Source organism: Schistocerca piceifrons, chromosome 2 (assembly GCF_021461385.2).
Source record: "Schistocerca piceifrons isolate TAMUIC-IGC-003096 chromosome 2, iqSchPice1.1, whole genome shotgun sequence".
Taxonomy (NCBI): domain Eukaryota; kingdom Metazoa; phylum Arthropoda; class Insecta; order Orthoptera; family Acrididae; genus Schistocerca; species Schistocerca piceifrons.
The window spans coordinates 878,614,073-878,758,251 of record NC_060139.1 but is presented as its reverse complement, the minus strand read 5'-3'; the positions used below and the strand labels follow the sequence as shown (position 1 = coordinate 878,758,251).

At 40.7% G+C, this 144,179-nt stretch overlaps 1 protein-coding gene across 1 annotated transcript; it reads left to right on the top strand.

Moving 5' to 3' along the window:
- Nucleotides 1-85,177: 85,177 nt before the first annotated feature.
- Nucleotides 85,178-127,285, top strand: LOC124776828 (hemolymph lipopolysaccharide-binding protein-like). Its single transcript, XM_047251987.1, has 5 exons — nucleotides 85,178-85,314; nucleotides 103,989-104,152; nucleotides 104,227-104,362; nucleotides 119,838-120,092; nucleotides 125,324-127,285. Exons 1-5 carry the CDS (start codon nucleotides 85,209-85,211, stop codon nucleotides 125,494-125,496), a joined length of 834 nt encoding a protein of 277 aa, XP_047107943.1. The 5' UTR covers nucleotides 85,178-85,208; the 3' UTR covers nucleotides 125,497-127,285.
- The last annotated feature ends 16,894 nt before the right edge of the window (nucleotides 127,286-144,179 follow it).

Genomic DNA, 144,179 nt, shown 5'->3' with positions numbered 1-144,179 from the left:
TCGCAACACTCGCGCGGTCAAGCGCAGACTAACCACGATAAAAGGCTCTCTGGTCAAAGATTTTATCATGCCTCACCATCGCTGCTACGTTACATACGTGTTTCAGTATTGATCGCGCGAAATACAAGACCGAATAAAACAAGAAATCATTTTGTGTCCAAATCTGGAGGCGTCAGGATACAAGAGTCCCACGCAGCTCTTTGAGGCTTTAATTAAAAGGAATCATTTTCTTGATGTGCCACTTAGTGATGATGAAATAATTAAGTTCTGTTTCACGAAACTGCCAAGCAGCTACCAGCAAGCGGTTGTAGGAAAGTACGGATCGAATATTGAAACCTTCAAAAGCCTACTACGAGAGTTGGATTAATTTTTGAAAAAGAAGCAGCGCATGATCGAAGGAAAGGGCAATATAACCATTACAACGGTGACTTTCGTGGAGCACCCCGCAATAGCATCAATAATGACAGGAGGAATGAACGTTATGGAACATCTGGGAGGCAGGACTATGGGAAACAAAATTCAGGGCGACACGAACTGGAGGTGCAGAGATTCAGACGAACGGCGGTCCTATACCGAGTTCCAATCACCAAAACAGAAATGGAGGGCGAGATTGAAGCCAGGACCGTGCGGATTCGGCTCACGGAAAATCCTCACAAATACTCGAACAGAGCCTTCTACATATGTTGAAATGTAAGGAGGGCGAGAATGTAGTTTTCCTATAGAGAATAAAGTGTTGGTGAAATCTTTTCGGCTTTCGAATAAACAAAAACAGAAATACCAAACGTTTTTCTTAGTGTACAATGGGCCATATGAGGATTAAAAGAATCGTCCACCATAACACGTATGAACTGCAGACACTGAAGGGCAAGAAATCCATGGGTACTCACCACATGTCCCACATCAAGCCGTTAGTGGAATAAGTCTTGTATGTGAAACAAAAGGAAAAAAGCTGTGCTAGAAAACATCTTTCTGTTGGGTACATATTAGACATTAAAAGTGGTGATTTGTTTTTATTAATATTCTTTAACATGTACATGTTTAACTTGAAGGGGCTACGAAGCGACATATGATCTTTCACGATACTGGTTAACTCTGAAGTCGAAGTGCCGGTGTAACTCACTTTTCCAGACTTTCAGTCAGGCAGTAGTAACCCACCGAGACAGACGCAGTAACAGGGAAGTAATGGCTTTTATGACATTTACGAGTTCCTAAACAGGAGCGAATTTTATTATATCACGTGTGTGCTTTAATAGTTTAGATTCTCGAGTTTCTGCGTGTACATTTAATATCTAATAACAGCAGTTTTCGCGTTCTCGTTCGCGTCGGAAAGTAAACCGATTTTGTGACATATTACAGGTTCCTAATCAGGGGCGAATTATTTAGTTTCACCTGAGTGCTTCGGTAGTTACGTTTTTCAATATCTGCGTATTATTTGACACAGTTCCTGCGTTTTCGTCAGGGTCTACAGTAGTGTTGTGCAGCACGTGCCAATAGTCCGTTTATCTGCATAGTTTAGTTTTCCATGGTCTTTAGTATGGACTGGGACTGCTATTATTGTGTGCGGATGTGAGCCGAGTCGGTGACACATCGCTCTCAGCTTCAGGCTGTGATGGCTTCGGTTACACAGCTTGAGGCTGCAGTGGATGGGCACCACTGTTGTCTACCGGCCGTGGGGATCCAACAGACGTCCAGCACGTCCGAGTCCTCCGATCGGTCCCCACCGGTGGCCAACCCAGTTACTGCTCGCACAGAGGCTGACCCCTCACCTGTGGTCTAGTGGGAGGTCGCCCCGGGGCGAAGCAGGCGGCTAAAGACTTCCCAGGCGGCCGCACGTAAGGCCTCCCCGGTCTGTCTGACAAACAGGTTTCAGGTGCTGTCTGTGGCTGACACTGTCGCTGACCCAGATGCTGTCGCCTGTTGTGCTTCAGAGGGAACCACTCAGCCTGCAAGATCCGGACAATCACAGAGGGTGGGTTTATTGGTAGCTGGGAGCTCCAACGTTAGGCGCGTTCTGGGGCCCCTTAGGTACTTGGCTGACAAGAAGGGTAAGATAACCAATGTACACTCCGTGTGTATACCGGGTGGAGTCATTCCAGATATGGAGAGGGTCCTCACGGATGCCATGAAGAGCATAGGGGGGTTGCCCACATCGGTACCAATGATGTGTGTCACTTTGGATCAGAAGGGATTCCATCTGGTTTCGAGTGGCTAACAGAAGTAGTAAAGGCTGCCAGTCTTGCTTGCAGGATGAAAGCAGAGATGACCATTTGCAGCATAGTCAACAGGACCGATTCACACCTCTGGTACATAGCCGAGTGGAGGGTTTGAATCAGAGGCTAGATGGTTCTGCGACCATGTACGCTGCAGATTCCTCGACTGCGCCAAAGGGTGGTTGGGTTTCGGGTTCCGCTGAATGGGTGTCTACACTGGTAGCAGGTGCTATGTGGCGTGGACTGGGCGGTTTTTTAGGTTGGAGGGTCTCGGGAAAACACAAAAAGGGCTTCAGTCACAAAGGGAGCAGGCTGAACACAGGAAGAACGTAGATGCAGGAACCATTGGTATAACAGTTGTAAATTGTCGTAGCTGTGTTGGGAAAGTACCAGAGCTCCAAGTGCTAATAGAAAGCACTGATGCTCAAATCGTTATAGGCACTGATAGCTGGCTAAAGCCAGATATAAGCTCAGTCAAAATATTTGTGAAGAACCTAACGGTGTTCCGAAAGGATAGGCTAAACACGGTTGGCGGTGGCATGTTTGTTGCTGTTAGAAGTAGTTTAACTTGTAGCGAAATTGAAGTAGATACTTCCTGTGAATTAGTATGCTGAGAGGTCGTTGTTGACATGCGGAATAAAATAATACTTGGATCCTTTTACCGACGTCCCAATTCAGATGATACAGTTGCTGAAAGGTTCAAAGAAAATTTGAGTATGATTTCAAACACGTACCCGACTCATACGATAATAGTTGATGGTGACTTTAATTTACCCTTGATGTGTTGGCGAAAATACATGTTGAATTCCGGAGGTACGCATAAAATATCACGCGAAATTGTGCTAAAAACATTCTATGAAAATTATTTCGAGCAGTTAGTTCATGAGCCCACGCGAATAGTAAAGGTTTGCAAAAACACACTTGGCCTATTAGCAACAAATAATCCTGAGTTAATAACGAGCATCAAAACCGATTCAGGTATTAGAGAACAAAGGATTGTCGTAGTGAGATTGAATATCGTAATCCCTAAATCCTTGAAAAACAAGCGAAAAATGTACCTATTCAAAAAATCAGATAAAAATTTAGTTGACGCCTTCCTGAGAGACAATCTCCTCTCATTTCAAATTAATAATAGAAGTGTAGACCAGGTGTGGCTTAAATTCAAAGAAATAGTATCGGTAGCAATTAAGAGTTTTATACCAAATAAATTAACGACAGAGCTGATCCTCCTTGGTACACAAAACAGGTTAGAACACTGTTGCAGAAACAACGAAACAAACATGACAAATTTAAACAGACGCAAAATCCCCAAGAATGATTATCTTTTACAGAAGCTGTAAATTTATCGCGGACTTCAATGCGAAATGCTTATAACAGTTTCCACAACGAAACTTTGTCTGGAAACGTATCAGAAAATGCAAAGAGATTCTGGTCTTATGTGAAGTATGTTAGCGACAAGAAACAATCAATGCCATCTGTGCGCGATAGCAATGGAGATACTGTCGAAGACAGAGCTCCAAAGCATACTAAACACAGCCTTCCGAAATGCCTTCACAAAAGGAGACGAAGTAAATATTCCAGAATTCGAATCGAGAACAGCTGCCAACATGAGTAACGTAGAAGTAAATATCCTCGGAGTAGTGGTGCAACTTAAATCACTTAATAAAAGCAAGTGTTATGGTCCAGATTGTCTACCAATTAGGTTCCTTTCGGAGTATGCTGATGCATTAGCTCCATACTTAACAATCACGTACAACCACTCGCTTGACGAAAGATCCGTACCCAAAGACTGGAAAGTTACACTGGTCACACTAATATTCAAGAAAGGTAGTAGGAGTAATCCATTATATTACAGGCCCATATCGTTAACGTCGATATGCAGCAGGGTTTTGGAACACTTATTGTGTTAGAACATCATGAATTGCCTCGAAGAAAACGGTCTATTGACACACAGTCAACACGGGTTTAGAAAACATCGTTCCTGTGAAACACAACTAGCTGTTTATTCATGTCAAGTGTTGAGTGCTATTGACAAGGGATTTCGGATCGATTTCGTATTTCTGGATTTCAAGAAGGCTTTTGACACTGTACCACACAAGCGGCTCGTAGTGAAACTGCTTGCTTACGGAAAATCGTCTCAGTGATGTGACTGGATTTCTGATTTCCTGTCAGAGAGGTCACAGTTGGTAGTAACTGACGGAAAGTCATCGAGTAAAACAGACGTTATTTCTGGCGTTCCCCAAGGTAGTGTTATAGGCCCTTTGCTGTTTCTTATCTATGTAAACGATTTGGAAGACAATCTGAGCAACCGTCTTCGGTTGTTTTCAGATGACGCTGTCGTTTATCGACTAATAAAGTCGTCAGAAGATCAAAACAAACTGCAAAACGATTTAGAAAAAAATACCTGAATGATGCGAAAAGTGGCAGTTGACCCTAAATAACGAAAAGTGTGAGGTCATCCACATGAGTGCTAAAAGGAACTCGTTAAACTCCGTTTACACGATAAATGAGTCTAATCTAAAAGCCGTAAAATCAATTAAATATCTAGGTATTACAGTTACGAACAACTTAAGTTGGAAGGAAAACATGGGAAATTTGTGGGGAAGCCTAACTAAAGACTGCGTTTTATTGGCAGGACACTTAGAAAATGTAACAGACCTACCAAGGAGACTACAGTACGCTTGTCCGTCCTCTTTTAGAATACTGCTGCACGGTGTGGGATCCTTACCAGATAGGACTGACGGAGTGCATCGAAAAAGTTCAAAGAAAGGCACCACGTTTTGTATTATCGCGAAATATGGGAGAGAGTGTCACAGAAATGATACAGGATTTGGGCTGGACATCATTAAAAGAAAGGCGTCTTTCCTTGCGACGGAATCTTCTCACGAAATTCCAACCACCAGCTTTCTACTCCGAATGCGAAATATTTTGTTGACACCGACCTACATAGGGAGGAGCGATCAGCACGACAAAATAAGGGAGATCAAAGCTCGTACGGAAAGATGTAGATGTTCGTTCTTTCAGCGTGCTATACGAGACTGGAATAATAGAGAATTGTGAAGGTGGTTAGATGAACCCTCTGCCAGGCACTTTAATGTGATTTGCAGAGTATCGATGTAGATGTAGATGTTTCCGTTACATGGGGGTGCCACCACTCTTTCGAGTCAGTGGTAACACAGACTCGATCTTCATGTGTGTTTTGTCTTTACGCCACACCTATTACTGTGTTTTTGTTGAGGAAGAGCTACTGGCTGCACATCGACAGTGTTCTGGGCACGCCTTACAGTTTCGCACCATTTGTTTGTTTTCGTGGTATTTGTCACTGGCGTTATGGGCACACAGTTGCAGTGTTGCACCTATTTTCAGTGCGGCTTTGTTTGTTCCTATCGTTGGCGTGTTAGGTACGCCACAGCGCGTTGCACCATAGTCTTAGGGTTCGGAGGCGGATATACAAAGGCGGCAACTGTGCCCGCCCATGCAGCTGCTGCTGGGCGTAACCTTTCTGGAATATGGCGAGTTTCTCGTAGGATGGTACGTCACGTCTCCGAACGTGTGCGGTCGTCGGGATCTATCGTATGAGCGGCTAATGCAAAAGGTATGGAATTCCTCAACAAATCCGGTAATTGGTGTCTTGGTGAAAGATCTAGCACACAAGAGACGTGCAAAAGTATGATATTTATAAGAACTTATTTCCAGATAAGCAGCGACCGATCATCGTATAGGCCATACCAGAGACAGCAACATCCGTCGAGTTGTCTCAGCGGGGCATCCCAGGTCGTATGTATTGCAAACGGGTGTAGCGGATAAGTTACATATAGTATTTTTATTAATTTCCATTACTAATGCAATTGCAGCTAATTTTATCTCATCCTATATGTGTTCATTGTGTATGTGTGCAGCCGCTATGTCTTGAGCAGTTTCAGGGTCCATCGAGGCCTCTGGGATCAGAGACGGCGAGGGACGTGCAGTGACGCCTGTAGATAGCGTTGCTAGCAAATTTCAATTGTCATCCGTAGTTGTGAGCATGCTCCAGTGATGAGTAGGCTATAGTTGGGATTACATATTAGGGTTATGGGTAGCGGACTTCAGCTTTTCTTTATCTTAATGAATTAATAATGACACACACACACACATTAGTATTAACAATGGACCCATAGGTGAAGTCACTATTCTTTATATGTAATACTATGTTAATTATTGTCAGCAGATTATACGTCCTTTTACATTGAATTAGTGTAATAGTTTTATTCAAGTAAATATTCATTTCTATTAATTTTTTTACTGAGTGTACAAAGTACTATCAGAGACAATTGTATGAAATTCTTAATGCTGTATTTTTAAAAAGTTTTGGAGAGGCACACTTTATAAAAGGATTTAAGAATATTGCAGGTACTGGGAAGGACAAGTGACTGCTGGACGAGAATTGACACTACAAGGTCCCAAGCGGCAGGGAGAAGCCTGAGGGAGGCAGCTGTCAGTCATGACATATCCCCCCTCTACCCGAGGGCTCATAGGCGCGAGCCACTTACGTTCTCAGCGCAGTTGAAGTAAGGCGGCGGCTCACATGGCGGACAGCTCTGGGTCAGCTGAGGGCGGACATAACCATTGGAATCCCACCGGGATAGGCGAACCCGTTAGCGACTGGCCGAGAAGACTGCACGGCGCCGCTCAGTGGTGGGAATACCACTGCAGAAGAGGTGCCGGACGATGAGGGTATGCTCTAACAATGGCGGCACGAAGCACTTATGACGGACGCCGTTTACAGTTCTAGCACTGTAATAGGCCGGAATGGATGCATAAATCAGTTCTGTGCTGGGTATTGCTGGACTGCAGTTTGTCGTGATTATCTGTGGAGATAATCTCCTACAGAGAGCAGTTCCGAGCAATCAGCCACGTTTATCGATCAACCTCCATCAGACGACTCCATGAGTGTTGCACTTACTCTAAGAGAAGTATCCTGTACTGCAGTTTTTTGGTCTAGATAAGACCAAGTGTTACTGTCTTCGGACAGCCAATTACCTGTCCATGGATGTGTCTCAAATCTTGCAGTCCTCAATGGCAATCAGAGCCTGTACATGTGCTTGCCATCATACCGCACAGTACCGCAAGTCAACAATAGGCTGTCCTACAACCCTAAGAGCTTACTGTCGACTGACAACACCTATAAAAAGAGGGAAGGATGACTGGAGATACTTCCGGATGCCGCCCCTGGTTCCACACCACTAGTCGCACTCCTCCCAACAGGCGCCCCTTTCCCCACACCAGGAACCACCACCCCACTCCACAGACGAGTGTCTGTGAAATGTCCATGTGTTGAGTGTTTCGTTGTGTGATGTTAGTGTGTGATGGACGTTATGGTCAATTTTTTTTCGCTCAGACAACTGAGTGAACATAGTAAAATTCGTGCCCCTAATGAAAACATTTTTTGCCTCCCAAACTTCATTTGAGTGACTAGAAACTGGGAATACAATGTCAAATATGTGTATATTGTTTAGTTTTATAGCTTATAGTTTCCTTTTTTTAGATAAATGTTCGTGTTCAAGATATCCTGGTTCCCTATCACCAGGTCATTTTGGAACAAGTTCTTCTTTGTGATGCACACTATGTTACATAATCTTTGATCACACAGATATACTTTCAAAATTTTTGTTTCTTTTGTGTACATTATATCTCTCTATCTCACTTACGTTGTTGCCAGTCAATTGTCACTATGCTTACAAATTTTTTGTATGTATGTCAATAGTTACAAAATGTTATACACAATACAACACGAGAGTATTTTTGTTTGTGTATGTGAGCAGGATACCAGCGGTTGCAATGGACCATCAGTCAATCAAAAAAATGGTTCAAATGGCTCTGAGCACTATGGGACTCAACATCTTAGGTCATAAGTCCCCTAGAACTTAGAACTACTTAAACCTAACTAACCTAAGGACATCACACACACCCATGCCCGAGGCAGGATTCGAACCTGCGACCGTAGTAGTCCCGCGATTCCGGACTGCAGCGCCAGAACCGCTAGACCACCGCGGCCGGCATCAGTCAATCAATCACTGTGACAATTCAGGGAAACGGCGTGAGTGTGGTTAATTGTTTCAACCACAAAGCATAGAAATATTATTTTTCTTCTTGGCTTCATGCAGAAGTATGTGTGGGTTTGAGTTGGGCGCCAATAGCTAATTCGTAAATGTTACCTTAATGAGAAACTTGCAGATCCTATAGGTCAACATTTTATTGCAGCTTCGAACTTGGCCTTCTGGCATGTGTTCAACATTTGTATGACTGTGTGAGTATTCCATGAATTACAGCGGGCTCCCTGAGGGTGAATCTGTGTTGGGCGTGACTTAGTCGTCAAGGTGAGTAAGATGTTGGCAAAGTAATAAGAAAAATTCTACCTTTCATTTTATTATCAATTTCAAACTTGATCTGCCAATTTGTTGTGACATTTTGGAAACTGTTTAGACTCTTTGAGTCATCGACACACTACCTCTGTCAAGTGAGTCAACCACTATCAAAGATAATCTAAAGTGACTGAGGGGAAATGAGAGGTTCCTTGCCCTCTTTTGCATGTCACCTCTCATTTTCATCAATTTTATTAAAGTTCCATGTCATTACTCTGTGGTAACAGACCTAATAAGGTCACTGTAATGAAAGTTCTTGTATTGAGAGCTCAAAATACTTTTCGCTTGATTCCTATACATGTTGGATTACTTCCCTGGGTGGCCTGTGCGAGGTGAGCATTGGAGTATTCGGCACACTGCGTTTCTGGTTGGGGGCTGCACTTTAGCGCCTGGCGGAATAACTGACATTGGTCGAGTTTCGCCTATTTTATGCAGGGCGAAACGACGTACGAGGTGTCTGAGTGTCGACGCAGTTTATGTGTTTACCGTTCCAGGGCATCCAGAACGAAGACTCTTGGCACCGACTGACTGCATTGTCCTCTTGATTCTCAGAATACTTGTGGACCATGCCCTACTGCGTGCGACTGTCTGGCGGCAGATGGCCTGTGGTCTAGGCATGTTGTTTTCGTAGCTGGTCAAAAGGCAAGTTCAGTGCCCTCAGCTGAACAGCAGTGGAATGATTGGTCAACTTAAACTGAGGCTAGTTGACGTCATAAAGCCCTGCTGGAAATTGGAGGGAACAGTCGCTGTTGGCGCGAATGATGTTCTGAGACAGTGTGAGGGAATTTTGGAATCAGAACTGCATGCTTATTCGCGATTTTTGTGGATGGTAGGGAGTTGAGCAATGCTGGCTTCGCTCTTCCGTTGTGCGGGCGCAGGTAATTGGGATCTGATCTTCGTCAGAGTCGGATGCTCTTGCGACTTAGTCGCACCTTTTTCTGGCTGAACTTAGAATTCTCGGACAACCTTCGTGGCCAGGGGTTGAAACAGAGTTGTTGCACATCAGAAGTTGGCATCTACATCAGAAAGCTGCCTACCGATGACCTGCTACAAATTTCAGGATTGGTAATGTATTTTGCGGCTCTGACATTGTAGGACCTATCAATTTTATACTGAAGTCCTCAGTAGCACACGAGCTCGCCTTGCCACAAGTCCACCTTGCTTGTTTCTGCATGTGATCCCAAGTCAGCTCTCACTACTAATCGCAATGCCGCAATGTAGTCGAGAGAGTAGTATTTGATTGATTAGGACCTCTAGTCTTTATCATCAACCTATTGCATCACAGAGCGTAGTAGCCCTTGTTCTCGAGCCAACTCTTATTCGCATAATAGTTCAGAATATCCTTTCCTTTAACCTATTGTTTGTGTCGATAATCATGTGCCTATGTTCAGATGTACAATAAATCTCATTGTAATATTTAAGCCACATATTATTTTGTAGATATATGCAGAATCCCATTTCCTGTTGGTTATTCTGATAAAGTTCTCTTTTCTTCTGTGTAGATTACGATTTTTATTAAAATACTGTGAGTGTGCACTCCTTATTTTACTAACTAGCAGGGTCCACCATCATTTCCCTTCATTGCCATTGTGCACATAGTTAACTAGGTGGTAGGTAAGGAGGGGGCTGAGTGCATGTCACGTTCTCATGACCGAGCGAGGTGGCGCAGTGGTTAGCACACTGAACTCGCATTCGGGAGGTCGACGGTTCAATCCCACGTCCGGACATCCTAATTTAGGTTTTCCGTGATTTCCCTAAATCGCTCCAGGCAAATGCTGGGATGGTTGCATTGAAAGGGCACGGCCGACTACCTTCCCCGTCCTTCCCTAATCTGATGAGACCGATGACTTCGCAGTTTGGTCTCTTCCCCCAAACAACCTAACCCAACAACGTTCTCATGCAAATTTCGTCAGAATTAAAGAGGCACAAACTGTTCTCCACCGTGGCACCTCGCAAGGATACCCGGTTTTACTGGCTATGTGGTACCCGGTTGTGCCCCACGCCTCAGAAGTAATGTAACATTATGGTTTTGATTGCGAAATACTAGTTAAAACATGTTGTATGGAAAAAACACTTAGCTAAGTGATTGTTGTTATTACTGGTCATGATAATATAAATAAAAAAACATAAGAATAAAAAAAGTAGGCCTATCATTCTCTTCCATAGGTGCACGATAGGTCCATAAGGCCTATTTGGTTAAACAGGCAATACATAGGCTACCTAAATAATTGAAGTACATATGTAATTGAAATAATACGTAATTGAAGTGTTATGTAATTGATTGCATTCATTTAACTGTTTAAATTAGGTTATAATTTCTTTCAAGCTTTTTAATATTATTTCTTGAACAAATAAGCATAATGTTTCGACAAACTGTCATCTGTAGGCCTACAGGTTCTCGAAAAATTTTCGAATTCTTAAAGAAACATTGAAAAACTGCTTGACTAAGGTAATTTGGTCTACCTAATCTAAACAGTATTCTTATATTCATCAACTGGTTTTTAAAAAATTTGTTTTGTTTGTCAATCAGCAATACCCAGGAATTATCAGATGAAGACGCAGAGACAGAGCTGGAGCTTGGAATTCATGACTGCAACAATTGAGGAGGTTTTAACCAAAAGAATGAGTTTCAAGAAAGCTGCTAGAACATTTGGTGTTCCACAGTCAACACTAAAGGATAGGGTAAAGAAAGCTTGTCTTCAACAGCTGTCTTCGGAGGAATCAGTGGCAAAAGCACTTGGCAGGTACAAAACCGTTTTTTTTTCCCAAGAACAAGAAAGAGATCTGGTTAACGACATACTTTTTGTTGAAGAAACTTTGTTTGGAGTCACCCTACATGACCTTCATAGACTTGCATTTGAGCTTGCGGAAAAAAATCAGATACCCAACACCTTTAACCAGTTGAGAAAAATGGCTCGAAAAGAGTGGATGTATAGTTTCCTGAAGTGACATCCACAACTGTCTTTGAGGAATCCAGAAAAAATTCTTTGGTTAGAGCGCAGGGATTCAGTCAGGTGGTTGTCAAATCTTTCTTTGATCTATTGGAATCAATTCTTACTCAGCATAAAATGAAACCAACAGGGATATACAATGTTGAGGAAACGGCTATTTTGACAGTGCCCAACAAACCGTCCACAGTTTTAGCCCTTAAGAGTAAAAAACGAGTTGACTCGATCTCTTCAGCTGAGTGTGGTGTTTTTATTCACAGCTGAGATACGCATGAGTGCATCCGGAAACTTCATGCCACCGATGATTATTTTCCCCAGAAAAACTGAAAACCCCCTTCTGATGGACGATGTACCACTTGAAGCATTCACAGCTTACCATGAGATTTGCTGGATAAGTAAAGATTTGTTTATGATATGGTTTCAGCGGTTTGTAGATTTTGAAAATCCTTCAAAAGAAAAACCTGTCCTCCTAATATTTGATGCCTACAGCTCTCATGCTAAGAGTATCGATTTAATTGAATTAGCAAGATAACATAACGGAATTCTTTTGTGCTTTCCCCCCACACAACCCACCGTCTTCAACCCCTCTGTGTTTCTTTCATGGCCCCTTTACCACATACTACGAGCAAGAGGTCAGACAGTGGCTGATGTCAAACACTAGTAGACTGGTAACTATTTGAGAAATAGGAAAACTATTCAAAGGTGCTTTTACACATGCATCTGTAATGCAAACCGCTCAGAAACGCTTTGAAAGGACTGGTATTCAGCCCTTTAACAGACATATTTTCCCATATCATCTGTTTGCGCCAGCCGACACCACTGGCCTGTGCCTCTTCAAGATGTGCCTCGCCAACTTCTGCAAACCTCTGTAGAAGCTGGCGAAACTGAGGTAGAAACGCCATGCAACAACACCCACCCACCTCCCCAGGAGTCGGAAGTCCCGCACCCTTTAGAAGATATAGATGATACAGTGTTGAGGTCCCAGAGAGCATCCCAGAGTGCCCAGAGAGCATCCCAGAGAGCTAAAACACCAAGAAGAATCGCTTCTCGGCTTTTGGCAAGATCAATGTGTACATTATTAAATATTGTAACTCTCATTCTCCTTCTGTATCTTCACAAACGCAATGGCATGGCTGTCTGTAACATGCTGTTGCTTCGTGAACAGTCAGAGTTGCAGTGGTCCCAGTAGTTTGCTGCAAGCGGTAGTCGTTACTGATAAGAACGTAAGGCAGAAGTCGCTACTGATAAGAGCCCAGCCAGCCAATCAGCGGCCGACCGGAAGGGCGTCGCCACACCGGAAGGACCATTTAACAGCGGATCGCGCTTAGTTTTAACTAAGCGCGATCCTCCGCGGCCTGGTGGCAGTGAGGCGAAGCTCGTTCAAGGTCACCCGCCTTCCACAACAACATGGCGCTAACTCAAAGAACCTATACCTTCTCAATCCCTATAAGCAGAAGAGATTCCATAAGAAGTATTCACTGAACTGCTCACGGTAGTAGAGGCTGATGGCGGCCAACTAGAAATTCCTCAGCAAAACCCAAAGGATATACAAGTTGCTGGACCTTCAGGAGTGTCATCGTTTCCATCCATCTCTCCTAAGCTGTTATTTCCTCCTCCAAAGGTAAATTTGGAGGCAAGAACCAACAGACCATTGAAAGCAATACGAAAAAAGGTAAAACAGCGATACCCCCTTCTTCACCACACAAAAATGAGTGGCAAGAGGAAGTAAAAAATAAACAAGAGCAAGAAGAAAAAAAATTGAAAAGAACACTTTTCCAGCCTAGTAGGCCTACATCTATTAGTAGACCTAAAACAAAATTCCAGAGAGGCAGTCCAAAATGATAAAGTCTGTGGAGAAGCAATCAATCTCATCAACATGTAGCCTGGCGAAGAAATCAAAGAAGATGTTTGATGAGAGTTCTTGCTCATCAGAAGAAGACAACCCTAAGGAAGCTTGCATATTTTGCAACAAGCTGTATGCACAGTCTCGTTCGAAAGAAGGATGGATTAAATGCATTTCCTGTCATTGTTGGGTACATGAGGTGTGCTCCAACACTGCACAAGAGGTCGCCACATTTGTTTGTGACTCTGTTCTTAGTTGATTAGGGCTAAGTTTTGTTTGCAAAATTTGTTCAGTTCTTCAAAATTAATAATTAACTTTGAAGATTTTTTTTAATATGCCAATTATGTTTATTTTATAACATCATAAAACGGACAATTTACCTTATAAAGTAAAATTGGCTTAATAGCATTGATTTTTTTAAGAGTTTTAGTTTGAAATATTTAGTAAAGGAAATTATGGGAGTTTAAATTAATACATTTGCTGACTATTTCGAAGTTTGTATTGAGTTAAAAGGTTTTCAGTAAAAGTTTTACAATAGTATACATTGTTTTGTATTGATTTAAATGGGTACTTGATTTTACACAACTCATCGGGAAAACTGGGGTTTTGCACCTGCTGAACAAAAAAAAAAATTGTAAAAAATTGTGTGTTAACTTTAACGTAATAATATGTTGATAACAAATAAGTCATTAGCCTAGAAAACTATGGTTTGTTGATCTATTGGTAATAGATACATTTTTATAGCAATTTTAATTTATGGTACCCGGTTTTGTCCGACTCTCCCCTTTTCAGACTACGTTCCATAGGTATTCTCCTTCTTTTTGAAAGCGTTCATCCCAGCTCAATGAAGGGCTCTATTGTACTCAAGTTTTCCCCAATTTGTTTTAGTTAGAGTTTATCAAAACATGTTTTATGTGACGTTGGGGCCAGATGCCCTCCCTCGTGCTGCAGTAGTCAGAGCTGTTGCCACACTATCATGGAATGGATAATAACCTACACCGGAACAGTGGTAAGTACAGCAACAAGAGCAGCAGCAGGCAGGAGCATGTCAACGACATGGCAGCGACGCACAGTGGTTAAGACTGCAAAAAACTCGCACCAGATCGTCTTTGATGGAGAAAAGCAACGACAGGTGCCTCATTAGTAAGAAACCTTCCTTTTGAACCACAACGATAAGTGGAATACTGCAATAGGCAGGTCAATGTAAAAGGACGCCGTCACCTGTCAACACAGATCGGAAACGTAGCGAATACGAGTCTTATTATGAGGGGAGCATGCAAAAGAAATTAAGGCCCTAGTCATGGCTTCCTTCCTCCCTCCTGTACCTCTGCAAGTATGACGAATCCGGGAACAAAAGCATTGTGGTGGCCTACTGCTCATTGGTTAGTTCCCTCTTTCTGAAGCAGTCAGTAGTGGAGGAGTAGCTATGAGTGTGCGATCTTGTTCTCGTGCTGTTGACTGACTGTCGAAAGAAACTGACTGTCTGAATTAGACAGAAACATACACACTGCATCCAATACGTATAAAATGGTTTTAGTCCCGTTCATTCCATCTTCATTAAGAGGAAACTTACGTCCTCTGTCAAAGTCTGTCAAAGGAAAACACGGCACAGAGTAAGGTCACTGTTATGTCTCCGTGACCAAAAATGCGCACTACTTTTGACTCAGTGGGAAACACCTGCTGCGGAGCTCTTACACCACTCAGTATCGTTTATGATTTAGGTTTCAAAAAGATAATCCAAGTTATCATATCTGTACCAAATAAAAAGTTTTGTGAAGCTGATATAGACGATTACTATAATAGGGGGTAATTACTATTTACGAGACAGAAGTAGCTCTAGTGTTAGGTGCCTTACGGCGCCCCTTTCAGCATTGTGGCTCTGTATGTCTTCTAGAGAATGTCATCGAGATGTGGAGCAGCATCTGAATGCAGCTATCGACTGAGCAAGGTGCAGTCGTTTGAAAGTTGTGCCTCATATCCGCACCAATGACGTCGTTTGCTTGAGTTCTGAGGCCTCCCTCAGTTCAAATGCACAGCAGGCGGACGTGATGAGGACTGATGATCAAGCACGTGGGGTGCAAGTTGAGACCACAATTTTCAGCATCATTCCCAGAACTGACTTGGTCCATCGGCTTGGAGCGGACTGGAGGGTCTCAAAAGAAGGCTCTGTCTATCCTGTGACGGTATTGTTTGCAGATTTCGCCCCTTGCGATGTGGGTTGTAGAATTATAGAAGCAGCTTGACGTATCAGGGGTGCACTACACAAAGTGAACTATTACCCTAAGTGCAGGATACTGTTGGACTGCACATGGCCACGCGGGATTAGCCAAGCAGTCTAAGGTGCTGCAGTCTTGGACTGTGTGGCTGATCCTGACAGAGGTTCGAGTCCTCCCCTGGGCATGGGTGTGTGTGTTTGTCCTTAGGATAATTTAGGGTAAGTAGTGTGTAAGCTTAGGGACTGATGACCTTAGCAGTTAAGTCTCATAAGATTTCAAACACATTTGAACAATTTTGACTGCACATGGGAGCTTTTCAGGCTAGGCGATAGTTTGAGGCCCTCTGACGAACAGTCATGAGGCAATAGGCAGTCAACATAATCGGACATAATGACAGTCATAAACCAGATTACAAACCGGATTACAACTGTGTGCCAGAATGATACTCGAAGCTGGGACATTTGACTTTCGCGGGTAGGTGTTCTACCACTTGCCTGCGAAAGGCAAAGGTCCCGAGTTCCAATCTAGTTCCGGCACACAGTCTTAATCTGCCACTAAGTTTCATATCAGCGCACACTCCGTTGCAGAGTGAAAATCTCAGTCTGGAGTCATAAACCAGTTCGAAACAGATTCATTAAACTAACTAGAATCGCGTGAATAAAGTGATTGCGTGATCGACAGGAATAAAGAAACCTGCATGTGATGTACGCTTGTGAATTCAGCCATGGTGAGCAAGCATGAATTTACTTGCATTTAGCAAAGTTATAATATAACTGCGACCTCATCTGCTGCATTTCCTGTGCAGTCTTACCGTAATAGTGAGCATACAAAATGACTGCAAACAGTGTAACTGGAGGTTACCAGAATTCCGACTGTTACCAATGTAGTAGGGGATACTGTATACGGCTCTCTCCATCTCTGACTCCACAAACGTCGAAAATCCCTATATATGAAGTCTGATGTGTACTCCGTCTGGGCGTTTTCTCTCAAAGAGCGAACAGAAGTTAAGAGAAGGCTGTGCCCCCAACGACTCCTCTTTGTGAGACTTCGCACTGAAAAGCTTTGTCCACTAATGACAATATTTCTGTTTCTAGCCTGCAGCAATAGTATTTGTGACATTATTCCCACGATGGACTCAAAACTACAAAGCTTCCAATTCAGAGTCCGTTGGCCTGCTTCTTGCTGAGAAATCTGGTATAGGACCACTAACATGAAAGTTTGTTTTTTAGTCACCTAATGACAGGTCATTTCGCACGCGAAAATGTTGAATGGCACTCTGTTTTTTCACAAGTGCTCAGGATCGTCTTTCTCTCTGTGGGTGGCGAAATTTCTTACAACCAGCTGTAGTTACACAGCAGTAGACTGTTTCTACCATTTCTAGGCCAACAGGACAGATTTAAATTAAATACGGTATTTTATAAGTAAAACAAGTGATTTTTTTTAAAATTCAGTATATTTGATTAACTAAACCGATTTTATAACTTTAAGTAAATAACTATTTTTACAATAACACAACTAATTACAATAATCAACTGATTTCCAACTTCATTATTACATTTACACCGTGATTGTAACACAATAACATGTATTAGTTAACAAAACCAGCTTATTTTTAAAAAAATTACACTGTGAACATAAGTAAATTAATTAAATGTATTAGTTAACAAAGAACATTATTTTGAAAAATCACATTGTGGAAATAAGTAAATTACTTAAAACGTATTAGTTGTTGTTGTTGTTGTGGTCTTCAGTCCTGAGACTGTTTTGATGCAGCTCTCCATGCTACTCTATCCTGCGCAAGCTTCTTCATCTCCCAGTACCTACTGCAACCTACATCCTTCTGAATCTGCTTAGTGTATTCATCTCTTGGTCTCCCTCTACGATTTTTACCCTCCACGCTGCCCTCCAATGCTAAATTTGTGATCCCTTGATGCCTCAAAACATGTTCTACCAACCGATCTCTTCTTCTAGTCAAGTTGTGCCACAAACTTCTCTTCTCCCCAATCCTATTCAATACCTCCTCATTAGTTACGTGATCTACCCACCTTATCTTCAGCATTCTTCTGTAGCACCACATTTCGAAAGCTTCTATTCTCTTCTTGTCCAAACTAGTTATCGTCCATGTTTCACTTCCATACAAGGCTACACTCCATACAAATATTTTCAGAAACGACTTCCTGACACTTAAATGTATACTCGATGTTAACAAAAGTTAACTATTTTTTAAAAATCATACTGTGAACATAAGTAAATTTACTAAAATATATTAGTTAACAAAGTACATTATCTTAAAAAATTAAATTGTGAATGTAAGTAAATAATTAAAATGTATTTACAAACAAAAGTAAACTGCTTTTTTAAAAAATCACTTTGTGAACGTGAGTAAATTAATTACATATATTAATTAACAAAGTACATTATTTAAAATATCACACTGTGTACATAAGTAAATAAATAAAATGTATTGGTTAATGAAGTACATTATCTTACACACTTTACACTGTGAATATAAGTAAATAAAATGCATTAGTTGTTGTTGTTGTTGTGGTCTTCAGTCCTGAGACTGGTTTGATGCAGCTCTCCATGCTACCCTATCCTGTGCGAGCTTCTTCATCTCCCACTACCTACTGCAGCCTACATCCTTCTGAATCTACTATTTTTACCCTCCACACTGCCCTCCAGTACTACATTGGTGACCCTTGATGCCTCAGAACATGTCCTACCATCCGATCCCTTCTTCTAGTCAAGCTGTGCCACAAACTCCTCTTCTCCCTAATTCTATTCAATGCCTCCTCATTAGTTATGTAATCTACCCATATGAACTTCAACATTCTTCTGTAGCACCAATTTCGAAAGCTTCTATTCTCTTCTTGTCTAAAGTATTTATTGTCCATGTTTCACTTCCATACATGGCTACACTCCATACAAATTCTTTCAGAAACGACTTCCTGACACTTACGTCAACACTCGATGTTAACAAAATTCTCTTCTTCAGAAACGCTTTCCTTGCCATTGCCAGTCTACATTTTATACCCTCTCTACTTCGACCATCATCAGTGACTTTGCACCCCAAATAGGAAAACTCCTTTACTACTTTAAGTTTCTCATTTCGTAATCTAATTCCCTCAGCATCACCCGACTTAATTCGACTACATTCCATTATCCTCGTTTTGCTTTTGTTGATGTTCATCTTACACCCTCCTTTCAAGACAATGTCTGTACAACTGCTCTTGCAAGTCCTTTGCTGTGTCTGACAGAATTACGTCATCAGCGAACCTCAAAGTTTTTTTTTCTTCTCCATGGATTTTAATGCTGACTCCAAACTTTTCTTTTGTTTCCTTTATTGCTTGCTCAATACACAGATTGAATAGCATTGGGGAGAGGCTACAACCCTGTCTCACTCCCTTCCCAACCGCTGCTTCCCTTTCATGTCCCTCGACTCTTATAACTGCTATCTGGTTTGTGTACAAGTTGTAAATAGCGTTTCACTACCTGTATTTTACCCCTGCCACCTTCAGAATTTGAAAGAGAGTATTCCAGTCAGCATTGTCAAAAGCTTTCTCAAAGTCTACAAATGCTAGATACGTAGGTTTGCCTTTCCTTAATCTTTCTTCTAATATAAGCTGTAGGGTCAGTATTGCCTCACGTGTTCCAACATTTCTACGTAATCCAAACTATACTTCGCCAAGGTCGGCTTCTACCAGTTTTTCCATTCGTCTGTAAAGAATTCGCGTTAGTATTTTGCAGCTGTGACGTATTAAACTGATAGTTCGGTAATTTCCAGATCTGTCAACACCTATTTTCTTTGGGATAGGAATTTTACATTTTTCTCGAAGTCTGAGGGAATTTCGCCTGTCTCATACATCTTGCTCACCAGATGGTAGAGTTTTGTCAGGACTGGCTCTCCCAAGTCTATCAGTAGTTCTAATGGAATGTTGTCTACTCCCGGAGCCTTGTTTCGACTTAGGTCTTTCAGTGCTCTGTCAAACTCTCCATAATCATATCTCCCATTGCTATATACGCCTTCCACCTTTCTGCTTTCCCTTCTTTGCTTAGAACTGGGTTTCCATCTGAGCTTTTGATATTCATACAAGTGGTTCTGTTTTCGCCAAAGGTCTCTCTAATTTTCCTGTAGGCAGTATCTATCTTACCCCTCGTGAGATAAGCCTCTACATCCTTACATTTGTCCTCTAGCCATCCCTGCTTAGCCATTTTGCACTTCCTGTCTTTCTCATTTTTGAGATGTTTGTATTCCTTTTTGCTGCTTCATTTACTGAATTTTTGTATTTTCGCCTTTCATCAATTAAATTCAGTATCTCTTCTGTTACCCAAGGATTTCTAATGGCTCTCGTCTATTTACCTACTTGATCCTCTGCTGCCTTCACTACTTCATCCCATAGAGCTACCCATTCTTAAAAAAAAAAATGGCTCTGAGTACTATCGGACTTAACTTCTGAGGTCATCAGTCGCCTAGAACTTAGAACTACTTAAAACTAACTAACCTAACGACATCACACACATCCACGCCCAAGGCAGGATTCGAACCTGCAACCGTAGTGGTGGCGCGGTTCCCGTCTGTAGTGCCTAGAACCGCTCGGCCACTCCGGCTGGGTACTCATTCTTCTTCTACTGCATTTCTTTTCTCCATTCCTGTCAATTGTTCCCTTATGCTCTCCCTGAAACTCTTTACAGCCTCTGGTTTAGTCCGTTTATCCAGGTCCCATCTCCATAAATTCCCACCTTTTTGCAGTTTCTTCAGTTTTAATCTACAGTTCATAAGCAGTAGTCACTCATGACTATTAAATTTTAGCCTCCCTTCACTACCCGAATAATTTCTTTTATCTCATCATACATTTCATCAATTTCTTCATCATCTGCAGAGCTAGTTGCCATATAAACTTGTACTACTGCAGTGGCATGGGTTTCTTGTCTATCTTGGCCACAATAATGCGTTCACTATGCTGTTTGTAGTAGTTTACCCACACTCCTATTTTTATATTCATTATTAAACCTACTTTTGCATTACCCCTATTTGATTTTGTATTTATAACCATGTATTCACCTGACCAAAAGTCTTGTTCCTCCTGCCACCGAACTTCGCTAATTCCTACTATATCCAACTTTAACCTATCCATTTCCCTTTTTAAATTTTCTAATCTATCTGGCCGATTAAGGGATGTGACATTCCATCCTCTGATCCATAGAACACCAGTTTTCTTTCTCCTGATAACTACATCCTGCTGAGTAGTCCCCGCCCAGAGATCCAAATGGGGGCCTATTTTACCTCCTGAATGTTTTACCCAAGAGGATGCAATCATCATTTAATCATACAGTAAAGCTGCATGACCTCGGGAAAAACTACCGCTCTAGTTTCCTCTTGCTTTCAGCCAATCACAATACCACAACAGCAAGGCCATTTTGGTTAGTGTTATAAGGCCAGATGAGTGAATAATCCAGACTGTTGCCCCTGCAACTACTGACAAGGTTGCTGCCCCTCTTATGGAACCACACCTTTGTCTGACCTCTCAACAAACTGCCCCTCTGTTGTGGTTGCACCTACGGTATGGCAATCTGTATCATTGAGGCATGCAGGCCTCCCCACCAATGGCAAGGTCCATGGTTCATGGTGGTATGTATTAGTTATCTAAGGTAAATTTTATCAATTTACAATGTCATTGTAAGTAATAAATGTGTGAGTTAAAACAAAGATTGATTATTGTAAAAATTTTAGATTGGTATCTCTATATCATGAATTTCATTATTTCTGTTTTTAAGCATCTTCATTCCTTTATATTTCAATTTTATTTGTCATTTTTTAATTATTTCAAAATATTAACCATGAATTAATTTATAAAATCTATTTGGTATAGTAATCTTAAAATCATTATAGAGTTCTAGACAAAGTGGCTCTCCATATCTAGTATTTCAATATTCTCAGTTCATAATATTATATAAAACATTTATCTCTAGGTCACTTACTTTTTTAATTTCTTTAGAAATTATTACGTTGTTGAGCTTCTTGATTAAATTATTATCATTTTATAAAGAAATATTTTTATTAGTTTTACAAAAGTTAATTTGAAGCGTTTATTCAACATATTTTTTAAAAAATTTTAATTTTGAACTTATAACTAAATGATGCATTGAAAATTGTTCTTTTTTTATTTTTATAAATCTAATGATCATTTTTCTTATAAATGTGAAACCTAAACAAAATGCAAGCTGAAGCAATAGATACTTATGAACTAATTGACAAAGCTAAAGACATTAATTGTCTTTGTTTATTAATTATTGAATATGAATGTCTATTTGTTAAAAAAAATTGTACTCATATTTTTCATAATGAATGTATTGATAAATGGTTAAGGGAATAAGAAAATTTTCCACTTTGTATAATTATTATAAAATAAAGTACCAGAAACATTTAAAATAATAAATATATTTGACTTGTGTGATGATCAAGATAAAGCACATTATGGTGATTATTGTATATTTAAATTGAAAAAATTACAGAAATTGATTTTTTACAAATCTAATAAAGTTTTTTGTATATAAATGGGGCAAGGTCAACAAGAGTATACTGTGAAATCTAAATTTTTTATGTCTTGTATTACAGAGATATCAATTGATAATTGGACTTTACAGAAATATACAAAACATGCTTATATAAATATATGTAGACCAATATATAAATAAATGTAAAAAATTACAACAAAAATAAAATTCCTTGTGTATGTGGAAAAAATGTTACTACATATTAGTTCAAGGAGAATTTCCCACGAAATCCAAGTACAGGACTTTCAAAAATGTTATTAACAATAAATAATAAACAAAAATCTACTTCTACAATGCATAACAAAGAAGTTATAACTAGCGAAACATCTACATCTACAAAGAAATGTAAAAGTTTACAAGAGATTAAAGATGTAAATTGTTTTGACATAAATCCTTCACGTAAAAACAAACATAATAATAAAAGTAAGAGTGTACTTTAGATTATATTAAGAATAAGGAAGCTTTAACTTTATGATTTACTATTTATTATATAATAATTCTTTTCAATTAATTAAATAAATCATTAAAATTAATTGTTTGGAAACTAATTGTTTAAAAACTAGTCGATTGTTAAACTAAATAGTAAACTAATTGGTTGTTAAATTAAATAGTAAACCAATTATTTTAAAAACTATTTTTAAGTGTCATTCTCTAATGTTTAAAACTAATTATTAAACTATATAACTAAGTAATTCTCTTGTTGATTAATTATATATCAAATAAATATTTTATAAATGAAAGAGCATAATGGAAACAAACTTTGCTACCAAACTACAGCAATTTACTGTCACAATTCCTCGTGAATTATGTAAAACTAATAATTAATGAGGGTATTTATATTTATGTAAAGCTTACCTAATTACATTTACTATTAAATTATTGTTAGAAATTATATGACTGAAGTAAGTGACAATCATGCAAATATTGTAACAAATTGTACCCATGAAGTAAGTGACAATCTATGGAAGCACTTAACCATATTGATGACGTTTTTCTAAGTAAAGAATATAAACGTTTAAAAAGAATATTTCCATTTATTACACATATATTTGTAAAACCGAAAACTAGTGCCATTAAAGAAGTATTATTTCCTTTTGACAATAATTTATTTGAGAAAACAAGAGACAGAAATACAATCACAGTTTACTTAGTTGAAAAAGTATTAGAAAACGGATTACAAACCATATTCATATATATAAAAATAAAATTACATTTGATAAATTTTTTTATGTTGGATTAAGTATACTTGATATATGTAGATAATTAATATATGATTTTGACTATGGAGTTATGGAACCTAAATATGAAGAAAATATAGAATTATGTTATCAAAATACAGGAAGTTATAATTACAATATTAAAATAGATGATTTCTATGAAGATATGAAAAAATGACATTTTATTTTGATACAAGTGATTATCCAACAGCTAATATATATGTTATTCAACAAGTAAACAATAAAATATTTGGTAAAAAGAAAGATGAATGTAATGGAAAAGTAATTGAAGAATTTTGTGGTTTAAGAGCAAAGATGCATGCTTATAACGTTGGTAACATATACGAAAGATATTAAAGGTATTACAATATAGAACAAAACAAAAAATTAATGTAATTAAAAGTGAAAGACATGAAATATTTAAATTCAGGTAAACAAAAAAAGCAATAAGTACTTATGACAGTAAAAGATACATTTTGGAAAATATAATAGATACACTACTGTATGGTAATTAAAAATAAAATAAAAGTTTTTATATATCAAATTAATTAAATTATTACTATACAAACTTAGTAAATGTATTTTATTAATAATAATATTTCTATATAAATGGGAACTTTTAACAGCAATTAAAAAGCATAAAGATATTTGTATACAAAAACTGCACATATTAAATGAATTAAACAAAGAAATGAATAAAATAGATCAGGAGAATTAAATGAAAGATGAAAGTATTAAACGTGATGCTGCTCATAGGGCCTTCAAGCGTAACCCAACTCCCAAGGCGTACGAAACTTATAGGAATCTCCGAAATAGAACCAAGCAAAGCGTGAGGAATGCCAAAATCAGACACGCCAGCACTGTCGTATGTGGCATATCAAAACCTGCTGCACTGTGGAAAAAGCTGCGCAGTTTCGGTATAGGGAAGCGAAGATCTGACGCTGTTTATCAAGCGTCTGCAGAACAATTAAACGATTTCTTCTCAACAGCTGTAAACTGCCACGCAGCGACAAATTACCAGCCCCAAGATATCAATCTCTCGAGAGACAAGTTTTTCCTAAAACATGTCACTACCGGCACAGTACACAAGGCAATTATGAGAATCTCTTCCGAGGCAGTAGGAAATGATGGAGTGAGCATTGGCATGATTAAGAATGTCGTAAACACTATTACTCCAGTTATCACAGACATCTTCAACCTGTCTCTTGTCAGTAGTACATATCCTACTGAGTGGAAGCAAAGTTTAATTCAACCTATACCCAAGACTGACAACCCTAAGTCGCCCGGTGACTACAGGCCGATCAGCATACTTCCTGCAATATCTAAAGCCCTAGAATACATCGTCCATGAACAGCTGACGGATTACCTCAAAACTCATCACATCCACGACAAATATCAGTCAGGCTTTCGAAAGCACCATAGTACAGCAACTGCATTAATCAAAGTAACTGATGACATTAAACATGCTATGGACAGATGTGAAGCTACCATCCTAACACTGCTTGACTTTAGCAAGGCTTTTGATACAGTTGACTTTGATATATTACTAATTAAAATGAAGCAGCTGAATTTCTCAAACAGCGCAATACATTGGTTCGACAGTTACCTCAAAAACAGAAGTCAACAAGTCATTTGTGGGTCGGAAAAGTCATCATGGAAAAACGTGCGCTCTGGAGTTCCCCAAGGCTCCGTCCTTGGTCCATTACTCTTCTCACTTTACATTAATGATATTTCTTCAGTGATTCACTCCTGCAACTACCATCTATATGCCGACGACATCCAACTGTACATAAGTGCAAGCCCCAAGAACATTGCTGACGCAGTAGCGAGTATGAACGCAGATCTTTGCTCTGTTTCTCAATGGGCACAGAACCTAGGTCTGAAACTAAACCCAAAGAAATCCCAGGTCATACTTATATCTCATCCAAGGTTAATCAGTCGGTACTTTCGCGAAACAGTCCCTCAAATACTCCTCAATGGTACCCAACTACCATACCAAAAAACAGTAAAAGACCTTGGAATAATCTTGGATGAACACCTAAACTGGGAAGAACAAACAGTCACAGCTTGCCGGAAATTGCTCTCCTCCCTACATGCAATTCAAAAATTTAGAAAAATATTTCCAACCCATGTTAAACAAAAATTAGTCCAAACACTAGTCTTGCCTAATCTTTACTACTGTGATGTAGTTCAACACGGCACAAATAGTGAAAATTCGAGATGCCTCGAGCTAGTGATGAATGCTTGTGTTAGATACGTATGCAATATACGGTTGTATGATCATATCAGTCCTTCATACTCCCAGCTAGGTTGGATACGCCCACATAAGGCACGCGATCTCCACACGATGTGCTTACTTCATCGATTTCTTAGCCACTGGTGCCCCCAATACTTATCTTCTCATATTAAACACCTATCATCATTCCACAACCGCAATACCAGATCGGATACGTCTAGCATCTTGGCTGTACCTTTACATAACACAAAATCTTTCTCCGTGTCATTTTCCATCTCAGCCATACGACTATGGAATGCGCTCCCCTGTGATCTGCGTCTTATCCAAAACCACTCAACATTCAAGAGGGAACTCAAGACTTACATAGTAGGGACGGTATAGCCACCATTGTTGTGCCCCTCTCATCTTTTTCTTTCTCCTCTCCATCATAGCTTCGAATCTTACCATTCTATTTCTCTTCCTCTAACCTATCTGCCTCTTCTATATCTCTTTCACCCCACTCCATCGTCTTATGTCTCTGCTTGATGAGAATAACTCACAAGCTGCAAGAATATAACGAGAAAATTCCCAACTAGCAATAGGACTGACATTCATAAAAGAAAAATATGTTTACTTTCATATACATAGTCATTATTATTATTATTATTATTATTATTCTTGATTGTCATAATTATTTTTTGATTGTTATAATTATCATTGTACTACTTTTATAATCTCTATTTTTTTCTTTAACATTAATACTGTATAACATGTTATATGTCCTTAATGTTCTGTAGAAACTGAAATTTGTTGAATCTGAGTATGCCTGGTTAGGTGTAAGAGAGGGCCTGAAGGCCCTAATCTTGCCAGGTAAAATAAATGCATAAATAAATAAATAAATAAAATAAAGTAATAGTTGAAAGAATTGAGTAAAAGATGAAATAATTAAATCAAAAGATGTTCAGATTTTAATTTGATGAAAATATCTTACACTTATTTTCAAAACTAATTGATTATGAAACTAAATAGTAAACTAATTCTTTCAAAAACTAATTGTGTAGTAACTAAGTGATTGTTGAATTAAAAAGTAAATTAATTGATTCAAAAACTATTTGGATGTAAACTAATTTTTTGTTAAACTAAAGAGCAAAATAATTGTCATAAAAAAATTAAACATATGGAAACTAATTGCTTGTTAAACTAAAAGAAAACAAAATAGTAAACACATCATTCCAAAAACTAATTTTTTAATAACTTATTTATTGTTAAACCAGGTGGCTAACTAATTTTTTAGAACTAAATGTTGTAAAATTCATCGATATGTAAACTAAATAGTAGATAAGTACACTTTAATAAGTAATTGTTAAAAATTAATTGAACCTTTAAACTAGATAGAAACTAAGTTATTGTGAAACTAAATAGTAAACTAACATATTGAAATACTAAATAGTGGCCTAATTGTATTACAAAACTTATTGTTTAAAAACTAATTGGTTGTTTAAATAAATAGTAAGTAGTGAACTAGCCCATTTAAAAACTAATTGGTTGTTAAACTAATTGATTGGTAAGTAAACTGATTGTTAAACTCAATAGTAAAATAATCATTTTAAAAAGTAATTTTTTAAAATGTAATTAACTATTAAACTAATGTATAGTTATACTAATTTATTGTTATACTAAATGGTAAACTAATTCCTTTGAAAAAGGGATTTCTTAAAAACTAATTGATTGTTAAAACAAATTGTTTGAAACTTAATAGCTAGCTAATTCTTCTAAATTTCTAATTGTTTAAAAAGTGATTCATGCTAAACTAAATAGTAAATTAATTTTTTATAAATTTCTTTATCTTTATTACCCAACTGTTGCATAAAAAATAAAAACCCCAACCACTTAACATAAACTTGTTACATTTCTTCTTTATAACTTATTCAACTAAGTATACATGTGGATAGTTCGTTTTCTGTAGTTCTTGTTCATAAAAATGTTATATTTGGTTTAATTTGTATGTAATTGGATTAGAATGTTTACCATATTCAATTAAAATATTGCTGTTGACCAATTAGCTGTATCAGCTTTTTCAAAAAGACTTTTAGGTTTACTGATTCACAATTTACCACCTGTTTTAAAATTATCTATTTCATTAGACACAATGTTATATATTTAAAAAATTATCAGTAACCTCCAATAGTTTCATTCTTATTGTAGAATGTTTTGAGTTATTATATTTGTGAATTGAATTTTTAACTAAATTTACCCATTTCTAATTTCCTTCTTTAAAAATGTCCTCCACATTTTTACTTTAAGTGTCCTGTTAAATCGTTCAACACCAGATGCTTTTAATTATTAAAAAGTTGATTAATAATTAATGTTATATTTCTTTATTATCTCGTTGGATTCTTTCTTATAGAATTCTTTACCAAAATCTTGTTGTAAATTATTTGGTTTTCTTTATACTAAACATTTTTGAAAAGCATGAATTATAATTTTAGCTTTTTTATCTTTAATAGGAACAGCAAATGCGTATTTTGAAAAAAAACATCAATTGTTGGTAATAAATATTTATAACCTTTGATTATTTTTGGAATTTCTTTTAAATTACCTGACTCTGTTTCAACTAGATCTTCTTGCCATAAATCATCTCAACCAAGTGAAACAAAATGTCTTCCTTTGAATTTCTTTCTTATTGGTTGATATAATTCACTAATTATATTTTCACAGATATTATTTAAACCTTCACCTTTAGAAAAAACTTTTAATGAATTCAATCTTTTATCGATTTACAGATTGTACAAATACCTTCACTTCTTTGTCTTCCATTTTTAGTTGTTATTCTATGTCAGTTAGGTGTTTCAGTAACTTTTTATACTTTAAGCAATAAATAGGATGATCTGTTGGAACTATATGTGATTTATGATTTTCCATTTATATATAAAAATTTTATATAGATTAAAGAATTGAAATAGTTAAAAAAATTTGATAGATAAAAATTTAAATAGAGAAAAAAATTTATTTAGAGAAAAAATTTGTATACTTTATAATATTTCCAAATATGACGAACTTTACATCAACTTGAAATGTTCTAACAGAATCTTTCAATGTTATAAATAGAATACATGACTTATCTCCAGCTAATAATTACTAATGAATATAATTTACTTCATTAAGTTTATCATCAATACTTAAATACATATTGATAGCATTTAATGTTAATTCTTAACTTATATTTTGACCAATGATCGTAACCTTTCAAAAAACTAACCTGTAATCGAAATAATAAATTTTTTGTTTGCCAGCAGTTGTAAATGTAAATTCAATTATTTGGCCGCCATATATATTTTTTTAGTTTACCTAACCGTTCTAAGTATGGAATTTAGTCGGTTTTTAGAATAATCTGAAAAAAACTTTTCCTACTTTTTTTAGTAAAGGAATTATTGAATTATGCCATAATGCTTCTTAAATTTTGTTTAAAACTTTCATTATTCTGTTTTATTTGTTCATCAAACTCTTGTGTAATAACATAATTATTTAGTTGTGTTGCGTATTCTGGTTTTGTAACAACTATTTTCACAGTATTTTTAGTAACTACATCTTTTGCATCAATTGCATCATTAACATTAATAAGTCTACAATTTTTAAAACCAATATAACCTTTGGTTATTTTAAAAATAGCATTAAATTCTTTTTTGAAATTGTTTTATTAAATTAGTTATCTTTGAATCTATTGATGATTGAAGTTGTTTGATAATATTTTCAGTTATTTCTAAATTGATTTTAGGTGTACTGTGTTCTTCAGTAGTTTGTTTAGATAGCTGTGTCTTATTTCCAAAAATGTCCATTTATTAAATCTAAAATATCATTAAAATTCTGATTCTTATAAAACAATTTTGAAACAAATAAACATAAATGACCATATATTACGTTATCAAAGTTTTGTATTCTTTCTGTATTACAGTATAGTTAATTTTTTCCTAAATAGTTAACTAACTATTTTGGTACGTTAGGACCAGATGACTTAAAAAGAAATTTTTATAATTATTTTTTTAGGAATAAATTCAATGAGTACCAGGATTTTTATTATACCACATTCAATTATTAATGGTTTATTTACTATTTCATAGATCATGTATACACCACAAAAGTGATTAATTTTTAATTATTTTGTATGTTTTTCTATATCCAAATTACTTAATGCATTAGTATATTAATGATTTTCTGTTATTTTTGTTTTCTTTATTCCATTATCTACGTTTCCTAGTTGTATGATTTTGTTCATTTATTATTAACCATTTTTCTGTTTGTTTAATACTGCATTTGCAATTGCTGCAGCTACTCCAGCTAATGAACAAAATGTTGCTAACTATGGTCATGCATCTAATAATAATGGTAGAAATCCACCTCTATGGTGTGTTAATCTTTTCCCATCTTTCTTTTATGTTATATATTCAATAATTTTTTACAACAGTATTACATAATATAATAATTATATAAAAATAATGATACGTAAATTATTTCAATATAATTAACAAATTGTTTATTAATTTTATCTTCTATTTTTATATTGTTTTTAAATTCTCGATACTTTGGTTTTTCTAGACTTTTTGAATAAACATACAAATGTTTAATATCATTGCAATTGAGCCATCCTGTAGCTAAAATATAATTATCAATCATTAATGTTGTTTTACTACAATCTTTTGGTCAAATTATTGCATATCTTACAGAATTTATTAGATGTTTACCCTGTTTCTTTCTTAACTTATTTTCAATAATACATACTTTAGGTTCCCAATCTGTTTTCTTCATTTACTAATAATTATTCCACTTATTAAATTTTCTTACATTGATTAATATTTTTATTTCACTTCTTAATATTTTTTTACTTTTTAATAAATTTTCATTTATTAATTTTTTTTCCTTATTAGCAATTTTTCGGTAGTAAATAAGCCACCTATTTCAACTTAGTGATAAATCATCTGTACTTAGAAAACGATTCACTGTCCCAATAATTGATAGTTATACTAATGTTTCATTTGTTGGTTTTTATTCAACATTCCTAACACTAAAGATTACAACAAAAAATAATAACCTTTGTTGTGATGGAGAAACAATAGAAATTCCTCTAGGTCAATATAGTTTGAAAAATTTTAAAAAATTGATACATTTGAAACAAACCAATATAAACGTTAAAGAAGATCAAATTTTAAACATAATAATTACTGAAAGTGATGTAAAATTGTATGTGAATATAGCAGATAGTCTTTGAAGTTTAACTGGTTTTAGTAATCAAGTTGTTCAAGCTAATGAAAAATCTGTAACCAAATTAGTTCCAAAATAATTCCTTTTGAATTAATCAATATATATTTTAATCTTGCTGATGGAATGTATGTAAAAGATAATGATCATTTTCATAAGGAAACTAATATTATTGCTTCATTTAAACATAATGCAAAGTTCAGTGTACCAATAATTTATAAAAAAGTTATCCTGTAAATGTTCCTACTTTTTATACAATTTAAGATTTAGAAGTTACTATAACTGGTAAAAATAGTAAATTTAATTGACTTCAATGATGCAACTGCAGCAGTTATTTTAGAAATATTAATAAATTTTTTCCTTAGTTATTAAATAATTCCTGAAACAATGATACTATAAATGAAAGATATCGGTTTTGTTCATTCTGTGGTAATGAAGAAACTTAAAATAATTTAAATGTTCCTAACAAAGATATAGAAATTGAATGAAATATTGATGATGGTTGGCCTCATCTCAATCATGCACAATTGTACATGATTTTTAGTATGATTGGAAATGCTGGTAGAGATTATCCAACTTATGATGGATAATCAAACAAAAAATTAATTGAGAATTATGTAATTAAATTGTTTGACATGATAACAATAAAAAAGGAACTAATATATTATCTGGAATTGAACATCATTTTATTTCATCAACAGTTTTACTACATCTAACTTGATCACTTACTGGCAAAATAAGTTTAGAAGGTCATATTCATAATACAGGAAAAATATATGTTAAGAGATATGAACTACTTTATCCATTGTCATTACTTGGTTTATTTTTTAAAGGTTATACAGAAATTACGTTTGAAACTTAACTGTAGTTTTTTCATCTTCTGGAGAAACAATTCTATGTTGGTTTGATAAAAATGCTGCTGGTGTTGAAATAAGATACACTTCCTGAAGAAGGTAAAATAGGTATAGAATTTGTGAAAATATGTGTACTAGTTGTTAAATTTGAAGCAAATTACGAACTTGAACAACATGAAAATCTTCATAAAAATCCGAAAATTCCCATTTCTTTTTATTAGCTTCAAACAGAAGAAGTTGCTCGATTATCTGCTAACAACAATTTTGAATTAGATACAACTGATTACTATAACTCTACATAATTCGATATGCCATATTTTGTATTTGTTGTATTTCAGACAGAATGTAACAATAATCAATTAGTCGGTTCACCATTATTTGATCATTTTAAACTACAAAATATATATTTGAAAAGTAGTAAAAACAAAGTTTTTTCTCAAGAAATGTGGAATATTAATCAACCAAATAATTTTCTAAAAGCATATGATGCATTTCTAGATATTAAACGAATTACTTTACTATAATCAGATATTGATGTTAATCCACTTAGTCTCATAACTAGCTATCCAATTTTTGTAATCAATATGACACCTAGAAAGAATGTTGTAACTACACAAAAAACAAATATGAAACTTTGTGCAACTTTTAATGCTTACTTGCTTATGCAATAATGTATGGTAAAAAGAATCTTACATATGATGCACAAGATAGATTACTTGCTGAACATTTTTAATTAGTACTATCTGATTTATATAAAGAGATGAAAACTTAAAAAAATTATAAAAATATTAACTTCCTGCTTATATACATTTCTGAAACATTTTAAGAAAGATAGAAAAAATAAAAGCTGAAAATTATAATACAATTTACTTTCGTTAACTAATACATTTTATTTATTTATTTATGTTCACAATTTAAAATTTTTTAAATTCTGTACTTTTGTTTTTACTAATACATTTTATTATCTTACAATCACACTGTAAATTTTTATAATTTACCTTCATTAACTAACACATTTAATTAATTTTCTTATGTTCACATTGTGATTTTTTAAAATAATGTACTTTGTTAACTAATACATTTTAATTATTTACTTACATAAGCAATTTGATTTTTTAAATAATTTACTTTGTTAACTAATACATTTTAATTAATTTACTTATGTTCACAGTGCAGATTTTTTAAAAATAACTTACTTTTGTTAAGTAATACATGTTATTGTGTTGCAATCACATTGTAAATGAAATAATGAAGTTAGAAATCAGTTGGTTATTGTAATTAGTTGTGTTATTGTAAAAATATTTTATTTAATTAATGTTCTAAGATCAGTTTAGTTAGTTAAATATTTTGAGTTTTAAAAAACAGTTCTTTTACTTATAAAATACAGAATTTAGTTTAATGTTGTCCTAGTAGCCTAAAATTCAGTAAAAACAATCTACTCGCAGCGAATCGTTGCAACACCTTCTGGTAGAAGTTATGTACTGGACGTCTTTTGGAAATTTTTACTTGTTTCCAGAGGAGGGGCAAAGACAGGCATCTACAGAAATGATCTAAAAAACAAACAATATTTTCCTGGGTGAGATGCACAGCACAAGTACACTATTAGATCAAAAGTATCTGGACACCTGGCTCAAAATGACTTACAAGTCTGTGGCGACCTCCATCAGGAATGCTGGAATTCAATAGGGTGTTGGCCCCCCCTTGGTCTTGATGACAGCTCCTGCAGCCATACCTTCAAAGGTTTTTTAACAAATGGCAGCCCATTCTTCATGGAGTGCTGCACTGACGAGAGGTATCGATGTCGGTCGGTGAGGCCTGGCACGAAGTCGACGTTCCAAGACGTCGCAAAGGTGTTCTACAGAATTCAGGCCAGGACTCTGTGCAGACCAGTCCATTACAGGGATCTTATTGTCGTGTAACCACTTCTCCACATTCCGTGCATTGTGAACAGGTGCTCAATTATGCTGAAGTTGCAGTCACCATCCCTGAATTGATTTTTAACATGGAAATCAATGTAGGCCTGTCCTGGGATACTGCCATGCAAAACAACAAGGGCTGAAAGCCTTCTCCACGAAGAACACGACCACACCATAATAACACCGCCTCCGAATTTTTCTGTGGGCACTACACACGCTGGCAGATGAAGTTCACTGGGAATTTGCCATACGCACTCTCTGCCGTCAGATCGCCACATTGTGTACCATGATTCATCACTCCACACAACTCGTTTCCACTGTTCCATCGTCCAATGTTTACGCCCCTCACACTAAGCAAGGTGTCGTTTGGGATTTACTGGGGCTATGTGTGGCTTATGAGCAGCCACTCGACCATGAAATCTAAGTTTTCTCACATCCCGCTTAACTGTCATAGTACTTGCAGTGGATCCTGATGCAGTTTGGTTCTGTGTGATGCTCTGGATATATGTCCACCTGTTTCACATTATGACCCTCTTCAACTGTCGGCAGTCTCTGTCAATCAACAGACAAGGTCACCATGTACACTTTTGTGCTGTACGTGTCCCTCCACGTTTCCACTTTATTATCACATTGGAAACAGAGGACCTAGGGATGTTTAGTAGTATGGAAATCTCATGTACAGACACATGACACAAGTGACACCCAATCACCTGACCACATTCGAAGCCCGTGAGTTCCGCTGAGCGCCCGATTCTGCTCTCTCACTATGTCCAATGAGTACTGAGGTCGCTGATATGGAGTACCTGGCAGTAGGTGGCAGCAAAATCCACCTGACTTGAAAAACATATGTTTTTGGGGGTGTCCAGATACTTTTGATCACATAGTGTATGTCGCTCCTCTGCTGAGAAGATCCGCTACGATATCTTCTTAATGGAGGCCGAATCTGCCATTATTGTCCCTTAGCTGCCGAAAATGGCCTCAGCCGCACTGTGACACCAAACCTGAATGAATTTGCTGTGCCAGTCTGCTGCGACCTAAGGCTGCGCATGCGCCCCTCAGTCTCCACGCGCTCAGGGTTGGCCATTAAGCAGTCTGCGATCACTGTTCTCACTGCTTACAACAAACAGAGGTTCACAAGCGAAATTCAACTGAAGCTCTACGCAAGTCCACATTGCTAGTTAGAGAAAAAAAAGCTGATTTTACCTTACAATCACCGCTACTGTTCTCGATCATCAAAATCCCAAGAAGGTTCAAAGGTCCTGCCCATATTGCTCCAATCGTTCTCAGCAGGGGAGAAATCCGGCGACCTTGCTAGCCAAGTTAGGGATTGCAAAACACGAAGACTACCAAAAGAATTTCACGCCATTTGTAGATGGGTATTATCATGCTGAAATGTAAGCCCAGCAAAATGACCTGCCATGAAGGACAACAAAACGGGGCTTAGAATATCATCTATGTACTGCTGTACTGCAAGGGTACCGCTGATGATAACGAAAGAGTCCTTTCATGAATAGAAATGGCACGCCAACACTCCTGGCTGTCGGAATGAATGGCAGACGACAGTCCCATCGCTGTCTGGGGCGTCTGCGACCACATATCGTTGGTCATCGAGCTCAATTCGAAGCAGACGCCCCAGACAGCGGTGGGATACCCATTCGACTATAGTCCAGTATTCGGCCATTTCATTGTCATCCGTACCACACTTCCAGCACAGCGGTACAGTGACGATGTCCTAAGCCCCGTTGTTTTGCTCTGCATAGCACGCTATCCTTGTCTTACATTTCAGTAACATAATTCCCCCCCTGCAAATGGGTTGAATCTTCACTGCTTGTGTTCGTGCTTGCCAAGGCGCCGAATCTCTCCGCAATTGAGAAGCTTTGGAGCTTTATGGGCAGCGTCATTCAACCCGTTAAGCGTTTGACGATCTAGTGCGCCGATTGGACAGATATTGCCACGATATCCCTCAGGAGAATATCCAGCTCAATCAGTGAATGCCAAGCCGAATAACTGCTTGCATAAGGGCAAGGGGTGATCAGCACTTTGTTGACTTTCTCAATTTGTCAAGCTCTGTCTCTTGAAGGAATCATCCAATTTTTTTTTGAAATGGTAATTATTCGTTTGTCTGTACATGTGAATCACATCTACTGACTTCTTTGCATTTTATACTTCCCTCATGGTAGGTCTTTTTTTTTGTCTTACAGTGTATTTAAAACCCTGTAGATACAAACAAGCCTGACCATATCGATGGTGTCAAGAGACTGGGAGTAATGATCATAATGTAACCATTGTGACGATGGTTACAAAAGTTAATAAACCCATCTGAAAGGCCAATAGAATTTTTGTGAGAAAGAACAGATAAGCAGTTGCTAGTATCACACATAGAAAAGGAATAGATGTCATTTAATTATAATAGAATAGAATTAGAGGAATGATATGAAATTTTGAAATGGACTGTAAATCCTGCTCTGGAGAAGTACCTACCGAGGAAGTGGATTAAGAAAAGAAAAACCCCCGTGGCATAATAATAAAATTTGTAAGTTGTTTAGGAAGTAGAGGTTGTTTTACCCATGGTTCAAAAAAGAGCGCACAAATGATGACAGGCCAGAGTCATTCGAAATTCTTGCGTCTGTTAGATGATCGATGCAAAAAGCACTCAGCAATATAACCATCGTACCTCATCAACAGAGTATGCCAATAACCCAAGAAAAATCTGGTCCTACGTCAAATCACTAAACGGGTCGAAGGCGTCTATCCAGTAATTCGTTGACCAGTTTGTGTGGCAGTATAAGACTGTGAAAGAAAAGACGAACTTTAAATTTAGAGTTTAAGAAATAACTCATGAAAGAGGATCGTACAAACATAGCGTCGTCTGATCGTTGTACAGACTTCCGCATGGACTACGTAATAACAGGCATCCCTGACATAGAGAAGCAACTAAATGAGTTAAAAACAAATAAGTCGCTAGGTTCGGATGGAGTCTCTATTCATTTTTATAAAGAGAATGGCTGTAGGTATTCCAGCACATTTTCATGTGATTTACCCCTTAGCCCCCGACTCCTGACAAAATAACGACACAATTAAATGTACCCTCTCTTACGTAACAGCGCTCTCTGCTGAGACGTGCCCTCTCTCTCTCTCTCTCTCTCTCTCTCTCTCTCTCTCTCTCTCTGTCTGTCTCTCTCCCCCCTCTCACCCCTTTGGTCTAGTGTTTGAGAGGACCAATCACTTTTGCCTACTGACACATTGCGGTCAATGGGCTAGGAGTAGCCTTTTGTATTATGAAACACCTGATCACTGGCAGCGCTAGTAGTCCACCAGCATTAACAGCAACAGTAGCCTCATAAATTTACAAATCTTACAAGAAAGGCATTTAGAGCAGTAGCAAGGAGCCACTAAGTGTTTGTCACTTGCATCTGTGATATTGTTGTTATAGTTATTGTTTCTCATCAACGTTATAATTGCTCACTTCAGCAGAGCTGCTTCCAGCAGCGCAACGTTAGAGCATTAGCACTGGCAATAAAGCAGAATCAGAAACTAGCTGCACTGGCTGCAGTTTACTTTCACGCTAGCACGAGTTGGCGTGAAAATGTTAATTTATATTTCCCTACCTGTGGCAATGCTACAGGAATGTGGACAGGTAGTTAAAGACATTGATACTTTTTCGTACGACAGTCTCCCTGTCGTGGCAAGTAACACCAGCACACAGTGGTGTAGTTCGAAAAAATATTATATGTCTGTAGCCCCTGTACGTCTGTATCATTAGACTGATCAGCCATAACATTATGGCCATCTCCCCATTAGACTGTATGTCCACCTTTGACAAGGACGACAACGGCGATAGTTCTTGGCATGGAAACAGTTAGGCTTTGGTAAATCATTGGAGAGAGTCGGCATCATGTCTGCACACACAACTCACCTAATTCTCGCAAATTCCAGTGAGTGGGGTGATGAGCTCTGATGCCACATTTAGTCACAGCCCAGATATCGATCGGGATTGGATTTGGCGAGTTGGGTTTCAGCACATCAATTGGAACCCTTTATTATGATCCTCAAACCACTCCATGACACTTCTGGTCTTGTGACATGGCTTGTTATCTTGTTGAGAAACGTGACTGCCGTCGGGCAACATGACTGAAGGGGCACGCGTGATCTGCAGTCAGTGTATGATACTTCTACGTCGTCACGGTGCCTTGGACATGCTCCACCGGATCCAGGGGTCTCCACATGAATGTTCCCCAGAGCACAATGGAGCGGCTGCCGGTTTGTCCCCATCCCACTGTAAGGATGCCAGGAGCAGTTCCCTGGAAGACTACAGATCCGAGAGCTGCCATCAACATCATGAAGAAGGTTTCTGGATTCATCAGACCAAGCAATGCTTTGGCACTGTGCCAGCGCCCACTACCGATGGTCACGTGTCCTTTTTCAGTCGTAGCTGCCAATGTCGTGGTGCTAAATTTGGCACATGCATCGGTCGTTGGTTGCAGAGGCCGATCGTTAGAAGTGTTTGGTGCACTGTGATTTCAACACATCTCTACTCTACCCTGAATTAAAGTCTGACATTAGTTCCGCCACAATTCGCGACCTCTCCTGTTTTACCAGTCTGCCCAGAAAACAATGTCCGACATCTGTAATGAAGGCTGGCCCCTCAACCCCATGACATCTGGAAATGGTTTCACCTTGGTTTCGCCATGTGGTGAAAGACACTCACCACAGTGCTCCTTGAACACCGGACAAGTGGTGCGGTTTCCTAAATTTTCGTGCCATGCCTCCAGGCCATCGCAATGTGCCGTCGTTCAAATTCAGATAGATCACGCGCCTTCCGCATTCTACACAAGGACAGCACGCTCAGTGATACAACATGCACCGGGCGTGTGTCTGAGCAGCAGACATTCCTCGCCACGTGACGGAGCTGTCGCCTGGGTGGGTGGATGTCGATAGTAGGTAGGTAGTTATAACGTTCTGGTTGATCAGTGTATTTGGCTTCTACACACCAGTTCTGTCAGACTGTAGTCTGTCTCTTCGACAGTACTGTGGTATCAGCAGTCATGAATTACTAGCAGCAATAACTGTTATAAAAAGAACACACTGTAACCGGGCAGCATAGGGAGAGTATCATATTGTATCTGTAGAAAATGATGTTACTTAAGTTCTGCTACGACATTCGAGTCACTACTTGGATACGTAAGCACTCCAACCACAATTTTCACGCTATTATCCACAGAAAAATTCTAAAATGTTTATTTTCAGCACATAATTACAGTGTAGCTGAGCCAGTAACTGTCTGTTGGCCAACAAGTATAAAAATCTGGCGCCAGCACACGAGGGTGAGAGCAGGTAGTTGAAAATATTGCCATGTATCGACCGTGATGTGACAGCAGACGTGTCGGCAGGTAGTTTAAAAATTAATCAATATTCCACTACCTGTCGTGGACAACAACTCTAATACTTAGCTGTATAGGTCAAAAAAATAATTATAAGTGTGATTGATTAATGATGCAATGCGTTATTTGAGGCAGTAGCAAATACGTACGTACACCCAAGAATTTTTGATGTGGGTATCGATTTTTCCATCGGTGGGATAGCTGAGCAAAGACTGACATACTCTGCTCTTCCCGGCGCCACATCGCAACAGCAGCACAACTACATGCTTCGCCATAGCTGTAAGTACGTCATACGGCTCCCAGCCATGATATAGCATGGGAAGTGCACTTAATCAGAAAAAAGTGTGTTGCAGTCCACAGAAAACTCAGCCAACAACAAGCTGGCTGTGTAGAGAGTGAGAGAGAGAGAGAGAGAGAGAGAGAGAGAGAGAGAGAGAGAGAGAGGAGAGAGGAGGGGGGGGGGGGAAATTGGCGCTGTGGGCTGCGACTGGAAACAAGAGAAAGCACAGTGTCACAAAACAATATAAGCAATAAACCAAATACACACTTCCTACGTTCACTCCCTGGATTAAACAACAGTCACAAGAAAAGAAAAACAACAGAAAGAAAAAAAAAACAGCAAACCTACTGCCTCTCTGCTTACCTGCACTGCCGTCAGCACACCAGTCTCTCTCCTTCCCACGAAAGGAGATACGTGTGCTGCAGCCCCCCCCCCCCCCCCCTTCCGAGACATTCACAGGTGATCCTGTAAACTAGCTAGCAGAGCAAAGACTGGTGATGTTGCTGCGGCATCTGGTCCCGGGTCATGACCTCTCCGCGCCATGGCAGTGCTGTGATGAGGGGGCAAACACAAGTGGGACGTTGTCCTAGCAACGAGACTAATGTAGCCGTATTAAAGGCTGCTAATTTCCTATCACCAAAAAGCACTTCTGTCTCTCTCATTCACATAATGAAGCGGCATTTACATATTACCGCCACCACAACAGACTCCATGTACTTGTAAATCGAAACACTATCTCGAGAAAATGTATCAAAGCATATGCAATAGTCATACAGATTTGGAGGCGAGAACTTAGCAGAAATACCACATGTCGATGTATCATCTGTTTCAAAGTCATCCATACAGTACCAGGATGCTTTAAAGGAAACGTAGATGTCCTGATATTTAGAGATTACACAGTTTACAGGAAAATGTGAGGTTAAATAGTATTTCAATTACTGGCAAGTAACAACAGGAAAGTTATATGTCAATTTCAACAAAAGTAACTTGCTCGTTTAACCCTACCATACTATGTAAGAAACGTCTCACAATAATAACTGTGTATGGTAATTTTTGTCAAGAAGCAAGCCACATCGGCAGATGTAACTACTCCAAACAGTCGAGGATACAGTCAAAGACAATGCCATGACAGATACAAAACTATAGCACATGCTAGCAATTGCATTATCAATTCCTAAGAGGTACATTATAGTCTTTGGTTCCAAGTAAACACTGTACACTTGCGAGCTAGATCGTGACGTTCCATATACACAAATACACAAATGCAATAGATCAAGAAATGCCATACTGGCGACCTTCGTGGTCAAAAATACACCGTAACTGCCGAAAATAAATCAGATTAAACCATAAAAAGTCATTTAATGACATCACTAACCCCGTTTAAGTCCACATTGACGATGTTTCGTATATTACAAAACATCGTAACTGCCGAAAAATAAGTCATATAGGACATACATTACTGAGCTAGGATGTTGTTAAGTTAAGAGATTAAAACCAAATACCATATAGCAGCAAGTGAACATCAGCTCACAAAATGATGCATCACAGAAAGGAAAGCCAACCTCACACAGTATCCTAAACCAAAACATATTATAGCATTAACATGCATTCCTCTTGAACGTTGAGATTACAACTTTACCACACTTATATTCCACAACTAAATGGAAGATCTGGGTGGGGTGAGGGTGGTGGTCAAGGAGGTGGGGGGGCGGTTGGAGTGGTGACTGTGGGGGTGGATGGGGGTGGTGGTCGTGGGGAGGGGGTAGGAAGTATTTGCTGAATGTAGAGAAAGCAGAATGAAAATCTTAAATTTTTATTTATTTCTTTTCTTTTACTTATTTTTTATTTTATTTTCATTAAATAAGTTTTTCGTAAAGAGTGGGTTGGAGGTAAGGAGGCGCATCAGCTGATAGAACGATGTGGACAAACAGTCGAGTACACCAACAACTTAAATAGTGACAAAAATGAAGTAATTTTATACAGACTATTTTTTTTTGAATCATCGGTCTCCTGACTGGTTTGATGTGGCACATTGTAAGATGGCGTTGTGCTTTCTTAAAATTAGAAAACAGTTGTAAGATATTGTGGTCTCCTGACCTTCATTGCTTACATATTCCGCCCTCACAATCATATTCCGCACATCAAGATGCTTCATTCGAACCCAAACTCGATAAGATAAAGTCAATGTTGTATGAATTCATGTAAACATTATGCAAATAACTAATAAATCGCAAGTGCACAGCGTGGTTGAAATACTCGAGGCTGACATACACACATACATTCCAGACACGACGGTCATAAGAGCTTTTAGTTCGAGAGAGGCTGCCGCACGCCAGGAGGCCGTTCCCAACACATCTATGCCGGCCAGTGGCCGCCCGTGGAGCGGACAGCATTTAACCGAGGGAAAGGAGGAATGACCCCGTGTTCAGCATAAAAGCAAATTCCACAGCACTGTGTGGGAGCGGCCAGCCTATGCATTCTTTATATGTAGCACGCAGTTTCAGAGATTTTCATAGGGAGACAGCAAACGACAAACGCCGATACTACAGATTTCTGGATTGGTCGCCTTAAACGAAACGTCATTCTCCCGTTTTAGAAGAGCAATGCTGATTAGCAGATGATATTCCTGACGCCTTGAGCTGAAGGAGTAATGGAAGAGAACGAAAGATACACCCCTTCATGTCTGGCGTGGAGAGGGGCCATTTCGTTGTCGCTCTTGGAACAAGAACTTGTAACAAGAGCGTGCGCGCTCGTATGTGTATTGAAAGAGCGAGGAACAAGTCTCTCCTCAGTACTTGACTGGGAGAGCACCTCTGTCTAGAGCGAATCGAAGTGCGACTCTATATTGAGTGCGGTGTGAACGGACAGAGTTATAGTTAAACGCCTGCGAGCGAATTTTGAGTGGCATTGCAGTGGACTCGTTATCTGACCAGTGTACCACACCAATAGTTAAACTAGGGGTGAACAGGAGTCCTTGACTTCATCAAGGCGTAGGGAGAGTTTAATTGGCGAAGGTCAATCCAGATAGAACGAGATTTATCTTATTTGTCATCAGCGAGCGGCGAAGACAGCAGTCATTGCAGCTTATAGTATTGTGCACTACAGCTCTTGCGAGCCTCATGTTTCCTCCACAACAGTACACTTCACTGCATTTCACACGCAACAGCCTCGACCATACCTAGCAACATTCCAACAGATAATTATTCAAGTTGAGCTAGTGTGGCTTTCAGCCATTCTGCCAAGTCAATAACAATCTTAAACTTTTTATAGAAATTTCATTAGCGAATCCTATCCCTAAGAGGTAACTTCACATTCCGAAAAGAACCAGGAAATAACATGTTGAGTTCGTAAATAAAAGTTCCATTGTGATTTCTCAGAATTTTTGTAAAATAAATAATAATTTTCGTTAGTTTCACGTTTTTCTTACACTAACAAGCACTACTCCAGTACCCAAGCATCCCACCAGTTATTTAAGAAATTTTGTGAATTTTTGTGTCATTTCCTTACAGCGGACGACTCCAGGAAATATTTATTGCTGAAAGTTTTTCAGGCATTTCTCTTTAGAACGTTAGGAGCGTCTGTCTCACTTCTGTAGTAGTGTGGGGGTGGAAATCGCATCCTTCAGGAGCCACAGGGTAAAGGGTACATCTCAGATTAATCCGTTGCGAAGAATAACAGAATAGCACCCACACGCTCACACCAACACAAATTCTTCTCCTGTGTAAACCTCTTCGCCTCAGAGTAGCACTCACAACATATGGCTTTAATTATTTGCTGGATATATCTTCCTCTACAATATTTACCGTCCACTGCACACACTGGTAGCACTTGAGTTATTCCCTGATATCATACCATCCTATCCCTTCTTCTTGTCAGTGTTTTCGTTATATTGTGTTCCTCTCTGATTTGGCACAGAGCCTTCGCATTCCTTCCAAAAGTATACTGTCAGAAATTTCTTCCTCAGATTAAGGCCTATGTTTGACTAGAGAGTTCTCTTGACCAGGAATGCCCCTTTCGCCAATGCTGTCACACTTACAAACTTTATATTTGCATTTTCGTTACTACTGGATCTAAAAAGAAAAAACGTGGGTAGGGAAAATCATTGTACACTGGAAAGTGAAGCATTTAAGATAATGAGTGAGCATTATAAGAATCTAGACAAAACATAATTGACAATTCCATAAATCACTGACAGGCATTTAAGTATATATAAAAACTCTAAACATCACGTTATTACAGGATACAATCAAACATACCATATGTACAAAACATTTTTGTAGAGACTCACTATCTATTCATATCACAGGTGGTTTGGTACCCTATAACTCAAACTACAAAATTGCAAAAGGAATATAAAATGTGAGATATCTAAGATTCATATTTGCATTGTCATTGATATCAGTCCGCCAAGGAGGAGTGAGGGTTGCAGAAACCTCAAGTACAACCAAACAAACATTAATATTAAAATAGTTTACAAGACTCATAAAAATATAAAAGAATGTAACATTTTTCATAAATAAGTGACAAGTATTTAAGTTGAAATAAACCACCTTTCATCTAAAACGGCAAACTTAATGATTAGGATATATTTCATAAATTCGTATCGGCAACCAGCAAATTTTTTCTACATTCAGAGATAGCTCCCAATCATCATACAATTAGAAATTTCGTCTAAATCATCTTGTATCATTCTACAATCATTCAACGGCGAAATGTTGCCGTACTCCACAGCATCATCAGCAAAGAGGCAGAAATTGCAGCTTACTTTGTCTGTCAGATCGTTTCTGTATATTATAGAGAATAAAATCCGTCCTATCAGACTTCTCTGGGGCATACCCTTGTCCCTGATGAACGTACGCCGCCGAGAATTACAAGCTGGGTCCTATTACTTAAGAAGCCTTCAAGCCACTCACATACTTGGGAAGCAAATGCGTATCCTTGTGCTTCATTGACTATCTTCAGTGGGGCATAGCTTTCTATACCGATGCTGATTGTGGACATAATCGTTTTACATCTGAAGGGAATTTGTTGTATTCTAACTCGGAATGTGTTTATAATAGATTAGAGATGAAAGCAGGACACCTTTAGTAAGACTGATAAATGCGAAGAGTCAACCAAATAAGTGCTTATCATCAAGGGAGGTACTAATAACAATCAGTCTTGTGATTGCTGTAAAAAATATTATTCACTATTAATGTTATTATTACGGCCTAAGGATGACCCGAACTGACGCAGGCTGCATGCAGATCATGCAGGATGGAGCACAGCTTCCTTCATCTGGACGATGGTTGAGAGTGGTGATGGTGACTGGAATCGAGTGGTGTACCGATAATTACACTTTTAATGATGGTAGATACAGAGGTGTGGTCGCCGCTAGTGGGAGAGCATAGGTCCAGAGATGTTGTAGTGCGCCTTAGAAGCTCAGCGAGTCGTCTTTGGAGAACCACCTGGGCAGCGTGTGTTTGGAAAACATCACCCGCTGATCTCGGCAAGACGGCAGCTGCTAACAGGGACCTCATGCCGGCCTGGATGGTCATCAGCGACAAGGTGGTCCAAAAAAGACTGGAGTGCAGCGACAGGTTAGCCTCGCAGCTACCAGTCTGCACTCGAACAAGGGTCACACCAGGGAATTGGGCACCCTCAGGAGGAAATGACCAAGTAGGTGATTCAGCAGTGTAAAGACACCAGATAGTCCGCAAATAATTTTCTGCTCAGATGGATGACAGGCTCCAGAAGCTACAAAGTCTAAAGCAAGTAGCTGGCTGCAGAACTTTGTAGTCCTTGTGTCGAAGTTAGAGACTAGCGATGGTGGCGTACCTCAGAATTATATACATACCTGAATACTGACTGACATCATCTGAGTACTCTGAGAAAGAGAGAATCTGACTGAAGTACAGTTTATGCGAACCAGACCATCTAATGTTTTCCTCTAGGCAGAGCCTTAGGCTGGAACCAAAGCTTGTTTGCAGGCTTCCTCGGACCCATGAAACAATTGTGTCTTCACTTTATCTGCTTTTCCTGTTCCCTTAGCTTTTTTGGACTCCCTGCCTCAGGCTTTCTATTTTAAACTGGTGGCGCACATATCTCAAATTATTGGTGTACTGATGAACTATTCTTGCATGCTGAATACGACTTCTTACTGAATAGTGCATGATCAGCATAATGATAGAATATCTCTCCCTATGATATCATTTTGCTGCATTGGTAACAGGCAGTCGAATACTCCAGACTAGGTCAGGGCACAGCATTATTATAATTCTACTGTTGTGGGCCCTAGTCACCACTACAATGAAACAAGGAGGCGTTGAGTTGAAAAAGATGTACACCCATTGATTTAAACACTTCTTTGATATAGTGCCTTCACTTCGCCTGCTTTTCTCGAGCGATCCGGTTTTCTAGATGCCTTATCACAGCTGAAAGGTGGCTCACCTTTGTTACTTAGGTGTGACGGTGTGTTGCAATGTCAGTGTACTGAATAACTATTCTTCCACTCTGAATATGTCTTCTTACTTCATAGTGGCGGTCACCATAATGGCGGAACGTCTCCTGATGACGTCATTTTTAGCATTGGCACCAGACAACTGAGTGCTCCAGACTAGATGAGGACGCCACATTATTATTATTTACCTGAGTGGGCGATTGTCACCATTCCGAGGACGCAAGGAGACACTGAGTTGAAAAAGACTTAGACCCACTTTTCGGACTATAAAAAAGAGGACGAATCAATTGACGGTAAACACTGATGAATTGCATGCATAATTAATGATCTGATAAATCTGACAGACAATTTACACTCTTGTAAACAACCTTGCCAACAATTGTGAAGTAACTAATGTCCTCCCTAGATCGGAGAAGGTGCGCACAATTTTTAATTGTCTAGACGCCAAATTAAAAAAAAAAATATTCCAAGATGACAGGTCTGTTGAAACGACAGACTTCAGGCATTTTCTTCAAACTTGATTAGCAGTCACACTTGCACGGGAGAGAAGCGGTATTTTGGGGTAATGCTCTTTAGTGGACCATCAGAATGACTAACGTAAGCTCCTGAGATCACCCCAGCTATTCGTCTGACCCCCTGCAAGACGATCAGCACTGCCTACCTTGTTAGGTTGGCAGTAGAGAACTACTTTGTCTCCAGGGCAGCAACATTAGTGTGTCGCACCCGAGATATTAAAGCCGAAGACGCACGCTCTTGAGTCGCGTTCTGGAGCAGCCTCTGGACGCGATAGCTCGATTACAGCACACCGGAAAATTCGCATGTCAGCATGTCGCAGTCAGCAGCGATCTGGACTTCAGTACTCTCAAGCTGATTCGTCCTGTAAATACGCCATTACAGTACGATTGCATTCAAGAAAATGCACGCTGGGTTCGAGATCGCCGGGAAGACACACGCTCGTTTGACCTACGACAGCTCCACAATACACTTCAGAGTATGCAACGCGCTAAGTTTCTCGATCTCTCATTTCCTTGTCTAAATCTCCAACATGGCGATAGATTATGTATCTGCTCTTGATTGGTTCCCTGTTAAAAATACGAACTCTCCTTATTACGTACTTCCGTATGTCATACATCTGTTTTTCGTCGGAACATTTGTAGTCGGCATTGTAGTTTCTTAGCTATTCCTGTACTGTGTTGGCTACCTCGTCTTTTACGCTGTTCTCGAGAACAATGTAGGCTACTGATTTTAATTCATCAGTAAATTCTGCAGATCCTCCTGTCACGAAATAATTTACTCACGCCTGAACTAAATACCTCTTTTCGTTTACGATATCCCATGCTAATATGTGTCATACCAAAGTTTTCATCGCAGAAGTCACGAGGAAAATTGTGGTCAACCTTACAGGTCAACAGTAAACGGCATATAGAAAAATTTTGATAATTGTGCATTTGTGGTTTCTTTGGTGTAAAAGCTGGTACAAAATGTTTTATTAATGTGGAAGGAAGGAAGGAAAGGCCGCAAGATGCTGATGTCGAGAATAATAAACAATATGGATACTCCTTGGTGCCAAGGAATACATTATAAGCACGAAACAGAGCGCAGTATGTTTGTCTGATGGTCTTCTTTTAAAATATACTTTCTGAGTAAAAGGATTAGTAGTGCTGTTGGTTTGTCGATTGCTAATGGCTATCGAGCTTTATTGCGGACATAATGGCAGCAACTTAATAGCAGTCTAGATGCGAAGTCTTGTAGAGAACTTGGTTTAGGGTCGATCGTATAGCTGTGTGCCAGAAGTATACGTCACCTATAGAAATTTATTTAAAATCGTAATCGAGAGTATAATACTCCTGGTTAACGAAATACCCTCGATCTTAAAATTTACACAATTTCGTTGAGGAGCATGTATTCTGTTCAATTATGCAGGGGTAGGTGAACTGAAATCGACCTTTCTGGTAGATTAGCAGTTCGACAAAAGGAAGGAAAATTATGTTGAGAAGAGCGTGATTTATCACAGAATGGTTATTTTATCTGGAACAACTGAAATTTAGTTAACTGTGATATTTGGAATGGTGACTGTGGTCGGAGGGATCTCGAACTGATTATCGGGAGGACTAGTTCTGCCTGTGAACGGCCATAACCACTGAGAGTGGTTTCTCTTATTTATTGTGGGACGGAATTTACGTAGTTTCGTTGAGTGTTCGTTATAGACAAAAGAGCGGATTACTGTTGTATCAGGGTGCTACTGTTGAACCATCGGATATTTTGAGTTACTGACGGACTACATTGTTCCTAAGAGTTCTACCCTGTATTCTTTATCATTTTGAGTAATAGTACTGAACTATTAAAACACGAAGTCTCTTTTTAGTATTCGCATGCTTCATAAGCTGGATCGCGTTCACATTTTCAATGTAACATGTGTAAGGAAAACTAATAACTAGAAACCATTACCTGCAGTGATTGAGATTCGTTTTACTTTCATATTCTGCTACACTGGAAACCGATTACGGCATGGCTACTGACTTGAGGTGACAAGAAAAATTCAACCGACCTTATAGTATTAAACGTAAACTTTTGGTGTACGTATATGTATAAAACATTCTCTGACTTTTTGCCGCGTCAACTCATGATGAACCCTCCAGCTCTTGACCATTACCTCCACCGTCTTCGCCAGGATCAACTGACTTACAAAATTTCTGCTGCACTGGCATTATATAGTCCGTAGACGGCTTCTGATTGGTCGGTAATTACGTATTGCTGTCGCAGAACGTGTCAGCATGCGTGCTGGTGGGGCCACCGCTCCCGTGGTAGCGAAAATACTGGGATAAATGTCTCTGCCTCTTCTCTGCATCGAGAGTTCGCTTCCAGGCACCGCTAAGATCATACCCGTTGTAACAGTTGAAGTTGCTGTAACACGTTCTTACTTCTACAGCTCCTTTAATCACAGATTTCCAGTATGTAGGAGCCTGGGACAAATTTTTGTTTCGTCAAGCAGTATTTTTTGTTTTTTTGTGATGCTGTGCTCAGCAACTGCACATTTCTCCAGATCTCAATTTTTAATATGGTGTTACTTTTCAACACAGTGGTTGGAAACAGTGTGGACGGACTGACCGATTCAATTGCTACCACACTAACAAGGAATGTTTTAAATCCCAGGGATCCTGAGGCCGAGACTGTCCTTAACAGAGCGTAGCATCTGCTTTATTTTCTTAAGAGGTAGATAAATTTGTCTTACACCTATTCTTTCCAGAACTCTTCCTATTTTGCTGGCTGTAGCACCGCACAAAGGAAGGAATACATTCGGTAGCTCATCAGGTGAATGTTCAACATTTTCACGTTCCGTTTTCTTGAGGAACACTGAGCTTGTATCACGTGAACCAAAGCCCTTCTTTCGGAAAACCTACTTCACGTGTTTATTTTCGGAATCCAATTGGTCCTCGTCAGAACTGACGCGGCAAGAAGGCCGAGAATGGTTCGCGACTTCGTTCTCTGATCTACTAGTTCAGTAGTTCGACTTTGCTGCAAAATGATCGTCTTCTGCCACTTTAAACTGAAATCATATTTTAAAAGAATCAAAAATAAAATAACTTTGAGTTAATCAGTTCAAAAGTAAAAGAAAAAGAAACTGAAGACAAACATATTCCATGGATATTAATGCACAGCTTTGAAGAAGATAAAAACGCAGTCAGAATAAAATCATACTTATTCAATGAAAGAAAATATACGATGATGGAATAAAAATTACCAACAACAACAAAAGAAAAAACTAAAATTATTCACGGTTTCACCGATATACCGTAGAAAATAATCAGCCAGCTATCTCCAGTATCTTTGACTTAAGTGTTTGTTTGTCTGTTATTTTGCTTTGTGCAGTATCAAAAAAATATATACTAAAACACTAATACAGAAGGGTGAAACTGGAAACGGTCGAAATTTACCGTCACGTTACTACACGGTTGCAAGTCAACAGGAATGGGGTAATGTTGGGACGTAAAACTAAATATATACATTATATGACATGAGAATCAGGGATACTAGTAGATCTGATTTCCTTTTAAATAGATATGCTAGCTTTATGTGTATGAGATTTTTCATTTTGTTCGTATTTTAATTTCATGTCTAAATGGCGAATTATTAAGAAGACTGGGAGCTGGTCGATTTAATCCATAGTATAGAAGCATTCTTGCATAGGAATATGATATGATCACAGACTGTCAGTGGTAATTTATTGCTACATATTGACTGCTTATACCATATTACACGAGAACTGTGTACTGATGAGAAGGAAAATTTAACGAAAAGTGCTAGGGCTTACTTCGAAACAGTACATAAACAGGCGACCTGTATGTTAGTAAATTGTTCATACAGTATTGAAAGTTATTAGGAAATAAAGTCGGCTGTATGTCCACGGAGAGCTTGTACTGAAAAGAAAGAGTGCGCGGAACACTGAGCAAAACTGGTATTTTGGGAAAATCAGAACAAGGCCGTGGGCTTGTGTGAGTTCTGTGTATAATGAAGCAGCATCTGTTGTGATTCTGGACGTCGTAAGTACAGTCATCACGTTGGGTAACGAAGCAGAGACAAGAGAAACAAAGAATGACATTTAATTTTTGCATGGCAGATGTAACGAAAATTTGTTGACCAGACTGTAGTTTATTAACTGCATTGAGGACATTAGAGTCTGAGCATTAAGAAAAGTAGTTGCAGTTAGAAATTTATTGTGTGGGCATCTACCATAGGGAAAGACGCTTATAATTATATGATTAATAATAAAAACAGGGAATTTTATTTTAATAATAAAAAATGGATAGTGAATTGTAAGCTGTGGTAGCACAGCAAATACAGAGTGAAGAGAATTGAACGATTTCAAGAATGGTCCAGAGAAGGCAGAAAGTGAGAGAGAAGAGATGAAAACTTAGTTTAATAGAAAGTATGAGGTTGTCAATAAACAGAGTATAGCTGTAGAAGACAATGTTTTGGAACTGGTGACACTTCTTGGGGAAATTGCTAAATTTACAGAACTCACTATAAATCTTTCAGTTCATTGTTAAAAGATTTTACGTAGCAGATTGGTAAGGATTTTATTATACGAACAAACTAGCCAAGGAAAAAGTATTCTCAATAAATGAAAGTAGTAAATAAGTACAAACACTGATTAGATATTTAGGTCATATTGTCGATACTAAGATAGAGAAGAAACAAAGACAGGGAGAAAGAAAGCTGAAGAAGATAAAATTCATGTAAAAGAAGTTAGTTTTTTTAGTAAAGATTTAAATTTTGATTATTATAACAGTTTGAGTGCAGAAAGCTTAATTTACTTGTAGTAGCGGAGAAAATAGTTATAGTGACTGTAATTGAGGTGATTCAAGTGAGGTACATAGGTTACACTGCTTAAATAGTAGCAGAAATAATAGTACTATGTCTGGTGGTAGTAGATGGGACTAGGTAGAAGGATGAAAATTAGGAGTAAAAAATTATTTGGAGTCACTTTCCTCATTTTAAACTAAACAGGTCAGTCGATCCAGTTATATATTTTATATCATGTCAAGGGTCGTTACGCACATAATGTGACAGCGACTGGAGTATTAGATTTATGGATCGTCATTTAGAAAGCAATTTTTAACAGTGGGAAATGCTGAATATGAAACATTTTGTCACTGTAAGAGGTTTTGTACGAGCTTATGAAGCTAAATGTTGGCCAGAGAATGCTAAAGTAAATAAATGAATAAAAACAAAAAAGGAACTGTGGCTTGAACTGTTGGTCCTCAGAGACATGACGCCAAGTCTGTAGAATACCATTTCAATCAAGAGTCAAATCTGGATGAACCAATTAGTATGCTACATTCGATAAAAGTGCTAATTGCAAAATTACCTGATAAAGTAAGGGACTGAATAGTGGATGAAAGGTGGACACAGACCCAACCTTTATTAGAATTACTTGACTAGTTAGATAAAACTGAATTTAAAGTAGCTAAATTAGTGTATGTGAAAGGATTACAGAAGGAAAACAGGAATCATTGCAGTAGTCACACAAGACCTGCCTCTGATGCTGAGATCGCTAACGTGTGCTCAAGAGGTGTTGTTCAGCATGGAGGTAAGTGGTTGGAATCCTGGTGGTGGAAAACTCTTCACTGACAATATTTGACCAGCAAGGGTAAGACAGGTGCTGCCACTAAGCTCATGATCACTAGACTTTACATCAATCTCCTCGTCTGAATACCAAACCTCTCTGCTGTGTCTCATGAAGTGACGACACGTGTCACTGCTCGTGATGATCCATCTGTTGGATGGGAACATTAAGCTGGGCGGCCCCCTAGTTGCTGTTATCGAGGAATAGGCTATGTGCTGCCACTGGATTTTCCCTCTATATTCTCTGATTATCATCATAGTCATATTTGTAATACAACACAAACATTAACTTACACTCCACACACACACACACACACACACACACACACACACACACACACAGACACAAAATGCATACATGTAGTATTGCAAATATTGTAATGGAGCATGATGTAAATAAATAAGAATGGAAAGTTTCGATCCTCATACTTCAAAGCTGTATAAAATGCTAGTTGCCACAAATAGCGAAGTGAGCATGTTGCCTAGGATAAATGGGAAGGGAATGAAGAGAACTGGAGGTGTCCATTCTTTCCAGTTGCCAACGTAGATCTTTTAGGTCTGAAATGTAGAAAACTGGAGGAAGGTATTTTAGTGACATTTCAAATTCCAGGGATAGCTGGCCATCGATATGCGCTAGAAATAAACTTATGAGTTTTATTAGGTATGGACTGGATGATGTGTCATGATGTCCTGTTGGACTTAACAAGCGAAACGATATGAATAAACATCAAAGGCAGACAAACGTGGGTTAAGTAAAATAAAGGGCAACCATGAACAGACGCAACCAATTGTTTTAGTAGTAGTAAAATAGATGTAGAATGAGAAGCACAGTTGAATAACAACTATGAAACGTAGGGACATACTGAGGAAGAAGCAGAATGTCTATCAGTTTAAAACAAAATGCAATGACTCAACAGAATAAACTTAAAGCGTTTAGTGAGAGACCAGGAATTATCAATGGTTATGAGCTTAAGTTAAGAAATAAAGTTCGTGCACCCTTTTTCAAAAACAATCATAGCGAATAACTCTGCATATTAGGGAGTTAATGAGAAAGGAAATAAATAGGATGTTCAACTGGGGTATATCTGAAAGTGAGATAGTGTTCATTCTTACACCATTTCGGCCATGGAGAAAACAAATAGCTACATTAGAGTGGTGTTAAATGCTTGAAGAAACAATATAGTACCTAAAGTAGGGACAGGCATATCCCTTCCAATGGAAGGAATTCTGATGTAGTAAAATGCTTCTTTTAAAGCTGACCAATGAAAACGATTGTACTTCCACTCTGAGCTCGTTTAACTTTAAGTACAAGCATTCTGTAGCAGACTCGAACCCTCAACCTGGCAGCATGCCAAACCAAAACGCTGCACCCTGCAACAACTGCTTTCTCCTGACAGAGGTAGTTACCGTGTACGTGATTACAGTGTTGCCTGATTGCCCATGTTTAACGTCCATTTACTGCCGGAAATATGTGGAGGACGAAATTTTGTGAGGTACATAATTTTATTGCTAGTATGAGCGGAGGTCCGAGTAGGCTAATTTTTCTTCACGATGTATATTTTCTGACACATACTACAGAAAGTACCATGTTGATAATGTGTCCCATCTGGCGATGCACTGCTGTTCCCGTCGACATTTTTCCTTTCATGTGGTGCAGAAAATTCCCTCTCCGCTAGTTACTTTTTATAGTTTACAAGATAACTAATAACTATAAACAATTCCTACAAATTCAATCGGATTCATTTCATTTTTTGACACTATGGAACTTTCTGAGGAACTCATCTCACTCATTGAAAATTTTGGACTCCATTCGCCTGACTCATCTTACACAGAACTGTAGCATGTTGTAATTCTGCTGCAGTAACTGTTGACAATAAAACAGAAGATAACTCAAAAATCGTCACCAACTTCAGATATCATTTGGCGTTAAATTATAAATATCAGAAGTTCACAAAGATGCATTTTTACAGTTCATTCATCCAAAGAAAATAATTAGACAACTACAACTTAACTAAAAGCCTGTCTGTAGCTGACAATGGTAACACTTGCCTCAGACATTTTCACTATATGTACAACATAAGATACACCGTAATATTTCATAGATATGAATATCATTTTTGTGCTAATTACCGCAATTTTCACTGTGATCTTTCATGACGGTAGTACTGGAAGTAAATTTAGCTTCTTTATGAACTATCCTAATTGAACATTGGCTAAAAAGAAACGAGAAACACAGTTTCTCAGCTAACTGTACCAGCCTAGGACGAGGATTTTTTTTTTCAAAAAATGTATAAGAATAATTAGAGATTATTGCAAGTTGACTTTCGACATTAATATGCTTTGGAAAATCCTCAATAATGAGAAACATTTAATACTTCCGTTTATATCATACATTTGTTCATTTATTTATTTGATTACATTCCACTCTTCATTAAGGGTTGTTTGTGGTTATCAATGAGAGACATATCGCAGATTTAAATGGAGCTGTGGTTGGAAAGTGTGAAATTGTAGTGGCGTGTAAAAAATTAAAGACGAAAGTAACTTGTGTGATGTGTGCCAAGTAACATAACTCGGTGAAAGTTGGACTATACATAGAATGAACTGCGCAGCATAGCACAAAGGCACTGAAAGAACTTTCAATAAGACGAGCAGAAATGACACTACCATGCCAGGACAATAATTACAATGAAGACACCACGATCTTTGATGAGTCCATGTACATTACAAAATGCCGGACATGGTCCTTAATAGCGTTTGTGGTCACCATGTACGATACTGCTAGCTCTGCATCGTGTTTCCGTGCTGGGAACAACGTTGGTAAGGACTTTTTACGGTATGACGTTGCATTCCTCCACCAGTGCGGCTGACAACTTTGGTTTGACAACTGCGGGGTGGTCGTTGATGCAATTGTACGTGTTTCAGCAGTACGTCATCTGTCGCTTTTAACACCTGCCCCATGAGAATTAAGTCGGAGGAAGGAGCAGATCAGTCTACCCGCCAAATATCATTTCGCACCGAGAGCTCCTTCACCTGCCATGTCTAGACAGTCGCGTATTGTCATACATAAACATGAAACCAGGACCGAACGCACTGGTGGAAAAATGCAAACAGGGAAGTAATGCAGGGTCACAATAACGTTTACCATTGAATGTACCGTATTCCAAGACGTGGAGGTCAGTGCGTCCGTGAGATACTATGCCTCCCCACACAGCAGCAATCGGACCCTCAACAATATCGTGTTCGACAGCGCTCCTGGATGCCTTACATACCCTCATATGGCAAGAGGTGGGAACACGTAATGCAATCAGCAACTGATTTACACGTCTTATGATACCTGATGATGGTAAGAGCACTGAAACTTGGCGGTGAACTACAGAAACGAGGAAAAACGCAACACCAAGAAGTCGCTGTGCGACGTAGACGAGTCCGCAGCTCAAAGATGATGTCCCTTCCAGTTTCGGGCCAGTCGGGCTAGTAGCGCCACTAGGACGGTGAAAATTAAATTTTCTTTGGAATACACGTCGTAACGGTCGTGAGCGTCTATTACGTTTGAGACTGGACGTGGTGAGTTAATATTAGTCAAAAACGCCTTGAAGACGACAAAGACGTCATTATTCATTTGAAAGAGGCCGTGTAATGCGGCTAAGAGAAGATGGGTGTTTCTTATACGATACTGCAGAAAGACTTGGCAGTAATGTAGTCACTGTACATGATTGATGAACTGGTGGTCACGAGAATGAACGGTCGCAAGAGACTGTGCTCCTGAAGGCTACGTGGCACTAACAAGAGGGAAGATCGTCCTATTCAGTGTATGCCACTGGTGCATCATACTACGTTTGCAGCAGCAACTGGAGCAGAGGTGGCACCACTGTGGCACAACGAACTGTTACAAACCGGTTACTTTAAGGACAGCTGAGAGCCAGGCATCCAGTGGCATGCATTCCACTGACCCCACTAACATCAGTGGTTTAAGCCAGAGCTCATTGGCAGGGTACGATCTGCTTTGTTTTCCGATTAAAGCTGGTTCTGCCTCGGTCAGAGATGGCTGTGTGTTGGTTGGGAGAAGGCTAGTTGACGGCCTGCAACCAAGCTGTCTGCATCCTAGACATATTGCACCTACATCTGGTGGTCTGGGATACAACTACATCTACATCTACATCCATACTCCGCAAGCCACCTGACGGTGTGTGGCGGAGGGTACCCTGAGTACCTCTATCGATTCTCCCTTCTATTCCAGTCTCGTATTGTTCGTGGAAAGAAGGATTGTCGGTATGCTCCTGTGTGGGCTCTAATCTCTCTGATTTTATCCTCATGGTCTCTGCACGAGATATATGTAGGAGGGAGCAATATACTGCTTGACTCTTCAGTGAAGGTATGTTCTCGAAACTTTAATAAAAGCCCGCACCGAGCTACTGAGCGTCTCTCCTGCAGAGTCTTCCACTGGAGTTTATCTATCATCTTCGTAACGCTTTCGCGATTACTAAATGATCCTGTAACGAAGCGCGCTGCTCTCCGTTGGATCATCTCTATCTCTTCTATCAACCCTATCTGGTATGGATCCCACACTGCTGAGCAGTATTCAAGCAGTGGGCGCACAAGCGTACTGTAACCTCCTTCCTTTGTTTCATTAGGATTCTTCCAATGAATCTCAGTCTGGCATCTGCTTTACCCACGATCAACTCAGTCTGGCATCTGGTTTACCCACGATTAACTTTATATGATCATTCTATTTAAATCACTCCTAATGCGTACTCCCAGATAATTTATTGAATTAACTGCTTCCAGTTGCTGACCTGCTATTTTGTAGCTAAATGATAAGGGATCTATCTTTCAATGTATTCGCAGCACATTACACTTGTCTACATTATGATTCAATTGCCATTCCCTGCACCATGCGTCAATTCGCTGCAGATCCTCCTGCATTTCAGTACAATTTTCCATTGTTACAACCTCTAGATACACCACAGCATCATCTCCAAAAAGCCTCAGTGAACTTCCGATGTCATCCACAAGGTCATTTATGTATATTGTGAATAGCTACGGTCCTATGACAGTCCCCTGCGGCACAACTGAAATCATTCTTACTTCGGAAGACTTCTCTCCGTTGAGAATGACATGCTGCGTTCGGTTATCTAGGAACTCTTCAATCCAATCACACAATTGGTCTGATAGTCCATATGCTCTTACTTTGTTCATTAAACGACTGTGGGGAACTGTATCGAACGCCTTGCGGAAGTCAAGAAACACGGCATCTACCTGCGAACCCGTGTCTGTGGCCCTCTGAGTCTCGTGTACGAATAGCGCGAGCTGGGTTTCACACGACCGTCTTTTTCGAAACCCTTGCTGATTCCCACAGAGTAGATTTCTAGTCTCCAGAAAAATCATTATACTCGAACACAACACATGTTCCAAAATTCTACAACTGATAGACGTTAGAGATATAGGTCTATAGTTCTGCACATCTGTTCGACGTCCCTTCTTGAAAACGGGGATGACCTGTGACCTTTTCCAATCCTTTGGAACACTACGCTCTTCTAGAGACCTACGGGACAGCGCTGCAAGAAGGGGGGCAAGTTCCTTCGCGTACTCTGTGTAAAATCGAACTGGTATCCCATCAGGTCCAGCGGTCTTTCCGCTTTTGAGCGATTTTAATTGTTTTTCTATCCCTCTGTCATCTGTCATCTGTGCGACAATCTAGAGAAGGATTTAGTATGGCAGCAAGAACAGCTCCGTGGTTATCCTATACATCCTAACTGCAAATTTATACGTCAATCTATCGATTCGACGTTTTGTGCTGCCATTTATGAACGACATTCCAGGGACTATTTTCCAACAGGATAACGCTCGCCCACGTACTACTGTTGGAGGGCTACAAGCTCTACAGAGTGCCAACATCGTGGCTTGATCTGCACGGACACGAGCTCTGTCTGCAATCGAGCACATATGGGACATCATCGGACGGCAATTCCAGCTGTAATCCACAAACAGCTTTAACAGTGCCTGTACTGGCATAGCGACTGCAACAGACATAGAACTCCATCCCATAAACTGACATCCGGCACCTTTTTGCATGCTAGCATTCAACATTCGGTGCTTACACCGGTTATTAATGTACCAGCATTTGACATTTGTAATGGCTTATCTTGAATTTACATTAATCTGTGTTCTTCCAATGTTAATCACTTAAATAATTACGTTATCCAGACAAATGTATTTTCAAAATTTCATTCCTCTGGTTTAAATATTTTTTGTACTTGCAAGTTTTTTGCGTCAGTATATGAGGGCAGAAAGTTCCCATTTTACATGAATTCATGGAAGGGGTCGTCAGAGATGCTGCAGAAATTGTGATTCCGGAGTAGAAAGACGGAAAATGGCCGTGCCCTTGAATGAAATCAACTCGGAATTTTGCCTCAGACGACTGAAAAAAAGCACGGGAAAACTATAGCTGGATGGCTGGGCGGAGGTTAGAATCACCGTCTTCCTGAATACTTATGAGCAAGAAGTGCGAATAGCAGGGTGATGAGCATGGAAGGAAAAGAAAACCAACAAAGTCAATGAACAGCACAAGGATTATTGGCTACAGAGCCTAATTCGGAAGAAAAGAAGCAGCAACAGAAACACGATACGTATGCATGAACGGATTTCAGGATTCTCAAGATAATTCTTTGATTGTCATCAAAACAAAATTTTCCTCCATTAATTGTCTTCGTTGGCACCCGGAATTGAAGCTACACTTCACTAAAACAAAAATTCGCGGGAACCCTTTGGTGATATTTAATACTGTCCTGCAACAGTGAAAACTGTCGTCAGCTTTTCGACGTCGCCACAGTTTTGACGGGTAATGCCGATGTCGTAATGCAGCGGCCTTTGCTCAAACCGCAGCTCGCTGATATCTCGTCTACTTTTGAGGATGAGAGCCGCCTGTAACAGACCACACAACTGATGAGTTTGTCTATTGTGAAGGTAGTGTTAGCGACAGAGGAATCTACACCCACCTTGGTAATCCAGTGGCCTGTAAGGTTGCGGAAGCTGCTCGCCCAGAGGCTAACACTGCTTGCAGAGGACAAGACACAATCGTCTGCGAGGAGCTCTCGAAGCGATGCCATAATGAGAAGTGCCACCAGGAGCTGCCAAATGCATTCCCAGACCATACTGCCCTTTTCAGAACCAGACAGAACACACTTAGAAGTACCCTGGCACATACAGAGGTCGATTCGAAAGCGAAATGCCTGACAAGATACGTAAACCGTGCAGAATACATGGTCAAATGTCTATGTAACTGTTCACGTACGCTCCATCGTCGGGTATGTAAAAGGTTGCAATTCAGTTGAATGGCCACAAGAACACACAAATGATGTTCTTGTTGAGTGTTGTAATCAGCCTTGGTGAGGTACACACTGAGCTGACAAAATTCATGGGATGCCTCCTTTTGCCTGACACAGTGCAGCAACTTGACGTGGCATGGACTAAATAAATCTTGTCTTCATTATTGCCGGTGCAGGATTTTGTGCAAAACTGACGTTCCGATTATGTTCCATAAATTATCTATGTGATTCATGTCGGGCGATCGGTGGCATGGCGCATTGTCACTCATAGAACTTCCATCGTTGTTTGGGAACATCACTTCGATGAATAGCTGAAAATGGTTTCCAGGACCCAGACCATTCCATACACACACAGCTCGCACCATTATCGAGCCACCACCAAGCTTCACAGCGGCTTGTTGACAACTGGGGTCCATGGCTTCATTGAGCTGCACGAGTTTTGAACCTTAAAACCAGGTCTCACCAACTGAAATTGGGACTCATTGGATCAAGTCACGGCTTTGCAGTCGTCTATGGTGAAGCGATACGATCACTCACCCTGAGCAGGTGCTGCATGTCATGTCGTGCTTTTAGAAAAGGCACCCACGTCGGTCGTTTGTTGCCATATCCTGTCAACGATAAATTTCGCCACACTGTCCGAACGGTTATGTTCTTTGTACGGCCACGACGAATTCTGCGGTTACTTCACGCGGTGTTGCTTGTCTCTTAGCACTGACAACTCCACGCAAACGTCCTGTTCTTGCTCAATAAGTGAAGGCCATCGGCCACTGCATCGTCCGTGGTGAGACGTAATGCCTGATATTTGGTATTCTCGGCACACTCTTGACTCTGTGGATCGCGCAATACTGAAACCCCTAACGATTTCCGAAATGGGATGTACAATGCATATAGCTCCAACTGCCATTACGCATTCAGAATCTGTTAACTCCTTTCAGGTTACCATAACAATAATTTTTTCACATGAATCATCTATGTACAAACGACAGCTCCGTCATTGCACTGCCCTATTACATCTTGTGTACGCAGTAATACCACCATCTCTACACGTGCTACCGTTGTCCTGCGTCATTTGTCACATTACAGCATAAAAAGCGTGAGCAACGTCAGATGCTGCGTGACCAGTAAGAAGGACTCGGAGATACTGCGTACTCGTGTGAGACAGCATTATCGGCACCTGACTGAGTTTGAAAGCCGTGACGCTGTTGGTCTCAACTCTATCGGCTGATCGAATCATGTGATATACAGATTGCTGCAGCATTCGCATTTGACAGTGGCCCGATATTGGGCTGCATGAAAATGTGAGGTCAAGCATAATCGTCACCAACGTTGTTATCAAACGCGTCTGACGACCGGAAGGGAGTATCGCCGTATTCTGTACCAAGCACATCCGCGCGTACCTTCATGTAATGGACTCGCTGCGGTAAATTGTGACATTCCCAGCCGTTGGTTGGAGACTGGCAGCAGCAGAAACGGGGAATTATCATCCCATGCATAGATTGCCATTAACATCACAACACATATGGCTGTGTTTGGAATGATGCGGAGAAGCTGCTGATGGATAGTGTTGCAGTGTGTTACCAATGAATCGAGCTTCTGCACGACCACCGCTGGCGAGTAATGCGGCGAGCTGAGGAGAAATTCCGTTCGTGCAGTGTTGTAGAGAGACACTTCGGTGCTACTCCTGGGATCACGGTGTAGAAACGATCGCGTTTGGCTGCAGGATACGCCTTGACCTCACGTTATAGTTGGCTATTGCTGTGGGAACTCTGATGGCACAACTGTACGTCATGGACATCTTGTGTCCTCATGTATTACCTCTCATGCGACGGTAATGTGGCGCCATTTAACAACAGGGCATTATTGCGTGATCTTGTACTTCCATGTCTCCAATAGACCATGTCTGGGACCAGCTCAGACGTCCATTCCCTTCAGCTGAGACGTCCATTCCGTCCCATGACCAGCATGCAGTATATCAAGGACCAGTTTCATCACTTGTGGCCCAGCTTAGGAGACGACACAATGGCTTTACGAGACCCTTCCCAGACGAATCATAGCATTCATCGAGGGCAGAGAGGGTGTAGCATCATACTGGCAACAAAGCTCGTAATGTCAAGTTTTTTGCTCGACTCTGTATTCAGTGAAATAATCGCACACGTTCTTTCACGCCGTAAAATTTCAACTTGTTCTGTATCCCCCTTCGGGAGTTCAACAAGTTCCTAAAGAAGGAAATGTCACATACACGAGTATGTGTGTGTGAAATATTATGGGACTTAACTGCTAAGGTCATCAGTCCCTAAGCTTACACACTACTTAACCTCAATTATCCTAAGGACAAACGCACACACCCATGCCCGAGGGAGGACTCGAACTTCCGCCGGGACTAGCCGCACATACACGAGTAAACCGTATGTTTATGAAAGTACGTTTCTTAATGAATCTTTAACTTAATTTACTTTCAAAATGGCACATTTGAAAATATTTTGTGAGTAGAATCACTTTAAAACAGCACGGAGTACCGTCCCGTGATTACCCCTACGTTGATATGTAACAAGCGGTCCTTAAAGAGTCAGGCAAATGGTAAATCTGTGTTGTGGTCGTGGCACATATTGATTTCGCGACAGTACTTTCCCGCTTCTTTTCTCAAATGTAGCTACTACGGCCATGTTGCGGACTGTCTGAGCATGCAGAAATTTATCCAAGAAGAGAGTGGAGGAGAGGAAGACTTTAAAATTACCATTCTCATAAAAATTAGTTGACTAGTTACGAGGTGTTGGCATATCAAAATAATTAAATTTTGTGGTTGACTCAAAAACTTTTCACATCCCAGACAAATTACCGTCAAGAATGTTTCAGAGACTTCTGAAGTGAATAAAAACTATGCTCCAGATCCCAGGTGGGGGGATGCGGACAAGTACTGCTCCCTCCCCCCTCTCTTTCCCCACTCCCCACCCTCCCAGTCCCTTCCGGTCCCTCCCGTCCAAAGACACACACACACACACATACACACACACACACACACACACACACACACACACACACACACACACACAAGTTGCGGACGCCTGTTTGCTCTATGTCACCAGTGAGTCTTGTACCTCATAATGACCAGGAAAATGTGTCTCACCAAACGTGAGGGTATCCATACATTCGACAATATTTTGTTTTCTTGCGAATAATGGATGGCAACAAAGAAAATATGGATTATATATTTCTGTCATGTCCACACCCTGAACCAAAGTGCACAAATATGGCACACTTTTTTACATCACCGAGCGTGGCACGGCAGTATTTATGTTAGTCAACTCGCCTTCTGTAGCAGTGGGTTCGAATCCTCATCTCTGATCTAAATGTAATCCTTCTGAATTTCTTTAAAACGATTCAGTCGAATGCCGACGCGGTACCTTATAGCCAATATCAGTTTCCGTCCATGACAGCATCGTGAACGAAACGTCACGTCATACCACAAATTTCTCTCTTTCATTTTAGTGCTGAAGAATATACACTTTCGGAATGGTCAGTCTGCCTCTATGTACGTACTTCTGAATTCATACACACATCATTTACTCAATTTGTAAAGAGTAACAGGTACGTTTCAGATTAGTTAATCAATGTCTGGCGTCCTTATTACTCGTGAATATTTGTAGGCTTTCAGTGAATGTTTGTTTCTCGTTTTTATTTTCTGTAATTCATTACCTTATTCCACGAAGGCATTGACCGTGTTGTCTCACACTGGGATAAAAGTATGAACGGTTACTTCTGAAATGATAAAAAGATTAGTTACTCTCTTCCATCTATCTTGATTTCATTTAACTGCCCGCCTATACGATGAAAAATCCATACATACTCTCAAAGGAATGGGATTCGGGGGAGGAAGTATAGCTCACGACGCACAAATAGCTAGAGTATATTCATACATTACGTGAGAATGGTAGCACTTAGAGACCTGCAACCAACATTATATATAATTTCAAATCCTTACGAGACTTTATCTCTGACAACCCCTAGAAAATGTTCAAAGGTAGAAAGCTTGTCGCTGACTAGGTTGTCAAAACGTTCTGGGTTCAGCCACCGCTTAAAATTTGAATAAGAACCGTCAGGAACGGTGGCCGAAGACTTCCGAGGTAAGAACTCTGCTAACGGCAGGCAAAGGAGTGGACTGAGGTACAGGGCACTCTCTTGCCCTTGTCATGGGAAACGGCCCTATTTAATTTCATTGTGTTTATTATCACGGCTGATTATATCTTTTTTCCTCAGCTTTTTTCGATGAATTTGAAATTAAATGTGGCTTACTTTGTGTGTAGGCTGGCAATGGCAAGGAAAGCGTTTCTGAAGAAGAGAAATTTGTTAACATCCAGTGTTGATTTAAGTGTCAGGAAGTCATTTCTGAAAGTATTCGTATGGAGTGTAGCCATGTATGGAAATGAAACATGGACGATAAATAGTTTGGACAAGAAGAGAATAGAAGCTTTCGAAATATGGTGCTACAGAAGAATGCTGAAGATTAGATGGGTAGATCACATAACTAATGAGGAGGTGGTGAATAGAGTTGGAGAGAAAAGAAATTTGTGGCAGAACTTGACTAGAAGAAGGGATCGGTTGGTAGAGCATATTCTGAGGCATCACAGGACCACCAATTTAGTATTGCAGGGCAGCGTGGAGGCTAAAAATCGCAGAGGGAGACCAAGAGATGAATACACTAAGCAGATTCAGAAGGATGTCGGTTGCAGTAGGTACTGGGAGATGAAAAAGCTTGCACAGGATAGAGTAGCATGGAGAGCTGCATCAAACCAGTCTCAGGACTGAAGACCACAACAACAACAACTTTGTGTGGGGATGTCTGTTAGTGAGTGATCACGTGTTAACGGCAGTCAGTTTAATACGTCTGCTTTGCTTTCAGAATAGAACCTGTCTCTAAAATATCACTTTTCACAAAACTAAGTCCGACAACGTTTAGGCGTAAATCACGTTCCGAAACTATACTCGCCAACAGACAGTCTCGGTAGAGGACCTAGCTAAAAAAATATGGTAGTGATATCTGGCGAATTGCATTCAAATTTCAATACTTAAAAACATTTCTTATATAATTTTTCAAGTACATAATTTTTTGCTTCAATTGACGATTCATGTAGCCAAAGATCATTTTAATTTGATTCACACTTGCATTGAGTTCAAACATTTTAAAAGCCAGAATAATAAAAAATTAATTACTAATTTCGAAACGGAATAATAATAAGTAATAATAAAAAGCCACCATTAAAGAATATGGGCACAGTACTAGGACTGAGAGAGGAAAAGGCTAATTGAGTTCTGTGATAAATTTCAGCCACTAATAGCCAATACTCCGCTCAGGAATCACAGGAGCACGAGGCGTACTTGGAAAATAGCGGGAGATACCTGAAGACTTCCGCCAGAGGTTCCGAAATCAGATACTGGACTGTAAGGAGTACCAAGGAGCAGATATAAACTCAGATCAGCCTAGTAATGATGAAGAATAGACTGAAGCTTAAGAGACTAGTCAGGAAGAATCAATGCGCGTGGACATGGAGTATAAGAGTATTAAGGAATGAGGAGGTACGCTTGAAGTTCTCTGAGGCTGTAAATACTGTGGTAAGGAATAGTTCAGTAGGAGGTACAGATAAAGAGGAAAGGCCATCTCTTAAAAATAGCAGTGATGGAAGTTGGAAAACCGCGGGACTGCTACGGTCGCAGGTTCGAATCCTGCCTCCTGGATGGGTGTGTGTGATGTCCTTAGGTTAGTTAGGTTTAAGTAGTTCTAAGTCCTAGGGGACTTATGACCTAAGATGTTGAGTCCCATAGTGCTCAGAGCCATTTGAACCAACCATTTTGAAGTTGGAAACAAAGACATAGATACAAAGGAGGTAACCATGGGTAACACGAGAAATACTTCAGTTGGTTGATGAAAGAAGAACAAAGATGTTAAGGGGAAATTCAGGAGTGCGCAAATACATGTCACTTATAAATGAAATAAATGGGGAGTTCAAGTAAGATAATGCGAAATGGCTGCAGGAAAAATCTGAAGAAGTGGAAAAGAAAACGGTTGTTGGAAGGATTTTCTGAGCGTATAGAAAAGTCAAATCAACCTTCCGTGAATTAAAAGCAATGACCGTAACACTGAATCCATTACCGGATTCAGTATTGTATTACTTGTGTTCCTGCAAATTTTTTTGGAACATGGCACTTTGCTGTATGCACTTTGTTGTTGACACTCAGAAGTAATGCGGTATGTGTAACCTTCTGAAGAAGGGCACCAAGTGCCCGAAAAGGGTAAGAAAATTAAACTCCTTTTATGGAACTAGTTGATTATAATTTGGTTACGGACACACAATCCTTGGTAATAACGTGCCTTCCGGAGTAACCATAGCTACATGTGAAGAAGTGGAAAAGAAAACGTTTGTTGGAAGGATTTTCTGAGCGTATAGAAAAGTCAAATCAACCTTCCGTGAATTAAAAGCAATGACCGTAACACTGAATCCATTACCGGATTCAGTATTGTATTACGTGTGTTCCTGCAAATTTTTTTGGAACATGGCATTTTGCTGTATGCACTTTGTTGTTGACACTCAGAAGTAATGCGGTATGTGTAACCTTCTGAAGAAGGGCACCAAGTGCCCGAAACGGGTAAGAAAATTAAACTCCTTTTATGGAACTAGTTGATTATAATTTGGTTACGGACACACAATCCTTGGTAATAACGTGCCTTCCGGAGTAACCATAGTGCCCATGGAATACCACGATATGGCTGCTCAGATAATTACCGAATCCCTGCCATGAGTCACTCTTGGGACGTTGGATGGGAAGCTGAGAGAGTAAAACAAGACTGATCCGCCCAAATGTTTCCACACTACGTTTTTCTGTTACGGCAATTTGGATCAGCAATAAGTGGCTATAAATTTCCAGATCACCTTGCAGTTACCTCTTGTGGAGCCCTATTCGTTTCGTTTCAGTGCTGGCAAGGGTCACGAGGCCGACATTCAGTTCTGGAACGATTTTTACTGCTGTCGTCGTCTCATTTTTCGCCACGATCGCCTGCAATTACCGTCTGGCACGACACTCATCACAAATTATCACCATCGTTTAGACTTAGTGGATGATGTTTTTCCGCTTTCCCCGTATGCTGTATAAATCTTCGTTACGTGGCATCTTGAAACACCAAACACTTCGGCTCCCTTGGTTACATGTCATACGACCACCACCAATTTTCTCACGTTCAAATTCTTTGAATTGTGACATAGCACAACACAGATTACTGGTCTGGTTACGACTGACGCTTGCTTTAAACTGAGGATACTGCACAGGTGCCGTTCGTGGTTGAATAAAACGTAACTTTCTTGCAGGTCCTCTAATCTCCTTTCGGTACACTCGTTTGACTGTATAAAATTGTTACTACTATTGACTGCGTAAGAACACTGTTCTGTATTGCTATCAGTCCAGATGCAAATCAATACCGTGATGATGCAAATATCAGAAAGCATATTATTAGAGGTGTCACAGCTTTTAACGCTCATAAACTCAAACTTATTACAACAAAGAAACGTTAAAAAGCAATTCTCAACTTGATATTACGGAACAAAAATTTTTGTACTGGAGCAGGACAAGGATATTCTACTCAAGAACTAATATCCCTGTTAATTAACCATGAATCATCTTAAATATGGATTCAGTCACAAGAAACAAAGTACACGCATGTTTAAAATCGAAATGGGTAGCGTGAAGTACGCACTGGACGTTGATCCAAATCCACCACATAATCTAACGGTTAAATAATAATAACAATAATAATAATAAGCACAGTCAACTGTTAGGTGTAGTATATATTGGACGGTGATTTAAATCCAGCACATAAACTGACTGTTAAATGTTAATAATAGTAATAATAATAAGCACAGTCAAATGTTAGATACCGCTTTTCTTCAACAGACATAATAGACATAACTGAAACTGAAACGACGAGAAGAAAAAATTTTGTGCTTACCCGCATTTGAACACGGCACGCCTCGTGATGACTGGGTGTTGTGTGATGTCCTTAGGTTAGTTAGGTTTAAGTAGTTCTAAGTTCTAGGGGACTGATGACCATAGATGATATGTCACATAGTGCTCAGAGCCATGTGTGCGTGAACACAGCACCTGTCGCCATTGATTTATAGACACAAATAGAGGTCAAATAACGGTTTCTTTTAGCATTAGCGACATGGGCGCATGTCTGAACTGGAAACGAAGTGATGAAAAGTTCCGTGTCTTACTGGCACTAATCGAGATTGTTGACAACGCACGAAAAAACGTTAGAAACCAAGATTATATTTACCTGTAGTCTGCTGTGCTCATGTTACATGAAGTTAATTTTTGAGCAGGACCAGGATTCGAACACAGACACGTGCGTTCCGTGGAGACCTCGAACAGTTTGCACGAAAAGATGAAACTGTATCACCCCGAAGAGGTCAAACCCGCGAAAGAACAGAGTTCTCTTTAAATTCCAATCCATCACATGTATTTCCATCTCAGGTACAAATGTAATAAGAAATGAGTGCTCTGTGACCTTACGTCGATTGGTTTATTAATAAAGTAAAATTTGTGGTGTAAGAACGGTTACTGCTGATAGCGTTTAAACTTGCCGCGACTTTCCACCCTACGTCCACTCTCTTCTCGTCGGTAGGGAAGGGACATCATGTTTAATGTGGATTTGGAAGAAAAGGTGCAACCCTGCGCTATTCACGTGTTGTTCCCAGAGGTGAAGAGTCTGTTCGCGCTTATTGAAATTTGTTTTCTAATATGTGGATAGAACTGAGGCGTTGAGCATATAGAATCATAATAATTCCAACAGACTAGCGATCTACACGCACGCAGCTGGCCCATGATTTTCTGGTAACGAAGGATACTTCATTCTCGATGAGAATACTGACTTCCAGGAACTAGAATGCAGCTTGTTCGAAAATTCTTTTATTTGCTCATTGGTGTATCCTAGAACAGCTGTCGAGAAAATCCAATAAGTTTATTCGATTTGGTTTTGTAATCACTAAAATAAAATCACATGACAGCCATCTCTGTCCTTCATTGTTAGATAACTGAGGAGAATGTTTCTGGTTATGATATCGGGATCCTGTTTCAGAAAAGAAATTTTCAGAAAGTAATATGAAGTTGAAATCTGCTTTTTAAATTTTGTTCATTATAATGAATTTGAGATGACGAACATTAAATGTTATGTCATTTCTAACAACGCGTTTCCTGATATTTGTGCTCTCACGATATTAATTTGCATCTTGACTGATAACCATACAGGGCAGTGTCCTCTGGTTGTCTCGTGTAGTATCCGTTTTGTGTAAACAAACGACTGTACCGGAAAGAATGTTATGTGATCTGCGTTTCGTACAAAGCAGGCAGAAAGAAATACTTTTAAGCATCTTAATCACTGTTGAGCTTACAGATTGGCAGTGGCGTAGCGTGGTTGTAAAGGTTGGGGAGACTCTCCAGTTATTGTAGGGAGACAAATTGGTACAATAACCAATAATTTAAACAAATGAAACAAAATGCACCAAATAAAACAATAACATCAACTACTACTACTACTACCGCTACCACCGCCACTAATAATAATAATAACTAACTTGTTCAAAAAACAATGACAGATTTATAGAACTCCAGCAGCAAGAGAAGAAGTTCTTATATTTTCTTGTGCACAAGTGCAACGCGCCTGTCTTTTCTTTCCTCGAATAAGTCTCTAACTGGGTCTATAAGGATCTGATCACTGGGTAGGGTAGCTCCCCAAGTAGTGTCTTTTCTATTGCTAACGCGCTCAAACACGACAGCCGGGTGTTGGACACTGACTTCCTTAAATAATTCATCACTCGTTTAAGAGTACTCATGCTTCGTTCACTGCTTGCTGTAGTTGCGGGTAGGGTCAAACACCCAGTTGTTTCTTCATAAACAGAGTCTAAATCATTGTTGACAATGTACTTTAAGAGGATTCTTGAAGATAAGTGTTTTTTTTCATCAGCGTATATGTTACACAGCTCATTTTCAAGTTGTTCTTGTTTGAAAAAAGGGCACTGTTCTAACAATTGAAGCAATTTTAACTTTGGGAATTGTTTTTGATAGTTCGGGAAGCACGTTTCGTTCAAAAGTTCAACAAACTGAATCTGGGGAAGTCTTGAAACCTTCTTTCCATCTGAACAATTTGAAAATCCAGTATCTCGTAAGTTAGTGCCCTGAGAGATGTCTTTTGACTGTCACATGATGATAAGTTGCCATTCAAACACAAGCTGGATTTAATGCATTCATCAACTAATGTTTCCGTTCTTAACGGTCGTAAGTTTCTTATTTCGTCATGGCAGAATGTTATACTCTCAGATTTTGACAGAAGAACATTAAAGAGATGATCAACATAAACAAAGCGCCCTCGGTAGAAGCAAAGCAAGTAGACAAACGTAGGATCATCCATCCGTCGTTTCAATCCCACAGCACAGCTCAAAGATTCTGGGTCCCACTGAGAGTCTGTATCATCAAATATACAATTAAAAACACTATATAGCCCTGAGAAATTACTAGATGTTGTTGAAACTGCCCTGGAACGAAAGTTCCAGCGATTGTTGCTTGCATGCGGCAGTTTCAATCCTTTCTCAGTTAGCAATACAGTTCGTTTTGATGATTTGCTGAAAAACGAATGGAATGCAGTAAGATCACTTACAAACATGCGTACTTGTCGTATGATTTTGGAGGAATGTAACAGTACCAAATGCAGTTGGTGTGCGTAACAATGAATAAACAGCGCATAGTGACAGAACTGCTTCAACAATTGTTGTAGTCCTCTTTCTCTGCCCGCCACTACTGAAGCGCCATCATATGGTTGAATAACCACTTTTTCTTCCACATTCCATTTCTTCAATACTGCATGAATAATGTTTGACAAACATTCAGCAGTTCCATCTCCAGAAACATCATAAAATCCAACGAATCTTTCCTCAATTTTGTCTGCAATACAATACCTGAATATTATACTGATTTGACTCTTGCATGACTCGTCTAATATTTCATCAGCCTGAATCGAAATGAAACTGCAGTTCTGAATTGCAGATTTTATTTTCTCATTAACTGCCTGAGTTATGGTTTCTATTAGATCATTCTGTATATCTGGAGAAGTTCCTTTAAAGGTTGAAGATGATGACAGATGCTCTCGGATTAACTGCTCTCCTTGGGCTAGTAAATCCAACAATTGCAGATAGTTACCTTTGTTGCTGGAAGATCCGTCATCTCGATGGCCGCGAAAGGCTAGTTCTTGTTTACAAATTAATACAATTGCCTGAATAAGACGAGCCAATACTCTCCTGCTGGATGCAACTTGTATGTCGTATTTTATTGCTATCAGACCAGCGGCTTCAGAAAGGGCGTTCTCATTCTACTTTTGCCCAATAACTGAAATGATTCTTTGTTCTGTAGGTGACGTTTTGATATCTGATGCTTTTGTGCTTTCCTATCAAAGTCCTTTATTGTACAAATGCCCTCATTGCATCATTCCTTTTCACTACCAAACAGAAGACATTGTTGTTGTTGTGATCTTCAGTCCTGAGACTGGTTTGATGCAGCTCTCCATGCTACTCTATCCTGTGCAAGCCTCTTCATCTCCCAATACGCACTGCAGCCTACATCCTTCTGAATCTGCTTAGTGTATTCATCTCTTGGTCTCCCTCTACGATTTTTACCCTCCACGCTGCCCTCCTGTACCAAATTGATGATCCCTTGATGCCTCAGAACATGTCATACCAACCGATCCCTTCTTCTTGTCAAGTTGTGCCACAAACTCCTTTTCTCCCCAATCCTGTTCAATACTTCCTCATTAGTTACGTGATCTACACATCTAATCTTCAGCATTCTTCTGTAGCACCACATTTCAAAAGCTTCTAATCTCTTCTTGTCCAAGCTATTTATCGTTCATGTTTCACTTCCATACATGGCTACACCCCATACAAATAATTTCAGAAACGACTTCCTGACATTTAAATCTATACTCGATGTTAACAAATTTCTCTTCTTCAGAAACGCTTTCCTTCCCATTGCCAGTCTACATTTTATATCCTCTCTACTTCGACCATCATCAGTTACTTTGCTCCCCAAATAGCAAAACTCCTTTACTACTTTAAGTGTCTCATTTCCTAATCTAATTCCCTCAGCATCGCCTGACTTAATTCGACTACATTCCATTATCCTCGTTTTGTTTTTGTTGATGTTAATCTTATATCCTTTCAAGACACTGTCCATTCCGTTCAACTGCTCTTCTAAGTACTTTGCTGTCTCTGACAGAACCACAATGTCATCGGCGAACATTAAAGTTTTTATTTCTTCTCCATGGATTTTAATACCTACTCCGAATTTTTCTTTTGTTTCCTTTACTGCTTGCTCAATATACAAATTGAATAACATTGGGGAGAGGCTACAACCCTGTCTCACTCCCTTCCCAACCACTGCTTCCCTTTCATGGCCTTCGACTCTTATAACTGCCATCTGGTTTCTGTACAAATTGTAAATAGCCTTTCGCTCCCTGTATTTTACCCCTGCCACCTTCAGAATTTGAAAGAGATTATTCCAGTCAACATTGTCTAAAGCTTTCTCCAAGTCTGCAAATGCTAGAAACGTAGGTTTGCCTTTTCTTAATCTAGCTTCTAAGACAAGTCGTAGGGTCAGTATTGCCTCACGTGTTCCCATATTTCTACGGAATCCAAACTGATCTTCCCCGAGGTCAGCTTCTACCAGTTTTTCCATTCGTCTGTACAGGATTCCCGTTAGTATTTTGCATCCGTGACTTATTAAACTGACAGTTCGGTAATTTTCACATCTGTCAACGCCTGCTTTCTTTGGGATTGGAATTATTGTATTCTTTTTGAAGTCTGAAGGTATTTCGCCTGTCTCATACATTTTGCTCAGTAGATGGTAGAGTTTTGTCAGGACTGGCTCTCCCAAGGCTGTCAGTAGTTCTAATGGAATGTTGTCTACTCCCGGGGCCTTGTTTCGACTTAGGTCTTTCAGTGCTGTATCAAATTCTTCACGCAGTATCATATCTCCCATTTCATCTTCATCTACATCCTCTTCCATTTCCATTATATTGTCCTCAAGAACATCGCCCTTGTATAGTCCCTCTATATACTCCATCCACCTTTCTGCTTTCCCTTCTTTGCTTAGAACTGGGTTTCCATCTGAGCCCTTGATATTCATACAAGTGGTTCTCTTTTCTCCAAAGGTCTCTTTAATTTTCCTGTAGGCAGTATCTATCTTACCCCTAGTGAGGTAAGCCTCTACATCCTTACATTTGTCCTCTAGCCATGCCTGCTTAGCCATTTTGCACTTTCTGTCGATCTCATTTTTGAGATGTTTGTATTCCTTTTTGCCTGCTTCCTTTACTTCATTTTCATATTTTCTCCTTTCATCAATTAAATTCAGTATATCTTCTGTTGCCCAAGGATTTCTACTAGCCCTCATCTTTTTACTTACTTGATCCTCTGCTGCCTTCACCACTTCATCCCTCAAAGCTATCCATTCTTCTTCTACTGTATTTCTTTCCCCCATTCTTGTCAATTGTTCCTTTATGCTCTTCCTGAAACTCTCTACAACCTCTGGTTCTTTCAGTTTATCCAGATCCCATCTCCTCAAAAAACAATTTATTCACAATCGTAAGATGCTATTACTTCGTATTGTTCAAAAATGCACTGTTTCTTGTCGCGATTTTAAAGTTTATACTCTGTCTCGATCCGAAATTGAAAAAATATTTTCTCGCATTAAGCAAGATAAAATTGCCTATTGTTCTTTACGATTCGTCCGAAGATTGCACTGGTCCTTTCACGGTAAGCCAAGGTGTAACACCTGCGTTTTATTTCGACCCGACCTGTTCTGATCGAATAGCAGCCCAATAATTATTATTAATGTAACCGTGTACCTAATGGGGCTGGCAATCGGAATTGACTGCTACGGAACTTGTTACTTTCCAGTTCGTCCTTCTCAAATGCTGTAATAATGAAATGTCTGGTGACAAGAAAAACACCAACACAGTTTCACTAATCACGAACCTATATTCGTCTCAAAAACACAAAAGGAGGAGACAGCCACTGCCTTCGTCATACATATCTAATTACGGCTAATCTCAGCACAGGCTTCTTCGTTTTTCATTATCGTCACACGCTAATCCATCACTGCAATCCAACACTGCAATCCAACACTGCAATCCAAAGTGATGCCGGCGCGATAGACGCGAAACCAAAATATCGGCACTAGAATATCACTAATCACTTTCGTAATAATACTTCTTCACCTTCCCGATATTATTCTAGAACAAAGGGGTTAAACCACGGCGATGGCAACTCCCTTTGTCGCTAAAGCTTTGCATTACAACAACTGGGCTCCACACACCTCTACCCGCAACATGGCACTGGCAACTCCACACTCGCTCTCGCAACACTACACAATCGATTGTTCGCCCTATCGACCTGTGCCGAGTGCAAACCTATAGTAAGGGCCTACGGACCCCTTACAAGCGTGGGCTGCAAAACTGATGTCTTCGCACATTTAGAGCTCTTAGTAGAAAGTTGTTTATATTTTTGTTATGAATTACTATTGCATCTTTTTTAAGCACGAATACACGGGAGACTAAGTCTCAAAGTCTCCCCTCACGCTACGCCACTGCAGATTGGTAATGTATTAAAATCAAAAAACATACGCCTTTCATGAAAGGAATCGCTGTTTTCTGTTTCCTTTTTATTATTTATAACTTAAAACATTTTATATTGTATCCACAGTTATGCATAAAGACATACATTCACGTGAGTGACAATGAACACTTACGATAGCAAGCTTAATGAAGATGCGAATAATAAACCGAAAAATTAAGTCGCAATAGTTAATATTTTCTTATCCTTTATATCACACTTTTGAACAAAATCTTTTAAGTGATTTTAGAACCGTAACGTTATAGGAGACTATCGTTCGACTCTTGATAATGTGACTTTGTTGACATAAATTCAATGACTTTTTGTGTTTGTTGAGGAGACAACAACGCTTGGTTGTATGCCGGTGAACTTCAGTAGTCTGACAAACCTCACATAGTAGTAGCCAGAGGATTCAGGTGTTTCTATTTCCAAACAGATGATCCGGCGATGCAAAAATAAATTTCTTGTATCAGATTCGGTGGGATCCTTACCAGATAGGACCGACGGAGTACATCGGAAAGTTCAAAGAAGGGCAGCACGTTTTGTATTATCGCGAAATATGGTAGAGAGTGTCACTGAAATGATACAGGATTTGGGCTGGACATAATTAAAAAAAGGTATTTTTCGTTGAGAAGGAAGCTTCTCACAAAATTCCAACCACCAGCTTTCTCCTCCGAATGCGAATATATTTTGTTGACACCGATCTACATAGGGAGATACGATCACCACGATAAAATAAGGGTAATCAGAGCTCGTACGGAAAGATATAGGTGTTCGTTCTTTCCGCGCGCTATACGAGATTGGAATAATAGACAATTGTGTTCGATGAACAGAACATTAAAATATCTCTTAGAACAGTGGTAGAAAAACCAGCCCTTTTTGTACAGTGTTCACAGCAAGTTGTGGGGCCCTTTGTGACCACCACATAAAAATGTAGAAATGTACCAATTTCGTTGATTGTCGTGGACATTCATTCGCATCATATTTTTCAAATATACGACGTTTTCCTCCAGTTACAAACTTCTAGGGCTTTTAGAGGGAAATGAGTACATAATATTTAGAATATGAATCCACGTCCGGAAATGTACTGTTTTCGTTCTACGATGGTTTCGGTTCACTTGTGTAAAGCGTCCACGGCTGCTGAGGTAAAGAGAAAAGTCTCAGAATTACTTGTCCTGGTATGCAACAGAGTAGACAGGTTCACGTGTACTACGTCAGACGATGACGTGATGTCACTTAATGTCGTGTGCAAAATTTGATTTACGATACTTCTGTAGAGGCAGAGGAAGATCTGCTGGTAGTAGTTCCTGCCGCTCTGCTAAAAACTGAGGACACCAGGAGCCCGTTCAAAATATTTCGTAACTCATTCCTCTTTGCAAATCCTAGGTCTGTAACGGAAATTTCCGAATACCTTGCAGATATCTAAGAAGGCTCCTGATTCTGAAAATATGAATATGACATTTTTGAGGAAAGTCATATTCACTATTAAAACCTAAATTTTTGGGTTGAGTTTTACTAACAAAAGAGGACGGAAAAGCCTAGTTTAGGCAGTCTCCTTAGTAGGTCTGTTACATTTTCTAATTGTCCTGCCAATAAAATGAAGTCCTTGGTTGGCCTTCCCCACAATATTTTCTATGTCTTCCTTCCAGTTTAAGTTGTTCGTAATTGTAATACCTAGGTATTTAGTTGAATTTACGGCTTTTAGATTACACTGATTTATCGTGAAACCGAAGTTTAACGAATTCCTTTTAGCACTCATGTAGATGACCTCAAACTTTTCATTATTTAGGGTTAACTGCGAATTTTCGCACCATTCAGATATCTTTTCTAAATCGTTTTGCAATTTGTTTTGATCTTCTGATGATTTTAACAGTCGATAAACGACAGCGGCATCTCCAAACAACCTAAAAGGGCTGCTCAGATTGTCTCCCAAACCGTTTATATAGGTAAGGAACAGCAAAGGGCCTATAACAATACCTTGGGGAACTGTTTTACTCGATGACTTTCCGTCATTTACTACGAACTGTGACCTCTCTGACAAGAAATTACAAATCCAGTCACATAACTGAGACGATATTCCATGAGTACGCAATTTCACTACAAGCCGCTTGCGCGGTACAGTGTCAAAAGCCTTCCGGAAATCCATAAATACGGAATGATCTGAAATCCCTTGTCTACACAATATAGAGGTAGTTGTGTTTCACAAGAACGATGTTTTCTAAACGCATGTTGACTTTGTGTCAATAGACCGTTGTCTTCGAGGTAATTCATAATGTTTGAAGACAATATATGTTCCAAAATCCTGCTGCATATCGAGGTTAACGATATGGGCCTGTAATTAAGTGGATTACTCCTACTATCTTCCTTGAATATTGATGTGACCTGTGCAACTTTCCAGTCTTTAGGTACGGATCTTTCGTCCAGCGATTTTATGTGATTGTTAAGTACGGAGCTAATGCATCAACATACTCTGAAAGGAACTTGAGTGGTGTAGAGTCTGGAGCAAAAGACTTACTTTTATTAAGTGATTTAAGTTGCTTCACTACTCCGAGGATATTTACTTCTACGTTACTCATGTTGACAGCTGTCCTTGATTCGAATTCTGGAATGTTTACTTCTTGTGAAGGCATTTCGGAAGGCTGTGATTAGTAACTGTCTTCGATAGTATCTCCATTGCTATAGCGCAGAGAAGGCATTGATTGTTTCTTGCCGTTAACACACTTCACATACGACCAGAATCTCTGTGTTTTTTGCCAGTTTTCGAGACAAAGTTTCATTGTGGAAACTGTTATAAGCATCTCGCATTGAAGTTCGCGCTAAATTTCGAGCTTCTATAAAACATCGTCAATCTTGGGGATTTTGTGTCTGTTTAAAGTTGGCGTCTTTGTTTTTTTGTTTATGCAACAGTGTTCTGACCCGTTTTGTGTACAAGGAGAATCAGTTCCGTCGTTTGTTAATTTATTTGATATGAATCTCTCAACTGCTGCCGATACTACTTCTTTGAATTTAAGCCAAAAAAATGGTTGAAACGGCTCTGAGCATTACGGGACTTAACATCTATTGTCATCAGTACCCTAGAACTTAGAACTACTTAAACCTAACGACATCACACAACACCCAGTCATCACAAGGCAGAGAAAATTCCTGACCCCGCCGGGAATCGAACCCGGGAACCCGGGCGTGGGAAGCGAGAACGCTACCGCACGACCACGAGCTGCGGATAGAATTTAAGCCACATCTGGTCTACACTTATATTATTAATTTGGAAGAGTGGAGATTGTCTCTCAGGAAGACGCCAAGCGAATTTTTATCTGATTTTATTAATAGGTACATATTTCATTTATTTTTGAGGATTTGAGGGTTACAATAATCAGTCTCACTACGACAACCCTGTGTTCACTAATCCCTGTATCGGTTTGATGCTCGTTATTAACTCAGTATTATTTGTTGCTAAGAGGTTAAGTGTGTTTTCACAACCGTTTATTATTCGTATACGGCTCATGAACTATCTGCTCGAAATAATTTTCAGAGAATACGTTTAATAAAATTTCGGATCATGTTTTAGGCGCACCTCCAGAGTTAAACATGTATTGTCGACAACATATCGAGGGTAAACTAAAGTCACCATCAACTATAATCTTATGAGTCGGGTACGTGTTTGAAATGAAACTCAAGTTTTCTTTGAACCTTTCAGCAACAGTATCATCTGAACTGGGAGGTCGGTAAACAAAGTAGCCCCTACCCCTCCCTTCGTATTAAGCCTTGCGGAAAATGTGTTGGAATTTCCATTTTTAAGGTGCGTAGGAAGATTGAGATATCAGAATCGAGTGATGCCACTTTCATTTAAGAGGAACACAGGTATACAATTCACATAAGGGAGCAGAAATTTGTTCGTACCTTTTCAGAGGAACCATACGGGTACTAACATTCGTTTGTATAAGGAAATAACCCAAGACCAGATCTGAATTGTTGGATGAGAGTATGAACCTCCTTCTTTCGAACGAGTGTCCATAGTTTTATACCCTTGCAGTATTTTAAACGCAGTTCTGTCCCCCAAATATCTGAGCAGCCTCATTAAACAGTTTCTGCTCATGAATGATTTTTCAGTTTTCTGACCTTATTTCATTCTTACGTCACAAAGCATTAGGAAGTTGACTATAAGAAAGGGCGGGAAAACGGGCAGGAAAGGCTGATTGTAGGTTAAGCTCAAAAACACCAGTGATGTAAACGTTAATAAATCATTAGCGTTTTTAAGCCACTAGAGTTAGACATGGTGGCAGAATCTGCATCATATCTGTATCAAATCTTTATTGGAAGATATATCTTTTTACCACACACGAAGGCAAAAGACATAGTGTATGTAATTCTTGAAACGGTGGATGTCTCCCGTAATTGAGAATTCAATCGTTACGATAGATTTGTTTATGGATCTATATGGATATACATGTCTTGTATACTATACTACTACGATTCCAGAGAGAAAGAGCAGTTTCGACGAAGGTCACATATCGCGCACTTTAATTTTGTGAACTTATATTTCTCTTTTTTGTCTTCATTATCGTTGTTCGATGTGTTTAGCATAGCAGGTTTTAAATCAGAGCGTATGTAGGCTCCTGCTCCACCCATCGTCCGTCATGTTTGTCGTGTCTTAGAAAGATGTAGCCATCTAGATTCACTGAGCTTATGGGTGTACTTGGTTTGAGACAGGTTTCCGACAGAACTATTACATGAATGTCTATGTATTGATATAAATGACTGAACTTAAAGAGATGAACTGGAAGGGAAAAGACATTCGCGAGTGCAACTTGATGCATAGTGCATCCAGGTGCATGACGTTCGAGGATGCAGCTGGTGGGCAGTTGCGACTCTGGATTCGCGCTGCCGTGGGAACAAAGCGTACGAAAACGCTAAAGTGGGGAGTGCATGTTGCAGGACGTGAAAGTGACCGGTAATATCAGGCAGGAGGGAGGTTTTGTGGCCAATGTCAGCGAGGTTTCAGCAATTGTTAAACTGCCAAGTGGTCACAGGAAAAGAGGCTCGCTGAACAGAGCTAGAATAATATGTGCACAACAGAACTGAAAACAAGATAAACGGAATATAAACAGTGTGTACAATTAATGGCGCTAATTATAAGTAACAAGAATAATATGATAATATAGTGCCAAATAAAAGTTGAAGTAAGATGATCATGTACAATAATCGACAATTTATGTAAGAAACAGCAAAAAACAGTAATTATTACTGAAATATAACAAAAACAATTAACACGTTACTTAAGTTATTACTGGGAATAATCTTCAGTATAAACACACAGACTAGCGGCAGAAGAAATTAACATGTGTTTAGCTCCTGAAGCACAGGCTTTTGAATTCCTTTACATTGCAAACTGATCTTTTTCTAATTTCGGTCTTCACCATTATCCTATCATCATTTGTCCATACGTTCTGTAGGCCAGTTCTGAAAATCGCCTTCTTCAAAGTTTTTAATCTTTTAGGAGTGAGATCCTCTCGTATTGTCAGACTTGACTTCACTACTTCCTTCGTCGATGTCACGATTTCATATGTTTTCCTGTACGAAACAAACTTTAATATTATCGATCTAGGATTTTTAGATCATGGCGCCCTATGTCCCATCTATGACTTTTGACAATGACATTCAATGTCGCCCGCATGCGTAGCTTTTTGATGACATTATTCATCACTAATGCGTCAGTATTCTTTCCGCTATGCTTTACAATCCCGAACAGCATGAGATTATTGCGTTTCTGATATTGTTCAAGGTAATCAGACTACCCGATAAGTTTTTGTTCGAACAATCGTTCCCTATTCTCATTTTCCTTGAATGATTAGTTCAGAGCATGAATCTCGCTTGCATTCGCATTCAGAGTTTTTTGTCCGTCCGTGACCGCATTAGTGATGGTATGGACAGCATGGCCGAACGTGTTCTATGCTTGTAGTGTGGCATTAACCTTAGCCTTAACGCATTCTTAAAGTAAAAAACTTTATATCTCTGCTTCTAATCCTTTCCTAAATAACTTATTATTTGGGTCTTCCATTCTTTAATTGAATTATGTCTTCCGTTAAATAAGGTTTCTTTACATGGACTCCTCAGAATTGCTAAACTGTGATCTGAATCTCTATTTGCTCCTGAGAACACAATACGATCTAATACATGATTTCGAAACTTCTACCTTGCAGATGGTACTTTCATGAGCCGTCAGGCCTTTGACAAGTGTATCTTCTCGTCTTGAGATTCTTGAGAAGTGTACGTGATAATGCTTGCTGAAAATGATTGAAGACATAAACGGGTCTTTCTGCTGTCTCGTTCATTCTGCAATCCCTTATTCCCCACTCTCTATTTCGTTCCTTCTTCTACTACAGTGTTTCAATCTCCAATGAGTTTAAGATTTTTATCGTCCTCTACAATCTGAATAGCCTGGTAACAGCCTTCTTTTCAGCTTCGGCTAGTGACATCAGCATGACTAACTAAACTGTTGTTAGTGGCTACGGTTTGCAGTAGTATCACTGAATCGTTCACGACAAGCAACTCATTTCCCTGCCTTTCAATTAAAAACGGATACTGCTGCCATTTTATTTGGTCTACAATTTTTCTTCCGCGTTTTTTTCTCGATGCTCGGGGCTTTTTTGCGATAAACTTACAAAAAATCTACGATACAAGGTACTGGCTAAGACTGGCCACTACTTTCATCTTTCAGGCAGCATATGAATCTTTCGGCGGAAGAATTTGCGTCTTTTGAAGACATCCGCAAATCATCCAATTTTGCACTTGTTCATATCAATGGAAGTGACGGTCAGCGAGGCTGTGTGTCATAGACCGAAAAAGATGGTAGTCAGAGGGAGAAATGTCTAGATTATACAGCGGTTAGTGTGGGACTCTCGTTTCACCGTTTGCAATTGATTTTTGACGCGTTTTGTGATATTAGATCGAGGACTGCCATGCTGCAAAAACATCTTTTCGCATCTACCGCTGTACTGTGACGATTTATCTTTCAGCGCTTGACTCAAACTCATCACTTCCTTTCTAGAACGATCTTCTGTGAATGTTTCCTTCGGTTTCAGTAGCTTCGACAACCTACTCTCTTCCACCGGTTTTCGACGTCAGACGGAGCAGTCTGTACACGTTCTTTACTACGAGCAGTGGAGAACAACTATATAAGGCAATCACAAATCGGCTAATAACATGATGGCGTTATGTTTACAAAAGTCAAATCTTATTCGATGATACTTATGACGTACCCCCTATACCACCACTTGCCGCTACTGCATATATTGCAAAACTGCGGAAGAAAAGCTGTAGACCTGAAATCATGTTCTCCTCTTGTTTCACTGTTTTACCGTATATTCTGGGCTGTAAATCAAAGAGAACAGTTTTTCATCAGGATAACACAATAGCTCTCAAAGTTACTTTAGTAATGGGAACCATACCGTGTAACAGAATAAACAGATCTCTTCTTCGGAGCCCCGTAACTGTCTCTCACTGCGAAACATAGTTTTGAAATTTGGCTCAAAGGTACCTATAATCTTCCTCTGTAATGCTGTAAAAGCGTGGCGGCCTGCGGTGTCACCCTTCGGCTCTGCAATGCTTCAGACAGCGAGGTGTCGACACAAATAAAAATAAGCGCACACATCGAAAGTTCATGTGAGCTGTAAGAGACGCTAATGAAAATACTCATTTCCCTGTGGCGTTGCTTCCCAAACATTCCGCGGTTGAAAGCAACAGCTTGCTGTACGGTGAGCCTCAGGAAGATGTCAGAGGTGTCACAGTTTGTAGTTATTGACGGAAACTCATCGAGTAAAACAGAAGTTATTTCTGGCGTTCCCCAAGGTAGTGTTATAGGCCCTTTGCTGTTCCTTATCTATACAAACGATTTTGAAGACAATCTGAGCAGCCGTCTTACGTTGTTTGCAGATGACGCTGTCGTTTATCGACTAATAAAGTAATCAGAAGACCAAAACAAATTGCAAAACGAGTGTGAGGTCATCCACATGAGTGCTAAAAGGAACTCGTTAAACTTCGGTCACACGATAAATCAGTCTAATCTAAATGCCGTAAATTCAACTAAATACCTAGGTATTACAATAACGAACAACTTAAATTGGATGGAAGACATAGAAAATGTTGTGGGCAAGGCTAACCAAAGACTGCGTTTTATTGGCAGGACACTTAGAAAATGTAACAGACCTACTAAGGAGAATCCCTACATTACGCTTGTCCGTCCACTTTTAGAATAATGCTGCGCGGTGTGGGATTCTTACTAGATAGGACCGACGGAGTACATCGAAAAAGTTCAAAGGAAGGCAGCACGTTTTGTACTATCGCAGAATATTGGAGAGAGTGTCATTAAAATGATACAGGATTTGGGTTGGACATCATTAAAAGAAAGGCGTTTTTCGTTGAGACGAAATCTTCTCACGATATTCCAGTCACCAACTTTCTCCTCCGAATGCGAAAATGCTTTGTTGACACCGACCTACATAGGGAGGAACAATCACCGAGATAAAGTAAGAGAAATCAGTTGTCGTATGGAGAGACATAGGTATTCATTCTTTCCGCGCACTATACGAGACTGGAATAATAAAGAATTGTGAAGGTGGTTCGATGAACCATCTGCCAGGCACTTAAATGTGAGTTGCAGAGTATCCATGTAGATGCAGATGTTTTTGACGAAATTTCACACTGCAGACACCCTGAGACGTTTCAGGGCTGCTCTAAGGAAGTTGTGGCGTTGTATTTCCATTGAACGTGATTGCTGGCCTTTGGGGTGCATCGCGAAAGCAATTTTGATTCTCGTGTAGAAGTTGGAATCACTAGGGATCATACAAAACCATTCCACCAAATTGGAACGTGATTCAAAGTAGGAATGGATACTTCCGCTTTTTCAACCCTTCTGTTTTCTGTATCCCTGTGGCGTGATAACACGGGAGTGTAACATTAACATGTGCCTGAATAAAACGGCAAAAATATCGCTTTATGTTCAACCTCCCCCATCGCATAATTCGGCAACATCTTCGGTGCAACACAACCAACTTCGAACAGCACTTAAGAAATGCATTTTCAGATATTTCTATAACAAATCAGAATGGTCATTGATGTAGCACCTGAGAGTTAGGCAAGCCTTACGACACCTCTTCGATGTGGTTTGCCTAACATTAGGCGCTAGAACAGCCGCCAGCTGGATTGGTGTCAAGAATATCTGACACGTACATTTCTAATGTGCGAAACGAAACACCAAGTGTGTTGCCGTACAGGGTCCCGTTTTATTCAAGCAATTAGTAACGTTGCACACCCACGTCATTACGTCGCAGGATGGCGGGAAACAGGAGATCAAAGAGTGTAAATACTCTTTGCTGCTTCGCGTCACGTTCAAACTTCATCGAATCGTTTTCAACGATCCATAGTGGTTCCAAAATTTTCCACGAAAGGAAGAATTGCGGCCCCTTTGTACTCCAAGGGGGAAACGTACGAGTGTGTCAGTAATGTCAAAGGTTGTGAAGAACACCGTCCTCTTGCTCATCGCACGGTGGACTGCTGGTTTAATCCTTAAAATACCTAGGAATCAAAGCCCCAGACAAAGGGGTGTTATTATTGACGGCCTTTAAGAGACCCCTAGTGGATTTTTCGTATCGGTTCTGAGCGGCGATCTATCTGAATGCTTTCCTCGGACACCAATTAGAAACCGCCCGATTTCAGCGCTGTGTGTCTCGGTTCGATGACGACCTTCTCATAATTTGATACGACTACAGTGGCGTTGGACAGATTTGTGATGAAATTTGGTGCCAATGTGAGATCATTAACTCACCTTACTGGCCACATGAACTTCTCAGCTGTGACCATCTTTACATGTGTTGATTCCCTACTGTTTGAAACTCCGCCGAGACCGCAGCTGATGTCGCAGCGCATCACGCACCTTCGAGCCAAATTTTAAAAATTCGTCGCAATGGGAGATAATTACGTGGATTCGAAAAAAACGTGATATAAGTTTGAGATATGAATATTGTCACAAATATGTCATTCACCATAATTAGTTGCGTGTTTCCGCATGTTAAGGAATGAGAAGAGTATGTGTGCCAAAGGTTATTTTGCAGACCATACAAAGCAGCACTTCGGAAATGGAGTCCATTCATATTTTTAAAAAAAGAAAATGTAGTCTTATACTGCTATATCAGGATTTTTCTTCGTTACGACATTTGCGTATCAGTATTTCATTTAAATTAATGTTACTGGATTTCCATGCTCTAGCTTGCGATTTAATTCTATCATGTCAATGAACCCACTTTAATCTAGTGGTCGGAATGTATTACTGTGGACTTGTGGAGAGAAAGTGTGTCTCGAAATGTTGTTGCAATTTAATGCGTTTTTGTTAAAACCATTTACACTAATCGTCAGTCGTTTCTTAATCATTCCGTTGTTCAAAAATAGAAGAAAATTAATCAAAGTACCCATTAATGTCAAATCTATTAACTGCAATGCGTACCTACTCGCAATCTGGTTGAAACGATATAGTGCTTCCGAATGCAACACTCTGAAATTTATTACTATTTTTACGTACTGTGTATCTTGGCCTCGTCATTACTTAAAACATAACGAGAATTAGAAACTTACAGAATATGAATATCGACCAACAGTCCATTAACATATTCTCGTCATATTTTGAGCGGATAGTGAGGTCAAGATACAGTGCTACGTTTCACGTGCAAATATACTGTTTGATAATATGCGCAACGATCTCTTTTCTGGCGAATTGTTCAGACTTCTTTGTTTTCTATTGTCTACTTCAACATCCGTAAGTGACAAACTGAGGAACCATTTGCATTTCAGAAGTGCGTGGAACGCTTTCATTGCACGAAAGGAAGAAAGTAAGTAATGCATTTATAGGCTAACGTGCAACAACGTAACTTAATGCAAACAACGTTGCGTGTAATAAATCTGCCGGTAAAAGTCAAAGAATGGACTCCAAGACATGTACGCCTACTTATTAATATGTGCACCATCAGACAGTATCGCTTAGGTAACAGGAACGTAAACGGATGAATCCGCAGATGACAGCTCTACTCATGTCTGAAGTAACAGTACTACGTTCACCAGGCATGTACAAAACAGACAGCCTCTCGGGTTACAGCTGTAAATGTTAGGACTACGTATTTTTAGTAAGATTACTCTTCCAGGCTCTAAAAAAATTAAAGCAGTTGTGGACCAACAAAGAATCTCGTTTATCGTCCTTATCCGGGTCTGTGTTTGTATATACAGCGCTGTTTCTGTACTTTCCGTAGACGCAGCTGCTCCTTGAAAGGAAGTGGGACTGACCCATGGTGGGGTCACTACGATTACTCCAACTCTTCCAACTCTTCTGCACTGAGAGGGCCAGCAGTCGTTTCTGTTCTGAAGGAGACAGCGCCACCGATCTTCATCATCGTAAGTAAGAGTCAGCCTCGCGAAATGGCAGTACTGTTACATACTAAAACATTATCAAGCAATGAAACCGAGGGAATTGAGATGTTTGCGTCAATAGAATATGGTAACAGTTTTCAGAATACATTCTAATTGCAATATCGTCTTCTTCCATGTGACGTTCTGATCCTAATGTCTTTCCCACTTTTACGCATCTTGATATCTTCGTATATAAATATTCCGCTTGCGTGTGTTTGTGCTCACAAAACTTGAAAGGTAGTTAGTCGATTCACCTAAAATTTTAACACAATGTTGTGTTTGAATGCGTGTGTGTTTTTGTACACTTGCTTTTTGTATTAGTAAGTATGTAATGTATAAAGGGGAAACATTGTCACCAAAAGTATAGAAAAATTCTTGACCGCTTTACTCCGGATTTATACACGATACTCTAATGAACATATGAACGTAGGTTATACTTTTTGTGAATATAATAAATACATATGTACTCAGTAGATAAAAGGTACTTCATTTGCGGATGAAACTATGCTTCGAACATGACTTGATGTGATCTTCGTCTCAAAGCCACGTGATTTCTACACTTACGGAATCGGAAAGGTACTCCAGTGTTGGCAGAATGTTGTAAATACTGAGGTAGAATATATTATTGATGTTTAGTATTTTATCCATCTTCAGCAACTGTAGTCGCATACATTGAAATAATGACCCCCAGTTGTATAAAAAAAAATTTATTTCCTTAACAGGCACTTAGAGCCCTTCTTGAGAAGATTACAACTCCCGCATGATTTGCGAGTGTCAACAATTAAGATGCACGCAGCATATTTCTGAACTACTTGAACGTAGCTGTATGCTGTAGGCATCGTACTGTTGACACTTGTAAATAATGAGGTTGCTATAACCTTTTGGAGGAGGGCACTTAGTGCCTGTAACCGGTTAAGGAAACAAAATTTCTTTTATGCAACTCATTGCCGATTATTCCGTCATACATTACTGATGGCTTAAGTCTCGATTATGTGTATTTGTTATGTTTGTTGTATAGAAAAACGCTACGAACTTATGCGACAACACAATATTACAGCATAAGAGCAATAAAAAAACCTCAGTTTTGATGTGATGTTTATATCTATGAAAAATTAATTTATATTGCACAGCGTAAGGAATATATTATATCTTCATTAACGCTTTCCACTACCGAGTATAGAAAAAATTCGTTTGACACAAAAGACATTCAACATCATTCTAATGTATGCTGCACGGAAATGGCGAGAGCGTCGCACAGCCGAGTTACTTTGACCAAGTATCAAGCTTACGCTTGCAGGACTCAATTACTATCACAGTATTGCACAGTGTTAAAGAGTGATGCCACCTTAATCAAGTTACGGAATGTTACATATAAGATTAATAACTCAGTAAGGTGAATGAGCCTGTAAGCATATACGCTGACCTTCGCTAATCCAACATAACAATTATCCAACAAACTCGAGTGCAGGAACGCCGCAAACGATTTTTGTAAATTTATCCTTTTGTCGATGTTCTCATAATAATTGTTTTGAGGATATCTTTTATTTTGATAGCTGCATTTGTGAATTTTCACTTCAGACGCGATCTCAGATTTCTTTATGTTTTAAATACGATGTACAATAACGTAAATCCTGTTATCTACGAGATTTGCAGTGTCATAGTCCATTGGGGGAGTAAGATGTTGTAGCTGTAGTAGTGTTATTGATCTTGGTACAATTTGTACTACGGTATTGTACACGACATGTTATTAAAGTTACAAAACAAAAAGTAATTCACATGAACGTCATTAACGGTCTACTTTCACAAGATTGGCACACTTAGCTGTCCGTGACCTTATAGGGCAATTATCCCTCTATTTGTCTGAAGTAATTTTGCAAATCGCGTAAAGCTAGAATCATAAAGTTCCGGTGGTATTAGAGTCTCCATACACACGAACACGAGACCCATCCGCTTGAAACATAGCAAGCTAGAATCAGAAAGTTCCGGTGGTATTAGAGCCTCCATAGACCCGAACACGAGACCCATCCGCTTGAAACATAGCAAAATTCTTCGGTTTGTCCCGGGTGAACAACAGTGTCTCGCATATACATTACTGCAAAAAAGTCTTTTCGTAACGTAAGTAGCTAATGTTAGACTGTACATTCATTTCTTATCAATAGTCACTGCACTCGACATATAGAATTTATTTCTCAACTCCAATCACTGCACACAACATACACACACTATATCAGCTGTCAATATGTCCATAATTATGATGTTGATTTCTCCTTTTGATGTTGATCTTTACAAAGCTTAGCTTCCCATTTGCTTGCCTGAAAAATTGAATCTGCATTCCTTCATGACGAAAAAGATATTTATCTCAGAAAGAGAACTAGGCATTAGTATTATCAGCGCTACATGTAGGGATTTTCAGATAACAACATTTAGTACATTAGCAACATATTATATTAATAGTATACTACATTAATGACAATAGGCCTACCACATGCGATTTTTGAGAATGATTTCTGAATCAGCGAAACGGGATAATGGTCTGTGTTTGACATCACACTCGTAAATTTAGCTTTGTGTCCCGTTAGATGGTATTTTCTCTAATAAACTTGCATGCGGTACTGAATTTCCAGTTGTATGAATGTGTATAAACAGCGATTAAACATAACCATGATCCTTATAATACTATGGTACTATATGTAGAGGAACCTACGAGAACACGGCCACTGCCACAACCGAATTTCCCAGCAACTTCTGAAGAAACGGCGGCCAAAGTTTTCGACCTGATTTAGACGATTTTTACGACACAAAAACTTCAGCTGTATTGGTGGCGCAGTGGATACCGCCACGGTCTCTCAGTTTTGCGGCCTGCTTTCTCAACCGAATTATGTTTCTATTTGCCTTATTTTGTTTTCTTTTATTTTTTATTTATTTGCCTATGTCTGGAGAATGATATTAAACGAATGTTTCCTATCAAGTTAGGGGATAAAAGGACGTCATATTAATGGTAAAATTACACCTACGTTTTGCGATAAATATCGTACATACATTTATTATTTGTTTCCTGTACGTATGGTATTTTCAGAGTTGTAATCTTTTTAAATTTTCATATTCTTATATTTCAGTCTTATATCAGGTCTTATATTAACACCTTTAGCTCTACTTTATTCTTCTCTTTGTTCTTGAGGACTATTTGGTGCATTATTGTGGATGATACCGATCGCAGAAACACCCGACACACAGAAATTCCAACCTGTCGACCATCGTATGACGGCAGGTTTGACAGAATAATATTTTTTGGTAGGAATCTCACTTGGGAAGGAAGATTTCACATATTTGACAATGATTTGACAACCAACAATGCATACCAGATAACTTTATCTAAAACTGGCGCTTACAATTAATTAAGAATTAATTAAAACTTACGATACACAATAGGAATTTCGCCGAAAAAATTTTCAAATAATTTTCTCATCGATTATTGGTCCTTCTTTAAAATACTATTAGTAGACGCCTAAGTGCAACGTTCTACACTCCCAGATACATTTACAGCGCTGATATTTGAAATTAAATGGTACGAACATTAATTACTATTACTTTATGAAAAAATATTCAACTACATATCACCAAAATTCAGTTTGTTTTACTGCCGCCCTGTTTGGGTCACATACCGTATGTGCTTACGCAACCGAAATTCATGTGAACAACGTATTCTAACATAATTCGAGCAGCAAAGAAAAAGAAGGAAAATTAAGGTTTAACGTAACGTCGACGACGTTGTTATTTGATTTAAGAGAAAGACGGTGAAGCAAATTCGGCCGTGTCTCTTCAATAAATCATTGGCTTTACGTAAATCTGGATATCTGGACGTGGTACTGAAGTCCGGGGTCTTACGAGTGCACCTCTCCACTCGGCAACAATACCTCCAATTATTTAAAAAAAGTGTATCTATCATATATTTTGTGGCAGGGTAGCAAATCTGCATGAGAAAGATGGAATGACATAAATATTTTACAGATCTTGATAGCTGTGGTCAAGGGGTAGAGTGTCTGACTAGCAATAAAATGTCCTGCTTCCTCATCACTGCTTACATTCTGTATAGAAATCATGACCATGGGCAGCCCTGTGAAAGAGGGCGGAGGAGTAGACAGAGTTTAAGGGCCTTGTCTTGCCCATAGGGTGGGAAATGTCCCTAACAGGCGGGAGAATTAGCTACGCTCAGCGACATAAGGAGGCAGGAGGCTATGGAAACCATTGCATTGAAGACATATTCGGTGAGGTGCCAAAACACATGGAGTAGCGAAGTGCACACATACAGATGGTGGTACTATCGAGTACACAAGGTAAAAAAGGGCAGTGCATTGGCAGAGCTGTCTAAGACTTTGAACGCGCAGTGGTATTTGGAGTTAGATGAATGGGACATTCCATTTCGCATATCGTTAAGAAATTCAGTATTCCAAGACCTACAGTGTCAAGAGTGTGCCAAGAATACCAAATTTCAGGCATTAGCCCACACCTCCGACAACCCACCGCATTCGCTTAGCGGCCGATAGCAGCGGCGTTTGCGTAGGTTTTTCACTGCTAACAGACAAGAAAAAGTCCGTGAAATATCCGTAGGAACCAGTGTGGAACGTACAACAAAAGCATCCATTAGGACAATGGTGCGAAATATGGCGTTAATGGGCTGTGGCAGCAGCGATATCGCCCGGAGCGCTTCTCCAGGGCTCTACCCTAGACAACTGGACAGTCCTAGCCTGGTCAAATGAGTCCCTATTTTAGTTGGTAAGAAAGGATGGTAGGGTTCGAATGTGGCACGGAGCTAACGAAGCCATTGACCAAAGTAGTCAACAACGCACTGTGTAAGCTGGTGGTGGCCCCATATTGGTGAGGGCTGTGTTTACGTGGATCTGACTGAGTCCTTTGTTCTAGCTCAACCTATCAATGACTGGAAATGGTTATGTCGGTGACTTCGAGACTCCTTGCACTCATTCATGGACTTCATGTTCCCAAACTAGGATGCAGTTTTTATGGATGACATCGCGCCATATCGACGGGCCACAGTAGTTCGCTGGTGGGCAATTTGAGCGAATGATTTGGCCACAGAGCTCGCCCAGCGTGAAACATAATCGAGAGTCCACAAAGTGCAGAAAAACCTGCGCTGGCAACACTTTCTCAATTATGGACGGCTGAAGAGGCAGCGTGGCTGCGTATTCCTGCAGGGAACGTATTGAGTCGATGCCACGTTGCGTTTCCGCACTACGGCGAGTAAAAGGACGTCGGACGCGTTATTAGGAGGTATCCCGTGACTTTTGTCACCCCAGTGTAATGTGTGTCAACAGGATATGTGGATTTCGAGTGATCTTTGGTAGTGTAAAGCAGGAGAGTTTTTTGAAACAAACACTCTTTGTCAATCCGGACAGTTATCCATATTCTAACTTCCACAACGTGACCGTAGCCTTGTAGCTTGTGATTGAAGGACCATAAATATCCAAAAGCTATTCTGTCGTAACGACTGATTTCTAAATTAAGAGAAACAACCACCGTTTGAAGAACTGTATACTCAAATTCTTATGCGTTCATGTGAGGAGAAATAGCAAACTTTGTAATAAAAATTTGATAGAGAAACCATGCAAATTTATCCAACATATCTAAATCTAGTGGCTTAGAAACGGAAACGAATTATTAATGTTTACATTGGTCTTGTTTTTGAGCTTAACCTGTAGTCAGTCTTTTCTGCCCATTCTACCGCTCTTTCTTATAGACCGCTTCCTACGCCTTTGCGGTGTACGAATGGATAAAAACTAGCAAATTGCGAAATAATTCATGTGAAGTGATGGTTTAATTGGACTCATTAGATATTTCGAGCACAAAAAAATGGTTCAAATGGCCCTGAGAACCATGAGACTTAACTTCTGAGGTCATCAGTCCCCTAGAACTTAGAATTACTTAAACCTAACTAACCTAAGACATCACACATATCCATGCCCGAGGCAGGATTCGAACCTGCGACCGTAGCGGTCGCGCGGTTCCAGACTGTAGCGCCTAGAACCGCTCCGCCACACCGGCCGGCTTTAGGGCACAGAACTGCGCTTAAAATACTGCGAGGGTATAAGCGGTGAACACTAGTTCGAAAGAAGAAGCTTCAAACTCTCTTCTAGAAATTCAGATTGGTGTTTCCGTTATTTCCTTATACAAACAAGTGTTAATACCAGCATTTTTCCTTTGGAAAGGTGCGGACAAATTGCTGCTGCCTTATACGCATTGTTTGCTTGAGTTCCGCTTAAATGAACCTAGTATCACTCGATCCTGATACCCCAATCTTCTTACCCAGAGTAATCATAGCAATATCGACGCATTTTCCCTAACGCGTAAGCAAAGGGGGGGGGGGGGGGGGGGAGACACGCTACGCTTGCTCAAGATAAAAAAAACCTAAAGAACCCAAATTTCATGAAATGTGTTTCTATAACTAGGATACAGAACCTGAAAATGTCATTTAGTACAGTGATAACAACACCACTCAGTTTTTCCCAGTGTTTCACCGAGTGGTGGAACACATTTTGACCACCACAAAAAGTTTAAAAAACTATTAATTTCGTTAATTGTCGTTGATTTTCATTTACAGCATACTTTTTAATGCTGTGTACGGTGTGTTCGCCCCGTTCTGTGCTTCTAGGTCTTGTAGAGAGGAGTGAATACATAATACTTTGAATAAGAATCCATTTCCGGAAACGTACCGTTTCCGGTTTGTAGAGGTTTCAGTTGAGATGTGTCACGCGTCCACGGCTGCTGAGGGAAAGAGAAAAGTCTCAGAGTTGCTTGTGGTGGGATGCAATAGTGTAGACAGGATAACGCGTACTACGTCAGACGATCACCTGATGTCTGCCTACAGAATTTAATTTACGAGACTCTGTAGAGGCAGAGGAAGATCTGCTAGAATGAGTTCCTGCCAATGAACTAGAAACTGATGACACGTGGTTCCTGTTCAAAATATTATTTACTCACTCCCCTTCACAATTACCTAGAACTTTGTAACGGAAATTTCCCAACATCCTGCAGACGTCTAAGAAGGCTCCGGAAGTATGAGTATGACATATCTTGTGAAAAGTCACATTCACTACTGACACTTAAATTTTTGGGTTACGTTTTACTGAAAACAAAATTAGCGAATCGATAACAGAAATCATTAAAAATAATAAATATTTCGGTTTGCTGTCGATTCTGATAAAAACAACACTACCACTGAACTATTCATAGTAACTCACTCTCTGCCCCTCTTCCTTACTCATAACGAATCCTACTCTCGTTATACCATTTTCTGCTACTGCTGATATTACCCTGCAGCCATCTTATCTGAAATACTTGTCTTCTTTCCATTTCACTTCAGTGACCCCTACTTCATCTAGATTGAGCCTTTGCATTTCCCTTCTCAAATTTTCTGGTTTTCCTACCACGTTCAAGATTCTGACATTCCACGCCCAGACTCGTAGAATCTTATCCTTTCGTTGGTTATTCAATTTTTTTCTGAGGGTCATCTCCCTATTGCCAGTCCTCTGTGGGGGACTACTCCGCAATCTTTTGCCAATGGAGATATCCTCACGACAATTTTTTTTAATTACAGGCCACATGTCCTGTGGATACACGTTCTGTGTCTTTAATGCCTTGGTTTCCATTGCCTTCTGCATCCTCATGTCGTTGATCATTATTGATTCATCCTCCTTTAGCGGCAGATTCTCAGCCCAAGGGCAAAGGAGTGTCCTGAACCTCGGTCCACTCCTCCGACCTCTTTGACAAAACGAGGGTCATGTCTTATGTCGGAAGCCTTCGGCCGCCAGTGCTGATTATCAACCGAAAAGTAAACCCTAGTAGGTTTCGAACCCGGGATCAAGGACATTTTGATAACTAATCAAACATGCTACCCCCAGACCACGGGTGACTAGCCGCATGAGTTTTAACCCACTCTCCAACACCACTAAATTGTGATCTGAATGTATATCCGCTTCAGAGTACGCCTTACAGTCCAGTATATGGCTTCGAAATCTCAGCCTGACCCCGATGTTATCTGACTGAAATCCTCCTGTATCTACCGTCCTTTCCCAAATATACTTCAGCCGCTTGCGACTCTTGAACAGAGTATTCGCTATTACTAGCTGAAACTTATTGCAGAACGCAATTAGTCTTCCTCCTCTCTCATTCCTAGTACCAAATCCGTTTTCTCCAGTAATCCTTTCTTCTACTTCTTCCCCAACAACCGCATTCCAATTCCCCATGACTATTAAATATTAATATGCAGTTATGTACTGAATTACCCATGCAGTATCGTCGTATACGTTCTCTAACTCACCTTCGGCTTGCACTGTCAGCATGGGTTGGGTTGGGTTGTTTGGGGGAAGAGACAAAACAGCGAGGTCATCGGTCTCATCGGATTAGGGAAGAACGGGGAAGAAAGTCTGGCGTACCCTTTCAAAGGATCCATCCCGGAATTTGCGTGGAGCGATTTAGGGAAATCACGTGAAATCCAAATCAGGATGGCCGGACGCGGAATTGAACCGTCGTCCTCTCGAATGCGAGCTGTCAGCATGTATACATGAAATATCGTTTTTGATATTGGTTAGCTGTCGATTCTGATTAGAACAACCCTATCACTGAACTCTCACTCTCTGCCCCATATTCCTACTCATAACGAATCCTACTCCCGTTATACAATTTTATGGTGCTGTTGATATTGCCCTACACTAATCTGACCATAAATCCTCATCTTCTTTATATTTAAGCTCACCATTTCTTGACTGAGTCTTTGTATTTCCCTTTACAGTTTTTCTAGCTTCCCAATGTAATGGTACTTGAATTACGTAACCATTACGGCAGCTCACCTGAACCTCTCGATACCAGCAGTATTCTACTGTGTTTCTGTAAAGTAGTTAACATATTTATGAGACAACATTCAGATTTGATTTCATTAATGTAGAGTTACTTTGATACATCGAAATGTTTATGTTGCAATGATATTATTCTTATGTGTATTCTTTCTTTTGTCACTATGATCTATGACGTACTTGTAACTCTGATTTTTGGCCGCGTAAGCGATTATTAGTTAGTTAATTAGAGAGTCGATCGTCATGTTGGAAAGACGCATAACGTAGTCAGCTTATAAAATGTGAACTTTTGACAGTGAGGAAGATGTTTTCAAGTATGTTTGTGAAGTGATGTTTTGTGTGTTACGCGATATTGCAACAAAAGAAATAAAAAGGAAGTGTAACTTAAATCCGGAGTGTTGATTATTTTTTACATCACCATTGTGCTAGCTTTCAAAGGTTTAATCTTCAAGAATGGTTTGTGAAACATATCTATAAAACTTTTGAATGTCGCATAAAAAAAAACTAGGCCTCTTTGCATCCGAGCTTGAAATCATCACCACCTAGATTTTCGACGATTGAGCCATGATTTTACAACGAGACCAGCGTGGGAAACACGAAAAGATGAGTGCCTAGTTTTATTCATTATTACATGAAATGACTTTATTAACTGTGCTCTAATGACACCTGCACACATAGTAACTTTGTTGTTACCCTAAAATGCAGTATTTAGCAGCGTGAGCAACATCACAATCATTATTAAATTTTGACCTTTCTTGTGGTAGGGTTGTTAGACCAACCACGTTAAAACTTTTGACATTCCCCGCTCCGAATTGTTGGCGTTATCCTTCGTAGGACTATTCAATCTTTTGATCATGGTCACCTCCCACTGTGCAGTCGTGTCCCAGAGATCCGAATGGGTGCTAGTCTGGAATCTTTTGCTAAGTGAAAGATCATTGTGACAATGTTTTTAATCAGAGGCCACATGTCCTGTGGGTACATATTATGTGCCTTTAGTGCTGTGGTTTCCATTGCCTTCTGCATTCTCATGTTATGGATCATCCCTGTTCTTCTGACTTTAGAGGGCAGTTTCCCACCCCAAGAACAAAAGAGCTCCTTGAATCTCTGTCAGCTCCTCTGCTCTCTTCGACATGGCCGATGGCAGATAAGGGTGTCTTCTGCCGCCACTGCTGGTGATGTTTATTCAAAATATAAGGGGTGGCGGGGTTCAAAGCCAATATGTGAGAATGGCCTGACTATTGAAGTTCAGATTTATACAATCAAGCGACGTTGCCTCTTCAACATACAAAAAAAAGGTCATTGAAATTATATCAACAAAGACGTGTTATCAAGCGTCGAACGATACTCTCCTATAACGTAAAAGTTCTAAAATCACTTATAACATTTGGTTCCATACTGTTATATAAACTATTCTGACCTAATTGTAGGCTTTATAATTCGCATCTTAATTAAGCTGTCCTGTGGGTAGTGTTCTTTGTCACTCACGTGATTGTATGTCTTGACGCATAGGTGTGAATACAAGATATAATTGTTGAAGTTATAAATAATTAAAAGAAAGTAGAAAAACGCCGATTCCTTGCATGAAAGGCTTATGTTTACTGATTTCAATACATTACCAAACTATATGCCCAACAGCGAATATGATGCTTAAAAGTATTCATTTCTTTCTGATTTGTACGTTTACTTACTCCAAACGGATACTACAAGAGACCACTAGAAAACACTGCCCTGTATGGTTACCAGTCTATATGCAAATTACTACCGTGATAATACAAATATCACGAAACACGTTATTGGATATGACATATCTTTAACGCTCGTCATCTCAAATTTATCATAATAAACAAAAATTAAAAAGCAGGTTACCTTCTGAAAATTTTGTTCTGGGCCATGAGCCCGATATCATATTCAGAAACCTTCGCCTCAATTATCTGACCATGAAAGATGCAGAAGGCCACTATGTGATTTTATTTTAGTGATTACAAAATCAAACTGAAGAAACGTATTGGCTTGCCTTGGCAGCTCTTTTAGGCGATGCGGACGCTCAAGGAAAAGAGGCTATATTTCACCTCCTGGAAGTCAGTATTCTCATCCAGAGTGAAGTATCCTCTATTACGAGAAAATCATGAGGCAGCTGTGTGTGTCTAGTTCGCTAGTCTGTTGGAATGAGTATGGCTTTGTGTGCTTTTTAATATGCACGAACAGACGTTGTTCGTCTCTGGGAACAACATGTAAATTTCACAGCTTTTCCAAATCCACATTAAACTTGTTGTCCCTTCGCTAGTGACGAGAGAAAAATGGGTGTAGGGTGGAAAGTCGCGGCAAGTTTAAAGGCTTTCAGCAGTAACCGTTCTTACACCACAAATTTTCATTTGTTAATAAACCAATGTTATGTATTTGTACTTGAGACGTTGAAAATACATGTGCTGGACTGGAATTCTAAGAGAGATCTGTTCTTTCGCGGGTTTGACCGCTTCGGGGCGATACGGTTTCATATTTCGTGCTAATTCTTCGAGGTCTCCACGATACGCAGGTGTCTAGATTCTAATCCTGTTCCGGCACAAACATGTCCATCATGTCATTTTATAGCTATAACTAACGGTTCAAACTATCCTGATTTCTAAAATTTCTTCGTGCGTTGTCAACAATCTCGATTGGTGCCGATTTTGATTCCCAGTCAGAGACGGAATTTTTTTACGTCATCTCCAATTCGTACACGCAACGATGTTGCATGCTGAAAGGAAGCGTTATTTGGCCTCTATTGGTGACTATAAAACAATGTCGACAGATGCAGGATTCAAATCCGCTTAAGCCGAAACTTCTATCTTCTCGTCGTTTCAGTTTCATTTACCTATGTAATATCCGTTGAAGGATGTCGGTATCTATCATTTGATTCTGCTTATTTGTTATTATTAATATTATTATTATTTAACAATCACATTATGTATTGGATTTCAATCACCGTCTAACAAATATTTAAGATATTTCATGGTTAGTCAACGGGAACGATAGTTTCTGGATAGAACATCCGGGTTTCGGTCAAGTACAAAAATTTTCGCCACATAATATCAGTTGAGACTTCCTTTTTAACTTTTGATTTTTATAAAACTTTGTGTTTATGAGGGTTAAAAGCTTTGGCGCCTCTAATAACGTGTTTTCTGATACTAGCATTATTATTCTGTTAATTTGCATCTCCACTTGTCAAACGAGTGTACTGAAAAGAGATAAGCGACCTACAAGAAAGTTACTTTAGTATGCCGTATACAAATCAGGCGGAAAGCAATTCACTCCGTTCGGATACTTCTGAACATGATAGTACATTAAAAATACAAAAAATTCGATTTACTATAAAATATCAAAAACTGAAGACTTTATTCATTGTAATATCACGTCACACCCATGAATATATCCCTCTGAATTACATTTCTTCAAAAACGGGGTTGGATAGAAATATGGGAACACCGCGGGATATACATACATGAACATAATAGCAGATAGCTGCATCCGGAGGTTGCGCTGTTGTATTTGGCCACGAACGGCACCTGTGCAGTAGCCTCAATACGACGTAAGTGTCAGTCGCGATCGGAACAGTGGTCTGTGTAGTGTTATGTCACAGCTGGAACAATTCGAAAGCGAGCAAATTGTTGGTGTTCGTATGGCAGGTGGTTCCGTAACCAAGAGACCCGAAGTGTTTGTTATTTGAAGAGGTACCGAATCGAAGATTTATACCGCATTCGTGGAACTCGGTAAAACATCATATGATAAATCACAACGCCGACCAACATTTGTGTTGAGTGATCGTTATAAACGTCACTGAACACGATTGTGACAAAAAATTAAGGACGACAGCTGCAAAAGTCACTGCACAAGAGTTTGTCCCATCGCGGTCGCTGTCAGCACTGAAACAAAATTAAGAGGGTTCCAGAAACAGAGCATTGCAAGGCGAGCTGGAATTTCAAAACCATTCATCAGTGAACCAGATTCTCATAACAGCAAACAGTAGTGCCGAAACCATTAAACTTAGAAATATCATTTGGACGGATGAGTCTCGTTTCACTCTCTCAGCTTCCCTCCCAATGTGCTAAGAGTAAACCATGGCGGGGATTCGGTAATCATGGCTCCATTGTTGCTCCGCAAGGTCACATTACTGCCAAAGATCAAATGTCCAATTTGGATAATTAGGTCCATCGTATTGTAGAGTGTTTGTTTCCCAGTGATGATGATGTGCTCGAAGACGACAGGGCCCGTGTCCACAAAGCTCGCATCGTTCAGGACTGGTCTCGTGAGCACGAGGGAGAATTGTAGCATCTCTCCTGACCGTGAAAGTCACCAGACCTCATCATTATTGAGTTTTTGTGCTCTACTCTGGAGAGAAGGGTGTGCGACCGCTATGCAACTCCTCCTTCGTTACCTCCACCTTCCACTATTTTGTGGGAAGTATGGAATAAGATTCCCTTGAAAACCATAGAGGATCTGTGTTAACGCATTTCAAAATGACTGGAAAATGTTTTGAACGTCAACGTTTTTCCTACTCCCTGTAAGGCATGGCTATGCGTTGTATTTGTGGTGTTTCTCACACCCTGTGTGTATAACAACGCATTTGTAGGCTGTCCCAGATTCTTAAAAACACCATTAATATCTCCATTACTTGAAGAAGTGCGTATCAGAAAGTGACATGAAACCTGTACATTACCTCATTCGTAACAATATATCAATATTATGTACATGCATATAATTTTGCATAAAACACAATCTTGCTTGGCATGTGCTGGTGCAAACTGTCACACACTTTAATATCAAGTGTGCAGATGCATTTCAGAAGAGACGCAATTGTTCCAAAAAGTTTAATTTCAGAAACAGTAGACTGACCAGATGTTGCTATTAGTTATGTTGCGTTTAAAGAGTCAGCTAAAAAATAAGCGGAGGACAGTGACTTTGGAATAAATAACTTCGTTAAATACACTTCGAGTTCACGAAACAGGAACTGACTTTGCTGAAATACCCGAAACTGAGGTGTGGTGTCATTACAGAAAATCATAACAATGATAAAGAAGTTACTAGTCCGTAAGAAGCAGCTGGCAATACTACTGGGGCTCTATTCTCTCTGTCTGAGCTGACCGTATTATCGCAGCATAAACGAACCGTACCACTTCTCCACTGGTGTCACCGTAACGAGTGTTTCTGTGTTTGGTGTCTGTGGGCGCTCAACGGCGAGTTTTTCAGCGCCCTACGTGATGAGAATGGTTGTTACGCTTATTGCCTGTATTCAGTTTAGACAAACACGTCGATATACAAAGAAAGTTTTCTGTCGCCTATCTCGTTGTTTATAGTTCCTGCAGCTTTCAAACGATAGCGTAATCAAACATAACACTTCGCTTAGCACTAACTAATAGCACATACGAAACGTTTTACAACTGCATACAATGGTATCGTAGCCTTCCACGGGCAGTGTGGTTTTCAGCAAAATAATTTTACGCATCAGGCCACGTTATTATGAAGCACTAAATCAGCTTAACAGCAGAGGTTTAGACCGTCTTGCTGTGGTGCTTTTCAGGGCAATTAATTAGCGGATACTGGTAAATGTCTTCCTATATATACAGTCTGTTTCGGTTAGCTGGTGGCTACCGAAGTCACCGTGGTCCAGGGGTAACGTCTTTCATTGATAATCAAAAAGTCTTCGGTCCCGGGTTCGATGCCCGCCACTGCCTAAATTTTGATAAATAATCAGCATTGGCGGCCGAAGATTTCCGGCATAAGAAGTCGGCCTCATTCTGCCAACGGCCTTGTCAAAGAGGGTGGAGGAGCGGATAGAGGTTCAGGGCACTCTCTTGTCCTAGGGGTGGGAAATTGCCCCTAAAGGCGGAAGAATCAGCAATGATCAACGACATGAGGATGCAGAAGGCAATGGAAACCACTGCATTAAAGACACGTAACGTGTATCCACAGGACATGTGGCCTGTAATTGAAGAAGTGTCATGATGATCTCTCCGTTGTCAAAAGATTCCGGAATAGTCCCCCATTCGGATCTCCGGGAGGGGACTGCCAAGGGGGAGGTTACCATGAGAAAAAGATTGAATAATCAACGAAAGGATAACATTCTACGAGTCGGGGCGTGGAATGTCAGAAACTTGAACGTGGTAGGGAAACTAGAAAATCTGAAAAGGGAAATGCAAAGGCTCAATGTAGATACAGTAGGGGTCAGTGAAGTGAAGTGGAAGGAAGACAAGGATTTATGGTCAGATGAGTATCGGGTAATATCAACAGCAGCAGAAAATGGTATAACAGGTGTAGGATTCGTTATGAATAGGAAGGTAGGGCAGAGGGTGTGTTACTATGAACAGTTCAGTGACTGGGTTCTGCTAATCAGAATCGACAGCAGACCAACACCGACAACGATTGTTCAGGTATACATGCCGACGTCGCAAGCTGAAGATGAACAGATAGAGAAAGTGTATGAGGATATTGACAGGGTAATGCATTATGTAAAGGGGGACGAAAATCTAATAGTCATGGGCCACTGGAATGCAGTTGTAGGTAAAGGAGTAGAAGAAAAGGTTACAGGAGAATATGGGCTTGGGACGAGGAATGAAAGAGGAGAAAGACTAACTGAGTTCTGTAACAAGTTTCAGCTAGTGATAGCGAATACCCTGCTCAAGAATCACAAGAGGAGGAGGTATACTTGGAAAAGGCCGGGAGATACGGGAAGATTTCAATTAGATTACATCATGGTCAGACAGAGATTCCGAAATCAGATACTGGACTGTAAGGCGTACCCAGGAGCAGATATAGACTCAGATCACAATATAGTAGTGATGAAGAGTAGGCTGAAGTGCAAGACATTAGTCAGGATGAATCAATACGCAAAGAAGTGGGATACGGAAGTAATAAGGAATGACGAGATACGTTTGAAGTTCTCTAACGCTATAGATACAGCAATAAGGAATAGCGCAGTAGGCAGTACAGTTGAAGAGGAATGGACATCTCTAAAAAGGTCCATCACAGAAGTTGGGAAGGAAAACATAGGTACAAAGAAGGTAGCTGCGAAGAAACCATGGGTAACAGAAGAAATACTTCAGTTGATTGATGAAAGGAGGAAGTACAAACATGTTCCGGGAAAATCAGGAATACAGAACTACAAGTCGCTGAGGAATGAAATAAATAGGAAGTGCAGGGAAGCTAAGACGAAATGGCTGCAGGAAAAATGTGAAGACATCGAAAAAGATATGATTGTCGGAAGGACAGACTCAGCATACAGGAAAGCCAAAACAAACTTTGGTGACATTAAAAGCAACGGCGGTAACATTAAGAGTGCAACGGGAATTCCACTGTTATATGCAGAGGAGAGAGCAGATAGGGGGAAAGAATACATTGAAAGCCTCTATGAGGGTGAAGATTTGTCTGATGTGATAGAAGAAGAAACAGGAGTCGATTTAGAAGAGATAGGGGATCCAGTATTAGCATCGGAATTTAAAAGAGCTTTGGAGGACCTACGGTCAAATAATGCATAGATAACATTCCATCAGAATTTCTAAAATCATTGGGAAAGTGGCAACAAAACGACTATTCACGTTGGTGTGTAGAATATATGAGTCTGGCGATATACCATCTGACTTTCGGAAAAGCATCATCCACACAATTCCGAAGACGGCAAGAGCTGACAAGTGCGAGAATTATCGCACAATCAGCTTAACAGCTCATGCATCGAAGCTGCTTACAAGAATAATATACAGAAGAATGGAAAAGAAAATTGAGAATGCGCTACGTGACGATCAGTTTGGCTTTAGGAAAAGTAAAGGGACGAGAGAGGCAATTCTGACGTTACGGCTAATAATGGAAGCAAGGCTAAAGAAAAATCAAGACACTTTCATAGGATTTGTCGACCTGGAAAAAGCGTTCGGCAATATAAAATGGTGCAAGCTGTTCGAGATTCTGAAAAAAGTAGGGGTAAGCTATAGGGAGAGATGGGTCATATACAATATGTGCAACAACCAAGAGGGAATAATAAGAGTGGACGATCAAGAACGAAGTGCTCGTATTAAGAAGGGTGTAAGACAAGGCTGTAGCCTTTCACCCCTACTCTTCAATCTGTACATCGAGGAAGCAATGATGGAAATAAAAGAAAGGTTCAGGAGTGGAATTAAAGTACAAGGTGAAAGGATATCAGTGATACGATTCGCTGATGACATTGCTATCCTGAGTGAAACTGAAGAAGAATTAAATGATCTGCTGAACGGAATGAACAGTCTAATGAGTACACAGTATGGTTTGAGAGTAAATCGGAGAAAGACGAAGGTAATGAGAAGTAGTAGAAATGAGAACAGCGAGAAACTTAACAACAGGATTGATGGTCACGAAGTCAATGAAGTTAAGGAATTCTGCTACCTAGACAGTAAAATAACCAATAACGGACGGAGCAAAGAGGACATCAAAAGCAAACTCGCTATGGCAAAAAAGGCATTTCTGGCCAAGAGAAGTCTACTAATATCAAATACCGGCGTTAATTTGAGGAAGAAATTTCTGAGGATGTACGTCTGGAGTACAGCATTGTATGGTAGTGAAACATGGACTGTGGGAAAACCGGAACAGAAGAGAGTCGAAGCATTTGAGATGTGGTGCTATAGATGAATGTTGAAAATTAGGTGGACTGATAAGGTAAGGAATGAGGAGGTTCTACGCAGAATCGGAGAGGAAAAGAATATGTGGAAAACACTGATAAGGAGTAGGGACAGGATGATAGGACATCTGCTAAGACACGTGGGAATGACTTCCATGGAACTAGACGGAGCTGTAGAGGGCAAAAACTGTAGAGGAAGACAGAGATTGGAATACGTCAAGCAAATAATTGAGGACGTAGGTTGCAAGTGCTACTCTGAGATGAAGAGGTTAGCACAGGAAAGGAATTCGTGGCGGGCCGCATCAAACCAGTCAGTAGACTGATGACCGAAAAAAAAAAACCCAAGTCACATCTCTGGGATGTCACTTGACACTTGCTATGTGTACTATTAGGGGTTGGTGCAAGGGGGGGGGGGATCACTGAACGCCAGGGTATTATCTGTTTTACTCTGGTGGCTTATTGGAAGGCAACTCTGGCATGAAACTGGTAGGAAACAACGTACTGGCAGGTTGCCTGTGCCACTACTAAGTGATTGGTAGGCAGCTTTCGTGGTGACTGGTAGACAATAACAAATCGGCAGCTTGTTTAACGTGCATTGTTTCCCTGTGTGGAAGTGTTAACGCCACCATTTATGCTATTAAATGCGGGACAAGTGGTGCTGCTGGCCGGTGAACGCATGCGGTCCCCCGGGATGGAATCGCTGGCAGCCAGGCCGTAGGCAACATGAAGCCATTCTCAATGGATACGCTTTTGGGGTATCTGAATATTTGAGAAACCTCCCTTATTTTTCGCTGCTGCATCCATGGATGCAGATCAAGCGCTTGAGGTTGGTGGAACGGTGGTCTGGTGGTGTTCAGTTACAGCTGCACTACGCCGGGTAAAAGGAGGTCCGACACGATATTATGAAGGGTCATGAATTTTGTCACTTCACTGTATATATTACCAAGACTGGTAATAATACCTACCACGAACAACACTTAATGTGCTCTGGTGCCAATTCAACGTATCACGTAGGATTACGACCCTTTACACGCCCGATTACGGAGAGTATGTGTACAAAGTTACATTGACATCCGTCCATGAAATCTGGATGATTTACGTACTTTGTCGGGCTTTGTGCATTCGAATCGACTTCTGTACTTTGCCAAGTCTTCCTAACCGTGTTCTGTCTGGTTTTGCAGAGGACAGTATGGTCTGGGAATGCACTTGGCAGCTTCTGCTGATACTCTTCATTGTGGCATCGCCTCGAGAGCTCCTCGCAGACGACTGTGTGTCGCCCTCTGCAAGCAGTGTTAGCCTCTCTGCGAGCAGCTTCCGCAACCTTACGGGTCACTGGATAACCAAGGTGGGTGTACACTCGCCTGCTGCTAACACTACCCTCACACCAGCGAAACTCACCAGTTGTCTGGTCTGTTACAGGCGGCTCTCATCCGCAAAAGTAGAAGAGACGTCAGTGATCTGCTGGCTGAGGAAAGGCCGTTGCATTACGACATCGACGTTACCCGTCAAGGTTGTGGTGACGACGAAACCCTGACGACGTTTTTCAGTGTTGTAGGTCAGTACTTAACATCACGAAAGGAGCTTCCGACTTCCAGCAAATTTTTATTTTAGTTAAGTGTAGTTTCGCATCTGAGTATCAAAGAAGGAAGAAAACCTTGGTTCTATCAGAATGAAAGAAATCTCTTCTCTGTTTTCTCCTGCTGCTTCTATCTTCGCGATTTAGGCTCTGTAGCGAAGAATGTCTGTGCTACTCATTGATGTTGTTGGTTTTCCCCTCCTTCCGTGGTCATCAGAGTGTTGTTCGCACTTTTTGCTTAAGTGTATTTGAACTCGCATTCAGGAGGAGGGCGATTCAAACCTCCTTCCATCCATCCAGTTTTAGATTTTCCGCCCCTTCTCTCAGTCGTCTGAGGAAAATTCCGGGATAGTTTCGTAAGAAAGGCATCGCCGCTTTCCTTCATTCTATCCCAGGATCAGAGTTTCTACGCCATCTCTCATGACCTCTACGACGAATGATTGTTATATCGATTCTTTCTTCCTTCTAAAAGCTTCATATATAAAACAAAAGAATCGAAAGACCAAAAGTAATCAGTGTAGGGATATGAAATTTCTGCATTACTTTTTCTATGTAACATATTCAAGTGATTAACATTGCAAGATCACAGATTAATGGAAACCCGAGATAAGCTACTGCAAATGTGAAATGCTGGTACATTAATAAACGGTATAGACACCCGAATTATGAATACAGACATGCGAACGTGCCTGCATCGTGTTGTACAGCTGCCGAATGTCAGTTTGTGGGATGAACTTCAATGTGTGTTTCAGTAGCTAGGCTAATACAGGAACGTATAATGCTGTTGTTGATGACGATAATGTTGTCTGCTGGTGACGTTTCATATGTGTTAAATTGGAAACAGGTCTATTGATCGAGCAGGCCAAGGTAAGATGTCGACACTCTGAAGAGCATGTTTGGCTGCAACAGCGTTATGTGGACCAGCGTTGTCCTGTAGCAAAACAGGCCCTGGAATGCCGTTCATGAAGGGCAGCACAGAAGGCCGAGTCACCAAACTGACGTCAGGATGCGTGGAAGAACCGCGAGACTGCTCCTGCTGTCATACGAAATCGTACCTCAGACCATAAACCCACACGTAGGCCCATGTGTCTCGAACGCAGACGGGATGGTTGCAGACCGTTAACTGACCTTCTTCACACCAACACACAGCCATCACTGCCTTCGAGGCAGAACAAGCTTTCATCAGAAAACACTACAGCCCTCCAACCTGCCTCCATTGAGTTCTCACTTTACGCTACTGAAGTCACCAGGGTCAGTGGAACGCATAATACTGGTGTCTCGCTCGAGCTGTCCATGGATTAACCGGTTTGTAACAGTTCGTTGTGTCACAGTGGTGCCAAATGCTGCTCACATTACTGCTGTAGATGCATTATGATGCATGCAGTACGATGCACCAGAGGCATACACTGGACACGACGTTCTTCCCTGTCAGTAGTGCCACGTGACCGTCTGTAGCGCAGTCCTCCTGCGATCATACATTCTCGTGACCACCGCTGCCACCGATCAGGTACATACAGTGGCTCCATTATTGCCAAGTCTTTCTTCAGTATCGCAGAAGCAACATCCATCTTCTCGTAGCCCTATTACACGACATCTTTCAAACTCAACGAAGTGCTGACAATGACGTCTTTGTCGTCTGCAAGGGAGTGATGGCTAACATCAATTCACCACGTCCAGTCTCATAGGTAACTAACGCTCGAGAGGTGTAGAAACACGCCTACCAATTTTCGTTTATGTCACGCAACTCCTTTCTGGTTGTAACCTCCCAACAGAAAAAAAAATAAATGTAATATTCATATTTAGTGTAACCTCGACCAGAAAAATCTCGATTAAGTTCCCAATAGAAAAGGTACAGTGGCTGCATTATTGCCTAGTGTGGTGTCACCGCCAGACACCACACTTGCTAGGTGGTAGCCTTTAAATCGGCCACGGTCTGTTAGTATACGTCGGACCCGCGTGTCGCCACTATCAGTGATTCCAGACCGAACGCCGCCATACGGCAGGTCGAGTCTAGAGAGACTCCATAGCACTCGCCCCAGTTGTACAGCCGACTTTGCTAGCGATGGTTCACTATCTACATACGCTCTCATTTGCCGAGACGACAGTTTAGCATAGCCTTCAGCTACGTCATTTGCTACGACCTAGCAAGGCGCCATATCCAGTTACTATGTCTTCTGAACAGATAATATTGTGACTCATGTACCGTCAAGAGCGACGTTCATCATTAATGGATTAAAGTTAAGTATCAAACTACTTAGGTCCGCTTTCTGAATTATAATTCTTTGTCATGTTCCAGACTTCACGTCAGTATAGTTCTTCCCTCCTCACGCCAGCCTGCGTGAGCTAAAACGCGTGCATTTCGGCTCTTCAGTCAACTCAACAACAAGACTTTCTGCAATATCGCAGAAAGGACATCCATCTTCTCGTAGCATTATTACACGACCTCTTTCAAACTCAATGAAGTGCTGACAATGACGTCTTTGTCGTCTACAAGGGAGTGGTGGCTAACATCAATTCACCACGTCCAGTCTCATAGGTAACTAACGCTCGAGATGTGTAGAAACATACCTACCTACTTCCGTTTATGTCACGCAACTCCTTTCTGGTTGGAACCTCCCAAAAGAAAAAATAATTATAATATTCACATTTAGTGTAACCTCCCCACAGAAATATCTCCTTTAAGTTCCCAATAGAAAAATTTCTTTCCAATAATAAAATTTCAACTTTTAATGTGATCTTCCATTAAAGAGTGACTGCATATCGAGATTCATAAGTTTTGACGCCAGCAGCGCTGCCTCGTGGCCCTGTGAAAGCATCCTGAATAAACTGAAAAATTCTTACCTCACAATGATGTCGCCGGATAAAGCTATCTATATATTTGCTCCTATGAGAAATTTTTGGCGCAGCCCAGTGCAATGCTGGCCAACAGATTTTCATTTGTAGAAAAACAACTGATTTTCTTTTGCTTAATCAACATGAGTAAGCACAGGAAAAATTCGTAAAATCTTTAAACTCAGATAAATGACTGCAAAAGTTTTCTTAAGAACAAAAGTTATTATTGAAACATTTCTGCAAGGAATTACATGAGACTTTAACCTTACAATTGTGGTTAAATCAGTTGTGGAAATTAACATATGCGCGAGGCAACAAATAACAATAATTTTTTTTTTACCTTATACCGCATCGCTCAGGCACCACCATCGTTATGCACGACCGGCCAACACAAGTCAACTGCAGCACTGCCCTGTCCGAAATTCATAACTCAAATGTTCTGTGCGAGCTACAAAACACGACTGCTCTCTGCAAGCTACTAAACTCGACTTACTGCTAGCACTGCTCTGACCTGCGATTCTATTGCAGCATAGATATTCAATATCGCAGGCAGCGGGTGAGCAATCGATCGAAATTACATCTGCTCAAGTGCGCTAGAAAATAGTAATGGACCCCTAATGAACCCCTTACATAGTGTTGCCATTTTTTTCGGGTGTGTAGTTCACTGACGAGTTTCAGTTCTCTGATCATCATTAGGTATCACAAGACATTCAGAACTGTTTCTGAGTGTAACGCGTGTTCCCACGTCTCGCCATATGACGGAATGTAATGCACCCAGGAGCGCTGTCGAAAAAGATTTCTTTGGTAGTCCCAGTGTTATTGTGAAGGAGGAATACTATCGCATGGGTACACTAGCTTCCATATCTCCATTCACCGGTCAACGTTAATGTGAGACTGTATTTCATCCCTATGTGCGATTTCCAGGGGTGTATTCAGCCCTGACTTCGTGGTTGTGAATGGAAATGGGTGACTGCGTATAACGGCACAAGTGAAGTAGCTCCTGGTACGAAATAATATTCGGCGGATAGACTGATTCGATCGCTCGCCCGAGTTAAATGTCATGGGGCACGAGTAAAATGCGACGGGTGATGTACTGCTGCAGCACGGACACTTGCACCAACGAACATCACGCATTTGTCAAACCGTTGTTGTCAACCACACTGGTGGAGGAATGCAATGCCATACCGCAAGAACTCCCTAGCAGCCTTGTTCCTAGCATGGGAACACGATGCAGAGGTTGCATTGTTGCCCATGGTCGCCACACACACTATTAAGAACCATGTCCCGGCTTTTGTGATGTCTTTGGACTCATTATAAATCGCAGTGACTTAAGTGTTATTATTGTATAACAGACGTTTCATTTCTGTTCATCTCATTCTGTAATTGATTCAGTTATCTTTCTATCTACATATAGTCCAACTTTCACCGAGCTTTGCTTATTGCCAGTCACACATCACGCAAGTTACTTTCGTTCGTAACTTCTACAATCCACTGCAATTTCTCCATTTCCTACCGCAGCTCCACTTACATCTGCGAGATGCCTCGCATTGATAACCGCAATAGCACTTCATGCAGAGTGGAATGTTATCCGTCAAATAAATACATAAACAAATGTGAGATGTAAAAACAAGTCTTAAATGTTTCCGATTATTGAGGATTTTCCGAAGCATATCAATGTCGGAAGTTAACGGTCCAATAATCTTTAAATATTCTTACATTTTTTTAAAAAAATATGCCTCATCCTAGGCTGGTGCGGCTAGTTGAGAAACTACCGACTATGTTGCTCGTTTCTTTTTAGCCAATATTCAATTAGGATAATTCATAAAGAAGGCAAATATACTTCCAATATTGCTGCCATGAAAGATCAGAGTGAAAATTTCTGTAAGTGGCACAAAAATGGTATTCATATCAATGAAATATTACGATATATGTTACGTTGCAGATATAGTGAAAGTATGTTACTCAAAAGTCATCTTTATCAGCGGCAACAGACTTTTAGTTTAGTTACAGTGTTCTATTTATTTTGTTTGGATCAATGACATGTAAAACTGCATCTTTGTAGACTTCTGTTCAAAAATAGTTCAAATGGCTCCGAGCACTGTGGGACTTACCTGCTGAGGTCATCGGTCCCCTAGAACTTAGAACTACTTGAACCTAACTAACCTAAGGACATCACACACATCCACGCCCGAGGCAGGATTCGAACCAGCGACCGTAGCGGTCGCGCGGTTCCAGACTGCAGCGCCTAGAATCGCTTGGCCACTCCGGACGGCCAGACTTCTGTTATTTATAATTTATCGCCAAATGATACTTATCTCAAGTTGGTGAATATTTATGAGTTATCTTCTACTTCATTGTCAACAATTACAGCAACAGAATTAAAACGTGCTTCAGTTCTGTATAAGATAAGGAAGGTGAATGTGGTCCAAAATTTTCGATGATCGAGATGAGTTTCTCAGAAAAGTTTCATAGTGTCAAAAAATAAAACGAATCCGACTGAATTTGTCGGAAGTGTTTATAGTGCTTAGTTATATTGTAAACTATAAAAACGTAAATGACGGAGAGTGAATTTTCTGCAGCAAATGAAGGGAAAAATATCGACGTGAACAGCAGTGCATCGCCAAATGGGACACATTACGAAGATGGTACTTTCTGTAGTATGTGTCAGAAAATTACTATACATGGTGAAGAAAAATTCGCCTTCTCGGTCCTCCTTAGATACAAGCAATAAAAACAAAATGTCAGTCATTAAATTTCGTCCTCCACATATTTCCGGCAGTAAATGGACGTTTAAGATTGGCAATCAGCAACACTGTAACCGCATGTACGGTAACTATCTCTGTCAGAAAAGAGCAGTAGTACCGTGCAGTTGCTGCAGTAGACAGCGTTTTGGGTCAGCATGCTGTAGGTTGAGGGTTCGAGTCTCCACCGAGGCGTAAGTGCTTTTATGTGCTAAATATAGGCTGCACGGTACATTATTTTGCATCTTAATATGTTATACAGCGATTACAGTGGGTATTCTACAAAATGATTTTACTTACGTAAAACGAATCAGCAATGGAAGTACCACAGTTTTCATTGGTTAGCTTTTAAAGTAGATTTTTGGACATCATGGAGCTGGCTGCTGTGGCCGAGCGGTTCTAGGCGCTTCAGTCCGGAACCGCGCTGCTGCTACAGCCGCAGGTTCGAATCCTGCCTCAGGCATGGATGTGGGTGATGTCCTTAGGTTAGTTAGGTTTAAGTATTTCTAAGTCTAGGGAAGTGATGACGTCAGATGTTATGTCCCATAGTGCTTAGAGCCATTTGAACCACATCATGGAGGCGAAATGTTTCGCACCACTCCCTCTACTAGATTCCAAACCTGTCTTCTGTATATGGTCCCATCGATTATTACCAACTATTATTCTTGCCGCATTCCGATCCATTACATTTCGTTCCGGCCTTGCGTCACCAGTAGGGATAGTAAACTGCTTCACAAATAATTTACAAACTCGGTTACCATTTGTATATATTGTCTCCACTAATCATGCTTTTCAACGTGGAATCTGGTAAATGCATGCTGTTTAGTAGGTATTTGCATGCGTTTCTGTTATTATTAATATTATCATCAATGGAAATGCGGGAACATCATGTCTCTTACCGGTAAGGAAACAGTGTATTTCGAAAATAAACATTGCAGAATCGGCAGTGTGGGGATAAATCGTGCAGAACAAAAGCTGTAAAAGAGGTGGAATAGCCCGCTGCGAATTATGACTTGTTTTACTGGATTCGCCATTCACCAGACACGGACTAGCTGATAGCGAAGTAACGCGCCCGTGGCCGACTCCACGTACATTTATACAAATAGTATTTTCTTCTTGCATTATTCAAAACAGTGTGGCAGACGTATCACATACACAAACGATGAATATGTGGATATGCTTCTGGTCCTTGGTGCATCTGATTACTGGACTGATGTTGCAGCTCGTGAATATGCAGCCATATGTCCTGGTCGTCGTCATACTGATAAAAATGTATTTCGTCATCTGGAGTTTCGCCTTCGGGAGACAGGTTCTCTCCCTCCACCATCGCGTGACAATAGTTGCCCACGGACTCGTCGCACTCTTAGCTACTGACGTCATACACCAAGAAGCCCAGTGAAGTACGCGTAGCGTAACAAGTCAGCACGTTGTTTGATGAGCTGCACGAGCATCGGCTGCACCCCTATCATTATACTTTAACGCAAACCTGCTTCCTGGAGACATCCGTCTGAGAAGTTGCAGCATTAGAAAATTGCAGTGAAATGCAGGAAGATCTGCAGCGGATAGGCACTTGGTGCAGGGAGTGGCAACTGACCCTTAACATCCTTTATTGATGAGTATGTGATAGCGGAACAAACACTGGTAGCAGTTACTTCTGTAAAATATCTGGGAGTATGCGTACGGAACGATTTGGAGTGGAATAATCATATAAAATTAATTGTTGGTAAGGCGGGTGCCAGGTTGAGATTCATTGGGAGAGTCCATAGAAAATGTAGGCCCATCAACAAAGGAGGTGGCCTACAAAACACTCGTTCGACCTATACTTGAATATGGCTCATCAGTGTGGGATACGTACCAGGTCGGGTTGACAGAGGAGATAGAGAAGATCCAAAGAAGAGCGGCGCGTTTCGTCACAGGGTTATTTGGTAAGCGTGATAGCGTTACGGAGATGTTTAGCAAACTCAAGTGGCACTCTCTGCAAGAGAGGCGCTCTGCATCGCGGGGTAGCTTGCTGTCCAGGTTTCAAGAGGGTGCGTTTCTGGATGAGGTATCGAATATATTGCTTCCCCCTACTTATACATGCCTAGGAGATCACGAATGTAAAATTAGAGAGATTCGAGCGCGCACGGAGGCTCTCCGGCAGTCGTTCTTCCCGCGAACCATACGCGACTGGAACAGCAATGGGAGGTAATGACAGTGGCACGTAAAGTGCCCTCCGCCACACACCGTTGGGTGGCTTGCAGAGTATAAATGTAGATGTAGATGGGTGCAGTTCTGTGAAAGTCTCCAGCAACATCAGGAAGCCATCGAAGTCGTCATAAACACTGTATTATGGTCGGATGAAGCAACCATCACTCGTGAAGGTGTCTTCAATATGCACAAAGCTCACAAAATTGTTGTGACGTTAACCCGTTCGTCACCCGCAACTATGGATATCAAGTTCGCTTTAGCATGTACGGAAAACTGGGAGACAGGAGCTTGGTCCCTGCTTGTTAGCTGACTGGTTAAGTGCACGAATGTACCATACATTCCCCTCAAACTATTTGCCTGACGCACTGAAAGATGTTCCATTTCATTTCGGTAGAGGTTATGGTTCCAACATGAAGGTGTACCTCCACACTTTGGAATTCATGTGAGACAGAGTAATTCCAGGGGAATGGGTTGGACGGGGAGGTCCAGTTGTATGGTCTCCGCGTTCATCTGACCTAAATCCCTAGCATTTCGTCCTGTGAGGGATTCGATTCCTGGACGGGTTAGGGATTTTCTCTGCCAGCGGACTGAGCGTTTGTGTTGTCGTTTTATCATCGTCATCATTCGTAACAGGGGCTAGAGTGGACTGTGTAAAAAAGTTGGACTGTTTAGAAATTGGGACTTTGTACGGGCGCTGATGACCGAGCAGTTGAGCGCCCCACAAACCAAACATCAACATGTTCCCATGAGAACACTTGAAGGACACGTGTATTCTACCCCGCCGACACAAGTGGAAGAGCTGCTTGTGCGTGTTCATGGTGCTCTTGTGTCTGTGAATGCATCCACGTTGCGAAGAGTCCAGAGCCGTATGAGCCGTCGGTTCGTTTAATGACTGGACTACAGGGAGGTCACTTCGACGATCTGCTCTGAGAACAACATATCCAGTTTTAAACATCATTCGGTTATTAATATGGAAATTATTATTGTCACTGGTTGCTAATGTGCTACATCTGAGCAACCATACTGCATATAATATTAATGACTAGCAGATGTTGAGTTATTTAACTGTGCAGTCATCTTTGGCATCTCGAAATTGATATTTTTTTGTAGTTGTTCTGTCCTAAGACACGTCATTTGTTTCAACTGTCTCTTTTTGACTCGTCTGACCACCTTTCTTTATGTCCACCGTTACAAAAGCCTGTGCTATGTAAATGTCGGTTACGAGTGGCTCAAGAAGCAGTGTATATTGCAGTATTACTTGGAACAATGAAGCTTACAAGAACAAATACACCTTGACCCAGATTGGAACGACCGATCTCCCTCATGCCAAGCCAAGCCAAACCGCTATCCACCAAATGCACGGCACTGCTCCGCCCTTCTGGCAGAGGTGGTTACCGTACATGAGATTACCGTATGGCCAGATTGCCTATCTTTAACGTTCATTCACTGCCGGGAATACGCGGAGAACGAAATTTTGTGATAGATATTTGTGTACTGCTAGTATGTGAGGAATCGCGCTGCGAAGGCTGGGTGCACGTATTTATCTTCACCCTTTATAGTCTGGACATGGTGAAAACACTTTAGTTGTGTTTCGGTCGTATCCAGCGAGATCAGTGGGAAGAGATGTATCCTTAGAGACAGCAAATACGTATAGATACTTAGTCTGCGACATCAGATATTCAATACGTTTCCACTTCTCTATCTAGTGATGAATAATTTCGGGAACGATTATAATCCTTTCTTACCCTACGTTTTGGATTGTAATCAAAAAACAATTACGTCTAGTTTTGGGTAAGTTTTATTAACAATTCAACACTCAGAGTTTTATCAAATATCACTGTGTTTTGCAATTTTCTCACATGATTACATGGTTGGAGACCGTGGCTGTTATTTGAAGACAAATGTTGATGGTTTTGGGACATCAACCTGCCACAAATTTACTTTCAGTTCCTTTATTCAAAGGGTACCGTTACCGGTTTCAAATCGTTGTGATCCATCTTCAGACGGTTTACACGCTTTCCTTATAACATGTGGTGTGTTTTTTACAGATTAATTGTGCTAAAATATAAGTAGTACATAACTATAAGCACGCCACACACAAGTGGCTGCGTTACAGATTTTCGTTGCATGTGACTTACGTGAGATGTCGGTTTACAGTGTTTGTTTTCATAACATTCGTCCAACAGATGTGAATACATCCCACTGCATTCTTATTGTTGCACATATAAATTTTTCTCACTGAACACTTAAGATTTGTCACAGAGAAGATTTCTACCACGCACCACGTGATTAGATACATATAAAGAGCTTACAAACATATGAGTGTCAAAGATGCTACGATATATCGTAACATTTGAAGATGTCCTACGTTTGTAAAGGATCATATTTTCACTTACGCAACTGAAATGCATTTTACACTAGTATATAGACATTCATTTTTTGAGTTGATACTGTTACATTAATTATAAAGTTATTTCTTTTTTTGTTACTGTATAGGTATAGTACATTATTTAATTACATTTAGCACCATGAGAATTATAGTAACATATAAATTTGCTGCTTGATCTGCAGATAGGCGTACTAATATAATTTGCTTTGGAGGTTGGAAAATAATTTTTGGAAATTTTTCAGGAAAGGGGTGTTGGCAAACTCTGTTTGTTCATTAAGGATATAGTCTGGGGTGCTGTTTTTTTGTGTGTGTATTTCTGTTTCTTCTAATATATTCATGGTGGCTCCTTTTCTGCTAGATGTAAAATTTTTATGTTGTTCTCAGTGTTTCTCACTGGATGGTTTTCTTCAGCAATATGGGCTGCAAATGCAGATTTGTTCAAGTTACCAAGTCTTAAAGCATCAATGTGTTCTTTGTATCTAATTTCAAAACTTCTGCCTGTCTGTCCAATGTAGAATTTTGGACCTGTATCGCATTTCAGTTTGCATATTCCTGATTTACAGTAGGAACTCTTGGAGGTATTTACATCATGGATTACTTTTTGTTGTAATTTATTATTTGTGGAAAAGCTGATTATGATATTTTTCTTTTTAAATAAGTTTGCTATTCGTTATGATAGTGGGCCTATGTATGGGGGCGTAGCACATTTAGGTTTGGCTTCTGTGGCACACTGATTTGGCTTCAGGTGACTGCTGTGAAGTGGATCTGTGGTTTTTGTCTGCATTGTGTTGTGGAGTTTTTCTATTATTATGCGTTTATATCCATTATTATGAGAAACTGTTTTAATTATATTCATTTCCTTTTGTTGGTCTGTGTCACTCATTGGCACTTTTTTAATTCGGTGTAGCATCGTTGTGAAATATGCCATTTTTTGTTGGCAGGGGTGGCAAGATGAGTTGTCAATACTGACATGTGTGGTGTTAGGTTTTCTGTAAATACTAAATTGATCTTTACTGTTACTATTGCAAATCTTCAGCTCAAGAAAGTTAATGCTTTTATTAGTTTCATGTTCAACTGTGAATTTAATATTTTTGTTCATTTTGCTTAGATCTGCTGCTAATGTACCTATTTCATTGCTTATACCATCAAAAAGCAAGATTGTATCATCAACATATCTTCTGTAGCAGACTATTTTGTTTGAGGTGTGCTGGTTGGTTGAGAAAAATGTTTGTTCTATATGGTTGATGTAAATGTCAGCCAATATCCCAGCTAAGCTACTTCCCATTGCCAAACCTTCATGTTGTTGGTACAGTTTGTTGTTGTAGCTAAAGTAATTATGCTCTAGAATAAGTGAAAGTATGTTTTGTCTGACAATGTCGAACTTAAGTCATATAAAAAAGAACAGCAAGAAGTACTGAAGGTTTATTCTATGCAATTTCATTGAGGCTATGTCTATCTCCGTATATTTGGAAGAAGGTCCTCGTTCTAAATTAACCGAGCACATGCAATAAAATCTGTTCACACCGTCTCTTGATATTTGTAATGTTTGTATGTGCTCTACACTTGGCCTGAGTCTTGTGGAATGAGTACCTTGCAGGCGATATTCTCACGACAAAGAGTCACCTACATGCCTCGTGTCATATTAATGAAGATATATCGAATACAGTCGGCTTCTACTGGAACTGATTAACTTTCGCAACTGTACTGTAGATGACGATAACCTTTATCTTTCAGTTAGACATTCTGAAAAGCTTCTGACAGTGTTGCAGTGTAGTCTATGCTGAGAAATGATTGTTAAGGATAAAATCGATGTGATGCGCCGTTTCCGACTTAATTAGCACTTATGTTAGCCAGTCAGGCCGACAGGTGCGCAAGTTCAACAGCCCCATCAGAGACGGTATCGCCAAATATGTTCTTCGCTTAGTGTCCTAAAACCGAAAATGTGAGAGATACACAAACTGGACGTGGTTCAATAGTATGGATCGAACCCGAGCCAAAGGCTGAGTAGTCTCGTGCACTATCATCTAGGCTGTGAGATCAACTGTCGTTAATTGTATCTGGCGTAGAGTTGCTCTATACCAAATCTGTGTTTTGGTGCTTTTGGTAAAGTGCGTAAACGACGTAGTAAATGGTGGGATTACCGATAGTATTGGCAGCACTGGTAGGAACAGAAAAATGAGAGTGTAAGAGAGAAACTAGGCACTGACAACTCCTCATTGTTTTTCTTGTTTACCTATTCTTCCTTTTGCACGTAATTAGAATCGCACATTATTCAGTGTTAGTCCATTGTGTATTTCAAATCCCTACAAAAACTAATTTTTATTTTATAAGCAACAAAAATTTGTTGACAGTGTAACTTTTGTGTTTTTTACGTAACTAAAGATGTTGCTTTTGGTGCAAGTACAGTATACATGCAGAAATATAAAACCATATAGATATAATTATTGTTAATTTGTACGCAATAGAATGATGTTCACCATTATTAAAAGTAAGAGTTTCCTGTTATTATTGACAATGCGAAAGTTCTTTATGACTAAAAGAAACATGGATTATATACATTCGACGAAGTATTGTAGCGATGTTTGATGTATTTTTCTTCTTTGTTTTTTTATTTTACTTTTTTCTAGGTAACTGCGTTTCCTATCGCCATATGGGATAGCTGTATTCTTTTTACTACAGCATCCCTCTGTTTGACGTTACAAACCAACAATTTTCGAATGAAATCTAAATTAAACATAGACATTTTCAATTTTGCTGTAAATACGGATTATTTTTAAGTAACAAACAAGAGAATAACTGTGTAGGGCAGATGTTTCGTAGATTACATGACCCTTTATATATCCTCATTCACTTTTTAGATGGTTCATAGCTTCTGGTTTATAGTGGAATTTCGTAAGACCCTCATTGCGTACATACGGAAACCGATCGTTATAGGATAAAGTTCGATAACTATGAAACACGTCCAACATGTCACCTTAACTGACCAAAGCTACTATGAAAACTGTCGAGATCTACGCTTCTTTGTGATAATCTACTGTAGCCAGTGCAGTTTTACAACTCTAAACTGGAGGGCTGCTTGAATTTGTGCGCACAACAGCCTGACTGGATAAATGCAATGCTGACTCAGGGCCAGCAAAAGTTTTGAAATTTTTCTTTAACAGTTATTTCTCAGCGAAACGTATCCTGCTACACCATTACAAGATTTTCAGACCTTTTCTGACCACCCTGTGTATTAACCATCGCACCGCAAATTTGATTTGCATTACCTTGCACCTCACACTGGGGTCCACTGGAGCCCAGTAAAATATTATCATACATCATGTGTTCCAAGCTCATTAACACATACATTGGACTGTCTTACGAATATATGACGTTGTAAATAACTATGTAGTTACCTGTAGTGATTTTCTTATTATTACAAGAATGAGTACCATATGGTATTTATAAAATGTGCATATTATTATTAATAAATGATATTTTGTATTACTTTATGTTTAGTTGTCTCATATTTGAATGTGTATAATGGAATAGAATGTCTTACTTCACTTTATTTAGTTATTACAATTAGTACCATACGGTATTTATAAATTTGGTAAGTGTTACACTTCAGCACTATGCTGAGAATAAGGTTTTATATATATTTTTTATTACATGAGCCTGACTTGAATGTATAAAGTAATATAGTGTAATATAATATAGTGGATTATTTGATTTTTACGGAATATTTTGGCATTAAAGGCAAATTGTGTTTTACTGTCATTTTTAGAACGTAAAAATGGTATTTCAGGTTTTTTTTTCTTACAGTTGCCAACATTGTCAAACCAAAGTTTTCAATCATTGTCTGACAAAGAGGAATGGACGAAAATCAGTTGTCAACTTCAGGTTCCTATTAGTGCCATGGATCGGATCTGATAACTTTCTCACATAATGTATGGAATAGCGTTTAGTACATAATAAGTCTCGGAATCATTCAGCATCAAAATCTTAATTTCATATTTGTCCGGTTTTGAAGATATGTATATTCTGAATGGGCATTTGCCACGGAAGCCCTTAGCTGCTCGTCTATTGTATAGTATTAGAAAGGGGTGTGTAGGGATTTGCAGTTGTCAATAAATTTAGTCCAGATGTCCTGAATGAGTGCAAGTTGGTCTTCTTGTTTTCTTTCATGCAGGTTGCTTTGTCATCGAATCTTAAACAACTAGTCAAAAACTGAAATAGCCTTTGATGACATTGTAGCGCAAAACAGGGCATTTTCAAAGTTCTTTTAAATTTGTGTGACCAGCCTTGTTTTCGGCACAGAGTTACAAAAGTCCAATGGCAGCTCTTAGCTCAACAATACTATTGTAGTGTTATGGTAACATTCCGGGTTTCAGGTTGAAGAACTTTTGCGAGTAATTTCATCGTTCTCCTAAGTGACAATCATGTCTGGCATTTCTTCTGTCACTAATGACTGACTTGCTTTAATTGGACTAGAAATAAAACATGCTTGACCCCTTGGTCCTGGGAGGTGAGTAGCTAAATTTCTGGATTTAGTCCTTTCTCTCTTAGATGGTGTAGTTGAAGACGACTTATAGCCATTCTCACCTAGAAAGATTTTTGAAATGAAGGAACTACCATGACTATCATCATCGTCTTCTCCACTCTCTTCTGTACCTGTTGATTCCTGTATTTCGACAGAATCAGGATTTTCATCGGAATGTAGACCTCCAAATGAATGTTTTTCCTGGTTCAACCCATCCAAAAGTGCAGTATATACTGTGTATCGTCATCTGTTATAAGTCTTTAACTCAGTGTCGCTGAAAAATAAAATAAAATAATATAGGGCTAATACTGAAAGGAAACAGTTATAAGTTACACACAGTATATGTTTCAACACTGTGTATTTATCAAGCTATTATTTTCAGTGTGCATAAATGAGCTAAACGGAACGCACATTAGGGTAATCAAGACCCCTACGGACGTTCAACAACCTTTACAGCCTGGCACTACCGCAACAACAATGCCAATGTTCGAGTTAATCTCGCATACATGTAGGCAGTGTTACCAACCTAATATGCACTAAGTTTCAATATATTGTAGCCAACATACTCTTTGTAATACACAAAAAGTAATACACAGTTAGTTTAATTAGCCACATCCCAGAGTCATTCGATAGCAACAGTCTTTGGCCTACCTATAAGAGTACACACAATTTTTACAGGACGGTCTGTACTAACCTATTGTGGACATACCTTTGTATGATTAGCGTTATTTTCCCTATTTTATCATGAACCTAATGTGTCATTTGATATATCACGGACAGCACCCCCTCCCCGTGTTGGTGCCGACTACAAATTCTTTCGAAATGTTGGATACTATAAGCTGCACACTGAGAAAATGAACTGGGAAAATGCTCGGAGAACATGCGCAAAGGAAGGTGCGCACCTCGCCATTGTGAACTCTGAGGCGGAAGAAAATGCTATACGCGAAGTAATGAGAGCTCACTCGTCAGATAACTTCGCTGCTTTCATCGGTTTCCACGATATCTTCAAGGAAGGGGAATACGTCACTGTCTTGGGTGAGTATCACTACTATGTAAGTAACATATTTAGATTGGCTGGAAAGAATCGTATTTCAATCCTTCAACATGAAAGAAAAACGGAACTCACAGAACAAATCAGTCAGTATTTCGTGTGTAATTTCTGAAGAGATGCCCAGTATTTGAGAGAAGTTTCGACTCTCTCTTTCCACCGCATTCCATCTTTTGCTGATAGTACTTGCAGTAAGTAACTGTATGACGTTAACAGCAGGAGTGATCATTTAGGGTTGATGTCCTGTTGACGACTTCAGATGTGGTTCGTACAGGATGAGGAAACACCCAAATATCAGGAATTCTAATTTTCTCTTTCATCAAACAGGACGATGAGAAACAGGCTGAAATGCTCGTAATGCTATTACAAGGTAATCTGTGCTGAGATGGGATTGTTAAGAAAAAAATTCGGTACATGGCACCATTTCCTAATTAATTGCTACTGAAGTTAGCCAACCAGGCCTCTGCGCGCCCAGATTCAAGCGGCCCGCCAGGTGCAGTTAGTGTCACTTGTTCTAGAAGCTTAGGTGAGAGCGCTAATTTTTTTCTGAGTAATTATTTCTTAACACGGCCTACACTGAAACACCCTTACAAAGCTGTTCAGTGCGTTTCTGATCACCCAATAAAAATCGCAACACCAAAAAATAGTTACTGTAGACTAATGATATTTCGGAAATACGTCTGGATGACATATCTATGTGGTTAACATAGAAAAAAAATTGGTTACTGCAAGCGTGAGACAAGCTACAGCAATTGTGATATGCTGGTACCTTAGTATCCGGTGCAGTCGCCATAATGTTGAATGCCTGCATTGTATTGTACAGGTGCCGGATGTCAGTTCTATGCCTTTTGCGTTTGGTCGGTCAATGCAGGGAAAGTTAATGCTGTTTATGGAAGATGCTGGAATTGTCATCCGATGACGTCCAATTCGTACTCGACTGGATACAGATCTGTGATCGACAAGATCAAGGCGACACGTCGACACTCTGTACAGAATGGAATGCCGGCACTATCCTGTCGGAAAACACTCCCTAGAATAATATTCATGAAAGACTGGACGACAGTTCGAATCACCAATCTAACGTACAAATTTGCTGTCGGGGTGCAAGGAAAAACCACGAGAGGGCTCTTGCTATCGTATGAAATCCCACGCTATACATGAACTCCATGTGGATGTCCATTCTGCGATATTGCAGAAAGACTTGACAGAAACGTGTCCAAGTTTGTAATTGCTGTCAGTAGTGGATACGACAATGTACTGTCGCAAAAGGACCGGTATCCAGGCGGCCACGTGGCACCATCGAAAGGGAAGACCATCGTGTTGTGCGTATGGCTTCGGCAGCAGAAATTAGTGTAGCAGTTGGCCCCAAAGTGACACACCGAACTTTTACAAATCGCTTAATTCAAGGACAGCTACGAGCCAGACGCCCTGTAGCGCAACATTCCACTGGCACGACACCACCACCATTTCCGAAATCAGTGGTGTCAAGAAAGAGCTATGTGAATGCAGTGTGGAGGTCTACTGTGTTTACTGAGGAAGCTGGTTTTGCCTCGGAGCCAGAATATAAGGCGGCACTGCTTGGCTGTGAATAATTGCAGCCCAAATGTTAACTGAAAATCATTCCTGAAAATGGTGGACAGCCGTAGCCCGAGGATTTTCACGAGGTCATATATGGGAATTGAGACTGTTGAACATTCCTTGGCTTTTGAAAGTCAATTCATCAGTCCACAGAACAATGTTTGTGATTGGGGGAATTAGTATTCTTTGCTGCAAAGTCGTCCCGAATTGGAAAACCAGCTGGTACAAAGTCCTGTACCTTACTCAGCTTGTACGGATGACGATGATCGTCACACAGAGTTCTCATAACCCTGCAAGAACTAACATTTAGAGCATGAGCAACGGAGGTACACAGATTGAATTTTTGTTGTCGGATATTTGATGTACTCTTTTATCGAAATCATGACTGTGTGTACTCCATGGTCGACGTCGACCAGAGAAATCTCTTTCAGTGTGCCCCTTTCATGGAGAAGGTGATCCACAGCCCCAAATGGCCTCTGATTTGGTATTCGTCTGTTTGGATAACGTTCTGCGTATAAACGCCGTGTTCCTTCCATAGTTCCTGCTGCTCCAAAGGCCAAGTGCATGTCTGCAGGTACATTCCACACAAAAGATTCCATGTCCTGCGCATAGCAACACAGTGTTTTTACATTTGTAAGTGCATACTGTTGTTCCATAAAACACTATCTTACCTTTGGTAGTACAGCAACTGTTTACGAATTGCGTTGAGGTGGAAACGAAGAACACATTGGACAGCACATTGCATGAACATAGCAACGAGTGAGGACTAGTACAAGATTTCTTCGTTGGGGCGCAGTTACGAATGAAAACAATTCGAACTTGACTTCAGACAAGCGTTGCTCTGGATAATATTTCTATATTAGAGCTAAAATATTCGTAAGGATTACCTTACCAACCAGTTCCTCCAGTCCGTATGGTAGATAATATCACAGTGGAGTATTCAGCCTACCAAGCAGGTTGATCACAATTAAATCACTGAAATATGTAGTTCATGAAGAACTATTTCGTTTCATTTTTCGTAATATATCTACGACAAGTGTGTTACAATCACATTTTCGTAGTACATCTTCAACCAGTGCGTCATAATATGTCTATAAGATGTAGGTTAGAATTTCATTTACTACTACCAATACACCTTTTCCAAACGATGATTTTCTCCACTGTGTACAAACTTTAGGGACATCGATGAGAGGATACGGGGCAAAGGAGGACAAATGAACTTATGTCCGGAAATGCATGGTTCCCATGCTAGAGACAATTTATACAATAATACACCGTTACAGAGTTTGTGGCCTAATACGCGCTGTACCATGCAGCCACAGATATACTATGTGTTGATAATGGTTTCCATGTGCCTCAACGCATGTGTGTACGCGCCGTAGCATGTTCTGTCTCACACATTCATATCGGCCTGGCTGCACACGAACAGTGTCAAAGGCAGCGTGAATACGCTGCTCCACTGTCTCCACATCTGGAAAGGGCTCTGCATCCACGATACTTCTGAGTCGGCCCCATGACGAAATCGCAAGGGTTGAGATCCGGCGAACGAGTAGGCCATGGAACCGGGTCCCATCGTCCAATTTGCCGGCCGGAATGGCCGAGCGGTTCTAGGCGCTACAGTCTGGAACCGCGTCACCGCTACGGTCGCAGGTTCGAATCCTTCCTCGGGCATGGATGTGTGGTTCAAATGGCTCTGAGCACTATGGGACTTAACAGCTGCGGTCATCAGTCCCCTAGAACTTAGAACTACTTAAACCTAACTAACCTAAGGACATCACACACATCCATGCCCGAGGCAGGATTCGAACCTGCGACCTTAGCAGTCGCGCGGTTCCGGACTGCGCGCCTAGAACTGCGAGACCACCGCGGCCGGCGGCATGGATGTGTGTGATGTCCTCAGGTTAGTTAGGTTTAAGTAGCGATGCTGATGATACGCTGTCACCATACCATGGGGTTTTGCATACTATCCCACGGATAATCGTTATGAAAGTTTAAGATGCCACTGAGCGTAAAGGTGGCGTCATCTATGAATAGGGTGGATGATACCAACACCGAAATCGTGGTTGTGTGGTGAAGAAACCAGTGACAAAACTGCTCCTGATGTGGAAAGTCTGTGGGTAATAAGCCTTGCACAAGCTGTGAGTGACAAGGTTTGTAAAAGTTGTCATGGAGAATGTTCCACGCGGTCATATGGCTTACCCTGTACTGGCAGGCCAACCTCCTGGTACCGATACGGCAGTCGCCTTCTACAGCATCCTCCAAGTCTGGTGTCGGATCACTTCGGGTATGTCCTTCATGATCTCCTGCTTCCATAAACATTCCCGTCTCATTCAAATGACGAAACACTGTTGCAAACATTGACTGCTGTGCTTGTTGTCGGCGAAGATGGGTCTCCTGATACAACCTTGATGGCTGCCGCACACTACCTTTTGCCTTTCCATAAGTAAACACCATGTCGGCGAGCTCTCGATTCGAAGGGGGTCGGGTAAAGCGGTTGCAGTAATCGGCAAATCGCTCTACATTTGAATAGTGGCGATGTCTCTATTCGACAGTGTTGGCAAGAATGGGTGAACAATGGCTGAACACAGCATCAAGAAGAGAGCCCTCAGCCTAGAGAGAAAACAGGACGTGAGGACCGAGCAATCATCAGAGAGGCACTGAGAGCCGCGGATTCGTGATTATCATCGATGCAAAGTGCAGCTTGTGTGCCAGTGACCACAAGGAACCATTGTGTACAATGCTGTATCAAATCCACTACAAGGTGAGTTAGCAAGAGAAGTGAATCGAACGCAACATTACCAATTACCATGACAGGAGAGGCCACTCGGGCGTGACGTATGAGATACAGTACGACCCTCTAGGAGGAAACGATGCACACTGTAACTGTGGCTGTATTGTACAGCGCGTATTAGACAGCTGTCTCTACAACAAAGTATGATTGAATAAATGGTCTCTTGCATGCAAACAATGGTTTTCTGAACTTAAGTTCATTAGAACTTTTTTGTTCCGTATCTTCTCATCCATCAATCCCTAGAATTTGTACACGATGGAAAAAATCACCATCTACACGTGCAACATATGGGCTACAATTTCAGTACACTACATGAACATCACATGTAGGTTACAATTTCAGTTTACTTCTTTCCTATGAGTACAGTATGTAGGTTATAATTTCAGCACGTTACATGTACAGTCGGTGGGACATCTCTAAATCCCCCACTCCCCCCGCACCTTCAGCGTACACCCATTGTCGTCCAAGTCCCGTGAACTTCTGACATTTAACCATGTCCTGAAACTGAGCCACGCGCCTCTGAATCGCATTTCAGCTGCTAGCACGTTACACGTTTTTTATGGCTTCATTAGCATGAAAATGAGTGATTCAGTAGGAAGCAGTTTGGGTCACTTCACATTTGATATTCCGTTGTAAGAACTCAATAAAAATTTGAAACATCGACTTTGGTTCTGCAAAAGTACCGGAAGATGACGTGGGGAACTTGGATTATCATAAATGAGTGCCATTTTTTTGAGCCTGCAAAACGTATTTAGCCTAGGAATAAGGGTTTTTCCTCACTGCTCAAATTTAACATTTATTCCAATAATAAATTTTGCGTGTCTGAAATGATTGTTTCCTATGCTTCAGGTGAACCTCTGAAATCGAGTGGCCGCGTAAGGTGGGCAAAGGGGGAGCCCAATAACGGGATGTTCCCCGGTTCTCCAGAAGGCGAGGACTGCGGGAATATTTACGCGGACGGAACCATCAACGACTGCAGGTGCACCCTGGAGATGCCATTTGTGTGCGAACAGAGTCTCTAATGCTTTTCGGGGCTGACTCTTTTGTATCCTACAGTTAGCTGTGAATTGCTGAAACTTCAACACCTGCGCTTGGTTGCAAATTATGGAAGAAACAAACTGCGCATCAGCTTCTTCTGCCAATAGGAAGATGTTACAAAGCAAAACATAAAATAAAAATCATTTCTTCTTCTGTTAGCGCTGATTATTCGTACAAGGAGCCAATGAGAATGTTCCTAAGAGTTGCATTTATTAGACTGCCATTTGTATCAAAATTTTTCACGTTTAAATTAACGCTAGAGTGTATTTACCTTCCGTGCGAAATGAAAATTGTTATTGCCGTGTTTATTCTTTAAACTTAAGAACGTCGAATCACAGGCAAATTTATATTTTTAAAACGGTCAGTTCTGAGGGAGTGCTTGCAGCAACTAGTTTTTGTTCATATTCATTCTACTGACCAGTACAATCAACCCTTTAAGCGACCATACAGGAAAGCTTTCGCACGAACTCTAGGTTTCGTTCATTGGCAACGATTAAGCATGTCCATTTCAAGAAACACACGCAATTTGAAAGATGTGAGCAGACACCGGTTTTGAGACGATTTATTGCAGTATTCAAATAGTAAAGTGGAAGGCCACTATTTGATCATGCCCTTTGCGGAACACTTCAAGAAAAAAGATGTATGGGAAAGGAAAAAATGTAAACTTTGGCGGGCGATGGATGAATGAGCGACGCTGCACTGCAATTTCGGAATCTCTGTCTGACCCTGATGTAAAGTTACTAAAATCATGCTTGTCATGCACAGACGAACTGCGAGAGAATTCCGGATCGGTGCTCCTTACATAGTCTCTCAGTATTTGTCGCTTGCAATTCGAACAAAGCTGTAGCCATCACCCTTGCCCATTGTTGCGCACTTCATCTCTCGTACTTGAATCCGTGGGAGACGTCTTAGCGTGTGAGTGAGTGAGCATCGCTTTCGAAGAGAAGCGAGGACTCCGCCTATTGTTGTCAACCACAAACAGCGGTTGCGTCACCACAGAAACAGTTATTTACTCGATACAGATGGATAATAAGCCGTGATGACTCAAATTTTTAGGAAGATGGCCACCAAGAGCGTTGTATTAGTGTTGGATCTGTCCGTGGACTTCGGTTTCTTCGCAATGTACAGGTGAGCAGAAGTGAAGGCCTCCAATACGAAACTGCACTTATTGAGGGTGACCACTACTGGAAAGTGATAATTCATATCACATTTCTGAAGTGAAATAGTTGCTCTTATGGAATTTAACAACGGTTTTACTGATACCGGTCATTATTAATATTATTTTCCATATTTCTGCTATGATTCCGTCTTCCCCGAGAGACTTGTTGTTCTTCAAAGAGTTGATTATTTCCTTTACTTCTTTAACAGATGGTGTTTCTGAATCAGAACTGGATGGGGGTTTCTAAATATCTAATGTTCTATCTGAGGCTCTCAGCTGAGAAGTGAGTGAACATACTTAGCTAAAATTTGGCAGTTATTTCTCGTGTTGGTTTTCAGTGATCTGTCAGGACGGCGAAAGCACAGATTAGGTGGTTGTTACCAGTCATTATTTATTCCCACAACGTGTTGAAACCTCCATCACCAGATGAATTTATGTGGCCTGATATGACTTTTATGTGTAGTTTTACGACTCTGGAGTACCGTGTGTCACTGTGCAACAGAGAAAAACGAGCAGTGTTTCTGAACGTTGCTCAAAGTTTTGTGATTGTCTTTGACTGAAAGGATGAACAAAACATAAATGTTAAAGTAAAATAAAAATACATCCAGTGCTAACAGAATCTTTTCCCCTGTTGTGTTAGATGAAATACATGATCACGCTTTGTGAACACTGAAGGGAGCCAATATGGTGTCTACAAAATACTAAGTTCAAAGAACATACAGGAAAAAATTCCATTTCAAAGTCTCAAAGCTTAATGCTGATCTTAGATTGTGTAGTGCGTAAATGAACATAAATGTAAATGCAAATGCCTTCAGTGGTAACAGACCCATTTCTGTCAGCTTTACGTAACTTTATACTTTCTGCACATTTATGTAATCTTGATGACATGTTAGATATATTAAGTGTAAATATAATGTTTCCAACTGTGTAAAAATTGAATATCAATTATAATTTACATGCTGTAGCTATGTTACATTGTGTGTGTATGTGTGTGTGTGTGTGTGTGTGTGTGTGTGTGTGTGTGTTTTGGAGGGCGAGATTGAATTCCAGAATTTGCTGTACATCAAAGCCGAAAATATTAGCCGGTAAGGCAAAATCGGAGCTGAACTTTTGGACCAATATGTCTAAAAAAAAATAAGAATTTCCGTGTGTGTTTGACTATCCGTTTATGAGTTTAAGGGAGTTCTATTTATGGCATATTCAACGCTTTCAGTCTGTCTGCCGTAGGCCACGAACATTTTTTTCAGAATTTTTTACGTAATTATCATTCTTTGGCCACAGCAGGATATTCGAGAATGAACCTTTGTTGAGATAACCACTTTTCAGGCAAATGTCCGATAAGTTCTTGGTGGGATCGAGGAGGCAACGGCTTTGCCGAAGTGGATACGGCGGTTCCCGTCAGATCACCGAAGTTTACCGTTATCGGGCGTGGCCGGCACTTGGATGGGTGACCATCCGGGCCGCCATTCGCTGTTGCCATTTTCCGGGGTGCACTCTGCCTCGTGATGCCAATTGAGAAGATACTCGAGCGAATACTAGCGTCTCCCGACAAAGAAAACCATCGTAACGACCGGGAGAGCGGTGTGCTGACCACACGCCCCTCCTATCCGCATCCTCAGTGAGGATGACAAGGCGGTCGGATGGTACCGGTGGAACACTTGTAGCCGGGAGACGGATTGCTATTGGTGGGATCGAGATATTCCTAGTGTGCAATATTTGGGAGGGTATTTCCTGCTATAGCATTTGACTTGCAGCCATAGCTAATCTCTCGAAAACCTTTGTTCGAACAGGAGATGGGAACTAATTTTAATGCAGTCGGGCATTACGTTCGAGAGGAAAAAACTGGAAACTTAAGTGTACGTGAAAGTGCACTTGTTGACGCACACATAGAGCAAGGCCGATGATTTGCTCAATATATGAAGTGTACTCGTACCTAAATCAAGCACTTTTTTCACTTCTCATTTTTTACTGCAAGGAGCAGAGCAGACTTTGAAATCCTGTTAAAGAATGGTGCTTCTTTGCAGCCAGAGACCCAGAGGGAATCGCAGTTGGGAATATTTGTGAGGGGACTTGGAGTTCCTACTTTCGAGTGATAACCAAGGAGGGCCTTTCAAAAACCTTGGCGAGTACCGGCGATTAGGGACTATTTTACTTTATATCTGGGACAATATTATCAAAAAGTATGTATATCTCATACCTGTCTCTATATATATCCTTGTACATCTTCTGTGCACAAAAAACTGTCACTCCGTTCCCGTTTGTCACTTTTTTTAATTCTTTGTGCAACAGTCGTGTAGATCTGTAAGTAATTACCTCAGACACGTCAATTGCTTTCACTGAGGCGAATTGTGAATGTGAAGTCCGTAAAAAACTTTGACGTAAGCCAGAAATTTCATAGAAAAAAAGACATACGACGTGTTTGTGTCAAACGTGCGAAAGACTGGTGGACTAGACCTAACCTCCAGATGACGACGAGTCTATTAAAAACAGAGCAGCATCTCTGAGACGTCAGAAATGAGGATAGAATTAGACCGTGATGCTACCGAGGAGGCATCCCGAATGTTCATCTGAAGAGATCTGGGTAAACCACGGAAAGCCTCAATATGATCAGTCAGACGGAGGTTTGCTGGTTGCTCCTCTGGTAAGCGAGTTCAGTAGCTTATTGTAGCCACTGCTCCAACCCGCCCAATACATCTGTTGGATACACTGGGGAGAGCTCTGCGTTTAGCGCGATTAAATAATAATTGGGGACCTGTGACTGGTCTTATGCGACCCGCCACGACTTTCTCTCTTGTGCAGGTCCAACAATTCATTGGCTTAAAAGACCAGCAACTCAATTTATTCTTTATTTATTTAGTTTTCTCTTACATTTGCAAGTAATCTATAGTGCTGAATAGTTTCGAATACTTACGTCGATTCTAAAACCATGGCCTACATCAGAAGATACAAAATAATTGAGAATATGTCATACAAAATATACCACCTCTCAGTCTCAGAATAATACTTGCACTTAGTATCTTCAATTATTTGTTGCTTATACTCTAACATCTGCCTTCAACTAAACGTTTGCTCTCTAATTCTCCTTCTAGTATCATATTATCTACCCCCTTGTATCTTAACTCATGTTCTAGCTAATGTTTTCCTTGTATTGCTTTCCTTGCCTATTCTGCGAAGAAATGCCACAATCAAGCATTCAGTGCCATTACCATGCTGTCCTCCAGATGGACATTCTCAGAAAATTCTTTTCCTCGTTAAGACCTATGTCTGATGTAGTGTCGGTAGCTGGGCCGACACCGTGACGTTGATGGCTGAAAATGAAAGCTAGACTAACGCTGTGGCCGATAGTGCACGCACGGCATAAAGCAGACGGGCGTGAAGTCTGGAACATGAGAACTTATGAATGAATAAGAAGAAAAGTATGTAGATACTTTTTACTTATCTTTTATTGATTCCTTGGAATACATCTCTCTTGAATACTCGTAAGCTATAGGCACTGATACAAATGGCTCCTTGTTAGTTCGTAGCCATTAACTTCTGATGGCTATTCTGTCTCTCAGCTAATGAGAGAGAAAGGCTTCGTACAACTGGGCGATAGCTAGGGTCGCGTACAACTGGGCGGTAGCTTGGTTCTCGTACAACTGGGGCCATTTGTATCAGTGCCTATAGCTTACGAGTATTCAAGAGAGATGTATTCCAAGGAATCAATAAAAGATAAGTAAAAAGTATCTACATACTTTTCTTCTTATTGATTCATAAGTTCTCATGTTCCAGACTTCACGCCCGTCTGCTTTATGCCGTGCGTGCACTATCGGCCACAGCGTTAGTCTAGCTTTCATTTTCAGCCATCAACGTCACGGTGTCGGCCCAGCTACCGACACTACATTTATTGGTGACGAGGTGGACTTCAAGGCCACAGTGAATCCACAGCTAGTGACTGCTACTTTTCCTTCACGCCCGTCTGCTTTATGCTGTGCGTGCACTATCGGCCACAGCGTTAGTCTATAGCTTTCTTTTTCAGCAATCCACTTCACGGTGTCGGTCCAGCTACCGACACTACAATTATTGGCGACGATTTAAAGTGTTCTTTCTGATTGCTTACATTTAATTGTGTCATGGCTTCGCCACATTCTCCAGATGTACTGTCCGAATTTTATCGCTTGCAGAATCAGCAGACGCAGGCGTTACTGGATGCCCTTGGACAGCTCGTCCAGGGTCAACGTACCATTCAAACCGATGCGGCCGCCGCCGCTTCTTCGCTACCGCTGCCACTGAACGCTGTTGCACCTCCTTTTCGACCTTACGTGGCAGCCGATGAGACCTGGCACGAGTGGTCTCGCCAGTTCAACTTTCATCTAGCAGCCTACAGAATTCAAGGTAAAGAGCGGCAGCCGTTTTTGCTTTCTTGTGTCGGTGTGTCCACATACCGTGTGATAGTGAAATTGTTTCCCCGACGCGACGTAGCAACTCTGTCCTACGAGGAAATTTTGTCTGCATTAGATGCCTATTTCAAAGAAACAGTTAATGTGGTTGCAAAACGGTATACGTTCTTTCGTACAAAACGTACGGCCGGTCAAACTAATAGGGAGTGGGTAGCAACATTGCAAGGACTTACTAGGGACTGTGCCTTTGAATGTGACTGTGGTCTTTCTTATTCAGATACAATGGTGCGTGATGCAATTGCACAGAACGTTTCTGATGTTCGCATACGGGAGCAAATTTTGAAACTAGTCAATCCCTCCCTTCAACAAGTAATAGACATATTGGATAGACAGGACACACTTGACTGTGCTCAGGAATCTTTTGAAACTTCGCCAGCTGTGTGTAACATTAACCGGCCCGCCGGGCGCGCTCGCGCAACGCGGCCCGGTCAACTGCCCTCGCGGCCGTCCGCACAGCTGCCGCCGCGCGCTAAGCCAGGTGTGCCGCGCCAGCACACAAATGCAGTGCAATCATGCCCGCGGTGTGCTACTCGACATTCGCGTGAACATTGCCCGTCACGCCAAGCTATTTGCTTTTTCTGCAATAAGAAAGGACATGTTCAAAGTGTTTGCCAGAAAAAGCTCAGATCAGACAATCACAATCATTCCAGGCCCTTTGATTCGCGCCGGAATCGAATCAAGGACACTCAGGCTCGTGGACCTTCGCCTATGGACATTCATGTCGTTAATTCCGCTTCGTCCGGTGACACTGTCTCTAACAGTAACTGTGTTCGTCCCACAAAAACTGTGCGTCGACGTCGCCGGAAATCACGTCAATTAGCAAGTGATTCTGTAGCAGTGTCTGTTCCACTTGCACAAAACAGTCGCTCTTGTCGTCAGCAGAACAATAAACTTTTTGTGGACTTAGACTTTGAAGGCAAAGTGATACCATTCCAGCTCGATACCGGAGCTGCAGTTTCATTGCTCAATCACGACACGTACAAACAACTGGGCAAACCTCCGTTGCGTTCCGCAAATGTTCAGCTAACTACATATTCCGGACAGACAATTCCTGTGTTAGGACAGTGCAGCCTTCTTGCAACATACAAGGGACAAACAAAACTTGTGTCATTTTACGTTCTTCGTTCTTCTTCTGCAGTGAACTTGTTTGGTCTCGATTTATTTCAGTTGTTTAACATGTCTATTGTAAATCAGGTCCTATCAGTGAATCAGACTGTGCCTACAGACAGTGTTTCTCGGCTGTGTGACGAATTTGCAGACATTTTTGCACCGGGCTTAGGTTGCGCTAAAAACTATGAAGCACATTTAGAACTGAAGGTAAACGCGCAACCGAAATTTTTCAGGGCGCGCAATGTTCCCCACGCATTGCGTGATGAGGTCGCAAGAACGTTACACGATCTCGAATCACAGGGTGTAATTGAACGTGTGCAAGCTTCTCTCTGGGCCTCACCCTTAGTAATTTTGCCAAAACCTTCCGGAAAATTGAGACTTTGCGTGGACTTCAAGGCCACAGTGAATCCACAGCTAGTGACTGCTACTTTTCCTTCACGCCCGTCTGCTTTATGCTGTGCGTGCACTATCGGCCACAGCGTTAGTCTATAGCTTTCTTTTTCAGCAATCCACTTCACGGTGTCGGTCCAGCTACCGACACTACATCTGATACTAATAGAATTTTGTTAGTTAGAAATGGTCACTTTGCCCGTATTAAGTCCCTTCTGATGTCCTCCTTGTGTCGTCCATTACACGTTACTTTACCTCCTCTTTCAGTACGTCATCTCCAACTTTGATTCAACGCTTCTCAGTCTCCTAATTTCTGCTTCTCCTTAACGCTTCCATTTTTCTTTGGTCGCTCTCGATCCATATACAGTACTATGCAGACAGTTCATTCCATTCAATCCAACAGCTCCTGTAGTTTTCATATGGAGCTGCAGTTTCCTCAGTGGACTGTATCACTGATAGCATTTCACCCATAATTTCATTCCGTTTCTGGGCCATTCTTTTATGCCGGCCGAAGTGGCCGTGCGGTTAAAGGCGCTGCAGTCTGGAACCGCAAGACCGCTACGGTCGCAGGTTCGAATCCTGCCTCGGGCATGGATGTTTGTGATGTCCTTAGGTTACTTAGGTTTAACTAGTTCTAAGTTCTAGGGGAGTAATGACCTCAGCAGTTGAGTCCCATAGTGCTCAGAGCCATTTGAGCCAGCCATTCTTTTATTTCCGCCTTTGCTACTGGTGGAACAGCAGAGGAGAGAAGAGGTCCATATTCGTCACATACCCATTTTAACCAAAGCACTTTCCTCCTCGTCTTCAGTTCTCATTGTTCGCTCCTTTTACTTAAACTTGTTGTGTATTGCCCATCTTTCACCGTCGGGTATAACTATATTTGTAAAGATTTCAAACATCTTCTATCGCTTTCCATAGTCCAACACGTTTTTTAGGTCAACGAATCCTATGAATATATGTTTTGATGTTTCTTTATTCTTGCTTCCCTTGTTGGTCATAACGTGTAACAACCTTTCTGCTGTCTTTAACTTTCCACAGACTAAGATAAGAATGGAAGTCAGGATTCTACTACGCGTACAAATATAGAACAGAATGCCTGTTCATATGAATGTATTTTGCTCTGTTGCTATTCGCAAAACGAACCCCATATAATGCAATCAGTCTGAAGAATTTAAGGCCTGTTCTTACATTGTGTTTCTACTAAACGGTAGAAGTTGTCTTTGAAAGGTTGCATTGAAATTTAAGAATTCTTGCAACACGAAGATTGTTTAAAAAGTAACCAGAAATTTATAATTTTGCGTGTTGTATTAGTCCTATTGGCATTACTTTTTTATCACTGTGTCGGCCGCTGGTGGCCGAGCGGTTCTGGCGCTACAGTCTGTAACCGCGCGACCACTACGGTCGCAGGTTCGAATCTTGCCTCGGGCATCGATGTGTGTGTTGTCCTTAGGTTAGTTAGGTTTAAGTAGTTCTAAGTTCTAGGGGACTTATGACCTCAGCAGTTGAGTCCCATAGTGCTCAGAGCCATTTGAACCATTTTTTTTATCACTGTCTTCGTAAACAAGTCACAAAAGTATGTGTACGATGTTATACATATTGAGTATTTACTCTGTTGTCAGCTGTCCAAAAGGTTATAAGTGTTTTGGTAGCATTAACGATTATTTGTTTTGTATAAAAATAGATTAGAGAATCTGTATTACATTTCGTTATAATAATGGTATAAAATGCATAATCTTTTTATAAATCTTAAATATTGCTTTTAGTCAGACTGTTATGAGTAAAGAAAGTGCATACAAGAGGTATAAACATTTCGAAGCAGGCCTTAAAGGACAGCAGTTTTACAAACATGGATGAGATATCGCGAGGAAATAGTTCCTAAATTGTTCCGGGAATTGGAAAAAGCACTGCCCTAATTGTATAGTATGTAATAGGGAATATTTTAAGACGATAACATTTCTGTAGATTAACAAATAAAGTTATTAAAATAATGTGTGAACGCACCTCGTATGTAAAGCTTTTTACTACAAGTCCAGAATCGGTGTACATGTTCCGAAGGAAATTTCAGCAGTGTTTAGAATAGCTATTGCGCATATGTTTTTAGCAATATGTCTTAGAATGAAGTGAGTAATAGCCGAGATAGAGATTTAGTGACAGAATACATTCAAATGCTGCTCTTCGATAGCATCAAAGGTTTTACGTGATTGTGAAACTGTCTATAACGATGGGTTTCCTCCCAAAATTATTAGTTTTCCTTCGTGGCGATTCCAGTAAACCACGCGGTTTTTTTCGCGTTCCTTCATTGTGCGTCCTATTGCGACAACGCTGACGTTTGCATAAATTGCAACCCTTTGATTGGGACTGGTAATATTAGCCAACAGATCTTTTTGTGTCGCCTCCTTAACACACGCTGTAATAACATTAGAAACGATCGAAGGCTAGTTGCTTCCCAAATACCTCCTCTTCTTCGTATTCTGCTCATTTGCTTGCAATGCAGGGTGATTACCCATCTCTTCAGGAAACCGAAGTAGATCAGTGAATATACAGAGTTAACGAGCTGACATTGTCAACTAAGATCACACGAACAGAAACGACGTATATCACTGCACGCCAATCTACAATGCTAGACTGGTAACGGGCAACTGATTTTTGATGCCCCTGTAGGCCGGTGGCAGGCTTCTTCCGGAAGAGGCCCCTTCCCCCACCAAAAGCGCTAATCGCTCTTGAGTTTACAGACAGACTATAGTTTGATGTATGAGTAATTGCTCACAAAATCTTCTTTCACTCTCTGCTGCACCAGGTGTCAGACGTGTTGCTGCGCCATGGCTAAGACACTGACCCCTGTGCTTAGCTCCACACACGACGCTCCGCATAAACACAGGCTCTTGTCTTGTTACACTACGTCACCAAGTGGGAACGAAAACTGTCGCATAATTTTTTTTTTTGGTCGTCAGTCTACTGACTGTTTTGATGCGGCCCGCCACGAATTCCTTTCCTGTGCTAACCTCTTCATCTCAGAGTAGCACTTGCAACCTACTTCCTCAATTACTTGCTTGACGTATTCCAATCTCTGTCTTCCTCTACAGTTTTTGCCCTCTACAGCTCCCTCTAGTACCATGGAAGTCATTCCCTGATGTCTTAGCAGATGTCCTATCATCCTGTCCCTACTCCTTATCAGTGTTTTCCACATATTCCTTTTCTCTCCAATTGTGCGTAGAACCTCCTCATTCCTTACCTTATCAGTCCACCTAATTTTCAACATTCGTCTATAGCACCACATCTCAAATGCTTCGATTCTCTTCTGTTCCGGTTTTCCCACAGCCCATGTTTCACTACCATACAATGCTGTACTCCAGACGTACATCCTCAGAAATTTCTTCCTCAAATTAATGCCGGTATTTGGTATTAGTAGACTTCTCTTGGCCAGAAATGCCTTTTTTGCCATAGCGAGTTTGCTTTTGATGTCCTCCTTGCTCCGTCCGTCATTGGTTATTTTACTGCCTAGGTAGCAGAATTCCTTAACTTCATTGACTTCGTGACCATCAATCCTGATGTTAAGTTTCTCGCTGTTCTCATTTCTACTACTTCTCATTACCTTCGTCTTTCTCCGATTTACTCTCAAACCATACTGTGTACTCATTAGACTGTTCATTTCGTTCAGCAGATCATTTAATTCTTCTTCACTTTCACTCAGGATAGCAATGTCATCAGCGAATCGTATCATTGATATCCTTTCACCTTGTATTTTAATTCCACTCCTGAACCTTTCTTTTATTTCCATCATTGCTTCCTCGATGTACAGATTGAACAGTACGAGCGAAAGGCTACAGCCTTGTCTTACACCCTTCTTAATACGAGCACTTCGTTCTTGATCGTCCACTCTTATTATTCCCTCTTGGTTGTTGTACATATTGTATATGACCCGTCTCTCCCTATAGCTTACCCCTACTTTTTTCAGAATCTCGAACAGCTTGCACCATTTTATATTGTCGAAAGCTTTTTCCAGGTCGAGAAGTCCAATGAAAGTGTCTTGATTTTTCTTTAGCCTTGCTTCCATTATTAGCCGTAACGTCAGAATTGCCTCTCTCGTCCCTTTACTTTTCCTAAAGCCAAACTGATCGTCACCTAGCGCATTCTCAATTTTCTTTTCCATTCTTCGGTATATTATTCTTGTAAGCAGCTTTGATGCATGAGCTGTTAAGCTGATTGTGCGGTAATTCTCGCACTTGTCAGCTCTTGCCGTCTTCGGAATTGTGTGGATGATGCTTTTCCGAAAGTCAGATGGTATATCGCCAGACTCATATATTCTACACACTAACGTGAATAGTCGTTTTGTTGCCACTTCCCCAAATGATTTTAGAAATTCTGATGGAATGTTATCTATCCCTTCTGCCTTATTTGACCGTAAGTCCTCCAAAGCTCTTTTAAATTCCGATTCTAACACTGGATCCCCTATCTCTTCTAAATCGACGCCTGTTTCTTCTTCTATCACATCAGACAAATCTTCACCCTCATAGAGGCTTTCAATGTATTCTTTCCACCTATCTGCTCTCTCCTCTGCATTTAACAGTGGAATTCCCGTTGTACTCTTAATGTTACCACCGTTGCTTTTAATGTCACCAAAGGTTGTTTTGGTTTTCCTGTATGCTGAGTCTGTCTTTCCGACAATCATATCTTTTTCGATGTCTTCATATTTTTCCTGCAGCCATTTCGTCTTAGCTTCCCTGCACTTCCTATTTATTTCATTCCTCAGCGACTTGTATTTCTGTATTCCTGATTTTCCCGGAACATGTTTGTACTTCCTCCTTTCATCAATCAACTGAAGTATTTCTTCTGTTACCCATGGTTTCTTCGCAGCTACATTCTTTGTACCTATGTTTTCCTTCCCAACTTCTGTGGTGGCCCTTTTTAGAGATGTCCATTCCTCTTCAACTGTACTGCCTACTGCGCTATTCCTTGTTGCTGTATCTATAGCGTTAGAGAACTTCAAACGTATCTCGTCATTCCTTATTACTTCCGTATCCCACTTCTTTGCGTATTGATTCTTCCTGACTAATGTCTTGTACTTCAGCCTACTCTTCATCACTACTATATTGTGATCTGAGTCTATATCTGCTCCTGGGTACGCCCTACAGTCCAGTATCTGATTTCCGAATCTCTGTCTGACCATGATGTAATCTAATTGAAATCTTCCCGTATCTCCCGGCCTTTTCCAAGTATACCTCCTTCTCTTGTGATTCTTGAACAGGGTATTCTCTATTACTAGCTGAAACTTGTTACCGAACTCAGTTAGTCTTTCTCCTCTTTCATTGCTCGTCCCAAGCCCATATTCTCCTGTAACCTTTTCTTCTACTCCTTCCCCTACAACTGCATTCCAGTCGCCCATGACTATTAGATTTTCGTCCCCCTTTACATACTGCACTACCTTTTCAATACCCTCATGCACTTTCTCTATCTGTTCATCTTCAGCCTGCGACGTCGGCATGTATATCTGAATTATCGTTGTCGGTGTTGGTCTGCTGTCGATTCTGATTAGAACAACCCAGTCACTGAACTGTTCACAGTAACACACCCTCTGCCCTACCTTCCTATTCATAACGAATCCTACACCTGTTATATCATTTTCTGCTGCTGTTGATATTACCCGATACTCATCTGACCAGAAACTTGTCTTCCTTCCACTTCACTTCACTGACCCCTACTATATCTAGATTGAGCCTTTGCATTTCCCTTTTCAGATTTTCTAGTTTCCCTACCACGTTCAAGCTTCTGACATTACACGCCCCGACTCGTAGAACGTTGTTATCCTTTCGTTGATTATTCAATCTTTTTCTCATGGTAACCTCCCCCTTGGCAGTCCCCTCCCGGAGATCCGAATGGGAAACTATTCCGGAATCTTTTGCCAATGGAGAGATCATGATGACACTTCTTCAATTACAGGCCACGTGTCCTGTGGATACACGTTACGTGTCCTTAATGCAGTGGTTTCCATTGGCTTCTGCATCCTCATGTCGTTGATCATTGCTGATTCTTCCGCCTTTAGGGGCAATTTCCACCCCTAGGACAAGAGAGTGCCCTGAACCTCTATCCGCTCCTCCGCTCTCTTTGACAAGGCCGTTGGCAGAATGAGGGTGACTTCTTATGCCGGAAGTCTTCAGCCGCCAATGCTGGTTATTTATCAAAATTTAGGCAGTGGCGGGGATCGAACCCGGGACCGAAGACGTTTTGATTATGAATCAAAGACGCTACCCCCTTTTTTTTTTTAGTTAAAAGGCATTAAGTGCCCCGACCGAGACTCGAACCCGGGATCTCCCGCTTACATGGCAGACGCTCTATCCATCTCTCTTTTTTTTTTTTTTTACTTTCTTTTTAGCTGCAAACAGACGTTGATATACTTCATTGGGGACATGTTGAAAATGTGTGCCCCGACCGAGACTCGAACCCCGATCTCCTGCTTACATGGCAGACGCTCTATCCATGTTTTTTTCTTTTTTTTTAATTTCTCAAAGCCAAAATCAAATTTCTTTTTCCTTTAAGATCAAATTATGACGAATAAATAAGGAAAAGTTTTTTTTTTCAAAAGAAAACAAAGACTCCAATTATACTTGTTTCTCCTTCCAGGAAACAAAAATGAGTCTCCTTCGTCTTGTTGGCGAAGAAGCAATCTTTTGGGACAAAAAAAGAAAAAAAAAACCCTTCTCAAAGCCAAAGTCAAATTTCTTTTTCCTTTAAGCAAATTATGAGGAATAAATAAGGAAAAGTTTTTTTTTCAAAAGAAAACAAAGACTCCAATTATACTTGTTTCTCCTTCCAGGAAACAAAAATGAGTCTCCTTCGTCTTGTTGGCGAAGAAGCAATCTTTTGGGACAAAAAAAGAAAAAAAAGTTTCTCAAAGCCAAAATCAAATTTCTTTTTCCTTTAAGCAAATTATGAGGAATAAATAAGGAAAAGTTATTTTTTTAAATTAAAGTCGTAGTGCGACTTGTAGTTAAAGTCCAGTTCTTACAGGAGCTCCTGAAGTGTATCCGCCTACAGCATGCCAGCTCGTCCAAAAGTGTCTTCTCATGACGTAGGCGTGGGTTCTGGGTAGCAGATCTATTCAGTTCGGTTCGGTTTATACAGTTTTCAGCTTCTCAGGGCTTGGACGTTCCAGCTACTAGGTGGGTCATCGAAAGTGCTCCGTAAGAAATTGGAAAAATATTGTTTATAGCGTGGGTTGCGTATCAGGACGCAGTGTCGTTCGTTGAGATAAGTCCAATATCCTAGCGCAGACTTGTCGCCAGAAGTAAAAAGATAGCGGATCGTGTGGCTACAGATCCAATTCACAGAGTGAGTTTTGGCGGAGGGGTAGAAAGTCTTATCTGGGTACAAAAGCATGTGGACGTCGATCTGAGCCGGTGTCTGGCGAGTAAGAAACGCCAAAATTCGCCGCGCAAGTGTCCAGACGTCGAATGCTGTGCCACAGTGGAACCGGTGGACATCCGTGTCATCCACTCCACAGTGGATGCAGAGGGATGAATCGGCGAGATGGATGCGGTGCAGACGATCTCGGTTAACTTGTTCGCCATTCACGGTGATGTACCACGCTGATTGAACGTCTGATTCAAGAAAACGCGCATGGGTCGCCTTCCATATGTGTCGCCACACGTACTGTGGATACTTCCGTTCGATGGGGTTGGTAAGGACCGGTAGATATAACTGAACTCCAGGAAAAATCGTTGGATGTAATAAAAGGGGGTTGGAATGGTCGATACCAGTACTGGGGCGGACAAGGAGGCCGGTGCAAAGTTGTGAAGCAGGAGGCTAGTAAGGCTCTGCGGGCAACGATGCCAAAGTTTTAGTAGGGAGCTGACGTATAGTGCCTTGACACGAGTCGGCACGTGGATGAGTCCCACCCCGCCACGATCTCGTGGCAGTGCAAGGGATTCATACTGCACCTTGAATAACATCCCCGAGCTGACGAAGGAGCCGAAAGCCATCAACAGTCGTCGCGCCAGGAGATTTGGGACTGGTAGTACTTGAGCCACGTGTGGTATACGGGAAGCATGATACATATTCACGTAGTGCGCGCGTTGGATAACGTCGAGAGCTCGTAGCCGGTGATCTGCGAGATTTGCTCTGATTGTCTGTAGCAAGCGTCTACCATTGATAGTCGCTGAGCGGCGCAGGTCTGCTGTGAAATCCGTATGGTGGCGGCGACACTAAGGGGAGCAACGCATCTCTCCGGCAAGCCCTCACCAATGAACAGGACCTTGGATTTTGAGACGCTGAGGCTGCTCCCCGAAGCTTCGCCGTAAGTCGCCACCCATGTCAGTGCTGCTCGTACTTCATCTTCACTGCGCAGATATAGTACTATGTCGTCTGCGTAGGCTGTACAACAAAAACGGTGGCCTTGAACAGCCATGCCTTCCAAACGTTGGCGCATGCCCTGGGGCAGGGGTTCCAAGGCGAAAGCATACAAAATCGTAGAAAGAGGGCAGCCTTGTCGTACAGATCGTGCGATGACCAGGGACGGTGTAAGGCGACCATTGTACATGATTTTAGAGGTTGCACTACTCAACAGGCGCATAACCACTGTGACAATACCGCCAGGAAAACCCATATGCTGAAGAACTGTTCGTAAATAGAAGTGGTCAACACGGTCGAAAGCCTGGCTAAATTCCAGTGAAGCCAAGGCGCCAGGGAGACGCTGATAATGCGCTAACGCTATCATGTCTCTGTAACGGCAAAGAGCCGTACGGATGTTGTTGTCGCCTCCTAGGGAAGTCTGGTCGCAGGATGTGACGTAACGGGCGACCTTCTTGAGTCGCGATGCGAGTAGCCGTGAGAATATTTTCATGTCGCTGTTGAGCAAAGTAATTGGTCGATAGTCCTGGATCCTCGATAACCCGCGTGGTTTATGTACGGGGATAATAATGCCTTCTAGAAAGGCGCTCGGGACCACTGTCATCGGTGACATCAGCTCTTGTGCGATTGCCGTCCACGTGGAAGCCAACAAATAGTGAAAACTTTTATAAAATTCTATGGGTATACCGTCAGGTCCAGGAGATCTGTTATCGGAACCCGCCTTGATAGCGTCTACCACTTCATCTGTGGTTACGTCGTCTTGGAGGTCATGCACTGCATCCTCCGGAAGAGTGTTCGTAGTAAGCTGAGCGACTTGTGTGATCAGTGCTGCAGAATGCGGTACGGCTGCGTAGAGCCCGGCAAAATGAGCATGGAGAGTACGACCGATGCTTTGTTGGGTGTCGTGCCGGCGCCCTTCCACATCAGTGAGGACTTGGATCAGAGCTCGTCGTCGTCGTTGTCTTTCCTGAAGGAGGTGGAACATCGACGGACGTTCTTGAGGGATGCGATTAGAAGCTCGAGAACGGACTACAGTGCCTTCCAAGTTACGCCGCATGATCAAGGAGATCTGCGCCTTCGTGCGATGGACCATCGACTGCCGGGCTGGCGAGAAAGGCATCGTCGTACAGTCACGTAGAATGGTGTAGTAGAAGTGCAGGGTATGAGTTTGCCACGCCTTTAATTCCTTCCCATAACTAATCAGAGTCTTCCTGAGGGTCGGCTTTGCACAGGAGAGCCACCGTGATAAGGTGGAGTCATAGGCTTCGCGACAACGGTGGCAGCGTGCCCACGCTTCTTCGACCATACGGCGACAGGCTGAGGAGGTCAGGTGAGCGACATTGAGTTTCCACAGACCACGACTATGCCACACTTGCTGTCGGGCGAGAGTGACGTCACAGAGGTACGCATCATGGTCTGAAAAGGCCAAGGGCCACTCTTCCGCATGACGTGTGCCATCAGCAAGGGAGCGGGTAACGTAGATGCGATCTATGCGGCTTGACGAGTGAGAGGTGTAGAATGTATAGCCCGGTTGAATTCCGTGGAGCTTCTTCCATGTGTCAACAAGTCGTAGACGGTCAATGACCACTGAGAGAGATGCACAAGGGGAATGTCGCGGGAGTTGGTCGGCTGGTTCTTGTGTCGAGTTAAAATCCCCACCGAGTACCAAATCGTCCTGCGGACCGGTGAAGAGGGGTGTGACGCTTTCGGCAAAAAAAGTTTGTCGGTCATGACGGCGGTCAGTGCCGGGCGGAGCGTAGATATTAATAATACGCACACCGAACAGTGTGAGGGCCATGCCTCGCGCAGTGCGGAGGTAGATGACGTCCTCTGCAGGGAGTCCGTCACGTAGCAGGATGGCGACGCCGCTACCGGTATCAGATGCGGGGGAAACATGGGCGTTGTATCCGGCGGGAACTAGGAAGTCAGCCACAAACACCTCTTGTAAGAGTGCTATATCCACATCCGCAGAGTAAATAGTGTCTCTGAACATGGCCAGTTTATGGGGGGCATGAATGGTGGCAAGATTCATCGTGGCGATACGATATTGCTGTGTACGGCCATCCTCAGTATTTGCAGAACGTGCGGTAGAAGTAGCCGGCAGGTGGAGACCCGCCGGTGGTCTCGCAGTGGTGATTATTACTGGCGGGGCGCCAGCCCCAGTGTCGCCGAGGTGGACTCCAGTGCAGACACGCTGGCAGTCTGTTCCACTTCTTCTTCAACGTCATCGGCCCAGGAAGTTGACGACGTGGACATGTGACGGTCACGTACTTCCGGAACGGGTGTTGTGGATTCCGCAACATGAGTGGCAGGGGGACCGCCGTCATCATTCGTTGAAAACGGCGAGGACACGACCCTGGCTGGGAGAGTAGGCGTCACTGGAGGGGCGCCTGTTGCTGCCACATCGCGTGACTGGACGCAATGTGGGAGATCACCGTCAGACATCAGGTCGACATCTCGCGGGGCCGTCTGAGAAAGGGCGTCATCGGAAGGCGTTCGTCGTCGTTTCCTGTGTTTGCGAGGCGACCGTTGTTTTCTGACGTGGCCTTCTGAATCAGAATGTGGTCGCCCGTCGTCGGACGCCGAACCCGTCTGGACAAAGGTAGACGTCGGCACGACACCGAGGTCGACGTCCATGGTTCCAACAGGAACATCGGTTTCGGTCTGCAACCCGGACGGTCCTGAAGCGAGCACGGGAGGCGATGCCGTGCTTGTGTCCTCGGCGCGTTGTGCTGCGGTGGCGTTGACGATGCTACTGGCGCAATAGAGGTTGGTATGACGGGGTCCTGTGCAACCTTGGCGTAGGTGATAGGTAAGGACGTGACCATCGAAGCCTGGGTCTCTTCACGTAATGGCGTCTGTATTAAACGGCGGTGTAAGCATTCGGAAGGTACATGTCCCTCCTGGCCACATCCTGCGCACGTTCGTGGCTGTCCATAGTACATGACGATGGCCCTCACACCGCCAATCAGCAGGTACGATGGGACATGTTTCGTCAGCTCAATTTTTATTTGCCGGACGCCATTTAATATGGGGTAGGTCGTAAATGTTTGCCACTTCTCCGCGACGTGACCCAAGACGGTGCCATATGATTGGAAAGCGGCAATGACGACATCCTGAGGCACCTCGAACGGGAGCTCAAACACCCGCAATGTCCGGAGACCGAATCCAGCATGGGCGACTGTGACAGCACCCATATGTCCATCAGAGTGTGTAAATTTCAGTC

Bases quoted from the DNA above. Each gene is read 5' to 3' on its own strand.
- LOC124776828 (XM_047251987.1), top strand. From the start codon at position 85,209: ATGGTGGGGTCACTACGATTACTCCAACTCTTCCAACTCTTCTGCACT. The intron at 104,153-104,226 runs GTGGGTGTACAC...GGTCTGTTACAG, and splicing joins CGGGTCACTGGATAACCAAG to GCGGCTCTCATCCGCAAAAG. The intron at 104,363-119,837 runs GTCAGTACTTAA...TATCACGGACAG, and splicing joins GACGTTTTTCAGTGTTGTAG to CACCCCCTCCCCGTGTTGGT.